Genomic DNA, 144,179 nt, shown 5'->3' with positions numbered 1-144,179 from the left:
TACCCCTTTATCACCCAGTTTTTATGCATTAGTTCCAATCCTCAAACATTGCATGATTAGGATGCCATTAACATGTGGGTTGGGAAGTAGTTGATGAGGTAGAACCTATTGTCCTGCTATATTCAAACCTTGGGAGTTACTTATACGAATTGCTTATATTGCTATGCTATGCTCGTAGACGTGGTTCGGGTGAGTGAAATCCATGACAGATCTAAGATTGTTAATTAATGGTTTAACTTAAGGTGGCAACTTGAATACACATCTGGCTGGATTGAGGCACCTGGAGAATCTAGTGTTGCTTGTATTTTTGGAAATCTCGGGGTTCCGTGTGATTTTCCTATGGACCGCCACCCAGGCTCAAAGGGAACTGAGATGATTCATGCTAGAAACTTCCGTGTGCAGCCACAAGCTATTATGGGTTGTAGCATAGTTGAGTAAGTTACGTGAAGCTCTTGAAGAGGTGGATCAACAGGTAGTGGGTTGTAGGTTTGGTATAGTCTGCCCGGAGTAGAGAGTTAATGTTCCTGAAAGACTGTGTCTCGGTCATCCGTTTCTCAAACACCATGTAGTGCGAGAAATCCAACGGAGGTGATTGAGTCTTGTGGGGAAAAGTGCGCAAACCTCTGCAGAGTGTACAAACTAATCATGGTTAGCCGTGTCCTCAGTTATGGACATCTTGAGTATCTAGTACTTGGAGTATCTTAAGTATCTCATCACTTTTTAACTTAATATTGTTGGGTTGATAATTACTTTAATTGGGATTGAGTTGGAGGAACCTTCTCAATGATGTTTCAACTACCATGATAGTTAAATTAAAATCTATTCCTTTGTTGTAGGGAAAATTGGCTTTTCGCAAAAACTATAACCATAGAGCTTTCCACCAGCCAAATATGCATGTAGTGATAGCATTATTCTGTTCTTGCTTTACTGTGTTACTTTGCCAGCATATTCCATGTGCTGACCCGTTTTCGGGCTGCAACGTATTATGTTGCAGACTTTTCAGACGAGGAGTAAGGTTCATTAGGTCATTGCCGTGCAGCTCAGCTATGCCGTTGGAGTTGATGGACTCACTTTATCTTCCAAGCCTTCCGCTGTTATCGTATTAGATGGCCTTAAGCCATATTTATTGTAATAAGTTCTCTTTGGAGACATTCGATGTAATAAGTGTGTGATTACTACTCTGTTATAAATCCTCGAGTACTGTGTGTGTCAGCATTACCGATCCAGGGATGACACTGAAGCATAGAGACTTGACCGTTTGAGGTCGGGTCGCTACACGAGACTTTCCTCATCCTCGGAGAGCGGATGGTTATTACCGTCCTTCGAGTCGTTGGGCCTGGCCTGTTCGTCGGGGTTGGCTTGCCTGTTTTCTTGCTCCTCCTGCTCGGATGTTACCTCAGCAAGGTATTCATTGTTTTCGGTATCCTCCGGAGTATTATTTTCATTGGTGCCAGCAATGTTGTCTTTTGAACGAAGTGACTTAGAGCGGAGCCGAGGACGCCAACGCTCTTGCTGTGTCTTAGGAGGTTTATTCTCGACTACATTTTCTTTGTCGTCATCGTTGGATGTTTTGGGTGTATCCACCATGTACACATTGTACGAAGAAGTGGCCGTCCAGCGTCTGGTAAATGGCGGATTTTGGTCTTGCTCCACATCAGCATCGTCGTCCATACCGTCGATGTCTTCGGAGTCGTAATCGAGCGTGTCGGTTAGGTCCTCGACAATGGCCATGAAGTGGGTGGCGGGTGGGAAGAAAAATTCTCGATCATCACCCCCCAGTCCGGACCGGACAGAGTTCGGCTGTGAGTCCCCCGCCAAGGACATGATTTTTAATGAGTTTAGCATATCACCCAAAGGCGAGTGCTGGAAGATGTCTACGGCTCTGAATTTGAAGATCGATGAGCGATCAAGTTCGGCGTCCGCAGGCTCACATGGTTCGGATTTTATAACCAGAGACGAGTCCGAAGTTCCGGTGGCACAGATATGGTGTGGGGTTAAGTCCATGTGCGGGTCCAACACCGGGGAATCTGTGGCCTCCGTGTTGGGGTCAAGCCTTCGATCCTTGGATGCCGCAGTGTGCTCTGGATCTAAGGCCAGAGTGGTCACAGGAGCTATCTCCTGGATGCGGTCTGATGACAGATTTAAGTCATGTTTGTCAAGGTGGCCAGGAGTGGTCACCGCAGTCTCGAATCTGGTGAAGATCAAATCTCCATGGATGTCCGCAACGTAATTCAAGCTCCCAAACCTGACCTGATGGACAGGGGCATAGCTCTCCATCTACTCCAGGTGGCCAAACGAGTTGGCCCGCATTGCGAAGTCACCGAACACGAAGATCTGTCCGGGGAGGAAGGTTTCTCTCTAGACAGCATCATTGTTGACGACTAAAGGGGGCATCGAAACTTTCGTCGACGGCACAGCGAAAGTCTCAATGAAAGCACCAATGTCGGTGTCAGAACCGGTGGATCTCGGGTAGGGGGTCCCGACATTACATTTATGTTCACACACTGATTGCTAGATGTCGGTGCTCATACTTTTTCATTGTATCATCCATGCTAGTTTATTTCCTTTTTATGCTTTCTTCTTGTGTGTTTAATAAACCTTAAGAAAAACAAAAAATTAGCTGTAGCTTTTAGCTAGTTTTAATTTCCATGCTTGTAGTAGTAATTAAAAAGAAAACCCAAAAAGATTTCATGTTCTTCTTTTGCTTGTTGGGAGCTCTCCCGTGTAAATAGTTTTATTTCTTTTCTTTTCTTTGGGGCTCGATAGGAGAAGACCATAATTAAGTTGTTGAAGTGGCTCTTATATGCATTATTGTTGATTTGATAGAAGAGCCCATATTGCCTTGTCATCTCCTGTTTATTGAATGCTTGCAGATTCCAGCTTAGTCCAATGCACGTGCACTATTATTATTATCCACACCATTCGGTCGTGCAAGTGAAAGGAAATATTGATGATTATATGATGAACTTATTGAGATGAGAAAAGCTGGTATGAACTCGACCTCTCTTGTTTTTGTAAATATGATTAGTTCATCGTTCCTGATTCAGCCTATTATGAATAAACATGTTTGCAATGACAACTAGAGATCATAGTTCTTGTGCCATGCTTGATTAGCTAGGATCTTATAATGGTTTACCTTGCGTGCCAACATGCTATTAAAATGGTTGTGATGTGGTATGATAGGGTGGTATCCTCCTCTGAATGATTTAAGTGACTTGACTTGGCGCATGTTCACGCATGTAGTTGAAACAAAATCAACATAGCCTTCACGATACTTATGTTCATGGTGGAATATATCCTACTCATTATTGCATTCGGTGTTGATTAATTTTAATGCATGTTCATGACTGTTGTCGCTCTCTAGCTGGTCGCTTCCCAGTCTTTTTCTAGCCTTCACCTATACTAAGAGGGAATACTACTTGTGCATCCAACCCCATAAACCCCAAAGTTATTCCATATGAGTCCATCATACCTACCTATATATTGTATCTACCTGCCGTTCCAAGTAAATTTGTATGTGCCAAACTCTAAACCTTCAAATAAATATCCTGTTTTGTATGCTCGAATAGCTCATGTATCAACTAGGCTTGTCCATATCTTCCATGTTAGGCAGGTTATTCTCAAAGAGGAGTGGACTCCGCTCCTCGCTCACGAGAAAAATGGCTGGTCACTGGGATACCCAGTCCCATGCTTTATGCAAATCAAATCAAAATTTATTGCAAACAAAACTCCCCCTGGGACTCTTGTTAGCTGGAGGCACTCGTTGTTTCAAGCAAGCAATGTATTGATGCTTGTTGGTGGAGGGGGAGTATAAACTTTACCATTTTGTTTGGGAACTGCCTATATTGCGTGTAGCATGGAAGATATTGCCATCTCTTGGTTGTTATGTTGACAATGAAAGTATACCGCTCAAAATATTATTCACCTCTTTTTGAAAACCGAGCTCTGGCACATCTACAAATCCCTGCTTCCCTCTGCGAAGGGCCTATCTATTTACTTTCATGTTGAGTCATCATCCTCTTATTAAAAAGCACCAGTTGGAGAGCACCGCTGTCATTTTCATTCATTACTGTTAGTTTACATTGAGTGTGACTTGACTAGATCTCTTTTACCATGAATTACAATGTCTAGTCAGTCCTTGATCTTTAAAGGTGCTCTACATTTATGTGTTGCGGTCTCAGAAAGGGCTAGCGAGATACCATCTTGTTATATCATATTATGATTGTTTTGAGAAAGTGTTGTCATCCGAGATTTATTATTATTGCTCGCTAGTTGATTATGCCATTGATATGAGTAAACTTGAGACCTAAGCGTTATTGTGAATGTGGTTAGTCATAATCTTTGCTGAAAACTTGAATGCTGGCTTTACATATTTACAACAACAAGAGCAAACAGAGTTTGTAAAAGTTTTTTTTATCACTTTCAGTTTATCAACTGAATTGCTTGAGGACAAGCAAGGGTTTAAGCTTGGGGGAGTTGATACGTCTCCGTCGTATCTACTTTTACAAACACTTTTGCCCTTGTTTTGGACTCTAACCTGCATGATTTGAATGGAACGAACCCTGACTGACGCTATTTTCAGCAGAATTACCATGATGTTATTTATGTGCAGAAACAAAAGTTCTCGAAATGACCTGAAACTTCACGGAACAACTTTTCAGAAAAAATAAAAAATCCTTGCAAAAGATGAAGGCCAGGAGGCACACCACATGTCCACGAGGGTGGGGTCGCGCCTGCCCCCCTAGGGCGTGCCCCCTACCTCGTGTGCCCCCTGGAGCTCCTCCGACCTCAACTCCAACTCTATATATTTGGTTTCGTGGAGAAAAAAATGAGAGAGAATAATTCATCGCGTTTTACAATACGGAGCCGCTGCCAAGCCCTAAAACCTCTCGGGAGGGCTGATCTGGAGTCCGTTCGGGGCTCCGAAGAGGGGAATCCGTCGCCATCGTCATCATCAACCATCCTCCATCACCAATTTCATGATGCTCACCGACATGCATGAGTAATTCCATTGTAGGCTCGTTGGACGGTGATAGGTTGGATGGGATCTATCATGTAATCGAGTTAGTTTTGTTAGGGTTTGATCCCTAGTATCCACTATGTTCTGAGATTGATGTTGCTATGACTTTGCTATGCTTAATGCTTGTCACTAGGGCCCGAGTGCCATGATTTCAGATCTGAACCTATTATGTTTTCATCAATATATGAGAGTTCTTGATCCTATCTTGCAAGTCTATAGTCACCTATTATGTGTTATGATCCGTTAACCCCGAAGTGACAATAATCGGGATAGTTACGGGTGATGACCGTAGTTTGAGGAGTTCATGTATTCACTATGTGTTAATGCTTTGTTTCGGTATTCTATCAAAAGGAGGCCTTAATATCCCTTAGTTTCCAGTAGGACCCCGCTGCTACGAGAGGGTAGGACAAAAGATGTCATGCAAGTCCTTTTCCATAAGCACGTATGACTATGTTTGGAATACATGTCTACATTACATTGATGAACTGGAGCTAGTTCTATGTCACCCTAGGTTATGATTGTTACATGATGAACCGCATCCGACATAATTCTCCATCTCCGATCCATTTCCTATGAGCTTTCCATATATTGTTCTTCACTTATTTACTTTTCCGTTGCTATTGCTATCATCACTACAAAATACCGAAAACATTACTTTTGCTATCATTACCTTTTGCTACCGTCACCACTATTATCATATTACTTTGCTACTAAATACTTTGCTGTAGATATTAAGTTTCTAGGTGTGGTTGAATTGACAACTCAGCTGCTAATACTTGAGAATATTCTTTGGCTCCCCTTGTGTCGAATCAATAAATTAGGTTGAATACTCTACCCTCGAAAACTATTGTGATCCCCTATACTTATGGGTTATCACCTGCGTATTCATTTCAGACAATTTAGTTAGTTTCCTACAATAAAGGATTGATCCTCTATCCGGCTTTTCTTTCCGAACACCGGACATTGTCTCAGGGTCTACTGTCTATATTGGGATGTTTCTCTTTTTGCGTCGCTTACCTCAAAACCTGTCAGCAGGCTAATGCAGGTTTCGGTTAGTCCGCTCTTGGCAGGCTGAACCCCTTCAATTACTGTGCCCATAATAATACGGTGCTCATCCACAATAGAAGCGCCTCGTAGCGCTTCCAGCAGATTATCCGGTGCCCCTGGTTGGACAGGGGTCACGGGCGGAATAGGCATACCCCCTTCTTTCAAAGGAGGTTGTGTGTCGGATTTTGGAGCCATATCGGTCTCCGAAATTGAGTGCGGCTGAGGGCCAAACTGTATACGACCCTCCTCACCACTACTCTCCATGGGGATCGACTCCCCCTGGTGTCCAGCGATGGAGGCATCGCCTTCTGGCACCTCCTGAGCCTCTCCCCGGCCTGGGAAAGTCCTTCATGACAGCACGTCCGTGTCGTCCTTGGCCTTGGGGGTGTGAGCGGCCGGCGGTGACTCGCTGGCCATCGCCTTTGAATCCAAGGAACCTCCTGACGAGGATCGCTGGGGGAGGTCATGGGCCGGACTATAATAGTGTAACCAATCATGTCAATACAACGAGGAGGAGAGACTTGGTTAATGGGCAGATATGAGTCTTAGCACTTATGATGCAGCCCGAGGCTTAGTGCGGGGGCGTTGCTCTGGACTGATTTCGATGTCCCATGTGGAGCTGCCCATGAGTGGGCCTTTCGCCTTCTTGGGCACCTCCGCCTCCAGAATTGTGGAGGCCGCCCTCTTCTTCCTCCCCCATGAGTGAGCCATATCAAAGCGCCCTTGCAGCGGGGGCCACTCCAGACACCCTTGTCCTTCCCCTGGGACTTCTTCTCCGGTGCCTTATAGGGCGCCGGTTCCAACATCTTCGCTAAATGCGGGATGACTGGTTCTTCAGGCAGCGGAGCCAGACACCGGATCTGCTTCGCCCTCTTCATCCAGTTCTGAAGAAGCAATGATAATAAAAGCTTATATATCATCCTCGAAACAAGAAAGTAGGGGATGTGTTAAAAATAACATACCTCGTTGGGGAGGTGGTTAATGTCATGCCCGCGGTCCGAATCTGTGACCGGCGGGATCTCGTTACCCTTGAAGAGCAACTTCCAGGGATCTTTGTGAGTTGTTTTGAAGAGCCTCTCCAGGGTATGGTGCTTCTTCGGATTGAACTCCCATAGAGGGCGGCTTCGGCTCTAGCAGGGGAGGATCCGACACAACAGCATTACTTGGATTATGTCGACGAGCTTGATGTATTTGTCCACCATGCTTTGGATGCGCATTTGCATCGCTATCAGCTCGTCTGACGAACACCAGTTTGGGCTCTTCTCGACCCAGGAGGTGAGTCGCATGGGAGCGCCGGAGTTGAATTCGGCAGCCGTGGTCCAGGTAGCATCACGGGGTTCTGTGATGTAGAACCATTGTTTCTGCCATTCCTTGAAAGTCTCCATGAAAGTGTCTTTCGGCCAGGAGACATTGGTCAGCTTGCTCACCATGGCGCCTCCGCACTACCCATGCTGGCCATCCACTACCTTCGGCTTCACATTAAACATTTTGAGCCACAACCCGAAGTGGGGTTGGATGGGAGGAAGGCCTCACATAGGACGATGAACGTCGAGATATTGAGGAAGGAGTTCGGGGATAGGTCGTGGATGTCTATCCCATAGTAGAACATCAGCCCACGGACGAAAGGGTGGAGTGGAAACCCTAGCCCGTGGAAGAAATGGGGGATGAATACTACCCTCTCGATGGGCTTCAGTGTAGGGACGATTTGTCCCTTGGCTGGAAGGCGGTGGGCGATTTCCTTCGCCAGGTAGCCGGCAGCCCGAAGCTCGGCAATGTCCTTCTCCCTGACGGAGGAGGCCATCCACTTGCCTTGACCTCCGGATCCGGACATGGTTGAGTGCTTGCTCAAGTGGGAAAAAGATGAGAACTTGGGCGCTGGAGCTCAAGAGTGGAAGGGCAGAGGAAGAGAGAAGGCGTCGGAGAAGAAAGGGGATTCTTATCTCCTTATAAGGGCAGTGAATATTGAACGCCTCCCCACTCGCCTTAAAATTCGCCTACTCCCAAGGGTTGTGTAAATGGCACAGTTGGGTTACCCATGCCCGTATTGATGAGAATCCCACAATGAGGGGACACGATCTCTGCTTTGACAAGACGTGCCAATGGAAACCGCGTCTCGAAACATGGAGCGGTAGACGAAAAATTGTTCGAAATTATGACCGGGAAGATGTAATGCCATGTTGTTAAAAGTTGTCAGTAGATTGGACTCGTGGATTATTATATTCTCTCTGCGGTTGTGTGTGGTGTGTGTGTTATAGGTCCTGACACGATCAATACGTTCGAAGACTATCTTGGAGTTCGAAAGGAGGAACCCGCCTTGCAATCCCGAAGACAGATCTACGCGCCGGATACCTTGTCGTCGAAGCCAGGTTCAGGGGCTACTGAGGGAGTCCTGGATTAAGGGGTCCTCGGGCGTCCGGCCTGTTAGCCATGGGCCAAACTGATGGGCTGTGAAGAACACGAAGACCGAAGACTGCACCCGTATCCGAATGGGACTCTCCTTGGCGTGGAAGGCAAGCTTAGCGACCAAATATGTAGATTCCTTTCTTTGTAACTGACATTGTGTAACCCTAGATCCTGCCAGTGTCTATATAAACCGGAGGAGTTAGTCCGAAGGAGGAGAATATTCATTACCATAGCCATACAAAGCTAGGCCTCTAGGGTTTAGCCATTACGATCTCGTGGTAGATCAACTCTTGTAATACTCATATTCATTAATATCAATCGAGCTGGACGTAGGGTATTACCTCCATAGAGAGGGCCCGAACCTGGGTAAACATCGTGTCCCCTGTCTCCTGTTACCATCGATCTTAGAGGCACAGTTTGGGACCCCCTACCCGAGATCCGCCGGTTTTGACACCGACAAGGGCCTTCAGAGATTCAGACATTTCTTCCTTATTTGATAGGAAATTTTTAATTTTAAGAATACCCACATGATGCACATGTCTATCCATGTTTCCAGACATATCATCAATCTTACGCAATTTTTTCTACCATAGTTTTGAAAAGAAATTGCATACAAATAAATTATTTAATATTGTTTTCAGGTTCAGTAGGCATCATATTATTATTATAAGAATTTCCATAATTATTAGAGGATTGCCAGGGTACGTTCTAGGGTTATTATTGAAGTTCCCTCTATAAGCATTATCATTGAAATTTCTCCTCGAGTAAAATTCACATCAATATCATCATTTCTTTTCTCAAAGTAGATAAAGGCACATAATTTGGATCAATAGTATCACTCTTAGTAGCAAACATGGACAGAATAGCATCAACATTTTCACTTAGGGAGGAAATCGCCTCGATAGAATTTACCTTCTTGGAGCACACTCGGTGTCCCATTGGGAATAATTTGAAGACATATTATCAAGAAGCTAAGTGTTATCCCCATGAACATACCACCAACACCTGAATCTACACGGTTTCTTGAAACAAAGTTTAGTCTTGTATGATCTTTTTGTGATATCATCCAAAGACTGAATCCTTGTGTGGAACAACGGTTAAGCATAAGCTTCATTCATTCCCATGATTGTGCCACTTGTTCTTTGTCAAGTTTGTTGCCATTCATAATTTGATTCCTCAAAGATATAATTTTTGCGGGAGGAAATTACTTGCAAATGAAAGCATCTTTGCACTGAGTGTAACACCCCTGATGTCATGCTACAATAAGCCCATGATAATGGTCCCATGTCATCACCATTAATTGTGCCAAACTTCACTTTGATCCAAGCCTAGTTCAAATTCAAATTTAAAATAAATTCAAAATAATATGGGAGGCACCACGCCTCCCCTTAATGGCAGGGCACTCTCACCCTTCATTCGAGCTATCCGTCTGGGCAGGGGTGTCGCCTCACCTTAAGCTGTTAGAGTTCGAAGACCCGTTGGTGTAGTCTTTAGGGCTTCAAGTGCCCGCCTGTGGTGCACTTCCCGGCATTTTTTGTGATTCTAGCACTGCCTTCTCTGGCGAGGTCAGGGGTGACGCTGAGAAGGGTGACGCCCTCCTGCCCACCAAGGCGTGGACCGGTGTCGTCAACGCACCTTGGGAGCCGCAACCGCCGCCAGCTGCCTCTCCGGGGAAGTGACGGGCCAGGGGCCCGGCGTCTCCCTGGAGTGAGAGTGACAAGGAAGAAACCGGTGAAGATGAGGAAGGTGGATGGCAGGCTGTCGGGTGGGAGTACGACGGTACCGATGCCATCATCTCGTACTGCCTGCCTATCGCAATGTTCTTCGATTCTTCCCCCACCTCGACACCATCATCACTAGCCTCTTACGGATGGTTGCCGAGGGAAGCTCTCTTGGTGCCTTCTACTGTGTGCACCCCGCCTAGGCACTCATTTTGCCATTTTCCCACTCGACATGAACCCTGGGAGAAGGAAGGCAAGAAAGGCATTATGAGGCATCTGTCCTTTTTATATTTTAAAGGATGTAGACACTCGCCAAATTTTAGTCTTGAATATGTAATCTCTTTTATCCATCCTTGTGTTTCGTATGGTTTGTACTTGGTTATCTGCATATTAATGAAACAGACAAGCTTTGCCGGGTACTTGTGCATGTATCTTATCCATACAGAGGAGGAACGCCTCTATACTTTTAAGTAAACAAGTTTTCCCGACAAGCTATCTTGCCGGTGCCTTCCGTTGTTTCCATGGCGCTTGGCCCGTTGGGTGTAGAACTATAGAAGGGAACCGACTCCTTGTTGACCCTTCTCTATCAAATGCCACTACAACCATCTTGACTGAAACAACGTTCAGATCAAAAGATGGGAGCACAAATGTCTCGAAGGTGACAAGGTTTCTCTATGTACAAGGTCACTCCTTCTGGAGACACGTATGGATAAAAAGAAACGCATCTGTTCGATTTGCCGGGGATCGATATGTAAGCTTGTTCTCCGCCTCTTCTTTCCAAGATCAAGTCCGCGGCAAGGTCCCTTTAGTTAGTGCAGGGGAAAACATAACATCATTTGACCTTATGTAAATGATCATGGAAGGTTTATGCTAAGCTAATCATGCATGCATATTTTTAGGGCGCCAACGCTTTGTTTTATTATTTGTGCTCAGGGTGTGCACCTCGCTTCATACAAAGGGTTACATGCGCATCGGCAAGGCTTATACAACAGGGTGGCTGCCAGGGCAGGGCCCGACAGCTGTGCCTTACGGGTAGAACTTGCGAAGATGCTCAATATTCCATGAGTTTTGCATTTTGATGCCATCTTTGGTCTCTAGATGGACTGCGCCAGGTCTGGTGACTCATACTACCTGGTAAGGGCCTTCCCACTTCGGCATCAACTTGTTGGGACCCTTGGCAGACGAAACATGCCTAAGCACATGGTCGCCTTCCTTAAGGCTCCGGGCATGGACTCCGCGGCTGGTAACATGCATCACGCACAATATCCCGGAGATGGTTCTCCTCAAGGAGAACGGCATCATCATGCCGGTGCTGCTCTTTCTCTAATTCATCATAGGCAAATACTCGAGGTGACCCATATATGAGTACTGTGGGTTGCACTGCTTCTGCCCCATAGACTAGGGAGAAGGGAGTCTGGCCGGTAGCTCGATTTGGTGACCTACAGAGGGACCAAAGAACCACCGGAAGCTCGTCAATCCAGAGTCTGCCGCACTTTTGTAGCTTATCAAAAGTCCTTGTCTTGAGCCCATGCAGAACTTCAGCATTCATCCTCTCATCTTGTCCATTGCTCTTGGAATGAGCAACAGAGGCGAATGAAACCTTGCTTTTGAGGGTTTGAACGTATTGCATGAAGGCGCCGCTTGTGAATTGGGTGCCGTTGTCAGTGATAACTCTGGCGGGTACTCCGAAATGGCACACCAATCCTTTCAAGAACTTGATAGCTGATTGTGCGGTTACCTCCCTCATAGGCTCCACTTCAGCCACTTTGTCAATCACAACGTACATGAATTCAAAACCCCCGGTAGCACGGGGGATGGGGCCCAAGATGTTGAGCCCCCAGACCAAAAATGGCCATGACAAAGGGATTGTTTGGAGAGCTTGAGTAGGGTGATGGATGTTCTTGCAGTGGAACTCGTAGTCTTCAAATCTGGTGACTAGCTCAACTGCATGTTGGATGGCTGTGGGCCAGTAGAAACCTTGCGGGAAAGCTTTTCCAACCAAGGCTCTTGATCCAATATGCGAGGTGCATGTGCCTTTGGGTATCTCTGTGAATAGTTCCTTCCCCTCTTCCTGGCAAATGCACTTCAATTTCACATCGTTGGGCCTCCTTCTGTATAACGTGTCATCGACAAACTGCTACATACTGGCCCTCCGGGCTACTCTTTCAGTTCTTCTTGCTCTTAGGGAAGTTCTCCAGTTTGGAGGCAGCGGACGATGTGCCGCGCCCAAGTTGGAGCTTGTGGCTCGAAAACTAGGACCAATGGCACTGTCTCACTCGTGGGAGTGCCTACCTCAACTACAAGGACTTGTAGTACCGCGGAAGAGTGCAGCTCACGAAGCGACGTAGGGTTATTCCTGGCAGCTTCTTTACCAGGGACCTCTAGAGGCCCTACTGGTAAGGGCTTGCCAGAGTACAGCTTCCACCTTTTCCAAGCCATCATAAATGGGTATACTGACGGTTGTGTCAGGTGAAGGACAATGGTCCCTGGTTGCACAGGGAGCTTTTGTGCAGCACACTTTGACAAATAATCAGTTGTGTTGTTTTCCGCATGTGGCACGAGCTTTGTTTGCAATCTGTCAAAGTGTTCCTCCAACCTTCTCACTTCTTCAATGTATGCTTCCATCAACGGACTGTGGTAATCCTTGTTAACCTGCCACACCACAAGCTGCGAATCTCCATGGATGATCAACTTCATGATCCCCAATTCTACCACAATCCCGAGCCCGGCAAGGAGCCCTTCATGTTTTGCAGTGTTGTTGGTAGCTTTCCCCTAGGGAAAATGCATTTGGACCACATACTTGAGGTGCCCTCCGGTGGGTGTGACAAAGAGCATCACGGCCCCCGCACCCCTGTAATGAGAAGGCATCATCAAAGTACATGATCCACTCTTGAGGCGCTTCCTTGCCGGGGACAATTGTTTCTGGCATCTCTTCATCTGGAGTAGGTGTCCATTATGCAAAGAACTTGGTCAGTGCCCTGCTCTGCATGGTTGAGGTACTTTCATACTTCAGACCAAAAGTTGACAACTCTAACGCCCATTCAACTATTCTGACGGTGGCCTCAGGGTTCCTCAGTATGCATTGCTAAGGGGAACGAGTGACAACAGTGATCTCGTGGGCTTGGAAGTAGTGGTGTAGCTTACTTGAAGCCATGATGAGGCCGAAGATCAGTTTCTGCACTCTAGAGTACCTTGACCTAGCCCCCTGCAATAGGGAGCTAACAAAGTAAACTGGTTGCTGCACCACCCTCTTCCTTGTTGTGGCCTTGGGGTCGTCTTCGCCACCCTGCCCTTCTTTCTCCTGATCCATACCCAACCTTGCCAAGACTGGTTCATTTCCTTCTCCGGGGAGGACTGCAGCTGCGGCTACTCCTTCATCTACTTCCTGATGTGTGCACTAACCACATGATTGGTTGCCACTGAATATAGCATCAATGGTTCTTGTGGTTTAGGAGCGACCAAGGTGGGAATGGAGGAAAGATAGGCTTTTAGGCCCAGCTGCGCTGCTTCTACCTCTGAGCTCCACTTCATGGGCCCTTCCTTCTTTAGAATTTTGAAGAACGACAGGTGTGCTCGGCAGACATGGAAATGAATCTATTCAGTGTGGCAACACATCAAGTTAAATGCCTCATGTCCTTGATTGTCTTGGGTGCTTGAATCTGCTCAATCGCTCTGATCTTGTTGGGGTTGGCCTCTATCCCCGGTGAGATACAAAGAAGCCAAGTAGCTTGCCGGAGGGAACACCAAACACACACTTCTCTGGGATCAACTTCAAGTTGATCTTGCGCAATTTGCCAATGAGTGTTGATCTTTCTTGGTTTTGACCACTATATTATCCATGTAAGTGTAACACCCTAGATGCGACTATAACTCCCATGTGTCGAGGCACGACTTAGAGGCATAATCGCATTGAAGGCATATGTCGCAAGTAAGGCAATCTTCACAACATCCCATGTAATATGAATAATAAAAGGGATAACATAGTTGGCTTACACTCGCCACGTCAAACAAGGTACTTAAATAACATTACATCATCCAAACACTCATGGCCCGACTACGACGCCAAAATGGAAGATAAACCCAACATGCGACACGGTCCCAATGACCCCCAACTGGGCACCACTACTGATCATCGGGAAAGGAAACATAGTAACGTTGAGAGTCCTCGTCGAACTCCCACTTGAGCTCGAGCGGGTCACCTGGAGCGGAATCATCAGGCCCTGCATCTGGTGTAATAGTAATCTGTGAGCCACAGGGACTCAGCAATCTCGCACCCTCGCGATCAAGACTATTTAAGCTTATAGGTAAGGCAAGGTAAGGATATATGTGGAGCTGCAGCAAGCGACTAGCATAAATGGTGGCTAACTTATTCGCAAAAGAGAGCGAGAAGAGGAGGCAAAGCGCGAGCGAGAAACTAGAGGACAACCTGCGCATAGATTACTCCAACACCGTGTCCACTTCCCGGACTCCGCCGAGAAGAGGCCATCACGGTAACACACACGGTTGATTCATTTTAATTAAATTAAGGTTCAAGTTATCTGCAACCGGACATTAACAAATTCCCATCTGCCCATAACCGCGGGCATGGCTTTCGAAAGTTCAAAACCCTGCAGGGGAGTCCCAACTTAGCCCATGACAAGCTCTCATGGTTAACGAAGGAATAGAGCTCCTCCCAAGACGTTCCGATCAGACTCGGTATCTCGGTTCTTCAAGACATTTCGACAGGTTAAAACTAGACCAGCAACACCGCCCGAATGTGCCGACAAATCCCGATAGGAGCTGCACATATATCGTTCTCAGGGCACACTCAGATGAGCCAGACGTCGGGTAGGTCAGCCCAGAGTTGCCCCTCGTAGCCCCGGACATCGCTCGGTTGGACCAACACTCAGAGGAGCACTGGCCCGGGGGGGGGGGGGGCTAATATAAGATGACCCTCGGGCTCCGGAAACCCAAGGAAAAAAGAGGCTAGGTGGCAAATGGTAAACCAATGTTGGGCATTGCTGGAAAAGCTTTAAACAAGGCGAACTATCAAGGGGTTCCCATTATAACCCAACCGCGTAAGGAACACAGAATCCAGGAACATAACACCGATATGACGGAAACTAGGGCGGCAAGAGTGGAACAAAACACTCGGCAAGAGGCCGAGCCTTCCACCCTCTACCAAGTATATAGATGCATTAAGAAGACATGGCAGTATAATGATATCCCAACAAGTAAATAAATGGTTCCAACAAGGAACGACCTCCAATCTTCACCTGCAACTAGCAACGCTATAAGAGGGGTTGAGCAAAGCGGTAACATAGCCAATCAACGGTTTGCTAGGACATGGTGGGTTAGAGGTTTGACATGGAAATTTGGGAGGCTTGAAAGCAAATGGTAGGCATCCTAGCATTGGCATAGCAAAAGATCAAGCAAACTAGCATAGCAAAGATAGTAGTGATTTCGAGGGTATGATCATCTTGCCTGCAAAGCTGTCAGAGTTGACTGGATCCTCGAAAGCAAACTCAACGGGCTCCTCGTTAGAGAACTCGTCTCCCGGCTCTACCCAAACAAGACAAACAAGCAAACGGAACACAATCAACCACGTGCAAGGATCAAACAACATGATGCAAAGATGATATGCTATGCGGGATGCAATGCGGGATGCATATGCAAGATATGACAGGGAATGCATGAACCTGGCCTCAACTTGGAAATCCAAGTGTGCCACTGGAAAGATGAGATGAAATCGCTTGAAAACGATATAAAGAACGCCAGAATCGGAGTTACGGTTTAGAAATGGCAAGCGATTCAAATATGACACCGGTCTGCGATTTACAACAAGTAGCCATCTAAATGCAATGAGATGAACATGCTACAGAACCCAAACATGACAACAAAATACATGGCAGGGATTCATACAAGATTATTAACAAAAGTCTAGCATTGAGCTACAGCCAATTCATCCATTAACAGGTTCAAACAAGCATGGCAAAAATGCATATGGTAAACAGATCTCAGACTTAGTGAAATTAACACTTGTCTGGAATCTCAGATCAGATAGCACTCTTCGGAGCAACAAAACTACATGCCACAGGACCTGAACATGACAAAGAAGAACATGACATGGATCTACTCAAATAGCTTAACAAAAGTTCCTTAGTGACCTTGAGCCAAAAGGGATCAGAAAATATACTAACAAGCACGTGAACATAGCAAAAAACATAATCAGTTTTCAGACTTAGTGAAAACAGGCACATGCTGAAATAAAACTCAAGTAGGCATGTTTACGAGCTCGATTCACTCACTACGGTGCAAGCCATGACAAGATAAGCATACATCTATCAAGAACACACAAAATGCAATCTATACATGGCAAGAACAATGGCATAGCATGCACGGATCAACTACAACATCATCAGCAAAATTGCAAACAAGTTGACAATCTGCCCAGATTCATAAAGTAGCAAAAGTAGAGCTCGATTGACTCAAGCTAGGGTGCTCCATAAATGCAAACAAAGACATGGATGGATAGAGAACTAGAATATTAATAAAACATCCTTACTGATCATCCTCAAAAGAGGCACGGATCACTCGGAAACAACATGAACATATGACAACATGAGCTAAACATGTCAAGGACTTAGTGGAAATGCTAAGTCCTGAAAACAGAATTACCAAGTGCCTCACTTTGCAAGCTTGCACTAGTCACCACACACATCACAAAAATACATGGGTTGCACCTCTGGAAAGATGACAAACCCCTTAACAAAACATATGTAGAGCATCAGGGCATATCATGCACACAATAATCATGGCAAAAATGACAAAAGTCTAAATGTAGTAGCAGATCTGACGATTAACTCAAGTAGCCCTCTTCCAACAGAATTTCGGGCATCAAGATGAACTCAAATGAAAATGATGCAATGGAATGAAATGATGTACTCTCTGAGATGAACATTTTGATATGCTATATGCATGAATCAGAGCTACGGACGCAAAGTTATGAGGCTATGAACAGGAGCACTTGGATCTGGAATCTTTGGGACAGTAGAAAAAAAACACCTCCGGATCTAGGGCTTACTGTTCACGGCACGCGAACCGAGGCAGCGGCGCTGCTCACCGGGGAAGACGAGGACGGCGGCGGCCGGGGCCGGCAGCGGCGGATCCGGCTCTCCCGCGGCCGGATCCAGCCGGAGACGAGGTCGGGGACGGCGGAGGTGCGGCGGCGGGCCTCGCGGCGGGCACGGGCAGCGGGCGCCTGCGAGCTCCGGTGGCGCTGGGCGCGGCCGGCTCCGGTGGAAGGCGGCAGCGCGGGGGAGTGCGCCGGCCAGAGCGGTTGAAGGCGGCGGCGGGACAAAGGGCGCGGGCGGCGGCGGCCTCGGGCTTGCGGGGGCCCGACGTGGGCTCCGTGAGCCTCGGGCGGCGGCGGGTTGGCGGCGGTGACGTGGCAGGTGGCGGTTGGCGGCGGTGACGATGTCCGGCGCGGTTCGGACAATGTCCGGCGCGCGGAGGGCGAGATCTAGGGTTTCGGGAGAGGGGAACCGCAAATTTTCGAGGAGGACCTATTTATAGGCATAGAGGGAGCTAGGAGAGTCCAAATGAGGTGCGGTTTTCGCCCACGCGATCGTGATCGAACGCTCTAGATGATGGAGCAGGTTTAGGTGGGTTTTGGGCCAAATTGGAGGGGTGTTGGGCTGCAACACACATGAGGCCTTTTCGGTCCCTCGGTTAACTGTTGGAGTATCAAACGAAGTCCAAATGATACGAAACTTGACACGCGGTCTACCGGTAGTAAACCAAGGCCGCTTGGCAAGTCTCGGTCCAATCTGGAAATGTTTAATCCCCACACACGAAAGAAAGCTAGAAATAACCAACGGAGGAGAACGAAGCGCCGGAATGCAAAACGGACAACGGGGAAAATGCTCGAATGCATGAGATGAACACGTATGCAAATGCAATGCACATGATGACATGATATGAGATGCATGACAATGATAACAACACACGGAGACAAAAATCAGAACCCGAGAAAATAAAATAACTTAACACCAGAAACGGCAAGAGTTGGAGTACAAATTGGGAAACTTACATCCGGGGTGTTACAACACTCCACCACTACAAAAGGATCTCGTCCCGAGATCTAGGACTGAAAGAACGCCGGGTACTCAGAACGGAGGTGATCCTCGCGTTCCCAGGTAGCTTCACGGTCAGAATGGTGTGACCACTTGACTTTGAGAAATTTGATTGTCTTGTTGGGAGTCTTGCGTTCAGTCTCTTCAAGAATAGCAACTGGGTGCTCACGATAAGAGAGATCTTCTTGGAGCTCAATGTCCTCGAAGTTGATGGTGCGGTCAGGAGTCTTGAAGCAATTTCGGAGCTGAGAGACATGGAACATGTCATGAACATTTGCAAAGTTTGAAGGAAGCTCGAGTTGATAGGCGAGGACGCCTCTCTTGCTGACAATCTTGAAAGGTCCCACGTATCTAGGGGCAAGCTTCCCTTTGATACCGAAGCGATGAGTACCTTTCATAGGAGAGACGTGGAGGTAAACCTGATCTCCGATCTCGAAAGCCAAATCACGGTGCTTACTATCATAGTAGCTCTTCTGGCGGGATTGGGCTGCTTTGAGGTTATCACAAATGACTTTGCACATTTCTTCTGCCTCTCTGATTAAGTCATTACCCAAAAGCTGACGTTCACCGGTTTCAGACCAGTTGAGAGGGGTACGACACTTCCTGCCATACAGAATTTCAAATGGGGCCTTGCCCGAACTTGCTTGAAAACTGTTGTTGTAGGAGAATTCAGCATAAGGAAGACAATCCTCCCACTTCATGCTGAAGGAGATCACACAAGCTCTGAGCATATCTTCAAGAATCTGGTTGACACGCTCGACTTGACCGCTAGTTTTATGGTGGAAAGTTGTGCTGAAGCGGATGTTGGTGCCCATGGCCTTCTGAAAAGAATCCCAAAACTTGGAGGTAAAGATGCTGCCATGGTCTGAAGAGATCACCTGTGGGATACCGTGCAGAGAGACAATTCGAGAAGTATAGAGTTCCGCCAATTGAGCTGCAGTGATCGACTCTTTGATAGGCAGAAAGTGAGCCACTTTGGTGAGTTTGTCGATGACAACGAATATAGCATCATTGCCACGCTTGGACTTTGGAAACCCAGTCACGAAGTCCATTTCAATGTGGTCAAACTTCCATTTTGGAATGGCAAGAGGTTGGAGGAGACCAGCTGGTCTTTGGTGTTCTGCCTTCACCCTTCTGCAGACATCACATTCATTCACGAATTGAGCAATCTCGCGCTTCATTCGAGTCCACCAATAAGCTTGCTTAAGGTCCTGATACATCTTCGTGCTCCCAGGGTGGATGGAGAGGAGAGAATTGTGAGCCTCGTTCATGATCACTTTACAGAGGTCACCTTTGGGCACAACAATACGATCCTCGAAGAAGAGAGTATCCTTGTCATCAAGGCGGTAGCACTTGTACTTGGGTTTACTCTTGGCAATCCCAATCTTCACCTTTTTCACCATAGCATCAAGAAGCTGGGCTTGGCGAATCTGATCTTCCAAGGTAGGAGAGACTTGAAGGTTGGCAAGGAAACCTTGAGGAACAACTTGCAGATTAAGTTTGCGGAAAGCTTCACAAAGCTCGGGTTGATAAGGCTTGAGAATCAGACTGTTGCATTAAGCTTTCTTGCTCAATGCATCAGCAATCACATTGGCCTTGCCTGGAGTATACTCGATACTCGGATTATACTCTTGAATCATTTTGACCCATCGAGTTTGCCTTAGGTTGACATTAGGCTGAGTGAAGATGTACTTGAGACTCTTGTGATCAGTGAAAATGTCCACTTTTCTTCCCAATAGAAGATGTCTCCAAGTCAAAAGAGCATGCACAACTGCCGCCAACCCGAGATCATGAGTGGGGTAGTTCTTCTCATTAGGCTTCAACTGGCGAGAGGTATAAGCAACAACTTTCTTCTCTTGCATCAACACTACGCCAAGACCTTGGAGAGAGGCATCACAAAAGACCTCGTACGGTTTGGATTCATCAGGCGGAGTCAGAACTGGAGCCGTGATCAATTTCTCTTTCAAAGTGTTGAAAGAAATATCACACTCCGGAGACCAAACGTACTTGACGTTCTTCTGGAGAAGATTAGAGAGAGGCTTTGCGATCTTAGGAAAGTTTTCAACGAATCTTCGACAATAGCTTGCGAGACCAAGGAAGCTACGGAGTTGCTTCACGTTCTGAGGAGGTTCCCAATTCACAATTGCAGACACCTTCTCAGGATTCACGGCAATGCCCTTGGCAGAGATGATATGACCAAGATAAAGAACCTCATCGAGCCAAAATTCACACTTGGAGAACATGGCGTAGAACTAATGTTCCCTGAGCTTATCGAGTACCAAACGCAAGTGCTTGGCATGATCTTCCTTGTTCTTCGAGAAAACCAGAATGTCGTCGAGATAGACCAAAACGAAGTCATTGGTGTAGGCATTGAAGATGAAGTTCATCATGCGAGAGAAGGTCGGAGGAGCGTTGACGAGACCAAATGACATGACAGTGTATTCATATGAACCATAGCTTGTCCTGAAAGCCGTCTTGGGAATATCTTTCTCACAAATTCGAATCTGATGATAACCCATACGGAGATCAAGCTTGGAGAATACTTGGGCACCTTTGAGTTCTTCGAACAGCTCATTGATGTTGGGAAGTGGGTATTTGTTCTTGATGGTCTTCTTGTTCGATGGACGGTAATCAACACAAAGTCGGTCCGTTCCATCCTTCTTCTTCACAAAAAGAACACCACAACCCCACGGAGAAGAACTAGGCCGAATGAGACCCATTTTCTCTTGAATATCGAGTTGCTTCTTCAGCTCCTTCAACTCTTCAGGCCCGAGCTTGTAAGGACGCTTGCAAACAGGTTCCGTGCCAGGCTCAAGATCAATAACGAATTCAACAGGCCGGTGCGGAGGCATTCCTGGAAGCTCTTCTGGAAAGACGTCTTGATATTCGCAAACGACTGGAATTTGCGAGATAGCATCCAGTTCACCCTTCTCATTGAGAGAAAACAGACGGATGGTATCATCACGAGCGGCAAAGACAATTACATCCTCAGATGAATGAGTCAATTGAATCTGCCTGGCTGCACAATCAAGATGCGCCTTGTGCTTAGAAAGCCAATCCATTCCGAGAATAAGATCAATATCTGAGTCACCAAGAACATTTGGAGAGGACAAGAACTTGTAGTCAACCCAAGTGATTTTAACATCCGGAACGCATACACGAGATGTCATTTGACGGGCCGGAGAGACAATAGCCAACGGTTTCGACAACACTTGAGTAACAAAATCATGCTTAGATGCAAAAGGTATCGACATGAAACAATGTGATGCACCAGTGTCAAAAAGAACTCTTGCAGGAATATCGTTAACATGAAGGTTACCCATGATGACATCTGATGAGTCCTCTTCCTAAGCTGCGTTCATCAAGTTGACCTTGGCGTGCTTGGGGTTATGCTTGACCACAGCTGTACTTGCCGATCTGACAGGAGGAGGAGGAGGAAGACGCCTCTGGTTGAAGCACTTGTTGGCATAGTGACCCTTCTATTGGCACTTGTTGCACGTGACCTCTGAAAGCGGACGGTGATACGGAGCCTTGATCTTGGAGCTTGAGACGAAGTCTTGTTCTGAAAGCCAGGGTTGGGTGGGTGGGAAGATCCACTGCCACTTTTGCTCTTCTGCTGATACGGCTGACAGAACGGAGGAGGAGGAAGCCAATACTTCTGCTGCTTGGCCACTTGAGTAGAGGAAGAAGGAGTAGCATCTCTGACTCGCTTCTTGGAAGCATCACGCCTCAGTTGAGTAGCTTCTTGCTTCAGTGCCATGTTGTAGAACTCATCGTGCCTCAAGGGCTCAAAGAGAACAAGAGCTAGCTGAATCTCTTCTCTGAGACCACCCCTGAACTGGTATATCATGCTCTTCTCATCAGGAACGTCCTGCTTCGCAAAGCGGGCGAGCTTCTGAAACAACTTGTTGTAGTCATAGACAGACAAAGAGCCTTGCTTCAGGTTGCGGAATTCCTCACGCTTACTTTCAACCACGCTCTGGGGAATATGGTGAGCTCTGAAATGTTGAAGGAATTCATCCCAAGAGATAACACGTCCACCTCGAGAATCCTTGTACTGCTGGAACCATTCTGCAGCTTGATCTTTGAGTTGGAAGGAAGCGAACTTGACAAAGTCCTCAGGCCTGCTGTTACTGCACTCGAAATGCTTGCACAGATCCACAAGCCAATCGTCAGCATCGGTTGCCTCAACACAATTGATGAAAGTCTTTGGCCCATTAGCAAGGAACCGGTTGAGTGTAGCAAAGTGATTCTGATTGTTGCCTTGATTCCCTTGGTTGCCTTGATTGCGCTCTTGGAGAATTTGCATGATCAACTGTGTGTTTGCATTGGTTGCGGCCATCACAGCTTGCCATGCCTCTGGAGGAGGTGGAGGTGGTGGCGGATCAGGATTCGGAGTCGTGCGCGTTGGAGGAGCCATCCTGAAGAGGTTGACCACCATTAGCACATTGATAGACAAGTATTGAAGCTGAATCCAACGGAATGAAAATTGCAACATATAGTCTTCACATCCGAACAAAATGAACGAATGCAATCCTCTTGAAATGGTCACATATCCATAAGTTGAGAAGCCACATAGAATTAAGGTAGAGAAATAAATCAACAAGGTACGGATCAAGAACGAATAATCGGTAAGAAATCCCAATCTCAAACCAATATCCGTGGAAGAAGAACTAGAGCTATGAGAATTCCCACCTATGAAACTCCCGAACCTTTCCGGTTATGCAATCAGGTGTTGGGGATACAGGGGAAGCATAATATCTCACCCAAATCTAGCAAATCCTACATCCAGCTGTATCCATCCTTCAACACATAACCGAGAAAAAACTTCGGAAACCATCTACCTCAACCTTCGAAAAGCATCCGTTATACAAGTTATGGCAATACTCCCGAACTCCCACCCCAGTACTCGGTGGCGTCGAGGTTATCTCACCAACGAACTGCATAAAAGAGATTTTCGATGTCGGCATACTAAACTTAGGTATACCAGAACTGCAACGATAAAATTATGACGACAACACCTCAGAGCTCAACTCCCCGGGACACTTCCACTAAACCCCTGACAGGAGGCACCAAGACAATGTTCTCATCATAAAACCATCGGAACGATTCCAAGATACCCGCGTGATCCAAAATTTTTTTTTTTAGTGAAATTTGAGAAGAGAAGAGTCAAAACTCTACGTCAGGATGCCTTACCAGAGCGATGAGGAGACTGGGAAGTAAAAAGAATTCCTAAACTCTCCGATATATAATTCCTAGATGACTCAAAACATTTTTCTAGACACAACTCGGCTGCTAAAAACGATCAAGCAATGGGGCTCCTAAGGTCGGGGAAGGCTCTGATTACCAACTTGTAACACCCTCGATGCGACTATAACTCCCACGTGTCGAGGCACGACTTAGAGGCATAATCGCATTGAAGGCATATGTCGCAAGTTAGGCAATCTTCACAACATCCCATGTAATATAAATCATAAAGGGGAGATAACATAGTTGGCTTACACTCGCCACGTCAATCATGTACATAAATAACATTACATCAACCAAACACTCATGGCCCGACTACGGCGCCAAAATAAAACATAACCCAACATGCGACACGGTCCCGATCACCCCCCAACTAGGCACCACTACTGATCATCAGGAAAGGAAACATAGTAGCGTTGAGAGTCCTTGTCGAACTCCCACTTGAGCTCAAGCGCGTCTCCTGGAGCGGAATCATCAGGCCCTGCATCTGGTGTAATAGTAATCTGTGAGCCACAGGGACTCAGCAATCTCGCACCCTCACGATCAAGACTATTTAAGCTTATAGGTAAGGCAAGGTAAGGATATATGTGGAGCTGCAGCAAGCGACTAGCATAAATGGTGGCTAACTTATTCGCAAAAGAGAGCGAGAAGAGGAGGCAAAGCGCGAGCGAGAAACTAGAGGACAACCTGCGCATACATTACTCCGCCGAGAAGAGGCCATCATGGTAACACACACGGTTGATTCATTTTAATTAAATTAAGGTTCAAGTTATCTACAACCGGACATTAACAAATTCCCATCTGCCCATAACCGCGGGCACGGCTTTCGAAAGTTCAAAACCCTGCAGGGGAGTCCCAACTGAGCCCATGACAAGGTCTCACGGTCAACGAAGGAATAGACCTCCTCCCAAGACGTTCCGGTCAGACTCGGTATCTCGGTTCTTCAAGACATTTCGACAGGTTAAAACTAGACCATCAACACCGCCCGAATGTGCCGACAAACCCCAATAGGAGCTGCACATATCTCGTTCTCAGGGCACACTCATATGAGCCAGACGTCGGGTAGGCCAGCCCAAAGTTGCCCCTGGAAGCCCCGGACATCGCTCGGTTGGACCAACACTCAGAGGAGCACTGGCCCCGGGGGGGGGGGGGCTAATATAGGATGACCCTCGGGCTCCGGAAACCCAAGAAAAAAAGAGGCTAGGTGGCAAATGGTAAACCAATGTTGGGCATTGCTGGAAAAGCTTTAAACAAGGCGAACTATCAAGGGGTTCCCATTATAACCCAACCGCGTAAGGAACGCAGAATCCGGGAACATAACACCGATATGATGGAAACTAGGGCGGCAAGAGTGGAACAAAACATTAGGCGAGAGGCCGAGCCTTCCACCCTTTACCAAGTATATAGATGCATTAAGAAAACATGGCAGTATAATGATATCCCAACAAGTAAATAAATGGTTCCAACAAGGAACGGCCTCCAATCTTCACCTGCAACTAGCAACACTATAAGAGGGGCTGAGCAAAGCGGTAACATAGCCAATCAACGGTTTGCTAGGACATGGTGGGTTAGAGGTTTGACATGGAAATTTGGGAGGCTTGAAAGAAAATGGTAGGCATCGTAGCATTGGCATAGCAAAAGAGCGAGCAAACTAGCATATCAAAGATAGTAGTGATTTCGAGGGTATGATCATCTTTCCTGCAAAGCTGTCAGAGTTGACTGGATCCTCCAAAGCAAACTCAACGGGCTCCTCATTACCGAACTCGTCTCCCGGCTCTACCCAAACAAGACAAACAAGCAAACGGAACACAATCAACCACGTGCAAGGATCAAACAACATGATGCAAAGATGATATGCTATGCGGGATGCGATGCGGGATGCATATGCAAGATATGACAGGGAATGCATGAACCTGGCCTCAACCTGGAAATCCAAGTGTGCCACTGGAAAGATGAGATGAAATCTCTTGAAAACAATATAAAGAATGCCGGAATCAGAGTTACGGTTTGGAAATGGCAAGCGATTCAAATATGACACCGGTCTGCGATTTACAGCAAGTAGCCATCTAAATGCAATGAGATGAACATGCTACAGCACCCAAACATGACAACAAAATACATGGCAGGGATGCATACAAGATGCTTAACAAAAGTCTGGCACTGAGCTACGGCCAATTCATCCATTAACAGGTTCAAACAAGCATGGCAAAAATGCATATGGTAAACAGATCTCAGACTTAGTGAAATTAACACTTGTCTGGAATCTCAGATCAGATAGCACTCTTCGGAGCAACAAAACTACATGCCACAGGACCTGAACATGACAAAGAATAATATTGCATGGAGATACTCAAATAACTTAACAAAAGTCCCTTAGTGACCTTGAGCCAAAAGGGGTCAGAACATATACTAACAAGCACGTGAACATAGCAAAAAACATAATCAGTTTTCAGACTTAGTGAAAACTGGCACATGCTAAAATAAAACTCAAGTAGGCATGTTTACGAGCTCGACGCACTCACTACGGCGCAAGCCATGACAAGATAAGCATACATCTATCCAGAACACACAAAATGCAAGCTAGACATGGCAAGAACAATGGCATAGCATGCACGGATCAACTACAACATCATCGGCAAAATTGCAAACAAGTTGACAATCTGCCTAGATTCACAAAGTAGCAAAAGTAGAGCTCGATTGACTCAAGCTAGGGTGCTCCATAAATGCAAACAAAGACATGGATGGATAGAGCACTAGAATATTAATAAAACATCCTTACTGATCATCCTCAAAAGAGGCACGGATCACTCGGAAACAACATGAACATATGACAACATGAGCTAAACAGGTCAAGGACTTAGTGGAAATGCTAAGTCCCTGAAAACAGAATTACCAAGTGCCTCACTTTTCAAGCTTGCACTAGTCACCACACACATCACAAAAATACATGGGTTGCACCTCTGGAAAGATGACAAACCCCTTAACAAAACATATGTAGAGCATCAGGGCATATCATGCACACAATAATCATGGCAAAAATGACAAAAGTCTAAATGCAGTAGGAGATCTGACGATTAACTCAAGTAGCCCTCTTCCAACAGCATTTCGGGCATCAAGATGAACTCAAATGAAAATGACGCAATGTAATGAAATGATGTACTCTCTGAGATGAACATTTTGATATGCTATATGCATGAATCGGAGATATGGACGCAAAGTTATGAGGCTATGAACAAGAGCACTTGGATCTGGAATCTTTGGGACTGTTCACGGCACGCGAACCGAGGCGGCAGCGCTGCTCGCCGGGGAAGACGAGGACGACGGCGGCCGGGGCCGGCGGTGGCGGATCCGGCTCTCCCGCGGCCGGATCCGGCCGGAGACGAGGTCGGGGACGGCGGAGGTGCGGTGGCGGGCCTCACGGCGAGCGCGGGCAGCGAACGCCGGCGAGCTCCGATATAAGGCAGCGGCGCGGGGGAGTGCAGCGGCCGGAGCGGTTGAAGGCGGCGGCGGGACGAAGGGCGCGGGCGGCGGCGGCCTCGGGCTTGCGGGGGCCCGACGTGGGCTCCGCGGGCCTCGGGCGGCGGTGGGTTGGCGGCGGTGACGTGGCAGGTGGCGGTTGGCGGCGGTGACGATGTCCGGCGCGGTTCGGACAATGTCCGGCGCGCGGAGGGCGAGATCTAGGGTTTCGGGAGAGGGGAACAGCAAATTTTTGAGGAGGACCTATTTATAGGCATAGAGGGAGCTAGGAGAGTCCAAATGAGGTGCGGTTTTCGGCCACACGATCGTGATCGAACGCTCTAGATGATGGAGCAGGTTTGGGTGGGTTTTGGGCCAAATTGGAGGGGTGTTGGGCTGCAACACACACGAGGCCTTTTTGGTCCCTCGGTTAACCGTTGGAGTATCAAACAAAGTCCAAATGATACGAAACTTGACAGGCGGTCTACCGGTAGTAAACCAAGGCCGCTTGGCAAGTCTCGGTCCAATCCAGAAATTTTTAATCCCCACACATGAAAGAAAGCTAGAAATGACAACCGGAGGAGAACGAAGCGCCGGAATGCAAAACGGACAACGGGGAAAATGCTCGAATGCATGCGATGAACACGTATGCAAATGCAATGCACATGATGACATGATATGAGATGCATGACAATGATAACAACACACGAAGACAAAAACCCGAACCCGAGAAAATAGAATAACTTAACGCTGGAAACGGCAAGAGTTGGAGTACAAATTGGGAAATTTACATCCAGAGTGTTACAGTAAGCTTCGATGTTCCTGTGCAACTGAGTCTCAAACCCAATTTGCACTGCCCTTGCAAAGGTGGACCAAGTGCTCTTTAGCCCAAAGGGCATCCGCACAAAGCAGTACGTGCTAGATGGGGTTACGAATGCAGTCTTCTTATCGTCCTCCTTGGACATGAATATCTGATGGTACCTAGAGTATGCATCCAAGAAGGAAAGTAGATCACACCCGGAAGTGGAATCCACAATCTGATGGATGCACGAGAAGGGAAATGGGTCCTTTGGGCATGCCCTATTCAGTTCTGTGAAGTCTATACAAAGCCTGCATTTCCCATTTGCCTTGCGCACCACCACCGGGTTCACTAACAATGTTGGATGACACACTCCTCTGACCAAACCAGTTGCTTCAAGTTTCTTGATCTCTTCGGCAATGAATTGGTGCCGCTCTAGAGCTTGTTTCCTGATCTTCTGCTTGATGGGCCAAGCATGAAGGCGGATAGCAAGGTGGTTCTTGATTACTCCCTGGGAACGCCGGGGGTGTCAGATGGTTGCCAAGCAAACACATCGACATTTGCCCACAGGAAGGCAACGAGCGTGCTTTCCGATTTGTCATCAAGGGTGGAGCTGATGGTGAATGTACCATCAGCGCTACCCAGCCTTGCTGGGACCTTCTTTAGAGCAGGAGAGGCAACCTTGGATCTCTTGCTAGGGGAACTCTCTAGCACATCATCAACGGGCGCGGCGCACTCCAGAGAGGCGCGCTTCCCGGATTCTTTGCCGGCATCCCTGCTAGATTTCTTCCCTTTCTTGTTTTCCTTAGTGGGAACTGCAGCTTCTACAGCTTCAGGAGCGGCTGCATCTCGGTACATCTTATCCATGCATATGATCGCGTCCTTCTTGTCCGACGGGATGGAAATGATACCCATTGGTCCTGGCATCTTTAGGGTATTAAAGGCATAATGGGATGCCGCCATGAATTTTGCCAGAGCTGGACGACCAAGAATACCATAGTATGGGAAAGGAAGCTCGACCATGTAGAACACAATCTTCTCGGTATGGTAGTTCAATTCTCCTCCAAAAGTCACCGGCAGTGTGATCTTTCCCTTAGGACGACTCCTGCCATGGTTGATACCTTGAAACATGCGAGTAACTTTGAGCTCTTCATCAGATATTTGCAACTTGCTGATTACCTTGGGGGAAATCAGATTCAACCCTGCCCCTCCGTCAACCTACATCTTCATGACCTTGAGATTGTGGATTGTTGGTGAAACCAACAACGACAAGCACCCTACCGCAGGGTTGCGGTCAGGGTGATCCTCTTCATCAAAGATGATGGGTGTGCGGGACCATTTGAGTGGTTTTTGGGAATCTACCACTGGTTCCACGACATTGACTTCATGTGCCCACTGTTTTATGCTAGCGGTGAGAGGAGTGCAAAGAAGCGCCTCCATTAATGCACAGGGCCTCAATGGATTTCTGGAACTCTTGCTCATTGGTTTCCTCTTCATCCCCTTCATCACTCTCATCATCACCTTCCATCTTCTCGCGGCCTCTTGCAGATTTTTCTTGATGCCGAGGAGCCTTGCCACGGCGGCTTCCACTGCCACCTCGGCCCTTACCGCTAGCACCTTCTTGGTCTCTTTCCTTGTCATGCTTCTCGTACTCTGCTTTTGAATCTTGACAAGTTGCTCAACCTGGTGACACTCTTGGAGATCATGGACCTTGGTCCGCTAGATCTTGTAGTATGGTTTGTCCGCCTTCCCACCCTTTTCAGCCACCGCATCCTCCTGGCAATCAGTGCACGCGCCAACTTCCTTGCCGGTGCCTTCGGCCTTGGCCTTCTTGCTGGTACTAGGTGTAACAGAACCCTCAGCCAATACTACCTTTTCCTTGCGCTTCTTGTTGTGGTTTGTATTCTTCCTCTTCGGGTTAGTGGCATCATCATCATCTTCTGAATCAACATTGATGTCATCCTCTTCTCCAGAGAGCCGCTTCCCCTCGTCTATATGGGAACATTATCCGCCAAGGTGTATAGCTCATGCACAGTCTTGGGCAACCGGAAGTTCATCTTCGAACGTATCCTCCTGCCACGCATGTTGGATTGAAACACAAGAATCACAGTTGCCTGGTGGATATCTCGAATGTTCCTGTGTACCGGGCTAAACCTCTGCATGTACTTCCGCAGACTCTCCCCTTCCTTTTGTGGAAGGATTTGAAAATAGCTAGGCCGTCCTATTTCTTGATGGCCGCCCGTGAAGGCACCAACAAATTCATTGCATAGGTCAGCCTGGGACAAAAATGGAATTTTCTGGCAGGTGCATCAGGCATGACCTCACGTTTGGCTTAAGTGCCAAAGGGAAGTAGGTGGCGAACACCTTCTCATCTCTTCCTATGGCGGTTTGAACAGAGATTGTGAGATGCTCAAGAACTCTGTCGGGTTCAGCCTTCCATCATATTTTTATGGTACTTCTGGTTTGAAAACATGGGAAGATGGCCAACGGACTTGTTGTAGCTCGCGAGTGAAGGCAAGGCACCAACCTCGAAAGCCAAGTAGCCACCTTCGCTGGCCGTGGGGTCGTCGATGTCTGGGCCATTGTGCCTGTTAGATTGGCGGAGAGTTTGACAACGTCATTCAATAGTGACACACGCGTCCTCCCTTTGCCGATCTTCCATGACCTGCAGCTGATCTTGATGGACATGAGGGTGAGATGAAGCCATTGACGCTTCATTGGGCTCTTGGTTATGTGGTTCTGGCTGCAGTCTCCGCGCTAGCTGTCATGGAGGGGGGGGGCACCATTGGGGTGGCCCCTAAACATGGTCAGCGGCTCAGGCGGTGGTCGTTGCTTGCGGGCACCATGGGGGGTCTGCCCACTGTGATCCTTCCTCTTCAGCGAAACCTATCAAACTCGGAATGGTGGCTCTCCGCTCATCTATTTAATTGGCCGCTGGCAGGAATCTCAGCAGGAGTTGGGCCCGCACCATGGGTTCCGAAGCAGTGCTTGGCATAAATGACGAAGCAGATCACGATCTCGCTCGACTCTTGACGGTACCCGTAGTGGCGGTGCCGTGTTCTCGTTGCTGCGAGCCAGTCGCCATGGCGGTACGGTGGCGAGAATGATGCTCCTGGGGGTTAAAGATCCCATTCGGGGCTCCGTCTTGGTTACCTTTCCTTGGGGAAGGTGCGTGCGTTGTAGCTATGCTTGTAACAGGGACAACTGGGGGGACGCAACTTGCACCAAAGCGGGCGTCGTCACTACGGTTGCTGTCGGATCACGGGTTTCGGCAGACCCTTAAGGTTCAAACTCTGGGGTGCGCGCAAAGTTCTTTCCCTCCTACCGATCTACGCCCTAGCTCGCTAAGATCTCGTGGACGAACTCAACGTGCTCGCAACACAAGGACACAAGTTTTATACTGGTTCGGGCCACCGATCTGGTGTAATACCCTACTCCAGTGCGGTGGTGGTGGATTGCCTTTTGGGCTAATGATGAACAATACAAGGGGAAGAACAGCCTCCTAAGGTTGAGGTGTTCTTGTGCTTGGTGTGCTAAGGGTTGGCCTTTTATCAGGTCAGATCTCTCTTGATCCGATCATCCTCTTGCCCTTTGGTGGTGGCTAGTCCTACAGTCCTACTTATATAGGCCCTAGTCCTCTCCCCAAATATTGAGCGGGAAGGGAGCCAACAACGGTGGTCAATTTGAAAGGGGACCGCTAGTGCAAGCTATCCTAACAAAAGGTGGTCTTCGTCTGCCAAAGGTTCTGGTGGTGACACCGTCCTGGGCTCCATGGTGACCTCCGTCTTGCAGTCCTTCTGGTCTTGGTCTTGTTGCACCGATATGGAAACCTTTGCCTGATGCCTCGGTACTCCGCGCCTGCACTTGCCTCCTTAGCACCAAAGAGGAAACAAGGATGCCGTGCATGCTGGCGCCCTGCTGGTGCCCGCCTGGTGTCGATCGTCATGGCTCATGCCATGAGAGCCTCGCGAGGTTCTCCCTGCCTTGATATCTCCGCTCCTCGCGAGGCAGCCTAGTGAGACCGCTCCTGAGGAGGTCTTGCATCATCCGCCTCACGAGGCTTGGCCCCTCACGAGGGTCTTGGATGCCTTGTTGATGATGATGGGCCGTACAGACCTGCCAGCACAGCCATGCCATGGGCCGCAAGCAGGCAAGTCTGGGGACACCCGTTCCCAGAACGCCAACATATGCGCCCTACAACGCGGTGGTGAGGTGGAGGCTGAACATCCTCCCCACCTGCGTCTGGTGGAACATGGTCGTTGGAAGGCTGTTGATGCCGCCCTCCCCCGGTGTCTTCTGCTCCCGCTTCGGCCGCAGGGGTAATGACGACAATGCCACCTGCGCCGGTCACGTCCCCGAGGTGCCCAAATCCCCCAACACCGCTGCAGCACCCATAGTATCAATGGCTACATGCGAGGGGGCCTTCGAAGTGGAAGGGTGACCTATTGCGCCGGACTTTTTCTTGGGCAGCATGGAAGATGGAACTTATGATGAAGAAAATGATGATGAAGATTGACGCGTTGTTCACAGCCTCGGGTTCGTGCAAGTGCTTCCCGCTACCTGGTGCGCCAAAGATGTCGTGGTGGAACACGATCACCTATGGGGCCAAAGGCCCCTTATGGTTTGGAAAGCGGGAAGGGCATGTTGCACAAAGAACAGAAGCCATGGAACATCACGATAGAGGTGATGCTCATGGGCTTTACCCAGGTTCAGGCCACTGGAAGCATAAAACCATAATCCTGCTTTGGTGGACCGAACGGAAGACCGTCGTGGGCATGCTGTGCTCAAGCCTGGCAAGGGTCTGAATCCTTTTTTAGGTTGCCATGGTTCTCATTTTATAGGCAAAGGGGATACCACAGTGACAAATCAATCATTACCTACTGATTAGATTGCTAACAATGCTATCATACCTAACTCTGGCAGTTAGGACAAAGTGCATTAAATGCACTGCTAGGTGTCACACTGAGGATGTAGCCCGACAAGCCTGCCGAGCCGCTTAACCATCTTCTACCTGCCTGCATGACATGCCTCTGGATGGGTGTCATGTAGGGGGAATCTCCCTTCCAAATGGATGCCATGTGCCAAATGACAGCCACATAGTCACTTAGGGGCTCGACACTACACTAATAAGTGACTTGGGTTGTTGTGCGGTGGAGCGGTGGAGTCTTGGCGGGGAGACTTGCCCTTGGCGGCCCCGACAAACATTTCGGGGGAATCTTGTAACTTGTCCTTGGTGAGGCCACGACCTAACCAGGCTCGCCTGCCCAGTAAGGTAGGTTTTTCCTTAGTGACGTCTTATTCCCTTGGCTTGTCTTGGGTGCTTGTTGCTGATGTACCCTCACCATTACGCATGTGTACAGTCTGGGCAACATACATGAAGGTTTGTTGCACCGACACCTTGCCTACTATCTATGTGACAAGTTTCATCTACAAATAAAATCATTTGCTATTCTACTAAATTGCAAAATAGAGAAGAAATAACAAAATAGAGAAAGAAAAAAAAGGAAATTAGACACCGTGCCACCAGACCATGGGAAGCCATGGTGCGGCCCAGCCTGCGCATGCCGACCTTTCTCATACTTCTCACATGGGAGAGGTACATAACATAGTGTGGCGGTCATTCACATCCACCAGGGTCAGTTGCGTGACGCCAGGCGCTACAGTGGCACTGGGGTTGGTTAAAAATGACGCCCTCAACCCCATCTGTCAAACCCTAGATCCATTTCCTTGACACCGTGCACATAGCCATCATCCCGCAGCCGATGTTGTCGTGCACCAAATCCTTCCCATGGCTCCAGAGAATATACAGGAGCTCCATCGCATTGCACCCATCCTCACCGGCTACTCCATTCGGACAAGGAAGACCTAAGAGGACGACATGATAACTATCTTCCTCGCCGTGGCCGCCGGTTACTCGCGTCTATTGGTCGCAACCCGAGCTTACCAAACTTCCCTAACATTGCCATTGTAACCGCTATGAGCTCCCGGTGCTCGTGCGCCATTCCCCCTCCCTCTCTCGCTCTGCATCGCCATTGTTGTCGCTGATGTAGGTGCGTCTCTGCCAAGCTCATTGTTCCCGATGATTCCGGCAACCCGAATGCCTCCAGCGACCTCCCCTAGATGCGCGCTACTATGGGATAACTTCTGGTGCCCTCGACTGCCCACTGTCGCCTGCGTTCGTGCGCTCACCGTTGCTCACCATGGCCGGAGCTCCAGTCCTGTGCATGCTCGGTCGTTACCTACCTCGCCCAGGTCACTCTCTAGACGGGCCACACGTGTCTCCGCTTGCGCGTGCGCTCATCACGCCCACCCGTGCCGCTGCTGCCTGCTCTCGCCTTTACTCGTTGCCTCTCCATGCTACTGCTAGCCCTTGTTGCCATCTCCTCCAGTGCATGTGCATGCTTAGCCAGAGAGGCTAGCTCGCTCTCTACATATTGGCTCTGCTGTCATTGTGAGAACTGGCAGACCTTGGGGTAGGGGGTCCTGAGCTGTGGATCTCGGACAAATGGTAACAGGAATAGGGAGATGATGTTTTACCCAGTTTCGGGCCCTCTTGATGGAGGTACAACCCTATGTCCAGCTCATGTTTATATTGATATAGATGTGTCGAGTTGATCTACCTTGAGATCGTAAGATGTGGTCTAACTCTAGGGCTAGGTCAATGATGTTGCATTGATGTCCCCTCTACGGGCTAAACCCTATGGCTTATATACATGCTAGGTAGCATTTCTAGGGTTACAATGTCGGTATCTGGGCATAAGGCGGTAGGAGAAGTCTTCGAGTATACGAAAAGTCTTTGGTAGATGTAGTCTTGATCATGTGTCCTATGTACAGCTTTCGGAGTCCACTTGATAAGAATAAGGGCCCACTAGCCTAATCCGAGGATCATGGGCCGACTAGGTTGGTACCGTCTCATTCAAGACACCGTCAGTAGCCCCTGAACTGGACTTCTACACCGAGGACGATTCCCTTGATGAGGACAACCTCGGATCCGAAGTCCTTGGCTCGACACACAAGTTCCCCTTTGTGATTTCAACATTCCCAGACTACTCTTTTTAAAGGAGCGATGTCAAATAGGACCAAACCGAGCTTATACCCTACCTGAGGAGACAGGGTGACATAGCCTCGATGGTCGACCACCCAGGTGTAAATAGTTCCACCGAGTCTCACAACTTTACCGAAGCGGCATACCCCACGACGGGTCGGGCAGTTACTGCTTCCCCTCAATCATGGCACGAGGCAGACTTTTTACTGAGACATCCCATCGAGTTGGAGATCATGCCCATTTTTTGACAAGGAAGTTTATCTCCATCATATAGGCTGGTTCCAAAGAATGCATGTTTTGAAAGATGAAACTTCTCGTTAAATGCAGGACCATTTGGGCCATCTTCAAGTGGAAACAAAGGAAATGTTTCCAATGGGTTTCTCAGCTGTTCTTCTTTGCCCATAGTCCGGGATCGAATGGCATCAGGTGCACACACATCTTCCTTCAGTAGCATTCTGACTTTTGGGTACTAGGGCCTTTCCTTTCACTGTATTTTCTTCGGCTAGAGGCACAACAACTTTATTGGACACCTTGGGCACAATAGGTGTGGCAACTAGTTTTTGATCCATCGGCTCATCAGGTTTTCTTCCTTGCTCTTCCAACTGAGGTGCACTGGAGAGAGGAGCAGGATCAGCATCCATCTCGGTGGGGGCACCAGATGATGTGACCGGGGTGGATTTGTCTCAGGAAACATTTACCTCCCCCTCATTCTTTTCAATCTCCTCCTTATTTGATTCGGAGGGCTCAGCTTGCAATTTCCTCGGAGGCCATGTATCTACCTTCTCGACTTCAATTTCCTCATCAACATCATCGACCGAGGCTTGCTGCTCAGGCAAAGAATTTTCTTCATTAGACTTCTCCAGAAGGATATCGACAACATCAAGTCATTCTTGAGCTGTTGGAGTAGGAATGATAACCTCCACATGGGTGGCTTGCTGCATTGGTTCACCCTCGTGAGGTGGAGATGGTGGAACTTGCTGCAAGGGGTGCTGGAGTCAAGTGGAGCATCATCAGCAATAGTGTGAAGGAGGCGGTCTTTGATTCCTTTCTGTTTGCTAGCTCTCGCTTTAGCCTTCTGACATTTTTCTTCTTTGATTCTTCATTGAGCGAGATCTGCCTTATGGTTAATCTACTCATTTATCCTATCACACCATTGAGATACTTCCATTTTTAACTACGAGTTCCAATCAATTTTATCATTCCGCATGAGACTCACAACCTTGCTGAGTTCAACAATCTCTTTGTTTAGATTCTTCCTTTCAGATTCAATGTTGGCCTCTCTCCTCATTTTCTCAAGGACTTGCTTGTCCTTGACATCCTGATTCACATTCTTGGTTATTTTCCTCAGCTCGGTGAAATGATTCGTTACCATTTTGGTAACATCGTTGGGAAGTCCCAGACTACTTATATCATCAGATTTTGCATCGTAAGAAGCACTCTCAATCACATCAATCATGAGATTGAAATCATACTTTTCTTCCTCTATGGAAGAAGGAACATTGGGTTTGGCCTTTTTAGCAGAAGCATTAGCTGTTCCATCGGACTGCAGCTTTCTTCTTGTTGTTGGAGCAGCAGAACCCAAAGGTTTTTCACTGAGGGGAATGGATGCAGTCCTTGGTGATCTTCTTAGAGAGGGCAAAACTTTCACTTGCGAGGGGCTCTTAGATGGCTTGTTGAGAAGGGTAGGTTGATCATACATAGGAATTTCATCAAGAGAATCTTCATTGGATGCCTCATCAGACGAGACAGAAACGACCTTCTTTGATCTCCTTGCGATTGTTTTCTTTCGAGGAGCACGAGGTGAAACAGATTTCCTGGACTTGCTCGCTTTGAAGGCAAAACCATGCTACTTCTTCTTTTGGAGGTCTTGCTGAGTTAGAGCGATGTTTTTTGCTTCAACTTGGTTTTTCTTCGCTAATCTAGCATCACACTTGGCTTTGTCCTTCATCCTCTTAGCTACTTCATCAGGAAAATCAGCGATGGTTTTGAGGGAGTCAGGATGAGCATTTGAACGCTGAGGTGGTCTTACTTTTTCATCATCGGGGCTGACGCAATTTTCAGCAATGCAGTCATTCCATGGCGGTGTAAAGCAAACAAAATTTGATATTTCTCGCGGACATTTTCATAGTTGAACCTTTTCCTTGCCCACTGGTTATGAATCCTTTGCAGCCTGTTGTTGTGTTCAGTTGTTGTTTCAACCCCACAGGTAGTTTTGTACCCATCTGGTATTATTTTCACTGTGGTATTATTTTCTCTGCCACGACCACCCTTTTTAGGATTTCCATCAGAGAAGAGGGTTAGAGCGCCAGTGACTAGTTCATCCTAGGGTTGATTATGATCAGAGGGAATCTCTTCATCATCTTCTTTGGATTCAGACTCAGATTTCTTCTTCGGTGATTTGGGAGGCTTCGAAGATTTTCCTCCCCAAGTTAATCTCATTTGATCTATGTTTGGTGGTGGTTGAGGCAATTCTCCTTCAGACTCTGAATACTCTTCTGAACTATATGCCGTGACCAACCTATGAAAAGAATAGAGACGAGGGAAAATGGGGTAGGGTCATAAGCATGCACAAAATTTCTTTTGAATGAAAGCAAATGTCATTTGAAGAAACATAGGAATTTATGAAAGACATAGGTAAGATATCCTCAATAGATTTTAAACAAGCCATAGAATGCCAAACTAATAAAACACTTTCTAGTATTTCGGATAAGCTTTCATGAACCCTACATCAAGGAGAACAAGTACGAGGAAGATCTACAAACCGTACCAGTTAAAATCTACTGATTCTTAAAGATCTACCATAGAGAAATAAATAAACAAAAATGGCCTTGGTAAGAACTGCCCTAAAAATAGAGGAATGAGAAGGAGCAGTTCCAAATCCAGGCGCCCTAACTTGGCAACTTAGATCAACTACAACAATGCGGGAGGAAGATTACCACACCGGCGTGATCAACATGTACAAAGTTTCACTAGAGTTCACGGCGAGGCTCTTCACCAGAGTTGCTTTGGGCAAGGGCTCGGGTGAGTTGGATGAGGGTTTGAGGAACTAAGGAGGAAGAAGATGCGGTGAGGGGTAATTATAGCCAATGACCTAAACCTCCTCTCTGAAATCTACAGGCCACAGTTGGAGGATGTTCTGCATTCGATGGACATGATCATGATGATGGGGATCATAGGTACGTGGCAACTGTTTCCTACGAGAAACTCGGGAAGAGCGGGAGACCGAAAGGTTTTAAGAAAGGCAAATGCAAATAGTGGATAAAAGTTCGAAGTTGATTTCTTTCACGACCAAGGATGTCGGATAGAAATTTTCTTCAGATCAAACTTGTATGCTTATGATGGACAACATAGATAGGAAGAGAAAGAATAGAGGGATAAAAGGGTCTGAAGCAAAACACTCAGTTAGAGGAGAGGAAACACAAAAACACATAGCTATGAGTGAGTTGTTCTTCGGACGAAACACAAACACAGCAAAATGAAGACAAAACACATGGAGGAAAACACAAAGAACAAGCACCAACAGTATAGATCTTAGGGCTACGAATAAAAGAGTAGAATCCATGAGACGATTCCTGCAAGAAGGGTTAGTTCTTTTTTGCAACCCACACTTGCATGGGAAACAAGGATCTCATTTGTTTTGTCTGAGCAGGAACTTTCCTTTGATCAGATTTGTAGTTCGCACGTTCATTTTGAGAGTAATCATGTGAATATGCATTGAAGTTGTTTCCAGAGATGGTCATCGTCCTGGGACCGGGGGTGCCCAAACTTGCCTTCCTACGGCCCATGACGTGGCTCCATCGACGGCCTGGTACGACCCAGCTTCAGGATCAGCAACCCAAGACCCTCACAAGGGGCCAAGCCTCGCGAGGCGGATGCCACCAAGACCTCCTCGACGGATGGCCTCCCTAGGCTGGCTCCCTAGAAGCGGAGATATCTATGCAATGTGCATCTCGTGAGGTTCAGATGACATGAGCCATGACGACCAAGGCCAGACAGGCTATAGCAGGCGGAGTATACCAGTTTCCTCTTTGGTGCCAAGGAGGCAAGCGTAGGGGAGGAGTCTTGAGGAATCAAGCAAAGGTTTCCATCTCGGTGCAACAAGACCAAGACCGCCAAGACGGCATAGCGGAGGTCATCATCAAGCCCACCACGGCGTCACGACCAGGAGCCTTTGGCAGGCGAATACTACTTTTGTCTGGATAGCATGTACTGGTTGTCTCCCTTCAAATTTGGCCGTTGTGGGATCCCTTCCTGCCTTACATTTGGAAAGAGGACCAATGCCACTATAAATAGGACTTAGCCACCACCATAGAAAGGGGGGAGCATTCAGATCATCCTCTCTAACACCTTATCATCAACCTCAAGAACACCTCACCTCCTGAGGCTGTTCTCCACTGTACTAGTTCATCCTTAGCACTTCGAGGCCAATCCACCACAAAGCATGAGTAGGGTTTTACACCGCACGGTGGCCCGAACCTGGGTAAACAGCTGTGTCTTTTGTTCATCCAGTTCATCGAGCCAGGCATTTAGATTAGCAAGTAGGAAGACTGGGAAGGATGACTTCTTCGCATGCAACCCAGAGTTCAAACCTCTCAAGGGCCTGTGGAACCCAAAATCCGACATTTGGCGCGCCAAGTAGGGGTACGTCGGAGCCTCTCTTTCGCCGGTCAACCCGCCATTGCTCCACCGCTTCCAAGGTTGATGCCCATCGAGCCCGTGCTAAGTGTCGGGCTACCCTCGCCGCTCGCATCGCACAGACGGCGCCTACCGGCGGGGCTCCCCGTAGTTCTCCATCATCCAGATGGCGCCTACCGTCCCAGTTGGGCACGAGTAGCAAGCTTCGTCGCTGCACCCCTCCGTGCAGCGAGATGGACGCACGGCCACCCCGTCGCCGACTCTGGCTGGTTCATCATGTCAAACTCATCGCAAGATGGTGGACGTGCAGGCTGCGCTGCTCATGGCATGTGAGCTCCTGCGCTACTGCCCCGTCGACGACTTCTATGAAGACTGGCTGGACCGCATTGCCGAGCTAGTCAGCGCCGTTGGGGGCTCTCCTGTACCATCTCCCTTGATGCCTCGACCGTCACCTATTGCGGGTGACATAGCCCATGTAGCACCTTGTCCACCTACCCATCAAGATGTCGCCCTAGGGCCAGGGCGCGCGGCCCCATAGTTTAACTCGCCGCACAGGGCACCCACGCGTGAAGAAGAAAGTTGCGAGGAGGTCAGGCGGTCATAATAGGATGCTCCTACACTCCCAGCACCACCACGTCAAGACCGCATGCCGCCTGTTGTGGTGGCGCGTGAGCTCCAAGATCAGGATCCACCTCCACAACAGGCTCCCGTGACTATTGCAGGCTGTCGTGCCTTCACTCCGGAACTTCGCAGTGTCATCTGGCCAGGGAAGTTCAAGCCTGACCTGCCCCCATGCTATGATGGCACCCGACCCTGCTGAGGTCTAGCAGCTCTACGAGCTGAGCATTGAGGCGGCCAACAACGACAAGAAGGTCATCACAAACTGGTTTCCCATGGCTCTCAAAGATGGTGCCCGCTCATGGCTCCTGAACCTGCCCACGGGATCGATCTCTTCCCAGGGCGAGATGTGCGAGCATTTCAGCGCTAACTTATAGGGCAATCGCGACCGCCCGTCGGCCGCGGGTGACCTGCGACGCATCATGTAGAAGCCAGGCGAGACCCTGTAGAAGTACATCCAGCGCTTCAATAGCGTTCGCCTCAAGATCCCCAAGGTTTCGGACGAGGCCATCATCTCATCGTTTTCTGATGGCATGTGCGATGTCAGGAAGAAAGAAGAGCCCGCCATTCATGAGGACATGTGCATGTCTCTGGAAATGTTCAACATGGCAACCAGGTGCACGAGAGCTGAGGTGGGTCGCCTCTCCCTCCTGGAGCTCCCGAGGACAGATCTAGAAGACAAGAAGGCCAAAGTCAAGGACGTGAAGCGCAAGGGGCCGGTCGTGCTTGCGGCTGAGTCGGAGATGAAGCGCGGCTGCGACCACACAGAATCATCCAAGGGCAGTCGCCCATTCTGTGTCTTCCACAACATGCACTGCCACAACACCAATGACTGCCAGGAGCTCAGGGCCATCCGTGATGGGTGCCTCGGTCGTCGCCCTGAGTGCAGCGACCTGGGCTGCGGCCGTGGAGGAGGACGCTGGGACGACCGCAACCCCTGCCAGGAGTGGCGCGATCAGCCACATGAGAAGCGCTGGCAAGCCCAGCCTCGCGAGGGCTCCTGGAGAGACCAGCCTCGTGAGGATCGTCCTCATGGCAACGCTCGCCTCCCTCCGCTGCCACCACCACCAAGAAGGAACGACGACCACCTCCAAGACGAGGGGGCTGGGGGTTTCCAGGAGCCTCGTGCCATCGCCTACATCTTGGGCGGTGCTCAGGCCACAGCCTCTCATTGCATCTTCAAGAAGTTTGCCCACGAAGTGAACGCGGCCCGCCGCGGGCTCGAGGCCACGCAACCTCTCAGGTGGTCCAAGTGCACCATCACCTTCAACTCGGCCGGCTAGCTCAAGTGTGTGGCATCTGCTGGTGCCCTCCCGATGCTCTGCTCACCCGTCATCAACAACATCCTCGTCACCAAGACTCTCATCGATGGTGGTGCGGGGCTCAACATTCTTTCCATCGAGATGTTCGACCGCCTCCAAGTTCCCTATGACCTGCTAGCCTTTCTTAGGATTAACCGACGGCTCCCCCACCCCGATAGGGCAGATCCACCTCCCTGTTAGCTTTGGCAAGCACGACAACTACCGCACTAAGCTCATCGACTTCAATGTCACCCACATCCGCCTTCCGTACAATGCCATCCTCGGATATCCAGCCCTGGCCAAGTTCATGGTGGTGACTCATCATTGTTACAATGTCCTCGAGATGCCAGGGAACCGTGACATCATCACAATCGCCTGCGAGGAAAAGGACGCAGTGTGCTCTCTCGTGCACGCCTACCAAGATGCAGCATTCAAGAACCCCGACGATGAAGGCACCGTCTACCCTCGTGAGGTTGTCCCCAAGAGGAAGAAGCTGCTACTCCACCAAGGGGCTCAGGAGAACGGCGTCAATAGTGGCGCCACCTCAGGACCCGCGCCCATGGTCAGGGTGCCTCCCTCTCTCGCATAGGAAGGCGCGCCCAGCACCCCTCTTAGGCTGGCCTCGGGGGCTCTCCACTAGAGGGCCCTTGACCTAGTCAACGTCACGAGGGAGGTGCTCGGGCACCTCATGAAGGTGTACTACGATGCACAATTCCGCCAGGAGAGCACGAGGCGCGAGGCACCAGCCGCTCAGGAGTTCATCACCCAGGCAACTAAGGAGCTACAAGAGGCGAGAGCCATGCGTGGCGACCGCCGCCCGCCACCTGGTGCGGCTCCTCGTCCCGGCGAGGACAACGAGCTGCATGCATGTGTCAACATTCCAGGGCTCAACAGGGCTGCATCTCAGGAGCACTTCTGGCCATCGCGCGTTGGTCAGTGTGAGGGCCCCCCTCAAAGATACGTTTGCATGCCTTTCGGCATGCCGAACGCGGTTGTTACCCTCCAGCACCACAAGCGGAGCATCCTGTCGGCTCAGGAGGTCAGGCAACAGGCGGTCCTGAAGGAGATGGGGACGGTCCTCCATGAGCCTGCGGGGCCTCCAGAGCCTCCTGAGGTTCAAGGACAAGGTGGCTCGTGAGGAGCGACTTCTTCAGCACGCATCTTCGGCTAGTCCAACATTTCTTCAACAATGGTGCCAGGTGACATCTTTCGATTTATTCAGCGCCCCTCAGGTTGCTTTATCCCAGGTCGCATGGGTCCGTCACTGTGACATGTATCTTTCTTGCATCTTCTAGTCGTTCAGCTGGGAAGGCCCCTCGGGCTGCATCGTCCCCAGGCCGCATGGGTCCGTCTCTATGGTGTGTATCGTTTGCATCTGTCGGAACTAGATCTGCCCTATCCATGCCATGATTTATGTTATCACCCACTCGCTTGTTGTATGGCCCTTAGTGGTCTCCCACGTTGCTGATCGACCTCTTATCCATCCCGCAACAGAGGCTCACATGCTGGCACGGTGCTTGTGCTCAGGTCCGTCCCTGCAACGCTGACAAATATGAGAGATCGAGCTTTGGCTCACGGCCCGCCTCGTGCACGTCACCTGACCGTGTCCTAACCGCCTTCATCTTCCTGTGGAAAAATCAGTGGTAGGACAGTGGGCATGCTCATGAGTTACGCTCTCTTCTTGGACTAACCCGCAGGGATCCCTGGAGTTTGTTTGCAAGCGGCCCTACCAGCCGCCCTCTTTACACGCAATTTGCTTGCACGTTAAAGGGGGATCCTGAGCATCGCGTCTCAAGAGCTCCTGCTGACTCTCTAGCCCTCACCCCCTAGCCTTGACCACGGCATCGCGACCTGGCATACCAGCGGCGGCTGAGCCTTGCTCGAGGGTTGGGACCCGAGGACGTAGAGCACTTAGAAGAGCAAGGAAATGGGAGGCCGACGTGAGCCCCACCTCATAGCATCACCACTAAAGCACAATCAAGCGCCATGTGAACGAATCACCTCCAGCTCATTAAGATAAGTCGCCTATGCATATCAGTATAAACCCGTTGCCTAGGATTCTCGTCTCTCACAATCTCGCTCCAGCAACGCTGCTTTCCTTTTTGCCCCCTAGGAAGTTGCTTGCATGCCAAAGGGGACCTCTTGAGCATCGCGCCTCAGTAGCTCTCACCGGACCTCGGGCCGCTCACCTCCTGGCATTGACCACGGCATCGTGACCTGGCATACCAGCGAAGGCTGACGCCCGCCTAGGGACTGGGACCTGTAAGTGTAGAGCGCAAAGCTACCGCAGGAACGAAAAGGGGGACGATGTCGTAGAAAGAATGCACAGCCGTGAGCTCATACTAGGAATAATAAACTTCAGAGCAAAAGCATTACATTTTAGATATGCCCCCACGGGGTCTGTCTCTATTCCTCATAGGGAAACAAAAGTAAACTTCGAGGAACCCCGGCCACTGGGTATCACTGATGACGCAGAGTGGACACTGCTGTTGCGCTCCAGGTGCGGTGAGAGCTCGGTGGCACGTAGCTATCGTCGCTCGATGCCTGAGTGTCGCTAGGCTCGGGAGAGTCGCTGCTATTGCTGGAGGAGTTGTTTGCGAGGCTGGGTGCGAGCCCGACGCCCGCGGTCGTTCCATGCAGGCCGCTTTCCCCAGGGCAACACTCCAAGCGGTGGCCCTCCTCGTTGAAGACCTTTAAGAATAATGTGGAGGCGTCGTCGTACTTGAAATGGATGGCGAGGGCCCCCTCTGTGCAGCAGGCGCGGGCAACCTCGCCCCATCCTTGAGTCATGAAGATTTTGCCCGGGGAGACAACCTCGACTTCCGCCCCCGTGGCCAGACTGCAGCACTCGACGTGCTGCAGCCACAGCTCAAGTGGCCGCCTCGGCGAAGAATCGCGGAAGTCGGATCCACATGCGCGGACGCATCGCCGCCCACATCATGAACTCGCGCGAGGATCCCTCGGTGTGAGTTCGTGGGCCGACATCCCGTGCAACCTCAGCTTGGCCGCCATGGCTGCGGATCACGTGGCGCGGGGCACTGGCTGCTTCTCCGGAGCCCTATGCACAGGTGTATAGAGGGAGTGGGAAGCCAGGCGTTGGCTGCTAGTACCCAGGCCGTGTCACCTCCCGCCATTCGCCGACATCGCGAGGGCGGCTGAACCTCTTCTTCGGCGGAAGCAGTTTGAGCTCCTCCCGAGGGGCCTTTCCCTTTTTCGCCGCAGAGAACCTCCTGATCGGAGCCATGGGAGTTGTGGCAAGACGACGGGACGAGGAAGAAGAAGAAGGAGCAGGAGGCGAGAAGATGGAGATGAGCATAGGGGGCTTCGGCCTCTCCCCATTTATAACTAGGAGGAGGCCAACCGCTGGCCTCCACGATCGCACACAATGATAGTTTTCCTCTACATTCCGCAGAGCCTTGTCAAGTCGAGGAGTTGTCAAGGAAGCCTGGGGAAGCGGAGACGCCCACGTCTCGTCAATCGCCATGCGTCAACCAAGGCCGCAGGCGGTTAGGGCCTACGGTGCTCCGCACTTGCACCTTGGCTTTGCCTGGAAGCCAAGTTCGAGCGCGCCTTGGGCCCAGGGGCTACTGTCGGCGTCCTAGGACCAGGGGTGCCCAGACTTGCCTACCTGCAGCCCATGACATGGCTTCATCAACGGCCTAGTATGGCCCAGCTTCAGGATCAACAACCCAAGACCCTCACAAGGGGCCAAGCCTCGTGAGGCGGACGACAACAAGACCTCCTCGAGGGACAACCTCCCTAGGCTTGCTCCTAGGGAGGGGAGATATCTATGCAACATGCACCTCCCGAGGTTTGAATGACGTGAGCTGTGATGACCAAGGCAAGATGGGCGCCAGCAGGTGCTGTATACCAGTTTCCTCTTTGGTGCCAAGGAGGCAAGCGCAGGCGTGGAGTCCTGAGGAATCAAGCAAAGGTTTCCATTTTGCTGCAACAAGACCAAGACCGCCAGGACGGCATAGCGGAGGTCATCGTCGAGCCCACCACAGCGTGACAACCAGGAGCCTTTGGTAGGCGAAGACTACTTTTGTGAGGATAGCATGTACTAGTTGTCTCCCTTCAAATTTGGCAATTGTGGGATCCCTTCCCGCCTTCCATTTTTGAAGAGGACCAAGGCCAGTATAAATAGGACTTAGCCACCACCATAGATGGGGGAGCATTCAGATCATCCTCTCTGACACCAGCTCATCAAGCTCAAGAACATGTCACCTCCTGAGGCTGTTCTCCACTGTACTAGTTCATCCTTAGCCCTTCAAGGCCAATCCACCACAAAGCAGGAGTAGGGTTTTACACCACAAGGTGGCCCGAACCTGGGTAAACTGATGTGTCTTTTGTTCATCCAGTTCAGTGAGCCAGGCAGTGAGATTAGCGAGTAGGCAGACTGGGGAGGACGAGTTCTTCGCACGCACCCCAGAGTTTGAACCTCTCAAGGGTCTACGAAACTCCGAATCCGATAGAGACATGAGTATAATGATTCAAAGCAGTATGCATGTATTCCTTCCATCGAAGGTTTGACTGATTCCATTCGAGGAAGTTTCAGTGCCAATCTATGAATGATAACCATTTCCTCGACGAGAATCACTCTACATATTCCGGTAAGTAGTGACAAATAAACTTTCAATGATGCACTTCATCACCCAGATTTGCTTCCTGGGTGAACCATACCTGCAGTTAGTCCCAACATACCAAGCGAAAACCTTACATTCCATTGGTTGGAGAATTTGTACTTTGAGTCATCAGACTCGTCAAAGACAACAGTAATGGAAGTATCATATCCAGACAGAATTGCAGGTTTGAGAGTTATAATCTTTGCATGAACCTAACTTGTTTGAGGATATTGCTCGGGAGTCCAATAAGTTCCATCAACATTGAGTTTTATTTTGAAACCCAATCCTTCCTTTCGGGGTTTTTTTTGTGTAGTATTGACCTCTTGAGCACATCACACAGAGTTTGATGCCCTTTGAGGCTCTTTACCATGCCTATGTCAATCAAGTTCTAAAACCTGCAATTTTCATCAGAGATAACAACAAATTCCTCAAAGGACGGGTTAGAAATATCATTCATAGTTGTTGCAATATTCTTGATGACAACATTAGATGTTTCAGCATTAGAATCAGCATTGCTACATTCTACGCGTTGTAAGCAAGGAGGCACAAAATCAACTGGAAGTCGATTAGATTGCTCAGCGAAGAGAGAAGCTTTTCCTTTCGCTAGCATGTCGTGATACTCTTTCAGTGACTCGAGTTCTTGATTCCTGTTAAGGAGTTCATCTGATAAACTCTCATAGTCGATTGTAAGAGAATCATATCAGTTGGAAAGATCATCAATAGTTGAAGAAAAAGCATCATGCTTTTCGATCAACTTTTGATTCTTCTCCATCTCTTCGACCAGTAATCCTTCGGTTTTCCTGAGACATGTCTCGAGTTTTTCAAGCTCATCTTGTTGAGATTTTGCAATCTTAACCAGTTTAGCATATGCAATGTATTTGGGAGAATATTCAGTCATATATTTTCACTGCTTTGCTGATACCTGATCCTTAGAGGTCTTTTACATGAGACAGAATGTGATTGGTTCATCATCACATGAAGCTTTGTCATCAGTGTCTGATTCGAGTGATTTCTTAGGTGATTCATAAGCAACAAAAGCATTGCTTCTTCCTAACCTTCTATGAAGCTCTTCATCTTCCGATTCTGATTGGGATGTACATCTTCAGATTTCGATTTCATATCAGCACATGCCTTATTCACCTGCGGTATTCTCTTATTTGATTCGGTGGTTGTTCTGGCTTTCACATCATTGAATGGTCTCGTCGAATAGGATGAGGAGGATTCATTTTCCTTTGAGTGGTTATTGTCAAAATCCATTCGAGTGAATCCATTTCTGTGAAGATACATCCATCTATTGCTAGATTTTCTATCCCAGCAAGGATAGTCTACTATGAGATGATCGATTTGTTTGCACTTGAAGAACTTCATTTCTTTTGGAGGAAACTTTCTTGAAGATTCAAGCAAGTCAAATTTGTCATCATTCATGAGACACAAATTATGTCTTCTGAAATCACTTAGCCTTTCTCTGAGCATCTCCAGTTCCCTTGTGATAGTGTGTCGATTCTCGACACCTTCTTCTTCTTATGAGCTTCCATAGTGTGAAGGAATTTCCCCTTCACTTTCTAGAGAAGATTCTTGATGTCCATTCTCCAGTTCCATCTTTTCTTCATGAATAGATAACAGCGTCATGACCTCGACATAGTGAAGTTCTTCATAGTCCGGTCTTTGCTTGATTTCAGCTATGATTGAATTGAAGGTTGGATCAAGAGCACTCGGTAGCTTGTTGACAACATCTCTATCGGTGATATCAGTTACTCCTCATTGATGAAGTCTTTCACTAATATGGGTTACCCGATCAGTGGATTCACGAAGACTTCTGAAACCAGCAAATATGGCATGAAGCATTTGAGTGTGAGGGTCTGTTCTGGCAATGAAATCTTCATGAGCATTTTGGATAGCATCCCAGAGTTCATTTGCAGTAAGAAGCCTTCAGAACCGAATGAAAATGTCTTTTGAGATGCTTTCATATATAATGTCTTTTACTTGTGCATTCAACCGCAGTATAGCTTTGTCATCAGAAGTTGGAACATTAGGGTGCTGAATGGTGTATCCATTTTCCACAATCTTCCAAATTCTATATTGATGGCTTGAAGTCTGATTCTCATTCTCTCTTTTCAGTAGAGATAGTCATTTCCAACGAAGATAAGTGTCAGATCATGGGTTCCGGCAAAAACCTTAAGGTTCTAACAATGGGATGCGCGCGAACATCTCCCCCCTATCGATTCGCGTCCTAACTTAGCCTAGATCTCATGAACTAACTCGACAAACTCGCAACCCAAAGGACACAAGATTTATACTAGTTCGGGCAACCGTTGTGGTGTAATACCCTACTCTAGTGTGGTGGTGGTGGATTGCCTCTTGGGCCGAGGATGAACAGTACAAGGGGAAGAACAGCCTCCTCAGGTTGAGGTGTTCTTGTGTTTGGTGCACTTGTGTGGCTGAGGATGATCTCCGATTCTCCCTGCCTATGGTGGTGGCTAGTCCTATTTATAGAGGCCCTGGTCCTCTCCCCAAATATTGAGCGGGAAGGGAGCGAACAACGGCCAATTTGGAAGGGGACAACTAGTACAAACTATCCTGACAAAAGGTGGTCTTCGCATGCCAAAGGTTCTGGCGGTGACGCCGTTCGGGGCTCCACGGTGACCTCTGTCTTGCCATCCTTCTAGTCTTGGTCTTGTTGCACCAATATGGAAACCTTTGCTTGATGCCTCCGTACTCCGCACCTGCACTTGCCCCCTTAGCACTAAAGAGGAAACAAGGACGTTGCGCGCGCTGGCGCCTGCCTGGCCTCGATCGTCATGGCTCATGTCACGAGAACCTCATGAGGTTTGCCCGACCTTGAACTCTCCGCCCCTCATGAGACGACCTGATGAGGCTGCTCCTGAGGAGGTCTTGTGTCATCCACCTCGCGAGGCTTGGCCCCTCGCGAGGGTCTTGATTCATTATTGAAGAAGATGGGCCGTATAGGCCTGCTAGCAAAGCCACGCCATGGGCCGCAGGCAGGCAAGTCTGGGGACCCCTGTTCCCAGAACGCCGACAATAGGAAATCTTTCAGAGTGATAGGATCTACCTGTATATGGCATACTCAAAACTCCAAGGTGGTTAAACCTTTAAAAAACAAAGACATGGTGTACCCGCTCTGATAGCAATTGTTAGGACTGAGAGTATATTGACAGAGGGAGGTGAATGGGACATTCAGAAATTCTTGTGAATGTTCTCAACTGATCCCAAACATAGCAGCATAAATAAGGTTTGGTAGACAAGAATTCAATTAAGCATGTTATTGAGGAACATATCTATCAAGATAGGAAGCTATAATAGTTCGAGCATAGGATATCACGTGTTTGACAATAATGATGCTAATGCAATATGCAAAAAAATACAGTATCATGAGGGAAAACTAAGTATGAACTACGAGGGAATAACACGAGCAAGAACGATGGAGAGGAGAATAAAAATGACATAGAAAAAACATGCCAGTCTAATAAGTGTGAACAGGAATGAATGCGACTGAAAAGACTACACTGAATGATGAGGGCGCAACAGGGTTAGCAATGGAAGATAATGACAGAGATGATAGAAAGGAATGATATGAAACAGCCAACGAATGATCAGATAAACTATCGTCACAGAGCACGAAAGTAAACTGCTGAATGTAATGTAGTAAAAAAAATTGAACCAGTGGTGCTCGATGGTGACAGAGAGATTTGGTGGACCAGTCCGCCCTTCTGCCAAAGGACTACGTCAGGTTGGACGGGTGGTGATTTAACACAAAAGATAAACACTCATCACCATATTCTCCTTCAACTTGGAGCTGATCAGACTCCAGTTGATTTCACACGTGGTAGATACTTGTCGGAGATATTCAAACCTTCGACAGACCTCTTTGTGAACCATGATGACTCTTCATTATCGAAGATCTTGCTCAGTGAAGACAACAACTCTTCAACACTCAAGCCGACACCTATCCGTCTAGAGAGTGCGCAACTCTCAAGAGTAATAGGTATAAGACCCCTAAACTCATAACTATTGTGTTGCTCAACCATTGTCTAACTTTTTGCTCTTGATTTTTCTCTTGGTGGATCTTAAACTCAAACCACTCTCGGAGAGGGGATGCTCAATCAATCTTCTCAAAAATCTTAAGCGGAGCATACAATAGGCAATATTGGAGTGGGGTGGCGATTTATAGCCGCATCCTTCCTTGAAGGGAAATTACCAAATTGGACATGTGGAGTAGCCAATGGCCGAATGACATGAGTCCAACAGTCGGACATTGAGCACATCGGTAACAATCCTTGTGGAGCATGTAATGCTAACTCCTCTATTTGAAAGATATCTCCAGCAGCACAAAGAACAACGTCTACTACTAGCAGGTAATCATTCGAAACTTAAGGAGATTTCTCTCATTCTCTCATAGGTTTGGGCTAAGCATCACAACAGATCTGATTATGTGATGAAGTCGGAGCATGATTTATTTATTGATTGTCTTTCTACAAACTATTCCCCTAGGAGCATGCGCGTAGTACTTTGTTTCGATGACTAATAGATTTTTGCAATAAGTATGTGAGTTCTTTATGACTAATGTTGTGTCATTGGATTATACGCACTCTCACCTTTCCGCCATTGCTAGCCTCTCTAGTACCGCGCAACTTTCGCCGGTACCACAAAACCACCACATACCTTCCTCAAAACAGCCACCATACCTACCTATTATGGCATTTCCATAGCCATTCTGAGATATATTGCCATGCAACTTTCTACCTTACGTTTATTATGACACGCTCGATCATTGTCATATTGCTTTGCATGATCATATAGTTGACATCGTATTTACGGCAAAGCCACCCTTCATCATTTTATACATGTCGCTCTTGATTCATTGCACATCCCAGTACACCGCCGGAGGCATTCATATAGAGTCATATTTTGTTATAAGTATCGGGTTGTAATCTTTGAGTTGTATGTAAATAAAAGTGTGATGATCTTCATTATTAGAGCATTGTCCCATGTGAGGAAATGATGATGGAGACTATGATTCCCCCACAAGTTGGGATGAGACTGCAGACGAAAGAAAAATAAAAGAGGCCAAAAAAATGCGAGAAGGCCCAAATAAAAAAATGCGAGAAACGAGAGAAGGGGCAATGTTACTATCCTTTTACCACACGTGTGCTTCAAAGTAGCACCATGATCCTCATGATAGAGAGTCTCCTATGATCTCACTTTCATATACTAGTGGGAATTTTCATTATAGAACTTGGCTTGTGTCAGATGTGGGGTTCTGACAAACCTTTAAGGTTCGAACACTGGGGTGCGCGTGAAGTCTTTCCCTCCTACCGATCTACGCCCTAGCTCGCTAAGATCTCGTGGACGAACTCGCAGAACTCGCAACACAGAAAGACACAGGATTTATGCTGGTTCGGGCTACCCTTGTGGTGTGACACCCTACTCCAGCGTGGTGGTGGTGGATTGCCTCTTGGGCTGGTGATGAACAATACAAGGGGAAGAACAGCCTCCTGAGGTTGAGGTGTTCTTGTGTGTGGCTAACTTGTATGGGTGAGAGAGTGATCTAAGATGCCGTCTCCTCGCCCCCTTTCTATGGTGGTGACTAGCCCTACTTATAGAGGCCCTGGTCCTGGCGGGAAGGGAGCCAACAACGGTGGGCTAATTTAAAGGGGGACAACTAGTACAAGCTATCCTGACAAAAGGTGGTTTGCGCCTGTGAAAGTCTCTGGTGGTGACGCCGTCTTGGGCTCCATGATGACCTCCGTCTTCCCGTCCTTCTGGTCTTGGTCTTGTTGCACCAAAATGGAAACCTTTGCCTGATGCCTCGGTACTCCTCGCCTGCGCTAGTTTCCTTAGCACCAAAGAGGAAACAAGAACGATGCGCGTGCTGGTGCCCGCCTGGTGTCGATCGTCATGGCTCACGTCACAAGATCCTCCTGATGTTCACCTCGCCTTGATATCTCCGCTCCTCGTGAGCCTGCTTGAGTAGGCCGCTCTAGAGGAGGTCTCGTGTCGTCCTCCTTGCGAGGCTTGGCCCCTCGCGAGGGTCTTGGATGCCTTGTTGATGAAGATGGGCCGTACGGCCTGCTGGCATAGCCACGCAGCGGGCCACATGCAGGCAAGTCTGGGGACCCCCGTTTCCAGGACGCCGACAGTAGCCCCCGGGCCCAAGGTGCGCTCAGGCTTGGATTCGCGGCGAAGCCAAGGGCCATGTACGGAGCACCGCGGCCCCCCAAAGCCTGCGGCCTTGGTTGACACATGGCAGTTGATTGGTCGTGGGCGTCTCCGCTTCCCCATGCTGCCTCGGCGACTGCACGACTTGACGAGTCCCTGCGACATGCAAGGGAAACCATCATTACCTGCGGTCGTGGGAGGTGCCGGTTGGCCTTCTCTTGCTATAAATGGGGTGGGGGTGGAGCCCCCGTCGCCCATCTCTTCCTCGCTGGCTGCTTCTTCTTCCTCGCTCCACTGCTAGCACGAATGGCACCTATCAGAAGGTTCTCCGCCGAAGAAAAGGGGAAAGCCCCCCGGGATGTCCCGAAGCAACTCCCGCCGAAGAAGAGGTCAATCCACCGCCGTGAAGAAGGGGCGATGTAGGTGGTGGCGAGGCCTTGGTGCGAGCGGCCTCCTCCAGGGTACCCGCTACCCCTGTACGCCCAAGCCGAGGTCTCAGGAGGGCGGGGCGACGAGCAGCGCCGCCGGCGCCGCTCTCGGGGTTGCCGTGCCACGGCGACACGCGCCGTCGCCCCAGGAATCCACCCCACGGACTCCTCGCGTGAGCTGGTGCTGTGGGCACCGATGCCGCCAAGCTCTTGGATCCGCTTCCCACGGTTCTTCTCCGATGTGATGCCGCCGAGGGGGCCTCTCGAGCTCTGTTTGCAGCACGCCGACTGCGGCGCTCCTCCGACTGGAGCGGAGATCGAAGCGGTCCCCTTTGGCAAGATCTTCATGACCCGCGGCAGGGGCGAGATCGCGCGGGTCTGCCACACGCGGGGCGCCCTTGAGATCCATCTTGAGTATAGCGGCATCTCCACGCTCTTCTTTAAGGTCTTCAACGCCGAGGGCCGCTGCCTGGAGTGCTGCTATAGAGAGGTTAGCAATGTTGGAATGGTGAAAGTTGCGCGGTACTATAGAGAGGCTAGCAATGTTGGAAGGGTGAGAGTGCGTATAATCCATTGACTCAACATTAGTCATAAAAAACTCATATACTTATTGCAAAAGTCTAGAAGTCATCAAAACAAAGTATTAGATGCATGCCCCTAGGGGAAGGGTTGGTACAAGTTAACCATCGCGCGATCCCGATCTCCACACAAAGGATGACAATCAATAAATAAATCATGCTCTGACTTCAACACATAACGGTTCACCAGACGTGCATGCTACAGGAATCATAGACTTTAACACAAGTATTTCTACCAATCCACAATTACTCACTAGCATGACTCTAATATCACCATCTTTACATCTCAAAAAATTCATAAAGATTGAAACTTCACATCGTGTTCAATGCACTTTATATGAAAGTTTTTATTATATCCCTCTTGGATGCCCATCATATTAGGACTAAATTCATAACCAAAGCAAATTACCATGATGTTTAGAGAGACTCTCAAAATAATAATTGAAGCATGAGAGTTCATCAATTTCTTCAAAATAAAACCACCGTCGTGCGCTAAAAACATATAAGTGAAGCACTAGAGCAACTACCTAGCTCAAAAAGATATAAGTGAAGCACATAGGGTATTCTAATAAAATCACGATTAATGTGTCTCCCTCTCAAAAGGTGTGTACATCAAGGATCATTGTGGCAAACTGAAAAGCAAAACACGTATCATACAAGACGCTCCAAGCAGAACACATATCATGTTGTGAATAAAAATGTAGCCTCAAGTAAATTTACCGACGGACGAAGACGAAAGAGGGGATGCCATACGGGGCATCCCCAAGCTTAGATGCTTGGTTGTCCTTGAATATTAACTTGGGTTGTGTTCGGCATCCCCGAGCTTAGGCTCTTGTCATTCCTCATTCCATAGTCCATCAAATCATTAATCAAAACTTGAAAACTTCGCAACACAAAACTCAACAGAAAACTCGTGAGATCTGTTAGTATAAGAAATAAATCACTACTTTTTAGTACTGTTGTGAACTCATTCTTTATTTATATTGGTGTTATATCTACTGTACTCCAATTTCTCCATGGTTCAGACCCTCCTATACTACCCATAGATTCATCAAAATAAGCAAACAACACAATGAATACAAAATTTGTCAAAAACAGAACAGTCTGTAGTAACCTGGAAACTTCGTATACTTCTGTAACTCCAAAAATTCTGAAAAATAGGAAAATTTTGTAAATTTTTATATCAATATTGTGCAAAAAATAATCAGTGATTTATCACGCTTCTGTAAAAAATGAAAATTGTTTTACTGGGCGCAAATGTTTCTGTTTTTCAGCAAGATCAAATCAACTATCACCATAAACAATCCCAAAGGTCTTACTTGGCACTTTATTGAAACAAAATCTATAAAACATGATTAATAGAGTATCCTAATCATGTTAACACACAAACACAGTAGGCATAAATATTGGGTTGTCTCCAAACAAGCACTTTTCTTTGATGTCTTTCTAGCTAGGTTTGATGATTTCAACGATGCTCACATAAAAGATAAGAACTGAAACATAATGGGAGCATCATGAAACATATGAATAGCACATTTTAATTCTAACCTAATTGCTATGCATAGGGGTTTCGTGAGCAAACAATTTATGTGAGAAAGAATCAACTATCATAGGAAGCTAACGCAAGCAAAACTTCAAGATTTTCAACATATAGAGAGGAAACTTGATATTATTGAGATATGTAATAGCATATGTTCCTCTCTCATAATAATTTTCAGTAGCATCATGAACGAGTTCAACAATATAACTATCACATAAAGCATTCTTTTCTTGATCCTCAAGCATAGAAAATTTACTACTCTCCACATAAGCAAAATTCTTCTTATTCATAATAGTGGGAGGAAATTCAACAAAATAACTATCATGTGAGGCATAATCCAATTGAAAATTAAAATCATGATGACAAGCTTCATGGTTATCATTATTCTTTATAGCATAGATGTCATCACTATAATCATCATAGATAGCAACTCTGTTCTCATAATCAATTGGAACCTCTTCCAAAATAGTGGATTCATTACTAAATAAAGTCATGACCTCTCCAAATCCACTTTCATCAATATAATCATCATAAATAGGAGGCATACTAACATCATAATAAATTTTCTCATCAAAGCTTGGGGTGCAAAAAATATCATCTTCATCAAACATAGCATCCCCAAGCTTGTGGCTTTGCATATCATTAGGATCATGGATATTCAAATAATTCATGTGAACAACATTGCAATCATGCTCATCATTCAAAGATTTTATGCCAAACATTTTATGAACTTTTTCTTCTAACACTTGAGAAAAAATTTCCTTTCCATCATTTTCATGAAAGACAGTAAAAAGATGAAGCATATGAGGCAACCTCAATTCCATTTTTTACTAATTTTCTTTTTAAACTAAACTAGTGATAAAACAAGAAACTAAAAGATTTAGTTGCAAGATCTAAAGATATATCTTCAAGCACTCACCTCCCTAGCAATGGCGCCAGAAAAGAGATGGATGTCTGCTACGCATACTTCTTCTTGTAGACTCGTGTTGGGCCTCCAAGCGTAGAGTTTTGTAGGACAGTAGCAATTTTCCCTCAAGTGGATGACCTAAGGTTTATCAATCCGTGGGAGGAGTAGGATGAATATGGTCTCTCTCAAACAACCCTGCAACCAAACAACAAAGAGTCTCTTGTGTCCCCAACAGAACCAATACAATGGTAAATTGTATAGGTGCACTTGTTCGGCGAAGAGATGGTGATACAGGTGTGATATGAATGGTAGATATTGGTTTTTATAATCTGAAATATAAAAACAGCAAGGTAACTAGTAGTAAATGTGAGTGCAAACGGTATTGCAATGCTTGGAAACTAGGCCTAGGGTTCATCCTTTCACTAGTGCAAGTTCTCTCAAAAATGATAACATAATTAAATCATATGGAAATCCCTGAATGCGCGACAAAATTCACTCCAAAGTTCCCATCACGGAGAACATAACATGAAATTCTTTGTAGGGTAGGAAACCACCTCAAAGTTATTCTTCCTGATCAATCCATTGAGCTATTCCTATAAGTGTCACAAACAGCCCTAGAGTTCGTAGTAAAATAACACCGTATGACACACATCAATCAACCCTAATGTCACCTAGATACTCCAATGTCACCACAAGTATCCGTAATTATACGATATGCATCGAACAACTTCAGATTCATAATATTCAATCCAACAAAAAGAACCTCAAAGAGTGCCCCAAGATTTCTACCAGATAAACAAGGACGAAAACGTGCATCAACCCCTCTGCATAGATTACCCAAATGTCACCTCGGGAATCTGCTAGTTGAGTGCCAAAACATACATCAAGTGAATTAATAGAACACCCCATTGTCACCACGGGTATCCCACGCAAGATATGCATCAAGTGTTCTCAAATCCATAATAGTATTAAATCCCATAGTAGTGAAACCTCAAAGGTAAAACTCAATTCATCACAAGAAGATAGAGGGGGAGAAACACCATATGATCCAACTATAATAACAACGCTCGCGGTACATCAACCGAGTAAATCTTATCCAGAGTTGGATGAGTCAGCTTTGCTTCTAGCCCAAGCCAAGCTACCACGTGTGTTTGAAATCTGACCATTGGACACATGTTGGTTCCTTGGTGACCCAGGGTCATTTCAGACATATCATGCCGGGTTGCCTCCTGGCTATAAATATCCCACCCCCTACACCATAAATTGGTGGTTGCTCCGAGTTAGTGCATGACTTTTGTGGTTTGAGAGCACCCCACCTCCGAAGACTTTGAGAGAGAGAGAGAGAGAGAGAGATCCTTGCGAGGACAAAGCCCAAAACACCCAGAGCTAAAGAGTGTTAGGCATCACTGAAGTCTTTCTGTCCGCGTGACCTGAAGACTTTTTACACTTGAGGACTGTCCATCCTCCAGCCAGTTAGGCGTCACGTTCTAAGCATCCAAGAGTCATTGTGGATTGCCACTGAATGGAGTCTGTGAAGGTTTGGAAGTCTGCCTTGAAGACTTACCAGAGTGATTGGGCGAGGACTGGGTGTCCTTAGCTCAAGGGGAATAAAGTGAAGACACAATCTTCTGAGTTGAATCTCAACCTCCCTAACCAGACGTACAGTAGTCACAACAGCTAGAACTGGTCTACCAAATCCTTGTCTTCACCAAGCTATTGGTTCTATCCCTTACCTTCTTTACTTTTCATTTTGTCTTCGTGAAGTCATTGCTTTCTTGCCTAATCTGTTTGACTTCATTGTGCGCAGACTATTACCTGTTTGGATTCATACTGTCTTACATTCCAATCCATACTTCCTAGCTGCCATTAGTCTTCGTACTTTCACTGCATTGCTTACCTGTCTATGGCTTCTCTTGTGTAGTTCATCTTCCGCTGCATATCATGTAGGTTCATACTAACAGTTTGTCTTCAAAGACCTCGTGTCTTGAAGACTTAAAAAAATCACCTATTCACCCCCTCTAGTCGATAAATAGCACTTTCAATTGGTATCAAAGCAAGGTGCTCCCTTGTTTTGTGTGATTCGGTTTAACCACCTGGAGATTTAGCTATGTCAACTGCAGGGATAATCAAGGTCTCCGTTGCGTGCCTAGTCTTCGATGGCACTGATTACCCCTACTGGAAGAATAAGATGTGTATGCATCTCGTAGCCATTAACATTGACCTCTGGTATGTCATCATGACTAGCATTCCCAAGGTCGGTGAATGTGGCACTATTGTTGATGTCAAGAGGTTCGTGCAATTGGACTCGACCACCAAGAACATCATCTGTGGTCATCTGACCAAAGGACAGTATGGCTGTGTGAGTGCTCTGGAAACTGTGAAGCTAGTCTGGGACTGGCTATCCAAGGTCAATGGAGGCGTCTCAACTCAGAGGGACTCAAGGATTGATGTTCTTCGCAATCTCTTCAACCGCTTCAAGAGAAACTACAATGAGAATGTTCAGCTCAGGTTTGATCGCCTCACTGATATCACCAATGAGCTTCGTGAACTCGGCGCCACTAATATCACCAAGCATGAAATGGTGAATAAGGTATTGAGATCACTTGACAGTTCATTTGACACTTTGGCCCCGATTATTCAAGAACACCCTAACTTCAAAGATCTCGATCCATCTAACGTAGTTGAGAGGATCAACACACATGAGTTCCAGCTATCTGAGAAGAGAGATATCTATGGCTCCAACTATGGTCGATCCCATGCTTTGAAGGCAAAAGTTGGTTCCTCGTCTAAAGAAGAATCTGACTATAGTTCCGGTGATCCTGAAGGCATTGGCAAAGAGCTAGAAATGCTTGTGACAAAATTACAAAAGTTCTCCAAGAAGAATCGTTTCAGAAAGTCTTAAAGATCCATCTCAAGAAATGATGAAGCTTCCTCTCGTGACCACAAGAAGAGAACATGCCACAAATGCAAGAAGCCAGGCCATTACATATCTAAGTGTCCTCAATGGGACAAGGAAACTAAGAAGAAGAAGAAGAAGAAGATCAAGGAATATGATTCTAACGCCAAGAAGAAGAAGAAATCTTCAAAGTCTTCATCAAAGTGTTCATCTCACGAGAAGAGCTCATCTGGAAAGGCTCACGCGTTCATTGGCAAGGAGATGGGTTCAGAGGAGGAGTCTGCTTCTAAGGAGGCGGAGGTGCAGTCTAAGGAGGAGTCTGATTTGGGCATGGCAAGCCTGTCTCTAGCTTCGGCATTCGTCGCCAAGTCCATCTTCAACACCGAAGACATTGGTCACGTCGCCGACACTGAAGCCGATGATGAGGATGACTTTGCTCCGACCTACTGCTTAATGGCACGAGGTGCCAAGGTAAACTCACGTGATGCTTAATTTCAGACCTCCAGTGAAGATGACTCTAAGTGTGAATCCAAATCTAGCTATAAAACTCTTGCTAAAATTGCAAGTGAACAAGAAACTACTATGGAACACATTCAAAAGTTGCTAGACAAAAGCGATGACCTATTGGATGCGGAAATGAATCGAACTCAATCCTTAATCGAAGACATAAAAAATCTTCATGTTAAGTACGAGGAACTTGAAAGTCGTCATGAAACCCTCTCATCCACTCATGAGAAGCTTTCCTATGATTATATTCAAAAGAAGCAAGATCTTGAGAAACTGAGAGTGTCTCATGAAGATCTTCAAAAGGATAATGATTCACTACTCGCTCAACAGATCAGTTTCGCTCAGGAAGATTTTGTGCTACCATGTTTAAAATGTCTTGAGTGTGATAATGTTGTCTCTATTTTTGAACGTTCCACTACATCTGATGTTGCAATACCTTCAACTGCTGATGTGGTAACTAACCCCTCTACTGAGGATACCACTACTATTTCTGATGAGAATGCTAGGTTGAAGACATTGCTTGAAACAGGCATGTACAAAAGCCTCAAAGGGCATCAGACACTATGTGTTGTCCTCAAGAAACAGATTCTGAACCGAAACCCTAGGAAAGAGGGTGTTGGGTTCAAGAGGAAAATGAATGCTGATGTTTCTTACTGGAAGCCTAAGCAGTACCCCAAAACCACATGGCTTGTTGCACAGGGCCCTTCAGTGCACCCATCCACCTTATCTGGTTTCACTTGTGCTAACCCCATTATCATTGATGAATCCTTTGACGCCAATTATAAGCTGTTTAAGAATAAGAATGGTGAAGTGTTTGTTAGGTTTATTTGTGCTAACTACAGGAATGGGCCAGCTTTGAAGAAGATCTGGGTGCCCAAAAGTTGTCTTGAGAAGCTTATTGTGAATGTTATCATGACACCACCTGGCAAGAAGACAAACCCCAAACCAAAGGGTTCATATGGCCCAAAGGCTTCATAGAGACTGAGGACCTCACAAGGTCACCCTAACACCAATGTTTGCTGGGAAACATCATCAGACTCATCAATATGAGTATTATTCACCTCCTGTAAGACTATTTGCTAGGGCTCCAAAGCCAAAGTTCTTAGATGCTGCACTTAGACTCATTGCTTCTAAGCCACCCCTGAAGATGTGGGTGGTTAAGAAGAATTAAATTTCTCTTGCAGGGAAAGGTCTCCAGCCAAAAATCAAAGACTTCAGACGCCAATGCTGGGGACTTAACATCTTGTGGGACGCAAGATAAAGTGCCAAAATGGTCTTACCATATATTTCATCCCAGGGTTTCTTGACAAGCATCCTATCATACCTAACAAGAATCTAAACTTTGATAGTATGCTTGTTCATCAAATGTTTGCGCTTCACACTTCTCTTCGTGAAGCCTATCCCCCTAACTGCATTGTAGGATACGTCGTCGAAAGCGACTGAATGGATCATGGATAGTGGATGCACTAACCACATGACTGGTGATCGTAGTCTTCTAATGGATTCAACCCTATGTCCATCCACTAAAATCCACATCACGTTCGTCGACACTAGTAAAAGCAAGGTAATGGCCCTAGGTAGAGTTGCTATCTCAAAGGATCAACACATTGATAAAGTGATGCTTGTTGAATCCCTTGGTTACAACTTAATGTCTGTCTCAATGCTTTGCGATCTTAACATGATTGTGATATTTGGAGAATATCGTTGCCTTGTGCTTATGGAAACTGACAAATATCTAGTTTTCAAAGGTTATCGAAGAGGTGATCTGTATATGGTAGATTTCTCCGTAGGACCACAGCTTGACGTATGTCTTCTAGCAAAAGCTTCAGAGTGTTGGCTTTAGCATCGGAGGCTAGGACATGTGGGCATGATGAACATGCACACTCTTGTGAAGAAGAAGTATATCATTGGCATCGAGTGTGTCAAGTTCAAGAAGGATCATCTATGTGGTGCTTGTGAAGCCGAGAAGATGACTATGGCCAAGCATCCCTCGAAGACAATCATGACTACATCACGCCCCTTCGAGCAGCTACACATGGACTTATTTGGCCCTACTCACTACTCTGCCCTTACTACCACTGCACATCTCTATGGCTTCGTCATTGTTGATGATTACTCAAGATAAACATGGGTTCATATAATTCTCTATAATACTTAAGTGCAAGATGTCTTCAGACGACTCGCCACTCGCGCCATGACCAATTATGGCATCAAGAACAAGCACATCCGGAGTGACAATGGAACTGAATTTAAGAACACCGGCCTCGACACTTATCTTGATACATTGGGAATCACACATGAGTTCTCTGCTCCATACACACCTCAGCAAAATGGCATCGTTGAGCGCAAGAACAGAATCCTCATCGAGAGGGCACCATGATGCTTGATGAGTACAAGACTCCAAGAAAGTTCTGGCCTGAAGCCATTCATACTGCTTGCCACATCATAAGTTCTTCAAGAAGACATTCTACAAACTCCTAACTGGTAAGAACCCAAATGTTAGCTATTTCAAGGTCTTTGGTGCTAGGTACTGCATCATGGCTCCGCATCACACTTCAAAAATTGCACCGAAAGCACATGAAGGTTTTATGCTTGGTTACCGAAAGGATTCACACACCTACAGAGTCTTCAACCTCTTTCACTATAAAGTGGTTGAAACTGTAGATGTGTGGTTCGATGAGACTAATGGCTCGCAAAGAGAGCACCTGCTGTAACAACCCAATTTTCAATTTGCATGTTATACATAGGTCATCATATGCATATCATATTTTATTTGCACTTTGGTTGTGACCCCAGAAATCCTAAGCAACTCAAGGACACTAGGAGAGAGTTGAGGATTTTTCTTTTATTTTCATATTTGAAATTTCTCAAATTTGAAAAGAGTGATCATTTTCAATTTAATATTTTTCTCTCCAATTTTTTCAATTAAAAATAAAAGAGAGAAGATAATATGACTTCTTCAAAAAGATAGGAATATTGTAGGATTTTTTTTAAAACCAAATAAATATTTTATTTGGATTTTATTCGAGATTTTATTTGAATTAGAAAAATATGCATTTTTTGAAAACTACATTCTTAGGCCAGAAAAATGTTCACTGTGCTCTAAATATTTTATTTAGACGGTGAAAATTGTGTTTGGTATTTTTAGAATTTTTATAATTTTCTTAGGATTTTTATTCGGAGGGATTTAATTATTTAAAAAAAATCTCGCCCGACTGGGCTGAAGGCCCAGCAGAGCCCGGCCGAAGCCTAGTCCCGCCGCCGCCTTCCTTGCGCCGCCGCCGTCTCTCGCACGGACGCCGAGGAGGAGTCCGAGTCGGACTCCACCTCGGGCCGGCCCCTCGCGCAAGCAAGCTGCCCCTCGGCCTTTATATAGGGTTGAGGCCCCCGCCGCTGAGCCGTGCTGCCTCCCGCACTCCGCCGCGCTACCTGCCGCACTGCCCCGCTGCCGCCTGCTGCCGCTGCTACACCGCAGGTGCCCCATGTCGCCGGAGCCGCCGCCCCGCACCAACGCCGCCGCCCGCGCCGGATCCCGCCGGAGCTGCTGTCCGCCGCCGTTGACCCGCCGCCCATTGACCGGTATAAGAAAACCGATCTGGTTCGCCAGTTCACTTTGGTTTTTTTCGGTTTTCAGTCTAGATCGGTTTTTAGGGTTAGGGCTTTCTCGGTTTTTCTCAATCGAATCTATTTAACGAACATTCACCCGAACACCTCTGTTCAGGAACGTGTTCCTCCTTTCGTCTCTATTAGCAAACGTTCGTTCGTTAGTCTTTTCTTTTTCTTTTTATTTTCGTCCAGGGACCTATGCGCGATTATTTTTATCGCATATTAGTCCCTGATCTTCAAGCGCTCGCAACTTTTTAATCGTGTGTCCAAATCCAGTGAAACCAACACCAAAATCTTTGTTTCGAACCCCTCTTTTCCACTTAATCAACTTGAACATGGTTTTGACAAATTAAAATTTGGTTGCAAGCAGAATTGAATTTGAACTTATTTTGATCGCAATTTGAGTTTCGTAGCTCCGATTCGATTGATTCTTTTTGCAAATGGAAGCTCTTCTCTTGTACTTTCGATTTGGATCTTTTGTTCTGAGTTTTAACCTTGCATATATTGAATGAGTGCTTATGTATGTTATTGTTTGTTTGCGATAGAGCTTCTGGAGTGCGAAGCGTGCTACTACGAGTCACTAGGGTTTTTAGATCGTCAGCAAGGTAAGTAACACTTTGATCATACCCCTTTATTACCCAGTTTTTATGTATTAGTTTCAGCCCTCAAACATTGCATGAGTAGGATCTGCTTAAGCATGTGGGTATTGGGAAGTAGTGGTTGAGGTAGTACCTATTGCCCTTTTCATTCAAACCCTGGGAGGTACTTCTACGTTATGCTTATACTGCTATGCTATGCTCGTAGATGTGGTTTGGTTTGAGTGATTCATGACAACTGTTAGTATTATTATGAACTAAATGTTTATTTAAGGCGGCTACTTTAACATACCTCTGGGTGGATTGCTTGTGGGCCCCTGGGGCAATCCAGTGCTGTCCAAGGAGATCTCGGGGAATCTATGTCATCATCCTATGGTCCGCCACCCAGGCTCAAAGGGATCATATTGTTATTCATGCTAGAAACTTCCGTGTGCAGCCGCAAGCCATTATCGGCTCTGACATTGTTGAGTATGTTGTGTGACCTCTTTCAGTGGTAAAGATGTAGGGGATGTAGGTGGTACAGTATACCCGTCGAAAGGGCTAATGCTTATGAAAGGTTGTGTCTCGGTCATCCATTTGCCAAACATCATGTAGTGCGAGGAATCAATGGAGGAGATCGAGTCTTGTGGGGAAATGTGCGAGAACATCTGCAGAGTGTACAAACTAATCATGGTTAGTCATGTCCCCAGTTATGGACATCTTGAGTATCTGGTGCTTGAACTATTATGTTGATCTCATCACTTTATTTAATTAACTTCTTGGGTTAATGATTACTTTAATTGGTATTGAGATGGGGTTACCATTCTCAATGTTTTCAACAAACTTTGTAGTTAAAAAATATATTCCTTTGTTGTAGGGAAAAGCTAGCTTTCTACAAAAGTAACCGTAGAGCCTCCACCAGCCAAATATGCATATAGATATAGCTGCTACTTGTTCATTGCTCTACAATGTTATTTTGCCAGCATATTCCATGTGCTGGCCCATTTCGGGCTGCAACGTATTATGTTGCGGACTTTTCAAACAAAGAGTAAGGTGCGCTAGGTCATTGTTGTGCACTCAGCTATGTCATTGGAGTTGATGGACTCATTTTACCTTTGAAGCCTTCCGTTGTTATCTTCATTAGATGGCCTTCAGCCATATTATTGTAATAAGTACTCTCTTTTGAGATATTCGATGCAATAAGTGGGTGATTGCACTCTGTTATAAACCCTTCAAGTAATGTGTGTGTCAGCATTACCGATCCAGGGATGAAACTTATGCATAGAGATTTGACCGTTTGAGGTCAGATCGCTAAAAGATGGTATCAGAGCACACACTGATTATAGGACGCGACCACTAAGATAAGTCTTAGCTCACTCTTCTCTACTCATTTCTGACTCTTCTCCACTTTCCACTCTATAGATCACGGATTCATGGAACAAGTTTGCTCAACCAGATGAAGACACCCCTTTCGGACAACACTTTAAGAAAGCCACCAGATATTTGAACATTGGAATACCAAGCATCACCGGGACCTACACCGCCACTCTACCGAAAGAAGAATGCTGGACCATTCAAGTACATGTTCCAGGAAGAACATTCATACCAGTGACTGAGCCCATAGAGTTTTCCTTTGATGCACCAACCTGGAGCCTAGGAAAAAGCATGGCAGCTCACATCGCCATGGGAAGCACCGTCCAAGTTTACCACAAGGATCTTAAGGACACCGTTTACCAGATATGTGGATGCCGAGATGAGAAATAGGAGATGATTAGCACCAGGAGGGACAACTCCATTGCAGCCTACATCCAGGAGTTAAACCAGCACATTCGATGACATGAGAACCAAATGTGCACCAGCATGATAGACCCGAAGAAGGTGATGACCAGGAACATGGAGCTAGAAGAGGAATTCAAGTATACACACGATGGATATGAAGAGGAAATTGCAGTTCTACTGGAGAAGAATGAAGATCTGAAGAAGAAGCTAGGAGTATTCATGGGAGACCCTGCGCCAGGAGGTGACTGTGGGTGTCAAAATTGGCGGATCTCGGGTAGGGGGTCCCAAACTATGCGTCTAAGGTCGATGGTAATAGGAGACAGGCGACATGATGTTTACCCAGGTTCGGGCCCTCTCTATGGAGGTAATACCCTACGTCCTGCTTGATTGATATTGATGAATATGAGTACTACAAGAGTTGATCTACTTCGAGATTGTAACGGCTAAACCCTAGAGGTCTAGCTTGTATGGATATGGTAATGAATATCTCCCCCTCCGAACTAAGTCCTCCGCTTTATATAGACACCGGGAGGATCTAGGGTTACACAAGGTCGGTTACAAAGAAAGGAATCTACGTATTTGGTCGCCAAGCTTGCCTTCCACGACAAGGAGAGTCCTATCCGGACATGGGTGCAGTCCTCGGTCTTCGTATCTTCACAGCCCATCAATCCAGCCCATAGTTAACAAGCCGGACGCCTGAGGACCCCTTAGTCCAGGACTACCTCACTAGCCCCCGAACCAGTCTTCAATGGTGAGGTGTTCGGTGCATAGATTGTCTTCGGCATTGCAAGGCGGGTTCCTCCACCAATGACCCCCAAGTAGTGTATTTGGCCTTCCATTCAATGTTTGTACCCTTCGGCTTCTATGTATCAACAACTTCAGCTTCCACGTGTCGAGCGGATGCGAGAGGTCAGGGAGTTTTTGCACATAACACTCCGGCCGCGCAAAGGACAGCGTCTATTTAACAAGACTGGATCCTAGATCCATTCAACCATCCCGCAGAGAACTTCCCCAAAGGTTGCCAGGAAAGAACATGTCTAGCGTTCCCAGCTCCTCCTCCCATCCCTGCGGCCCAGAGATAGGCGAGTGGGAGAGGTGCTCCGTATACCACGGTTAGCTGGTGAAGCTGCAAAAGCAGGAGTTTCTCCCCCTGCGGATCTGGTCCCTATTCGAGCAGGGTTGGCCTCCCTTGAAGGCAAAACCCAGGCAAAGGATTTCCCCAATCCATCCGGGGGGAGCGATTGTGTTTCGTCCCCTATCTGCTAAGGGGCATTGGATTTTCCAATTCAGCCTTTCCTCCAAGGGCTTCTGGAATATTATGGTCTCCAGCTGCATAACTTTACTCCAGCCTCCATCCTGCACATTGCGGGTTATGTCGCTTTATGCGAACTATTCCTGGGTTATGAGGCCCATTTTGAACTATGGAGAAAGTTATTCCGCCTTGTCCCGCGTAACCATGAGGGATCGATATTTGAAGTGGGCGGAGCCAAAATATGGCGCATTGCCGAGATCGGATACCTATCCGGCACGCCGAAGAAGGCGTCTGAAGAGTGGACTTCTGAGTGGTTCTACATCAAGGACGTCACACTCCCAGACCCAGGCCGGAGGGGTCTTCTTGATTTCACAAGTGTTCCCCTGAAGAAATGTCACAGCTGGCACCCTCAGAGCCTTGAGGAGGAAGATAGTGCGGAGGTTCGCCAACTCTTGAGCAAGATAAGGACGATCGCCCAGTCCGGATACACGATGGTTGAAGTAATGGCGACCTCCATAGTGCGGGGGGTCCAGCCACTCCAATACAGAGGACTTCCCATGTTGCACTATAATGGGGAAGATGAGGCCTCCCGCTGTGGCAGGAAGGGTCCAGACACCCCTACCACCCTGGCCAAAATATTGGCCGAACTATTCAAAGGGGAGGAAGAGGAGTTCCTGCGCATTAAGCACGGGGAAGGATATTCCATGTATAGTCCTCCTAGCTGGGTAAGTTCCCAACTCCTCTGCTCTACTCATTCTACTCCCTGAGCTATGTTCAACGAACACTAACCCATCCATTTACAACAGCACTGGCGAAAGATTTCCAAGGGGCTTTACAGCCCTGCCCCGCAGCCCGAGGGTCACAATCAGGACCTCGACCCCGGATTCGAAGAGGATCCGAATATATTCGTGGTGATCGCGAATGGGGTGTTTTACCAAACGAGCTATGACGGCACAGAAGTGGCCATCATCACTGATTATCCCGGTCTTCTAACCGCCTCACATGTATGTAATCCGGAGATATTTCATCCGAAAAAGTTTTCTCATACTGCCTCACCCACCGCACTGTCCTATGCTCAAAAGGGGAGGTGCTCGGCGTGTCATGCTGCCACAGGGGCATCTTCGAACAGAGTGGCCCACACACCAGGCAAGCCTTCGAAGAGGAAGGAAAACAAAGATACGGCCGAGCCTTTATCAAAGAGGTATGGATTTGCAAATATGCACCTTGGCAGTCACATCCAATTGTGACCTTTATGTTTATCCTTTATCAGGAAATAAGTGTGCCTGACTATATCCAGGGGTCCGGCTGGTCATACTTCCCACAGCCAGGATCCAGATCCTGCCGTAGAGACGGGGTCTGATGCGGGGGTAACACTAGACTGTCCCCCAGCCTAGGATTTGTAGGATGTATCCGTCACTAACTCGGAAGTGGAGAGCGCCATGAATCATCGGCGCCGCATGGCCATTTTAGAAGACCCCGGCTATTCATAAGAAGCATTTAACGCCTTCAGCTAGCTGATGCATAGATCTGAGCTGCTCGAGATGGGCTTAACAAAGCCACAAGGCAGCATTTAAAAGATGTGCGGGTAAGTTTACTTTGTCTGACTATGATAACCATATGCCAGTAGCCCCCGAGACTTGAAGCAGTTGGTACAACTAATTTAAGTATCGTTGTATAACTAGGTTCTTACGGAGAAGAACGGCATGTTAGCCCAAGAGCTAGAAAAGTGCCAGACACAGCTGATTGCTGCCCGTGCCGAACTGGAGAAATCCAAGAAGGCATCTCCTGGTAACGTTCCCTTCCATCTAGAAAACAGAATGGTATACCAATAATGTTAAACATGGTTGCTCACCTCTTATTAGGATCACTAGGTCAACTGCAAGAACAACTGAAAGCTGCCCAAGACGGAGAACGAGAAGCCAAGAAGCAGCTAGTTGCAGGCGATCGTGTGCTCACAAAAGTCATACAGGAGAAGAACAAGCTCCAGGATTCAAATACCTGATTGGGCGAGGATCTGAAAGATGTACAGGAAAAACTAGCCGACTCCGTGAAGGAGAATAAAAGGTTGTGCGGCGGCATGTTCAGTATGTGGCCGAATTTACCTTATAATAGTTTGGAGATATCAGGAACTGATAGAGCTATATCTGTAGGAATGCTGACCGGCCGTCCCGAAGATGAGATGTCTGAATTCTTAGGAGATCTGCTGCAAGAGCTGTGGCGTATTCATGAGCAAGCTCGGCAGTCGATGCAAAGCTTGCCCAAAGCCTTGTGTCCAGCTGTCTCCCCTCCAAGAAAGATGGAGGAGATCCTAGAGGTATTCAAGGGGGCGCGGCGGCACTTTCGATTGTGGAAAATATTGGCCTGCCGGGAAGGGGCTCGAGAAGCCTGGGCCATGGTGAAGACACGGTACACCAAGCTTGACCCAAATCATATGGCTCGGGTCGGACCTCTAGGGTCAGACGGGAAGGAAGTTCTTGTTAATTTGGTGTATGACCAAGTAGCGGTAGCTGTCAAATATTCCCACTAGGATTGTAAGTTAGATAGCCTGCTGGAGGGTATAGAGGAGGAATTTTTTGAGTCGAAATGACTGTGTATTTTTCCGTCTAGCTGAATTGTAAAATGATTGTCATGGCAGACCTTTTCGCTTTGCCCTCTGGACTCGAAGGCGCGGAGTGTTTCCGAATACCCGTGCGGCCGAATAGACCGGGGTATGCGTGGAAACCAGGCGTAGGGGTCATAGTTGCTCGAATAGACAAGTTGTATCCGGATAGTTATGTTATATTACATTATGTAAGAAACATAATCCAGAGAGAATGGTTCCGTTAAGGGTTCCTTTCCCTGGGCGTGCATGCATTATTGCGCATGTCTGAACTGTGATTGAAAAAATCGCAGTATATATGTCTTCTGGGGGTTCGGAAATGGAGCGAATGCAAAAATATCTTTTATTCACCGAGCGAATATTCCCTTAAGAACGCTAGCTTTCGGCTTCACCCAGTCTTAGGTACACATCCGGATGACCCGACAGTAACAATCACAGAGGTGCTCCCTTTATGCCCTAGCTGAACTAACGGGAACGTAGGGCATAAGCACAGGCCCAGGCAACCCAGCTTGGCCAAAACTTAAGTCATATCGATGCATATAATGGCTAAGAAAAGGTACATATGGGAAAACGCATATGTGATGAGCTTGATGCCCGGAGAATAATAGCAAGCTTCTGTACAAGAAGCCCCCAGGTATAATGGACATACGTATTTGAAGGCATATGTGTGCGTCCGGGGTGCACGGTCTAACCCCACGAAATCTTTAAGGCTAAAGAGAAAAACTAAAAGAGAGAGAAAGAAAGAAAAAAAGTATTATCGAAACAACAGGGAGAAGGGGACGAACAAAGAGTTTGGCGCTTTGGCATAGAATCTTCGGAGTCTGGCCGCGTTCCAGGGGTTCGGCTCGAGGCGATTGTTTAATGCATCACGCAGGCGGTACGCTCCTCCGGTGAGGACTTCGTTAATGATGAAGGGACCCTCCCATTTGGGCTTGAATTTGTCCTTTTTCTTCTTCGGCAAGCGTAGAATGAGTTCGCCAATGTTATAAGTCTTGGCCCGTACTTCTCTGCTTTGATATCTGCGGGTCTGTTGTTGGTAAAATGCGGAAAGGGATTTTGCGACATCACGCTCCTCCTCCAGGGCGTCTAGGCTGTACTGCCGATCGAGCTTGGCCTCTCTCTCTTCATACATGCGCACCCGAGGTGAGTCATGTATAATGTCGCAGGGTAGCACAGCCTCTGCGCCGTAGACCATGAAAAAAGGTGTGTATCTGGTAGTTCGGTTGGGCATGGTCCGCAGCCCCCATAGTACGGAGTCAAGCTCCTTGACCCAGTGTGCGTCTGATTCCTTCAAAGACCACACCAGCCTGGGTTTGATGCGGCTCATTATAAGACCGTTGGCCCATTCGACCTGACCATTTGTCTGCGGATGATAGACAGAGGCGTAATCGAGCTTGATGCCCAGATTAGCGCACCAGGTTTTCACTTCGTCGGCTGTGAAATTAGAGCCGTTATCAGTGATGATGCTGTGTGGGACACCATAATGGTTTACGACGCCGGATATGAATTCTACCACCGGCCCGGACTCGGCCGTTTTAACTGGTTTGGCCTCTATCCACTTAGTGAATTTATCCACCATGACCAGCAGATATTTTTTCTTATGGCTTCCTCCTTTAAGGGGTCCAACCATGTCCAGTCCCCAGACCGCAAAAGGCCAAGTGATGGGGATTGTTTGTAGGGTAGTGGGGGCATATGGCTTTGATTGGCGAGGAGTTGGCATCCGACGCAACGTTGGACAAGGTCCTATGCATCTGCTCGGGCTGTCGGCCAATAAACACCTGTATGGAAGGCCTTGCTAACAAGGGCCCGAGCTGCGGCATGGTGCCCGCCGAGACCGGCATGAATCTAAGCCAGCAGCTGTCGCCCCTCCTCCTCGGAGATGCATCTTTGAAGGACTCTGGTAGCGCTTTTCTTGTAGAGTTCTCCATCGTGAACCTTGTAGGCCTTCGAACGCCGGACGATGCGGCGGGCCTCATTCTGATCCTCAGGAAGTTCCTTCCTGTTAAGGTAGGCCAAGAGGGGTTTGGTCAATGGGGCAATGACTGCCATAATGAGATGGGCCGACGATGTTATTTCGGTGGATGAGCCTCCGATGATATAGGTGTGTTCAGAATCTGGGGTTGTGTTTGGATCCGGACTAGTGTTGCCCCTTTCCCCCTGCCACACCATGGATGGCTTAAAAAGCATTTCCAGGAAGATGTTAGCTGGGACTGGGTCGCGCTTGGCGCCGATACGAGCAAGAACGTCCTCCACTTGATTAATTTCTTGGGCCACGTGACGAAACTCGAGTCCCTCGAACCGAGCCGACATTTTTAGGAAGTCATTACAATAAGCCGCCATCTTTGGATCTTTGGCATCGAAGTCTCCATTTATTTGAGATATTGCATGGTTTGAGTCCTTACGCACTTCCAGGCGCTGTATGCCCATGGAGACAGCCATCCGGAGACCATGCAATAAGGTCTCGCATTCGGCTGCATTATTGGAGTCTGTGTATAGTATTTGGAGTACGTACTGAACAACGTCTCCCGTGGGGGATATCAAAACAACGCCTGCTCCTAGCCGTGCCAACATTTTTGAGCCATTGAAGTGCATAACCTAGTTGGAATATGTGTCATACTCTTTAGGGAGTTCGGCCTCTGTCCATTCGGCGACGAATTCAGCCAATACTTGGGATTTAATAGCTCGACGTGGTTTGTATGTAATATCAAATGGAATGAGCTCAATGGCCCATTTGGCAATCCAGCCCGTGGCATCGTGGTTGTTTATTATGTCATTAATTGGTACTTCGGAAGTCACCGTGATCGAACACTCCTGGAAGTAGTGTCGTAGCTTTCAGGATGCCATGAAGATCGCGTATGTTATATTTTGATAATGGGGGTACCGGGCTTTGCATGGTGTAAGGACAGTGGATACGTAGTATACTGGCTTCTGGAGCGGGAATTCATGTCCGTCCTGTTCTCGTTCAATGACGAGCATGGCGCTCACCACTTGATGTGTTGCCGATATGTATAGCAAGATGGGTTCGCCGATGTTTGGCTCCCAGGATTTGGTTGCTCGCTAGGAGTGTTTTTATTTCTTCCAGTCCGGCTGTTGTCGCGTCCGTCCACTCGAAGTGATCGGTTCGCCGTAGAAGGTGATAGATTGGCAATGCCTTTTCTCCCAATCTGGAGATAAAGCGGCTTAGAGCTGCCACGAAACCTGTGAGTTTTTGGACTTGTTTAAGTCTGTTGGCGTAGCCAATTGTGATAGAGCTCGGATTTTGGCTGGATTTGCTTCAATTCCTCTATTGGAAACGATGAAGCCCAGCAGCTTTCCCGCGGGGACGTAAAAACACACTTTTTGCATTGAGCTTTGGATTGACCAATGCCCCTGCCTATTTCATGAGCATGATGAATAAGTTGTTCATGGAGTTTTTGGATAAGTTTGTAGTGATGTTCATTGATGATATTTTGGTATACTCGAAGAATGAAGAGGAACACAAGGAACACTTGTGCTTAGTTCTTGAGAAGCTCACGGAACATCAGTTGTATGCCAAGTTTAGCAAGTGTGAGTTTTGGTTGAAGGAAGTTGGATTTCTTGGACATGTTATATCAGGAGAAGGTATAACAGTAGAGCCCACCAAGGTTCAGTCTGTCACTGAGTGGTTGGCACCCACCTCAGTTGGAGAGATCCGCAGTTTTCTGGGACTCGCTGCACCAAGGTTCAGTCTTTCACTGAGTGGTTGGCACCCACCTTAGTTGGAGAGATCCACAGTTTTCTAGGACTTGCAGGATATTATAGGAGGTTCATTGAGAATTTCTCCAAGATTGCGAAACCCATGACAGAGTTGTTGAAGAAGGACACCAAGTTCAAATGGACTAAAGACTATGAGGCTAGTTTTCAGGAGTTAAAGAAATGTTTGGTTACAGCCCTAGTGTTGATTCTTCCGGGTATACAAAAGGATTTCCAAGTGTATTGCAACGCTTCTCACTTAGGACTTGGAGGTGTACTTATGCAAGACAGAAGAGTTGTTTCATACACCTCACGGCAGCTTCGACCTCACGAGTTGAATTATGCCACACACGATTTGGAGTTAGCAGCCGCATTACATGCGCTTAAGACCTGGAGACATTTCCTGATTGGGAGCAGATATGATGTGTACATGGATCACAAGAGTTTGAAGTACATTTTCGCGTAGAAGAAGTTAAATGTCAGGCAATGGAGATGGTTGGAGCTCATAAAGGATTATGATATGAAATTGCATTATCATCCAGGAAAGGCCAATGTCGTAGCAGACGCTTTGATCCAGAAGAGTTATGCCAATACCCTTGTAAGCGGAGGATTACCGCATGAGTTAGTCGAGAATCACAAGGAGCTTTGGTTGGAGATAGTTCCAAGAGGTTTTCTTGCAACAATGGAGGTTGAGTCTACATTATTCGGGAAGATTCGAGAAGCTCAGAAGGATGATAAGGAAATCGCTGAGATAAAGGAGAAGATGAGCAAGGGAAAAGCCAAGGGTTTCCGTGAGGATGAGCACGAGGCCTTATGGTTTGAGGATTGTATATATGTGCCCAATAATGCTGAGATTAGGAAGTTAATACTTCGGGAAGCTCATTACTCGCCATACTCGATTCACCCTGGTAACACCAAGATGTATTCGGATTTGAAGGAGCGTTTCTAGTGGACGGGTATGAAGAAGGATATTGCCCAGTATGTAGCAGTGTGTGATGTATGTCAGAGAGTGAAGGCAGAACATCAGAAGCCAGCAGGATTGTTGCAGCCTATGCTGATACCCGAATGGAAGTGGGAGAAGCTTGGCATGGATTTCATCATCGGATTACTCAGGACCCAATCAGGATACGATTCAATCTGGGTAGTAGTTGATCGCTTGACCAAGGTAGCTCACTTTATCCTAGTGAAAACCACCTATACAAGCGCGAAGTTGGCCAAGATATATATGACCAGGATCGTATGTCTGCATGGAGTTCCCAGGACCATCGTATCAGATAGAGGGAGACAGTTTACCTTGAAGTTTTGGAATCAACTGCCCCAGACTTTGGGTACTAGGCTAGAGTTCAGTACAGCCTTTCCTCCGCAGACAGATGGACAGATCGAGAGAGTCAATCAGATTCTGGAGGACATGTTGAGAGCTTGTGCACTAGATTATGGATCTAGTTGGGATGACAATTTGCCTCACGCAGAGTTCTCACACAACAACAGTTATCAGGCTAGTTTTAAGATGGCACCTTTCGAGGCCTTGTATGAAGGAGATGCAGGACACCGTTAATGTGGTGTGAAGTTGGAGACCGTCAGTTATTTGGACCAGATGTAACCAAAGAGTCTGAAGAGCAGGTTAAGTTGATTCGAGGTAGACTGAAGGTAGCTCAGTCCAGGAAGAAGAGTTATGCAGATATGAAACACAAGGAGGTTGTTTATGTGATTGGAGATCGAGCATATCTTCGTGTGTCACCACTGCGAGCAGTTAAACGATTTGGATTTAAGGGAAAGTTAGCCCCAAGATTTGTAGGACCATACTGAGTTCTGCAATGTACGGGAGAGGTTGCCTACAAGTTGGAGTTACTCGAAGGACTGTTAGGAGTTCATGATGTGTTTGACGTTTCCCAGTTGAAGAAGTGCCATGCTGAGATGGCTGATGTTCATCTAAGGGATACAATGCCCCTGGAAGCAATTTAGTTGGAGAGTGATCTGACCTACGAGGAGAAACCCGTCAAGATCCTCGAGTTTGCCAGCCGAGTTACACGCAGCAAAGTTATCAAGTTTTGCAAAGTTTAGTGGATCCACCATACCGAGGATGAAGCCACCTGGGAGCGAGAGGAAGACCTACGGAAAGACCACCCACACCTATTTTCTAGCCAACCCGAATCTCAATGGCGAGATTCATCTTAAAGGGGGTAGGTTTGTAACATCCCAATTCTCAATTTGGATGTTATACATAGGTCATCATATGCATATCATATTTTATTTGCATTTTGGTTGTGACCCCAGAAATCGTAAGCAACTCAAGGACCCTAGGAGAGAGTTGAGGATTTTTCTTTTATTTTCACATTTGAATTTTCTCAAATTTGAAAAGAGGGATCACTTTGATTTTAATATTTTTCTCTCCAATCTTTCCAATTAAAAATAAAAGAGAGAAGATAATATGACTTCTACAAAAAGAGAGAAATATTGGAGGAAAAATTTAAAACCAAATAAATATTTTATTTGGATTTTATTCGAGATTTTATTTGAATTAGAAAATATGCATTTTTCAAAAACTGCATTATTAGGCCAGAAAAATATTCACTTTGTTCTAAATATTTTATTTAGACGGTGAAAATTGTTTTTGGTATTTTTAGAATTCTTAGTATTTTCTTAGGATTTTTATTTGGAGGGATTTATTTATATAAAAAAATCTCGGCCAACTGGGCCAAAGGTCCAGCCGAGTCGAAGCCCACTCCCGCCGCCGCCTTCCTCACGTCGCCGCCGTCTCTGGCATAGACGCTGAGGAGGAGTCCGAGCCGGACTCCACCTCGGCCGACCCCTCGTGCAAGCAAGCCGCCGCCCCCCGGTTGTCGGATTTCGCGTTCCAGCAGACCCTTGAGGTTCGAACACTAGGGTGCGCGCGAAGATTTCGCCCCCTACCTACCTGCACCCCTCCGCCATGCCAGGATCTAAACTAAGGAAAGAACAACACAAGAGACACAGGGTTTATACTGGTTCGGGCCACCGTTGTGGTGTAATACCCTACTCTAGTGTGTGGTGTGGTGGATTGCCTCTTGGGCCGATGATGATGAACAATACAAGGGAGAACAGCCTCGTGAGGGTCTGTTCTTGGCTGGGGGGATGAACTGCTCGGAGGAGGTCAGTCACCTTTTTCTCTCTCTCTGCTTTCCTCCAACTGACCGACTCTGATTTCGACCCCAGCTTGTTTCTGGGTTGGCTGATTCTCGATCCCCTCTACCCTGGGGGTGGCTAGTCCTATTTATAGAGGCCCTGGTCCTCTCCCCAAATATTGAGCGGGTAGGGAGCCAACAATGGCGGGCTAATTTGAAGGGGGGCAGCAAGTATCAGCTATCCTGACAAAAGCAGTCTTCGCCTATGCAAAGCTCTGGTGATGACGCCGTCTTGGGCTCCACGGTGACCTCCATCTCGTAGTCCTCCTGGTCTTGGTCTCATTGAACCGAAATGGCAACCTTTGCCTGATGCCTCGGTACTCCGCGGCTGCGCTTGCCCCCTTTGCACCAAAGAGGAAAGGAGGACGCTGCGCGGGCTGGCACCCGCCTGGCGCCCTGAGTCGTCACGGCTTGCGTCACGGGCACCTCGTGAGGTACCCCGCCTTGATCTCTCCGCGTCCTCGTGAGCCAGCCTGATGAGGCCGTGCCTGAGGAAACTCCGCGTCGTCCGCCCCGCGAGGCTTGGCCCCTCGCGAGGGTCTTGGGTTTGTGTTGGTGAAGACGGGCCGTGCTGGGCCTCCTTTGAGCCACGCCGCAGGCCGCAGGCAGGCAAGTCTGGGGACCCCCGTTCCCAGAACACCGACAGTAGCCCCCGGGCCCAAGGCGCGCCCGGACTTGGCCGTGGAGGGAGGCGGAAGGGCAAGAGCGAAGTGCCGCAGGCCCTAACAGGCTGTGGCCTTGGGCGCCGCGTGGCGGTTGACTAGACGTGGGCGCCTTAGCAACCGCGCGAGTTGATAAAGGACTGTCGTCCGCCTGGGCCCTGCTTCTTGCTTTCTCCGGTTGCTGCTCAGATCCCCTTTCTTGTGCCTCTCCTTCCTTCCTCCGAGATTTCCAAATCTGCTCTGACCACGCGACCTAGGGAGCCATGGCGCCTTGTCAGCCCCCGGCCGGAGCTTGGTACTCGTCTGCCCTGGACTCGCCGAACGTGTCGGAGGCGGGCCTTGCTCGGTTGCGCCGGATGGCGACGGCGTGGGGCATCGACGGGGCGAAGGCGTTCAAGGCCGGCTCCGCCACCCCTGAGGGTCAAAGGAGCACCTTCTGTCCGCTCTTCGTAAGTGCCATTGTTGCTGGCCTGGTGCCTCCCTTCTCCGAGTTCTTCTTCTCTGTCCTCCGCCATTACAAGCTACAGGCTTTGCATCTCCATCCCAACTCCGTCCTTCTCTTGGCAATATTTGCTTATTATTGCGAAGCACATGTTGGGGTGCAGCCCTCAGTGACCTCTCGTGGGACTGCTTCCGCGTGCGCGAGCTTCGTCGCGTACGGCGGCGCCATTGCCATCTTGAACTCTGGGAAGAGGATTGAGGGCTTCAGGAGCAAGTTGATCTTGGTGGATGCTGGGCGCATCCACCCTCGGCCGATCCTGCCCACAGAGCAGCCCACGAGCTCCAGCGACTTGGGTCGAGCGGAGCTCGCGGATCCCCGCATGAAGATGGTGTTGGAGAAGATGGACGCGGATCTGAGGCTGGCCGACATGGCGGCGGCGAAGCTGACCGACGCGTCACTACTGAGGGAGTTCCTGGAGCACCGGCTGGCTCCGTTTCGGCAGTACTCGCTTCCAATGTGGAGGCCCAGTCTGAGCCCCGCGGCCTTGGCCGACGGAGACCTGGCTGCGGTTCTCCAATCTCTGGTCGGGGGCAATGTGGCGAGGCTGGAGGGCACTCCTACGCCCTTGTTCCTCCGCAACGACTGGGAGCGGGTGGTGAAGTCCATGCCCGTCTTCAACGGGGATGTGCCAGTGCCCATGGAAGCTCCCGAGGAACCGGTGGACGTGCCCTCCAGCGACTCCAGCAAAGAGGAAGATGGAGGGGAGCGAGGAAAAGGGCCTGACTTCGAGGCGACTGACGGAGAGTCGAGGGCTCCCCTCCCCCGGCGCAGGTCCCGCGTTCTCCGCCTCTCTCCGAACGATGACGACGAGGATGACGACGAGCAGGACGGCGGGAGTTCGCCCCCGATCCCAAAGAAGGACAGGACCGGGCTGATATCCCGCGGGTCTCCCCCGGCCCCGGGGCGAACCGCAGACGCACCTTCCGCCTCCAAGCTCCCCGAGGTTGACCCTTCCAGCCGGCTTTCAGGCTTCAAATTTGGCCGGAGGCTGCTTGAGCTCACTGGCGACGACCCGTAAGCATTCAATTCTTGTCTTTATCTCTTGCTCTGCTTCTGAGGCTTGATGTTCGCATCTTTGGATAGGTTGGCGCCCGCAGCAAAGAAGCCAAAGGGAGCTCCCGAGGTTCCATCCGTGGCGGCGCTTCTGCCCGATAAGGAGGGTGACCGCGACGCACAGGCTTCTCATGCCCGGTCGTCCTCGCGAGGTTTGGCTGAGCCAGCTGGGGCGAGCTCAGCCCCCACGGCCCAAGTGGCTCCCGAGGTGCTCTTGCCTGCCGCCGCCACTACAGCTGTTGGGGCGCGGCAGACTCCGCCTCAGGATGCTGCGGCTGCACTGCCGCCTTCTCCTCCTACTCCACCGGCCGCTGTCTCTCCGACTCCTTCTGCCATTCTGGATCGTGCTGTTGCTGAGCTGGACCGACTGCAGCAGGATCTTCTTGGCGCGCACCCCCGCTTGGTGGCCGGGCGTTTGGAGCTGGCTTCTGGATGGGTTCGCTCCGACGCCTTGATTCGGGCGGCGCTGGTCCAGGCCTCAACGGCATGCGACGAGGAGAAGCAGGCCGTCCTGGAGGCGAAGGCTGCTCGTGATGCAGCCCTGGGGGAGGTGGTCGACGTCCGCGGTCGCTGCAAGGCGCTGGAGGACGAGCTGCAAGGCCTGCGGGATCAGCTCGCGAAAGAGGTCCGCCTTCGCCAATAGCAGGAAGAAGGCGTGAAGGCTCGTGAGGCAACCGTCGAGGGCCAGGAGGCCAAGCTCAGGAAGCACCGCGACCTCCTAGGCACGCTGGAGCAGGAGTTGGGGCGAGGAAGGCCGAGCTGGACGGCAAGGCCCTGGTTCTTGCCGAGGACTGCGCGGCCTTCTTGGAGTTGGAGGCGAAGGCTCGCTCCTCATTGAGGACACTTTACGATAGCGGCCTGGAGAGCCCGCTGGCTGGCGCCGAGGACGGCCCCGCCAAGCTGCTTCCCTTCCTGGTTCACGCTCTTGAAGATGTCGCCCTTGGCCTTGGCCCCACGGCCAAGGCCGAGGCGCGTGTCCTGTCTTCTGCAGCACTGACGCGGGTCCTCACCCACATCTACCTTCCCGATCCCAGTGTCGACCTCGACAGCCTGCTGGAGCCAATGAGTGGTCAGCGTGCCGCTGCCGCTGCCGAGGCCGTGAAGGGTCACGCGGAGGCTCTGCTGGGGAAGTTCCGGGCCTTCAGCACCAAGCCGGAGCAAGGCGCTGCCGACCCCGCTGCTCCATGAGGCGAACCCGCTCCGCGCTGCTCCCCCGCCGCCAAGTGACTCCGTTGTGGCTCCTGTCCTGCTTTTAATTCCTGCACACGTATCATGCCTCGGGGAGGCATTTAAACTTGCATTTGGCATTGAGATAACAGTGTGGACTGTAATATTTTCTTTTGAATTCCTTGAAATTAGCGCTTTTCCTTCCTGCTTGCTTATGTTCTACGCCGGCAGAGCCCGGCCCCGCGCGTACCTCACCCAGCAATAGTCCCGACCGGAAACCAGGACGGGACCAAGGAGTGGGGAGCTACATGACAAGTTAGGCTCCTGAGTCACGATGCTCAGGAGTCCCCCTTGGCGCACGAACAGCAAGTAGGGAGGTGTGATGTGGGTGGATCTACCGTTCTACATCTGCAGAGCCCGGCCGCGCGCGTGCCTCACCCAGCGATGGTCCCGACCGGAAACCAGGACGGGGCCACGGAGTGAGGGGCTACGTGACTAGTTAGGCTCGTGAGTCGCGATGCTCAGGAGTCCCCCTTGATGCACGAACTGCAAGTAGGTAGGTATGATGTGGGTGGATCCACCGTTCTACGTCTGCAGAGGCCGGCCCACCACGTACCTCACCCAGCAATGGTCCCGACGGGAAACCAGGACGGGGCCACGGAGTGAGGGGCTACGTGACCAGTTAGGCTCCTGAGTCGCGATGCTCAGGAGTCCCCCTTGATGCTCAAACGGCCTTCGTACCTTGGCTCCGCTCGGGGAGAGACGTGCGACGAACCAGGCCCAGAGGGACCTGGCTGGGCGGCGTGCGTCTGGGTGTGACCCAGGCGCAGCCCCCGTGCCCAGCCCCCTCGCGCGGCACTCCCGAGGGGAGGCGTTACGATGAGGCTAGACACTAAGCTCTGGGATCCCTGAGGTTCATGCGGCCCGGGGGCCACCTTCAGTTGTTTATCACCAGCGCGGAGCATAGTGCTACCGTATGCGTACGGGCATAGCCGCTCCTCGGCAGTGTCGTCAGACAGCGCGGACCATGGTGCTTCCACTGGTACGTGGGAGGGGGCCCCTCCGGGAGGAGCCCCCGGGGCGTGTACAGCCCCGCCCTGACACGTGGCTGGCACGGTAGGGCCCGGCGAGGTGTATCAGGGCACCCGTGAGCCAGCGCGGGACTCACGGGGCCCTACCTCTAGGCGGGTTGCGCCTGGCACTGGGCCTTATCTTGTGATGTGTCCCTGCAAATTTGGTTAGACGTCGGCACTCTACGTCCTCGGGTCCCGGCCCTTGAGCTGGTTTCAGCCGTCGCTGGTATGCCAGGTCGTGATGCCATGGAAAAGGCCAGAGGGTGAGGGCTGGAGAGCCAATAAGAGCCCTGAGTCGCGATGCTCAGGTGCCCCCCCTTTCACGTGCAAGTGGTCGGCATGGAGGAGAAGAGGTGCCGTGGACCGGCATCAAATAATCAAGCATGGTGGGTCTAACGCATAATCGGAAATAAACGCAAATGGGATACATGCCACTGGGCCTGGCCCGAGCGGCTTGGGGATCATGCAGCCTGAGGGGCGCCCCCAACAAGGTAAGCTAACAACATGGAATAAAGGGATACACGCCGCAGGGACGGACCCATGTGGCCTGGGAATAATGCAGCCCTAGGGGCACTCCCAGCTGGAAGTAAAACTCGAAAGATGTCACCTGATGATGTTGAGGACGAAGGGGTGTTGGTGTAGCAGGCTCGGTGGGCTGCGGGAGCCGATCCTCACGAGCCGCCAGGCCAGGGGCCTCGGGAGGCTCCGGAGGCGCTGGCGGCTCCTCGCGGGCCATCTCCATCTCAGCCAGGGCTGCGGAACGCCTGGCCTCTCGTGCCTCCGTGATGCCCTTCATGAGGCGCTGGTACGCGTTAGCCGCGTTCGGCAAGCCGTAAGGCATGCGAACGTAGCTGTGGGGTGGACCTCCGCACCGCCCCACTCGCTAGGGCCAGAGGCGCTCCAGAGAGGCGACTCGATTGAGCCCTGGTATGTCGATGCAGACGCGCAGCCCACCATCCTCGCCTGGATGGGGGGCCACTGCTGGCAAGCGGCGGCCGCCTTTCATGACTCTTGACTCCTGTAGCTCCTGAATGGCCTTGCTGATGAACTCCTGAGGATCTGGATCTCCTTGCCTTGCTCCTTCTCGAGGGAAACGTGCTTCAAAACACGCCTCCATGTGGTGCCCAAGTGCCTCCCTCGTGACCCTAGCCAGGTCGGTGGCCCTCCAGGGGAGAGCCCTCGAGCCCTACCTGAGGAGGGCGCCAGGCGCGCTTTCCTATGCGATGGAGGGAGGCTCCCCCTGGGCAGGCGCGGGCCCAGAGGGGCCTGCCTCCTGAGTGGTCGGGCCGGACGATGTCTTCTTCTTCTTGGGAGTGGTCTCGGGAGGCCTCCTGCTTCGACGATCCGGGTCTTCCAGTGACGCGGCCTGAAAGGCTCGTTCCAGGGAACACACCGCGTCCTTCTCATCACAGGGCACCGTGATGACTCCGCCGCTTCCTGGCATCTTGAGGACGTTGTAGCCGTGGTGAGTTACGGCGATGAACTTGGCCAGCGCTGGGTACCCAAGGATGGCGTTGTACGGCAGGCGAATGTGAGCGACGTCGAAGTCGATGAGCTCGGTGCGGTAGTTGTCGCGTGCCCCAAAGGGGACAGGGAGGCGGACCTGCCCAATCGGGACCGTGGAGCCGTCAGTGATACCGGAGAAGGGCTTGGTTGGCTGAAGCTGGTTGTAGGGCACTTGGAGGTTGTTGAACGTCTCCACGGACAGGACGTTGAGCCCTGCCCCTCCATCGATGAGGGTCTTGGTGACCACCACATTGCTCATGATTGGGGAACAAAGCATCGGGAGGACTCCGGCTGTAGCCGCACACTTGAGCTGATCTGCTGAGCTGAACGTGATGGCGCATGACGACCACCTGAGGGGGCGCGCGGCTTCGAGCCTGGGGAGGACTACATTCACCTCGCGGGCGAACTGCTTGAAGATGCGCTGAGAGGCTGGGGCTTGTGCTCCACCCAAGATGCAGGTGATGGCACGCGGCTCCTGGAAGCCCCCAGCCTCCTCGTCCTGATGGCGGTCCTCGTTTCTCCTTGGTTGCGGCGGCAGCAGTGGGAGGCCTGCGTTGCCTTGCGGGCGATCCTCGCGAGGCTGATCCCTCCAGTCTCCCTCGCGAGGCTGATCCCTCCATCCTCTCTCGTGAGGCGGGTCTTGCCAGCGATCCTCGCGAGGTTGGTCGCGCCACCCTTGGCGCGGCCCACGGTCTTCCCAGCGTCCTGCGTTTCTTCCTCCTCCTCGGCCGTAGCCCCGGTCACTGCGGTCGGGGCAATGACCGATCCTTCCTTCTCGCACGGCTCGGAGTTCTTGACATTCGTTGGTGTTGTGGGTGTGGAGGTCGTGGTACACGCAGTACCGGCTGCCCTTGGAGGGTTCGGGCTAATCTCTACCCCGCTTGGTGTCTGGTTCTGCCACGAGCACGGCAGCCCCCTTGCGCTTCACGTCCTTGGCCTTGGGCTTCTTCTCTTCTGGGTCCGCGGCAGGCAGCTCGAGGAGGGAGAGACACCCTTCCTCAACCCTGGCGCACTTGTTTGCCAAGTTGAACAGCTCCAAGGAAGTGCACAGGTCTTCATGCATCGCCAGCTCCTCCTTCATCTTGATGGCGCGCACGCTGTCGGAGAAGGCCGAGATGTGGCCTCCTCAGTCACCTTGGGAATCTTGAGGCGTGCGTTGTTGAAGCGCTGGATGTACTTCTGCGGGGTTTCCCCGGGCTGTTGCTTGATGCGGCGCATGTCGCTCACGGCGGGTGGCCGGTTGCGAGTGCCTTAGAAGTTGGCGATGAAGCGGGTGCGCATCTCCTCCCAGGATGAGATTGTGCCTGGAGCCAGGTTCAGGAGCCAGGTGCGGGCCCCGTCCTTGAGTGCCATAGGGAACCAGTTCGCCATGACCTTCTCGTCTCCGTTGGCAGCTTCGATGCCTAGCTCATAGAGCTGGAGGAACTCTGCAGGGTCAGCCGTGCCGTCGTAGCGAGGAGGCAGGTCTGGCTTGAACTTGTCGGGCCACGCTATGCTGCATAGTTCGGTGGTGAAGGTGCGGCAGCCTGCTGTTGGCCATGGGAGGCCTTGGGTGACGGAGAGCCTAATCTTGCATGTCCCCACGCGCTGCAGCTGGGAGCAATGCGGGTCTTGACGCGCCGGAGCAGGAGCATGGTCGCGACGTGCTGGAGCAGGGAGCGCCCGGGCAGCTTCTTGCAGTTGAGGGACTTCCTGGCAGCTCTGCTCTTGCCGCGCTGGTGCCTGAAGGAGCGGGTTCCGCCCAGGGGCCACGCGCCTTGGGGACATGGCGTCTTCTTGAGGAGGAGGCGGCCGGGGCGCCGCCGGAGCCTCGTCGCCCGCGCGGGGCGGGGTGCGGTGCAATGGAACGGACGTCGCAGGAGAGCCCCCTGCAGCGCAGACGAGCTTGGCGACGCGGTCGAGCCATTCTTCATAGACGTCGTCGACGAGACGGTAGCGCAGGAGCTCGTTTGCTGCGATGAGTGCAGCTCGAGCCTCCATGGGCGCGCGGAGTGCGCGGGACAAAGAACCAGCTGGGGTGAGCGAGGGAGTTGCGGTGCGGCCGTCTTGCCGCACGGACGGATGCTGGGACAATGCTTGCCGCTTGTCCCCCGCCGGGCCGGTGGCGGCATTGACGGCAGGTGACGGGGAACAGAATGGACGCCCGCCGACAGGGGCCGTCTGGGCGACGCGGGAAGCGAGTGCGGCCCGGCGCTCGGCGCGGGCCCGACGAGCGTCGGACATGGGCGTGACGGTCGGAGGAGAACGGGGCGGTGGAAGACGAATTCCAGTGCACCCCTACTTGGCGTGCCAAATGTCGGATTTCGGGTTCCGGCAGACCCTTGAGGTTCGAACACTGGGGTGCAAGCGGAGAATTCTCCCCCTACCTACCTGCACCCCTCCGCCATGCCAGGATCTAAACTAAGGAAAGAACAACACAAGAGACACAGGGTTTATACTGGTTCGGGCCACTGTTGTGGTGTAATACCCTACTCCAGTGTGTGGTGTGGTGGATTGCCTCTTGGGATGATGATGATGAACAATACAAGGGAGAACAACCTCGCGAGGGTCTGTTCTTGGCTGGGGGGATGAACTGCTCGGAGGAGTTCAGTCACCTTTTTCTCTCTCTCTCTGCTTTCCTCCAACTGACCGACCCTGATTTCGACCCCAGCTTGTTTCTGGGTTGGCTGATTCTTGATCCCTTCTACCCTGGGGTGGCTAGTCCTATTTATAGAGGCCCTGGTCCTCTCCCCAAATATTGAGCGGGAAGGGAGCCAACAATGGTGGGCTAATTTAAAGGGGGACAACAAGTATTAGCTATCTTTTCTTTTGAGTTTTACCCTTGCATCTATTGCTTGAGTTCTTATGTATGTTATTGTTTTTTTGTGATAGTGTTTCCAGAGTGCGAAGCGTGCTACTATGAGTCACTAGGGTTTTCAGATCGTCGGCAAGGCAAGTAACACTTTGATCGTACACCTTTATTACCCAGTTTTTACGCATTAGTTTTAAACCCTAAAACATTGGATGAGTAGGATCTTCTTAAGCATGTGGGTATTGGGAAGTAGTAGTTGCGGTAGTACTTATTGCCTTTTGCATTCAAACCCTGGGAGTTACTTCTACGTTATACATATACTGCTATGATATGCTCGTAGAAGTGGTTTGGTTTGAGTGATTCAAGATAGTTGTGAGTATTATTATGAATTAAGGGTTTATTTAAGGTGGCTACTTTAATATAACTCTTGGTGGATTGCTTGTGGGCACCTGGGGCAATCTAGTGCTATCCATGGGGATTCCGGGGAATCCGTGTGATCATCCTCTCACTACAAAAAAAGACACATCCGTGACATTTTGGGCCGAACTAATTTTTTTTCTATAATACATATGACACTTCTATGACTAATTGTGAGAAAACCCGGTATCATCATAGATGTGGTGGGCTCCTACTTCTATGACAAAAAATCATGACAGAAAATGGGCTTTTCGTCCTGGGCGGGCCGGAGACGCAGCTGCATGACATTCTTTGGGTCGCCCATGATAGAAAAAACCATGGTAGAAGCAAGGGCGAGGAAAATTCGGGGGAGTTCCCGGTTATGGTGGGAGGTCGGGGGCCGAGCGATGCGTGTTTCTCTCGTACACGTACGCGGGTGTGTGCAAGGCGTTGGGCTCTAACTGAACCCGAGCGATTGCACTGCAGGCTACGCGCTACTGAACCCGGGCGATCGATTGATGGCTGTTAACTGAACCCGATGGAGCGATTCCTTTGCTACTGCTGCTAACTAAAGCCGGTCGATTGGATGAACAGTGAGCGTTGCGGGGGGGGGGGGGGTGGATGAACTGTGAGCGGTGGCGTTGCCTCTAGATGAACAGGACCCCGTGGTGTGGTGGAGGGCTGAATGAACAGTAGATGGTGGAGGGGTGCCCGTGGAAGGGTTGTTGAGCAGGACCCCGTTGTGTGGAGGGCTGGATGAACAGTAGACGGTGGAGGGGTGGTTGAACAATAGTCGATGGAGTAGCGCGCGGTGGAGGCTGGATGAACAGGAGCCCGTGGAGGCTGGAGGAGGTCGACAGTAGCCCATGGAGGCTGGAGGAGGTCGATGGTGGAGATGAACAGTATCCCATGGAGTCCCGTTTTATGGTACGCCCCACCCCTCCCGATGAATAGGACCCCCGTTTCAACTGTAGGAGGTCCGTTTCGTCCGTTTTGCGGTACGGCACACCCCTCCCGATCAACAGGACCCCCGTTTCGACCGTAGGAGGTCCGTTTCCTCCGTTTTGTGGTACGCCGCACCCTTCCCGATCAACATGACCCCCGTTTCGGCTGTAGGAGGTATGTTTCCTCCGTTCTGCGGTACACCAGGCCTCTTTTCCATCGCCTGTTCCGTCCAAGCCATCCCCATGAGCACGACCACACATTCTTTTCTGACCCAGCCGGTTGGCTCCCACGCGTTTCATTGCCTCCCGAACACGATGCATTCCGTTGCCTCCCGATGAACACGACACATTCTGTTGCCTCCCCATGAACACGACGCATTCTGTTGCCTACCCATGAACATGACGCATTCCGTTGCCTCCCCATGAATACGACGCATTCCGTTGCCTCCCCATGAACACGACGATGACGCTCTTTCTCCGTTCTGACCCAGCCATGTACACGAGCCCTGGCCATACGTATACGCGAGTGGGCGTTCGAGACCCCGCCCATATGTACACATACATGGCCGTATTTTCTTTCTTGCACCCTTGCGCGCCTCTACTACGACATGTGCGCGCCTCTACTACGACACGTGTGCGCCTCTACATCGACCAGTATGTACGTACACGTTCGCGACCAGAATGACAACGCTACGTACGCTTCGACCAGGTGGGTCCCGACTGTCAGGCACTTCCTTGCGTGCGAAGAAGTAGCTGGTGGGTCCCAGCAGTCAGGGGGGCGAATCGTTTTGTTTTGTTTTTTTTCCCGAACGCACTTCCTTGCGTGCGAAGGTGTAGCTGGTGGGTCCTAGCAGTCAGGGGGAAACATTTTTTTCACGAAATACGGTGGCCCGATAGGTGGGTCCCTGCTGTCAGGTGGAGGAACAATTATTTTGCACGTAATAAGAACGCACTTCCTTGTTGCGGCCGTGGACCCAGTTTTCAGCCTCTCCACGTACAGTCCACGTCCGATGGAAGCCGTTCCTTGACCACGTTGACCACGCCGCTCCGAGAGCACCAGGGCGGTGGACGACGGCGAGGCCTAGGAAGGGGACGACGCGGAGCCGGGGGAGATGCGGTAGTGGATGCCCACACATAGAGGAGTACGAGGGTTCACTGGTTCGCTGCGGTCTGAGGCTGCCATCGCCGCAGAATAACAGGGGGTGTGGGTGATTAGAGGGATGGCCTGGCCAGCGGTGGGAGTAGTAGGGGGCGGTGAGGCCTCCGCCGCATCGCAGCTAGCCACGGGAGGCAGGAGCACGAGGCATGATCGGCGCTGGTTTGGGCAGTTGGAGCAAGAAGACCAGAGGTTGAAGAAGCAATACGGCCGTTGGATGGACATCGTACAGTCACTAGAGCTAGAATCGTGCATATTGACTAAGTTGACAAAGCCCTCCGTCCCCGTCAACTTAGTAGGCCCACAAGTCAGCCTGCCACTATACTGGGTCCCAGCTAACAGGGGGAGTATTCATTTTTTGAGTGTAATAAGGAGGCACTTCCTAGCGTGCCAAGATATAGCTGGTGGGTCCGAACTGTCAGCGGCGGTAATGTTTTTTTCGCGAAATACAGAGGCCCTTTCGGTGGGTCCCGGATGTCAGGTGGAGGAATCATTATTTTGCGCGTAATAAGGAAGCATTTCCTTACGTGCGGCCGTGGACCCAGCTATCGGCCTCTCCACGTACAGTCCACTTCAGATGCATGTCGGTCGTTGACCACGTTGACCAGGCCGCGCCGAGAGCACCAGGGCGGTGGACGACGGCGAGGCCTAGGAAGGGAACGACACAGAGGCAGGGAAGACTCGGTAGTTGTTTCCCACACGGAGGGGAGTACGACTGTATGAGGGTTTACTGGTTCGTCTGTCATCGCCGGAGAATAACAACAGGTGTGGGTGAGTAGAGGGATGGCTAGGCCAGCGATGGGAGTACGATGGGGCGGTGAGGCCTGCACGGCAGTAGAGCCGACCGCGGGGAGGTGGGAGCAAGCAGTCCCGCCGGCGCTTGTTTGAGCGACTGGAGCAGGAAGAGCAGAGATTGAAGAAGCAGGACGGCCGTTGGATGGACATCCAATAGTCAGTGCTTGTGCGTCAACCTTTTTTTAGGAAAGCCTCAAATCTGTGGAAAACAACATACAACCCATCTGCCATTATTACTATTAATTTATAGCCCATTTGCTAATTATTAAGGTTTTTTTCGGAGCCCATATTCTTTTTGTTAGCATTACAGCCCATATTGTGGCCACGGTTAAAAAATTATACGAAATTTTGCATATTTTGGTGCGGTCCGAACTGTTTTTAATCCCGAAATTTTGACTCACATTCAAACTAATTTTAAAAATAAATGTATATCAATATAAAATCCAACAAATTCTCCTTGCATAAAAATTAATGTAATTTAAAATCTCGAAATGAAAAAAAGATATTTGAAACTAATTGTCGGTTTGATGTGTTTTAAAAATGTACATCCCATTTCCCATTACTGATGGGCCATTTTCTCGGCCAGCTGAATGAAAGCTCCCCTCGTCTTGAAAGATTTGCAGCCCAACAAGCCTGACAGAGCGACTTACTTGGCAAATCACAAAAAACTGGGTTGTGGCCGTGGACCCAGCTGTTATCCTCTCCACGTACAGTACTCTTCCGATGGAATGTCGTTGACCACGTTGACCATGCCGTGCCGAGAGCACCAAGGTGGTGGACGATGGCGAGGCCTAGGAAGGGGACGACGTGGAGCCGGGGACGACACGGAGCCGGGGAAGACGCGGCAGTGGATGCCCACGCGGAGAGGAGTACGAGGGTTCACTGGTTTGGCTGCGGTGTGAGGCTGCCGTCGCCGCAGGGCCTGGCTAGCGGTGGGAGTAGTAGGGGGCGATGAGGACTCAACAGCAGCACAGCCGGCCACTGGAGGCAGGAGCAGGCGGTCTCCCCAGCACTGGTTTGGGCGGCTGGTGCAAGAAGAGCAGCGATTGAAGAAGCAGCAGGACCGTTCGATTCAAATCCAACGGTTACTGCTGCTAGAATCGTTTGTTGACTAAGTTGACAAGCCCTGCATACGCGTCAACTTAGTAGGCCCACAGGTCAGCCTCCCAACCGGTGCGCCCCAGATGTCAGTGGGATGAATCATTTTTTCGCGTAATAAGGAGGCAGTTGATTGCGTGCGGCCAGGCCAGAGGAGGGAGTAGGGTGGGCCGGGGAAGCCTACGCGGCACCACAGCGGGCCACAAGAGGAGGGAGCAGGCAGTCCCGTCGGCGCTAGTTTAGGCGGCTGGAGCAGGAAGATCAGAGATTGAAGAAGCACGTCAGCCATTGGATGGACATCCAACAGTCACTGCTGCTAGAATCGTGTGTTCACTGACAAAGCCTTGTGTAATGATAACCCACAAGTATAGGGGATCGCAACAGCTTTCGAGGGTAGAGTATTCAACCCAAATTTATTGATTCGACACAAGGGGAGCCAAAGAATATTCTCAAGTATTAGCAGCTGAGTTGTCAATTCAACCACACCTGGAAACTTAGTATCTGCAGCAAAGTGTTTAGTAGCAAAGTAATATGATAGTGATGGTAACAGTAACAAAAGAGTAACGAAAGCAAAGTAATGTTTTTTGTATTTTGTAGTGATTGTAACAATAGCAACGGAAAGTAAATAAGCGTAAACTAGTATATGGAAAGCTCGTAGGCATCGGATCAATGATGGATAATTATGACGGGTGCGGTTCATCATGTAACAGTCATAACATAGGGTGACATAGAACTAGCTCCAATTCGTCAATGTAATGTAGGCATGTATTCCGAATATTGTCATACATGCTTATGGAAAAGAACTTGCATGACATCTTTTGTCCTACCCTCCCGTGGTAGCGGGGTCCTAATGGAAACTAAGGGATATTAAGGCCTCCTTTTAATAGAGAACCGGAACAAAGCATCAGCACATAGTGAATACATGAACTCCTCAAACTACGGTCATCAACGGTAAGTATCCCGATTATTGTCACTTCGGGGTTAACGGATCATAACACATAATAGGTGACTATAGACTTGCAAGATAGGATCAAGAACACTCATATATTGATGAAAACATAATAGGTTCAGATCTGAAATCATGGCACTCGGGCCCTAGTGACAAGCATTAAGCATAGCAAAGTCATAGCAACATCAATCTCAGAACATAGTGGATACTAGGGATCAAACCCTAACAAAACCTACTCGATTACATGATAAATCTCATCCAACCCATCACCGTCCAGCAAGCCTACGATGGAATTAATCACACACGACGGTGAGCATCATGAAATTGGTGATGGAGGATGGTTGATGATGACGACGGCGACGAATCCCCCTCTCCGGAGCCCCGAACGGACTCCAGATCAGCCCTCCCGAGAGGTTTTAGGGCTTGGCGGCGGCTCAGTATCGTAAAACGCGATGAAATCTTCTCGCCTATTTTTTTCTCTCCGAAAGCAGTTATATAGAGTTGGAGTTGGAGTCGGGAGGTCTCCAGGGGGCCCATGAGGTAGGGGCGCATCCTAGGGGGGGCGCCCCCCACCCTCGTGGAAAGGGTGTGGGCCCCCTGGTCTTCATCTTTGGTGAGGATTTTTTATTATTTATTGTAAGATATTCCGTGGAGTTTCAAGTCATTCCGAGAACTTTTGTTTTCTGCACATAAAACAACATCATGGCAATTCTACTGAAAACATCGTCAGTCCGGGTTAGTTCCATTCAAATCATACAAGTTAGAGTCCAAAACAAGGGCAAACGTGTTTGGAAAAGTAGATACGACGGAGACGTATCAACTCCTCCAAGCTTAAACCCTTGCTTGTCCTCAAGCAATTCAGTTGACAAACTGAAAGAAATAAAGAAAAACTTCTACAAACTCTGTTTGCTCTTGTTGTTATAAATATGTCAAGCTAGCATTCAAGTTTTCAGCAAATATTATAACTAACGACATTTGCAATAATTCTCAGGTCTCATGATTACCCATATCAATAGCATAATCAACTAGCAAGCCAAAATAATAAATATCAGATGATAGCACTTTCTCAAAACAATCATAATATGATATAACAAGATGGTATCTCGCTAGCCCTTTCTGAGACCGCAAAACATAAATGCAGAGCACCTTTAAAGATCAAGGACTGACTAGACATTGTAATTCATGGTAAAAGAGATCCAATCATAGTCACACCCAATATAAATTAACAGTGATGAATGCAAATGACAGCTGCGCTCTCCAGCTAGTGCTTTTAATAAGAGGGTGATGACTCAACATAAAAGTAAATGGATAGGCCCTTCACAGAGGGAAGCGGGGATTTGTAGAGGTGCCAGAGCTTGGTTTTGAAATAGAGGTGAATAATATTTTGAGCGGTATACTTTCATTGTCAACATAACAACCAAGAGATGGCGATATCTTCCATGCTACACACATTATAGGCAGTTCCCAAACAGAATGGTAAAGTTTATACTCCCCCTCCACCAACAAATATCAATCCATGACTTGCTCGAAACAACGAGTGCCTCCAACATACAGGAGGTCCCAGGGGGAGTTTTGTTTTGCAATTATTTTTGATTTAGTTTGCATAAAGCATGGGACTGGGCATCCCGGTGACCAGCCATTTTCTCATGTGTGAGGAGCGGAGTCCACTCCTCTTGAGAATAACCCACCTAGCATGGAAGATACAGGCAGCCCTAGTTGATAAATGAGGTATTCGAGCATTCAAAACAGGATGATTATTTGAAGGTTTAGAGTTTGGCACATACAAATTTACTTGGAACGGCAGGTAGATACCGCATATAGGAAGGTATAGTGGACTCATCTGGAATAACTTTGGGGTTTAAGGGATTGGATGCACAAGCAGTATTCCCGCTTAGTACAGGTGAAGGCTAGCAAAAGACTGGGAAGCAACCAACTAGAGAGCGACAACAGCCATGTACATGCATTAAAATTAATAAACACTGGATGCAAGCATGAGTAGGATATAATCCACCATGAACATAAATATCGTGAAGGCTATGTTGATTTGTTTCAACTACATGTGTGAACATGTGCCAAGTCAAATCACTTAAATCATTCAAAGGAGGATACCACCCCATCATACCACATCATAACCATCTCAATAGCATGTTGGAACGCAAGGTAAACCATTATAACTCATAGCTAATCAAGCATGGCACAAGCAACTATGATCTCTAATTGTCATTGCAAACATGTTTATTCATAACAAGCTGAATCAAGAACGATGAACTCATCATATTTACAAAACCAAAAGAGGTCGAGTTCGTACCAGCTTTTCTCATCTCAGTCAGTCCATCATATATCATCATAATTGCCTTTCACTTGCACGACCAAACGATGTGAATAATAATAAGAGTGCACATGCATTGGACTAAGCTGGAATCTGTAGGCATTCAATAAACAGGAGAAGACAAGGCAATATGGGCTCTTTTGTCAGATAAACAATAATGCATATAAGAGTCATTTCAACAATTTAATTATGGTCTTCTCCTATCGACCCCCAAAGAAAGAAAAGAAATAAAACTATTTACACGGGAAAGCTCCCAACAAGCAAAAGAAGAACAGGAAATATTTTTGGGTATTCTTTTTAATTACTACTACAAGCATGGAAAGTAAATTAATTAAAAGCTACAGCTAATTTTTTTCTTAAGGTTTATTAAACAGACAAGAAGACAACATAAAAGGAAATAAACTAGCATGGATGGTACAATGAAAAAGTATGAGCACCGACATCTAGCAACGAGTGTGTGTGAACATAAATGTAATGTCGGTGAGAAATACGTACTCCCCCAAGCTTAGGCTTTTGGCCTAAGTTGGTCTATGGCCATGGCTGGCCTGGCTGATATCCATAATAATAGTTGTTGGGGTCGTACTGCGATGAGGAAGAAGAAGTATTCAAGTTACTAGATGAAACCAACTAGCATGTGTAGGAGTTGATTGAACCATGTATGTGTTCCCTACCTTGCTATGCCTGCTATGCTTATAGTTCTGTCAAGTCTGGTTCATCTGGGTGATGGGCTAGAGTGAAATGATTATGTCGGTAATGTGAGGGATGTGTTGAACATGATTTGGTAAAGGTATCGATGAGAGGCCATGTAGGAGTACATGGTGGGTTGTTTCATTGAGGCCGTCCTTAAGAACTGAGATCTGTATGTGTGATTCAAGAATTAGTTACTACCATGCATTGGGATCCTTAATTGACCCTCTCGGCTTCTTAACCACCCTGGTTCTCTGCCTAGGAGTTGCAACTAGTTTCTGGTGTTTATAGTTTATGTGTTGGCGGCCGTTCGTAGCACTGACCCTAGGGGTGGGCTATGATGCGGTAGATACACCGTGGCACAGTATACCGAGTCGCCCATTTGGTGTCTTGGGAACCCTGTACACATCGTTAGGGGCCATATGTGGAAATCTCGGCCGAAATCCCTACGGATGGAACCTGGATAGGCGATAAACCTGGACTAGAGAATTGAGTGTTTAGGTAGGCCGTGGCAGACACCCTCGTTGTTCTTCTGATTGAAGGTTGCCGAGTACATGTCATGTAAACGACAATAAGTGGTGAGAGCGTGTGTGAAGAAGTACACCCCTGCAGGGTTAACATCATCTATTCGAATAACCGCGTCCATGGTAAAGGACTACTTGGTTGCCTATACAGTTCATAGACAAGTTAATTGTTACTACTAAAAGACTCAAGATAAGTGTGAGTACCGCGGATGGCCCTCTCGTAGGATGACCAGGGAGGATCCACGGTGGAGTATTGTATTGGTGATTAGTGGACTCGTGTGCGAAAACTATTTTACAAGTGGTGTCTCGTAGGATAGCTTAGCCAAGAGTCAAAGCTAGCTTGCTGCAATAACTCCACCACCTTGTTGAGAATGAGCATGTATAGTAGGATCTGTTGTAAGACTTATTGAGTACCTTTGTACTCATGTTGCTTTAATTGTTGTTTTCAGACGACAACACTGCCACCTCCGACGGGTTTTACGTAGACCTCGACGTCGGTGAGTGACTTGCCACCCAGGTGGTGATTCTGGCCATGGAGGGCCCTATGTAGATAGACAGGCTTTGTCAATCCTTCTTTCTTTCTAGTGTTTGTACTCAGACTAGTTTGCTTCCGCGTGTGCTTGTATGCTTGTATGACTTGAGTGTCAGGTCATGTGACCCCTACCTGTATGAACATGTTATGTATGGCTCTCCGGAGCCTTTAAATAAAGTACCTTGGGTTGTAGAGTTTTGTTGTGATGCCATGTTGTATTTACACATATCGAGCATATTGTGTGCATGATTGAAATGCTTGGTATGTCTGGGATCCGACAATATAGTTGTTTATCCTTGGCAGCCTCTCTTATGGGGAAATGTAGTCTAGTGCTTCCATGAGCCATAGTAGTTCGCTATAGCCCGATTCACCGGAGTCCTGCTAGCCCAGCACTACTGCTCAGGACACTTGACTGGCCGGCATGTGTTTCACTTCGTTCCTGTGTCTATCCCTTTGGGGAAATGTCACGCTGTGACATCCGGAGTCCTGCCTAGCCTGCTACAGCCCGGGTTCTCGGAGTCCTGTTAGCCCAGTCCTACAGCCCAGATTCACACGCTGCTGACCGACATGTTCGATGTGATTCATGTATGCCTGTCCCCATAGGTTAGTGACGCTTTGGGTTCACGACTAGCCATCTCGGCCCGGGTTCTCTGTCATATGGATGCCAGCGAAACTATCATATACATGAGCCAAAAGGCGCAAACGGTCCCGGGCCATGGTAAGGCGACACTCTTGGGAATACCGTGTGTGAGGCCGCAAAGTGATATGAGGTGTTACAGGCTAGATCGGTGTGACTTGGAATCAGGGTCCTGACAGCGTTGGCATCAGAGCCGGACTGCATGTAGGTTCGTTGAGCCAAACTGGTCGATGTCGAGTCTAGAAATGCTTCAGTTATATGTAGGGGAATTGATTGTGGGAGGGAACGTAAGGCTATTTTACTCCTTTACCTTATGCCCTCTGATCTGAGTCATTCTCTTCTCATTCTACGTGGGTTAAGGACTAGGCTCTCTTCTCTCTATCAGGTTCACGTGTTACTAATCCGTAGTAACTTATAGGATTGTGGGTTCAAGCCTTAGTTCAGTTTCTACTACTTTTAGTATGTTGTCAGGTGAACCAGAACCTTGATATGATGTTGTTGAGTGGTTTTGCAAACTGTTGTGAATGTCTCAAATCTTTTTCTGAGCATTTACAGCCGTTATGCTGTCTGATTTCTCCTAGAAAATTCAAATGCCTTTGCATTATCCTTAGCTTTTAGATGGCCACCCATTCCCAGAACCAAGTGGTTCGTCTGACAAGGTGCCTCGATGTACCTGGTCACACGGCCATGCTGGTCCGAATGATGGTCAAGACAGGCTATCGATGGTATCCGGAGTATACCGTCGAGGAGCAGTTCCGAGACTTCAATCAGAGCCAATACCTTTGTACCGTCAGGATATACCCCTCTTATCCTGGAGCCACTGAACCGCTCCACTGCTCTTATGGATTGGGGTTACTATCGAGATGTCCGTGTAGGATGCAGCTTACTTAATGATGACTATCATTCGAGCCAGAACTGCCTTGCTTCAGAACACCGATTTCCGCTACATGCCAGCCTTACTCCCTGGGGCACAGGGGTACTATCAGGCTTTGTACTTTGACTCTACACATGAGGATTCACTACTCCGCACCACTGCCGAGATGTTCAAGGACAAGGACCACGAAAATCATGCCTTGCGAATGGAGCTCTTCAACTCTCGCTCTGACCACTGGGCCACTTTGACACGGTTTGCACCTGCCGTGCAGGCCAGATACATGGACATGAGGGAACTGTACCCCGTGCGGTCTGGGTTGCCAGATTGTATGCACTGGCGTGATGTAGGAGGCATCACCCCTCCTCGTGGTCCCCTTCTGCCATCGGTTGTTGGACCAAGGCCACATCCGAGTCCCTTTGAACCGCAAGATCCACAGGACCGTCTGTTCCCAGATGATCATGTTCCGCTTCCAGGTTTGGGTGGTGACTTTTATGAGGATTACTACAGAGCTGTCTGAGCTAGTAGTAGTTTCACTAGTACTGTAATAGTTGTACTCTCCACAGTCCTGCGTGACCCGTGGGATACAACTTGGTGTGTATCACGCATCGGAGGTGTAGAAAATAATGTATAGGATCTTGGAATGCCTCTGATGAGATGTACCATCTTTCACTGTAGTTGTACTCTAGCCGGGTCCTGTACTAAACTATGTACGGTGTATATGACCGATGGTATATATATGGCAGTTTCTATATTACCATGTCGTGCAATGAACATCTCAGCATTCCATGTTATCCATTACATTCCGCACTTCCTTGCCAAGATTGTGCCATCCTTGTCTAAACCATTGTCTTGTTTTTCCTAGGATGGTCAACACCCGCAGCAACCCTGCTGCCCCGGAGCAGGGGGAAGCCAGTGCAGCTAGGGATGATAATCTGCCTCACCCGCCTTCTCTGGCCGAAGTTATGCTGGAGACAGAAAGAAACAAGCATGAGACTAACCGCTTGCTGGAGCGGATTGAGGAGAACACTGCACGTCATTAGAGGAACGACTCAGTGTCAATCAATGACTTTATCAAGTTGTACCCACCAAAGTTTAATCATTCCGTCAAGCCCCTCGATGCGGATGATTTGCTTCGCAACATCACCCATAAGCTACGCTCTGCCAACGTAGCCGAAGCTGATAAGGTTACCTACGCTGCCTATCACCTCGAAGGCCCTGCTAGCCTTTGGTGGGAAAACTTTGAGGCTATGCGCCCGGTCGTCTGAATCACTACTTGGGCTGAATTTAGTGAGGTTTTCCGTGAGCATCACATCCCGGAAGGTCTCATGGATCGTAAGAGGGAAGAGTTCTGCAATTTCACCCAAGGCAGACTGACTGTGGAGGCATACAGCCGTGAGTTTGGAAATTTAGCACGTTATGCTCCTGTAGAGGTATCCACCGACGCTAAGAAGTAGGCAAGGTTCCGCAAGGGACTTAGCCCCGAGCTTCGTCATGATCTTCTTCTGCACGAGTGCACCTCCTCCCAGAAGCTGGTCAATAAGGCCACCAGTGCTGAGACAGGTCTGACTGACTATGACGCTTCACGCAAGCACTCCCGTGATTTTGGTTCTTCATCCGGCTATGGATCTTAGAAGCACCGGGTGTGGATTCCAAACACAGTGCTGCCACCCAGGTTCACCCCGAGGCCATCCTTTGAGGCGCCTCGCCCCAACTAGTAGTTTGCATCGCCTAAGACCTATGGTGGCCCCGCTGCTAATGTTGCTCCACGCCCCAATGTTGTGACATGTTTAAAGTGTGGAGAGCTGGGTCACTACAGTCGAGAGTGTCCCTAGAACAACAACCCCAACTAGTTTGGAAAGTCCGTTGGCCGTGGTAAGCCATCGGGAAAGACATTCTACGCCAAGCCAGCCACCACTACACGTGGCCATGTCAACTATGTCTCAGCTGAGGAGACTCGTGATGATCCTAACGTCGTCCTTGGTACGCTCCTTGTTAATTGCCATCCAGCATCTGTTCTTTTCGATACTAGCGAATCTCATACATTCATACCTGAGAGCTATGCTCGATTGCATAACACGACATTCTGTGACATGCCCACTTCCATGGTAATTCAAACTCCGGGTTCCAAATAGAAAACTTCTAGAGTAAGCCATAGGAATGAAATTCTTGTCGATAGACTTCTCTTCCTTGCATCTTTAATAGCTCTCAAGTCCTCGGATATAAACATCATCTTGGGTATGGACTGGATGTCAGCTCATTATGCTAAGATTGATTGTGCCACTAGAACCGTTCAACTTACTCACCCATCGGGCAAGACAGTCAATGTCTTAACTCGAGTGGCCAAGCGCCAGCTTTACTCCATAAATGCCAACCCCCTTCCAGACCTTGAAGATATTCTGGTAGCCCGAGACTTCCCGGATGTCTTTCCAGAAGAACTGCTAGGTGTTCCACCTGACAGGGATGTCGAGTTCGTGATAGACCTTGTTCCAGGAACCGTCCCAATTTCTAGAAGACCCTATAAGATGGCACCCTTAGAACTAGCCGAGCTTAAGAATCAACTCGATGAGTCCTTGAAAAAGGGTTTCATCCGTCCTAGTTCTTCTCCTTGGGCTTGCCCCGTCCTCTTCGTCAAGAAGAAGGATGGAACGGATCGGATGGTTGTAGATTACCGACCTGTCAACTTGGTCACTATCAAGAACAAGTATCCGCTCCCCAGGATCAACGATCTGTATGATCAGCTCACTGGATCATCAGTCTTTTCCAAAATGGATTTGAGATTGGGCTACCATCAAATCAAAATCAAAACCGGGGACATTCCCAAAATGTCATTTGTTACTCCTTATGGCCAATACGAGTACACCGTTATGTCCTTCGGTTTAACCAATGCCCCAGTCACCTTCTCTCGGTTAATGAACTCGATCTTGATGGAGTATTTGGATAAATTCGTCGTGGTATACCTCGATGATATACTCATCTACTCCAAGAGTGAGGAAGAACATGCCGAACATCGAAGGCTGGTATTGACGAAACTTCGAGAGCATCGCCTTTATGCCAAATTCCCCAAGTGTGAATTTTGGTTGCCAGAAGTGACCTATCTAGGCCATGTAATCTCTGGTAAGGGTATTGCTGTCAATCCCGAGCGAGTTCAAGCCGTCCTTGATTAGACTCCACCTGAAACGGTCAAGCAAGTTCGGAGCTTCCTTAGCTCAGCGAGCTATTGTCGCCACTTCGTCGAGTATTTCTCCAAGGTTGCTAAACCTCTGACTGAACTCGTCAAGAAAGATAAAAAGTTCGAGTGGACCCCACAGTGTGAGTTCAGCTTTCAGGAACTGAAAAGACGCCTGACATCTGTTCCCGTACTGGTACCACCAGATTTCTCCAAGGACATTATTATCTATTGCGATGGCTCGTGACAAGGACTAGGTTGCATACTCATGCAAGATCGTCAGGTAATTGCCTATGCTTCACGGCAATTACACCCACACGAGGAAAACTATCCCACACATGATCTAGAGCTTGCACCTGTAGTCCATGCACTTAAAACTTGGCCACATTACCTTCTCAGTAATCGTTGCGAGATCTTCACTGATCACCAAAGTCTGAAATATATCTTCACCCAACCGGATTTGAATCTCAGGCAAAGACGTTGGGTCGATTTGATCTCGGATTACGACTTAGGGATAACTTACACCCCGGGAAAAGCCAATGTGATGGCTGATGCACTAAGTCGTAAATCCTATTGTAATAACCTGATGTAACAACAAGGTCAACCACTTCTCCATGAGGAATTTCGGAAGCTTAATCTTCACATTGTTCCTCAGGGATTCCTATCTACCTTGGTGGTGAAACCGACCCTTATGGATCAGATCATAACCGCCTAGCGGTATGACAAGGGGATATCTCGGATCAAGCAGAACATTGCTAGCGGAGCTACTACGTGTTTCTCTGTGAACGATCAAGCTGTTGTCTTCTTTGAGAACCGCCTAGTGGTTCCCAAGAAACAACAACTATGGCAACTGATCCTTAAGGAAGCTCATGAATCCCCTCTCACCATTCATCCCGGTAGTACTAAAATGTATCAAGACCTACGCCAGAGGTTTTGGTGGACTAGGATGAAGAGATAAATTGCTCAATACATTGCTAACTATGATGTTTGTCGTCGTGTTAAAGTAGAGCATCAACGGCCTACTGGCGCCCTTCAACCTTTGGCTATTCCTGAATGGAAATGGGATAAAATCAGTATGGATTTCATTACCGGGTTTCCCAGGACCAAGAAAGGGAATAATGCTATCTTCTTTGTAGTCGATCGTCTTTCCAAAGTAGCCCACTTCCTACCTGTTCGTGAGAGTATAACCGCTAGCCAGCTAGCTGACTTTTACATCTCCCGAATAGTGTCTTTTCATGGTGTCCCATTGGAAATTAACTCAGACCATGGGAGTCTCTTCACCTCTCGATTTTGGGAAAGTTTCCAAAATGCTATGGGAACTCGTCTCTCCTTTAGCACCGCCTTCCACCCCCAATCAAGTTGTCAAGTATAGCGAGTCAATCAAATTCTGGAGGATATGCTCTGAGCTTCTGTCATCTCTTTCGGTATGGAATGGGAGAAATGCCTTCCATTTGCGGAGTTCGCTTATAACAATAGTTATCAAGCTAGCTTGGGCAAAGCTCCTTTCGAAGTTCTCTATGGACGAAAATGTCGAATGCCTCTTAACTGGTCAGAAATCGGGGAAAGACAACTCTTTGGCCCGGATATGATTCAGGAAGCAGAAGAGCAGGTTCGCGTTATTCGTGAGAAATTGAAAACAGCCCAATTTCGTCAAAAGAGCCAATATGACCGCAAACATAAGCTCATGACTTATGAAGTCGACGAGAAGGCTTACCTTCGGGTTACTCCTTTAAAGGGAACCCATCGTTTCGGTATCAAAGGCAAATTGGCTCCTCGTTACATTGGACCCTTTTGCATTCTTGCTAAACGAGGAGAAGTTGCCTACCAATTGGAACTACCTCCCCATCTTTCCAGAGTTCACGATGTCTTCCACGTTTCTCAACCCAGGCATTGCTTCGTGGATCCTATCTGTGGAGTGGACCACGAAACGCTTGATCTCCAAGATAATCTCACGTATCGGGAATATCCCGTTCGTATCCTTGATCAAGCCGAGCGTACCACTCGACGCCATAACATCAAGTTTCTCAGGGTTCAATGGTCACACCACCCTACAAAAGAAGCCACTTGGGAAAGGGAGGATCGTCTTCGACTTGAGTACCCCACCTTCTTCCCAACGGATCCTAAATCTCGGGACGAGATTATTTTGAGTGGGGGTGAGTTGTCACACCCTAGCTAGTTCATACATTAGAGTGTTGCATCATGTTTACTTTTCAAAAAACTTGAAATGGGGACTAACAAACCCCAACACCCCCTTTGAAATACTAGGTTCCAACAATTGGAATTTCAATGAACCCAAAATGCCCTTCATAAATGTTCACCATATTTGGTCCTGGCTAAACCCTCTGCAAAAAATGGTTTCATAATTTTGGAGGCTATTCTGGATTTTTGCACCAAGCCATAAGTATTTGCATTTGGGCAATTTAAATCCTATAAATATTTTAAAATGCCCAAATAATCTTCAAGGTATTTTTAGGCTGTTGAGAATATTTTCAAATGTGCCTCTGAATATTTTCAGGTTTTTCCTAAATGGAATAGTATTTCTACTATTTCAAAACATAGAACAGGAACAAATAAAAAGAAAAACAGAAAGCAGAGAGCAGAGGACTTACCTGGCAGCCAATAGCAGGCCCACCTAGCCGGCCCAGCCAAGCAACCGCTCCAGCGAGCTGCTTGACTCGGCCAGGCAGGCAGGCAGGTGCTCGACACCGGCACCAGCGCGCGCCACGCAGCTACCCGCCGCCCTGCTTCCTCCCCTCGCCGTTCTGCTGGCCTGGGTCGATCACCCACTCCTCCCCCGAGCTCGCAAACACACCACTTCCTCCCCAGCTCCTCTCTCTCGCTCTCCCGACGATGACCGAGCGCACACATCGCCACCGCTCGCTGTTGCCACGGCCTCCGCAGACGCCTCGCCCTCTTACCGTGTCCGTTCGCTCCGCAGACGTTGACCACATCGAGCAGGCCGAGCCCCGAGCGCTCGCCCGCTCTAGAGTCGCCACTGACTCCGTCTTCCCCAACTCCGGCCGCTGAGATCACCATCGCCGCCCCGCTCAGCTCCGGCCTTCCCCGAGCCCGCTTCGACGCCTGCTGCGATCGCCGTGAGCCCTACTCCATCCTCCCCCTCTCCGTTACCTCTCTCATGCACTGTATGCACCACACCAAGCTCACTCGCACCCGCCGCCGCCGAGCTTGTCGCCGACGTGACTCCGGCCACCCACCGGCCACACCACCATGACCAACACACTCACCGCACTCGCAGGAACCCGTAGCACTACTCCACGCGCCTCGCCGTGCCCCGTAGCCTCGGGTTCGACCTTACCCGAGCTCCGGCAGCCGCACAGCTCGTCGCCGGCGAGTTTCCGGCCACCCCGAGCTCCACCACTGCCACCAAACGACACGGCTTGCTCCCAGCTACGCGTAGATGCCCTCCGCCGCCCATTTGGTCGCCGAAGCACGAAACCTGCACTGCCCCGCCGCGTCTGGCCTCGCCGGCGAGTTTAACCCCGTTTGCCCCTGTTTGACTCCATGTGGGCCCAGGTTGACTCCCTCCTGAGTCTATGACAAGTGGGGCCACTCTGCTAATTAACTTAGATTAGCACTAGCTAAATTTAGTTAGTTTAAATAACTACTGACACACGGGTCCCACTGGTCAGGTTTGACCGGGACCGGCTCCATTGACCGCTGACGTCACCATGACACACTGCTGACGCAATAACTATTTTCTGGAATTACTTTTACACAGGAAATTGCAGAAAATACTACAAACTTCAAAAATTCATAACTTTTAATCTGTAACTCCAAATGCAAAGATTTATTTATGAAATTTGATCAGAAAAATTCAATCTTTCCATCTGTAATGTTTCATGCATGATAGAACACTTTAACCTTGCTGTTTAGGTGAAACAAGCTAATGCACTTATATGACTTAATAACATAAGCTTCCATTTGAACCTTTGATTCAGATAGACTCAAACCAACTTGTTTCACAATGCATTAGCCAGAACACCTCATATTGCCATGTCATAGCATGTATCATATTGTTGCATATTGCCATGTGATGATTGTGTTCTGTGGTGTCTTTCATGGTAGGTTCTTCCTCCGAGGATAATCACGAGTATCCAACTGAAGGGCAGTACCCTACTACTATTCCATCAGGCAAGCAGCCCCATTGATCATATCGATAGCATCCCATGTTCTCGCTCCTGCTCTCATTTACTACATTAAGACAACAACGTTTCAAACTGCTGTGTGTTGTGGTAGTTGAACCCTTATCCTCTGCATGACCTGTCATTGCCACAGTAACTAGATGAAACCCACTAGCATGTGTAGGAGTTGATTGAGCCATGTATGTGTTCCCTACCTTGCTATGCCTGCTATGCTTAGACTTGTGTCAGGTCGGGTTCATCTGGGTGATGGGCTAGAGTGAAATGATTATGTCGGTAATGTGAGGGATGTGTTGAACATGATTTGGTAAAGGTATCGATGAGAGGCCATGTAGGAGTACATGGTGGGTTGTTTCATTAAGGCCGTCCTTAAGAACTGAGATCTGTATGTGTGATTCAAGAATCAGTTACTACCATGCATTGGGATCCTTAATTGACCCTCTCGGCTTCTTAACCACCCTGGTACTCTGTCTAGGAGTTGCAACTAGTTTCTGGTGTTTATAGGTTATGTGTTGGCGGCCGTGCGTAGCGCTGACCCTAGGGGTGGGCTATGATGTGGTAGATACACCGTGGCACAGTGTACCAAGTCTCCCGTTTGGTGCCTCGGGAACCCTGTACACATCGTTCGGGGCCGTATGTGGAAACCTCGGCCGGACTCCCTGTGGATGGAACCTGGATAGGCGATAAACCTGGACTAGAGACTTGAGTGTTTAGGTAGGCCGTGGCCGACACCCTCGTTGGGCTTCCGCTTGAAGGTTGCCGAGTACATGTCGTGTAAAAGACGATAAGTGGTGAGAGCGTGTGTGAAGAAGTACACCCCTGCAGGGTTAACATCATCTATTCGAATAGCCGTGTCCGCGTTAAAGGACTACTTTGTTGCCTATATAGTTCATAGACAAGTTAATGGTTACTACTAAAAGACTCAAGATAAGTGTGAGTACTGCGGATGGCCCTCTCATAGGATGATGAGGGAGGATCCACGGTGGAGTATTGTGTTGGTGATTAGTGGACTCGTGTGCGAAAACTATTTTACAAGTGGTGTCTCGTAGGATGGCTTGACCAAGATTCAAGGCTGGCTTGCTGCAATAACTCCACCACCTTCTTGAGAATGAGCATGTATAGTAGGATCTGTTGTAAGACTTGCTGAGTACCTTTGTACTCATGTTGCTTTAATTACTGTTTTCAGACGACAACGCTGCCCCCTCTGACGGGTTTTACGTAGACCTCGACGTCGATGAGCTTGCCACCCAAGTGGTGATTCTGGCCATGGAGGGGCCTATGTAGATACACAGGCTTCGTCAAGCCTTCTTTCTTTCTAGTGTCTGTCCTCAGACTAGTTTGCTTCCGCATGTGCTTGTATGCTTGTATGACTTGAGTGTCGGGTCATGTGACCCCTACCTATATGAACATGTTATGTATGGCTCTCCGGAGCCTTTAAATAAAGTACTTTGAGTTGTAGAGTTTTGTTGTGATGCCATGTTGTATTTACACATATCGAGCATATTGTGTGTATGATTAAAATGCTTGGTATGTGTGAGATCAGACAATCTAGTTATTTATCCTTGGCAGCCTCTCTTATGGGGAAATGTAGTCTAGTGCTTCCATGAGCCATAGTATTCCGCTACAGCCCGGTTCACTGGAGTCCTGTTAGCCCAGCACTACTGCTTAGGACACTTGACTGGCCTGCATGTGTTTCACTTTGTTCCTGTGTCTGTCCCTTCGGGGAAATGTCACACGGTGACATCCGGAGTCCTGCCTAGCCTGCTACAGCCCGGGTTCCCGGAGTCCTGTTAGCCCAGTGCTACAGTCCGGATTCACACGCTGCTGACCGACATGTTCGATGTGATTCATGTATGCCTGTCCCCATAAGTTAGTGCCGCTTTGGGTTCACGACTAGCCATGTCGGCCTGGGTTCTCTGTCATACGGATGCTAGCGACACTATCATATACGTGAGCCAAAAGGCGCAAACGCTCCCGGGCCATGGTAAGGCGACAGAGATCCGATCAGAGCACAAGGGGTCAGTTCTTCAAAGGACCAACATGCAGCGCAAGAAGATCAAGACTAACTAGAGAGACAAGAAACAACCAAAGGGTAAACCTCCCTTGCCGGGAAAGAGAGCCGTGCGAGGGTTGCATTGCCCGAAAACAAGTTTCCAGGCCGTCCCGGCAGGTCTGTCGGGGCTTACAGAGGGAAAACACTCCACCGATCCACCTCACAGTGACGCAGGTCATCAATTAGTGTGGTGTCAAGCCGCAAAGTCACTAAGTGGGTGCTATTCGCCACATGGCAGCCACTTCCTATAGAAAAACCTCCAAGCGACATCCGTCCTGAGACGTGTCAAGCAAGCAGGCGCGAAGATGACAAAACAGCCCGGCAGGGCCTGCCAGGCGAGCTATGATGTGACGTTGAGCGGCGCATTTAATGCGCTCTATCAGCCCGCAGAGTTAGGTATGATATATAGCATTGTTTGCTATCTAATCAGTATGTGATGACTAATTTGCCACTGTGGTGACCCCTTAATCCATAAAAGGAGGCCCATGGAAAACATAGAGAGGATTCGGACCCCCTCGCACTCATACAAGCGTAGCTCCTCTCACCCCTAGGCAACCTTGTCGGGCAAGAGCATTGCGTTTCTCCACCACTTTCCACCATCAATCCACCAAAGTAGTAGTAGGGTTTTAGGCCTCATGGGGGCCCAAACCTGGGTAAAACTACATGTGTGATCTCTGCCACGATGCACCACACTTCTCCGCTCTTTGTGCAACGTGCCCATCCCCCTGCCAAACCAAAAGGGGCCGTTGGTCCCATAGGTGGTCATGGTCTCCCCGGACATCTTTGGCGCACCATGCAGGGGGATCACTTGCACGAACCCGATGAGCATGTGCAGCGCGTCATCTTCACCACCATTTTCATCATCAACAGCTCCATCCTCCATGGCGCCTAAGAAGAAGTCCGGTGCTGCGGCTCACCCATCCACCTCGAAGGCCCTGCCGTCCGCGGCCGCCAACGCTGCAGGGAATGCGGAGGCGCACGAGGACATGGGCACTACGGGGGACGTAGTCGATGCAAGTGGCGCTATCACCATCTCCCTCGTGGCCGAAGCAAGAACGGGAGGCACTTGAGAAGAGCTACACCAACAACATCCCGGTGACCACGCTTTGCGAGGTACCAGTAGACATATTGTTCCATCTGTCCCTCTTGGCAGGGCCGAGAGGCATAGCCACGGTGATGACGCTCATCCTAAGGTGAATTGCAATCCCACGGCTGCCCCCGCAATGGGTGCGGTTGCAGGACATGTACAGCCCCCGGAACAAAATAGCCCATCCAGTGCCCCTAACAAAGTCATTGGTCTACGCACCACTCCAGCGACTAGATCCCGACGACGAGAACCCAGCGCAGCCACCGCTGGCACCATCTGGAGATGGGTGGCATTGCGGTCTACATCATCTTCACCAATGCCAAGCACTACATCGGAGGCGATGGCGTGGGCCCAACTCCTATTGAGATTTCCACCAGCAGCTGATCAGATGGATGAGTGGAGAGCCACCATTCAAAGTTTGATCGGCTTTGTTGAGGCTGGTGGCTCGCAACGAACTGGCCCGCCATGGCCTCCCCAGAAGAAGACAACGGCTCGTGCTGATGGCCATGCGGAAGGGGACACCCTCATGGTGCCATCCCTGCCACGGCAATCAGCACGGGAGCTGTGAAATCAAGAGCCCGATGGCGTCTCGATGGCCTCGTCCGACCCTCGAGCACGTCGAGGCCAATGACATGCCCTGGAGGACAGGTGGAGAGGAGGTGTGCGCGTCGTCATCGAGCGGTGTTGTGACAACCACTGCCGGGCCAATGCCTGCGATGGCCCCGACGTCAACGAGCCGGTGCTCGAAGATGGCGGGTGCCTACCTTTCAAGGTCGGGTTCCCCGCCTTCACCCGTGAGCTGCAGCAAGTCCATTTGCCATCTTCTCACACGTTCAAGCCAGAGATACCTGAGAAGTATGATGGAATACTGAACTGGCATAGTTCTTGAGCATCTACATCACCACTGTTCAAGCTGCCGGGGGAAGAGATGAGAAGGTGTTTGCCAATTACTTCCCTTTGGCACTCATGCCAAACGTGAAGTCTCGGCTGATGCACCTGCCAGAGAACTCCATATCGACCTGGGCTGACCTGTGCCATGAGTTCATTAGCACCTTCATAGACGGCCATCAAGAACCAGGGTGGCCCAATGATTTGCAGCTTCTCCAGCAGAAATAAGGAGAGACTCTATGGAAGTATTTGTAGAGGTTTAGCCGAGTCAACAGAAATATCCCAAATATCCACCCGACAGCTATGATAGCTGCCTTCCACTCCAATGTGTGCAACCATAGGATATGTTCCAAGATGAACATTCGGTTGCCCAAGACTGTGAAGGAGCTTTACACATTTGTGGACCAGTGTGCTTGGGTGGTGGAAGGGCGGAAACTTCCTGGAGAGGAAGATTGCGTCGACATCGACTCAGAGGATGACGACGAGTCCCTCAATCAGAAAAAGAAGAAGAAGAAGTAGAAGAAGAAGAACCTGAAGCACAAGGATAAAGCAGTGCTGATAGTTGAGGGATCGGGCACGCCTAGTACCGGTAGGAAGGCTAAGGTCGAAGCACCCAGCAAGGAAGCTGCCGCATGCACTAACTATCGGCAGGCTGCAATTGCCGAGAAAGCTGGGAAAGGTGATGGGCCGTATTGCAAGATCCATCGGACCAAGGGCCACGATCTCCAAGAATGCTGTCAGATCACGGGTTCCGGCAAAACCCTCAAGGTTCGAACACTGGGGTGCGCGCGAAGATCTCCCCCTACCGATCCACGTCCTAGCTTTGCTAAGATCTTACGGGCTAACTCAACGATCGCGTAATACAAGAGACACAAGATTTATACTGGTTCGGGCCACCATTGTGGTGTAATACCCTACTCCATTGTGTGGTGGTGGATTGCCTCCTGAGCTGAGGATGAACAATACAAGGGGAAGAACAGCCTCCTAAGGCAAGGTGTTCTTGTGCTCGATGAACTTGTGGTTGTTCTCCTCTCTCTCGATCCGACCGATCGATCCCCTTAGCTATGGTGATGGCTAGTCCTATTTATAGAGGCCCTGGTCCTCTCCCCAAATATTGAGCAGGAAGGGAGCCAACAACGGCCAATTCGAAAGGGGACAGCTAGTACAGCTTATCCTGACAAAAGCAGTCTTTCCCTGCCAAAGGATCTAGTAGTGATGCCATCTTGGGCTCCACGGTGACCTCCGTCTCGCCGTCCTGCTGGTCTTGGTCTCGTTGCACCGATATGGAAACCTTTGCTTGACACCTTGGTACTCCGCGCCTGCATTTGTTCCCTTGGCACCAAAGAGGAAACAAGGACACTGTGTGCGCTGGCGCCCGCCTGACGCCCGCCTGATCTCGATCGTCATGGCTGACGTCATGGGAACCTCACGAGATTTGCCTGGCCTTGATCTCTCTGCCCCTCACGAGGCAGCCTGGTGAGGCCACTCCTGAGGAGGTCCTGTGTCGTCCGCCCCGCGAGGCTTGGCCCCTCGTGATGGTCTTGAGTCGTTGCTAGTGAAGATGGGACGTACGGGCCCGCTCACAGAGCCACGCCGTGGGCCGTAGGCAGGCAAGTCTCGGGACCCCCGTTCCCAGAACGTTGACAAATGCCATCAGGTCGAGTAGCTCGTCAAGAAGCAGAGGGATAAACATGAGAAGTGTGATAAGGAAAAAGGTTAGAATGGCGTTGGCGGGAAGGGCCAAGGCAGTGAAGCAAATCACCCCGGCAAAGCCCTTCAGAATCAAGGAAAACCCGCCAGGGGCCGAGATAAGGAGGATTCCAATGAGTAAAGTGATAGAGGGGATGAAGAGGAAACCAGCCAGCATGAATTCCAGAAGGCCACTGACTCCCTGTGCATTGACAGGGGTGCATCTTTGCACTCCTCTCACCGCCAACTTAAACGGTGGGTGCGTGAGGTCAATGTCGTGGAACCAGCGGCAGAGTCTCGGAAGCCGCTCAAATGGTCACGCATGCCTATCATTTTTTATGAAGAGGACCATCCTGACCGCACCATCGCGGTAGGATGCTTGCCATTGTTGGTTCACCAACAATTCGCAACCTCAAAGTCACAAAGATGTTGGTTAACGGAGGGGCCGCGTTGAATCTGATTTCCCCAAAGGTTATCTACAAGCTTCAGATAGCAGAGGAAGAACTCAAGGTAACAGGCATGTTTCAAGGAATTACCCCCGGTAGGAGTGATCCTAAGGGAAAGATCACGTTGCCAGTGACATTTGGAGGAGAGTTGAACTATCGAACTCAGAAGGTTGTGTTTGATGTGGAATTCTTGGACGCCCAGCTCTCGCAAAGTTCATGGTGGCATCCCACTATGCCTACAACACTTTGAACATGCCAGGGCCAGTGGGAGTCGTTTCCATTCCATTAGCCGAGAAGGACGCAATTATTTGTGTAGATAAGATGTACTGGGATGCTCTTGCGGCAGAGGCCGCAGAAGCCACAGTCCCCATCAAGGAAATCAAGGGAAAGAAGAAGGACAGTAGGGACACCAGCAAGGAGTCCGGGAAGTGTATCTCTTTGGAGTGTGCTGCGCCTGTTGATGACTTGCCGAAAAGTTCCAATAGCAAGAGATCCAAAGCTACTGCACCTCATGTGAAAAAGGTCCCAACAGAGCTAGCGGGTGCCGTTTGTACCTTTACTATCAGTGCCACCCTTGATGACAGATAGGAAAGCGTGCTTGTTGCCTTAATATCGATGTGTTTGCTTGGCAACCATCTGGCATCCCCAGTGTTCCTAGGGAGGTAATCGAGCACCACCTTGTTGTCTACCCACATGCCCGACCCGTCAAGCAGAAGTTCCGAAGCAAGCTTTGGAATGGCAGCAATTCATAACAGGAGACATCAAGAAACTTGAGGTAGCTATTTTGGTAAGAGTAGTGTTGCATCCAACATGGTCAGCAAACCCGGTGGTCATACGCAAGGCTAACGTGAAATGGAGGCTTTGTATAGATTTCACAGATCTCAACAAGGCTTCCCCGAAGGACCCATTCCCCTTGCCACGCATCGACCAGATTGTGGACTCCACCTCAGGTCTTGATTTGCTCTCTTTTCTGGATGCATACTCTGGATATCATCAAATCTTTATGTCCAAGGAAGACGAAGAGATGATCTCATTCATCACCCCGTGTGGCACATACTGCTCTATGCGGATGCCCTTCGGATTAAAGAGCGTCGGGTCCACTTTTGCAAGAGCAGTCTAGATTGGTTTTGAATCACAGTTGCACAGGAACATTGAGGCTTATATGGATGATATTGTTGTCAAGACCAAGGACAGATCGACCCTTATTCAGGATTTGGAAGAGACGTTTGCTAATCTGCGTAAGATCAACTTGAAGATAAACCCGGAGAAGTGTGTGTTTGGTGTTCCTTCCGGCAAGCTCCTTCGGTTATTCATATCCCATCATGGGATAGAGGCCAACCCCGATAAGATCAGGGCTATCGAGAAGATTCAGGTGCCCAGGTCAGTTAAAGATGTGAGGTGTCTGACGAGATGCCTTGCTGCACTTAGCTGGCTCATCCTCAAGTGTTCCGAGCGTGCCTTGTTGTTGTTCAAAATTTTGAAGAAGGCAGAACCTAAGAAGTGGACTCCGAAAGCGGATGCAGCACTACAAGACTTGAAGGCCTACTTTTCCTCTATGCCTACTTTGGTTGCTCCCAAACTGCAAGAGTCGTTGCTGCTATACTTAGCGGCAACTAATCAAGGGTTAGTGCAGCCTTAGTGGTGCAGTGGGAAGTGGAAGAAACAGAGAGTGAGAACAACCCGACAGGGCCAGATATGGATCAGTACAAAGAAGATCACGATAGTGGATGCAACCCCAAGGACGTGGTAATGAAGAAAGTGGTGCAGCGCCTACTGTACTTCGTTAGCTCCCTCCAGCAGGGGACTAGATCCAGGTAATCTGGCATGCAAAAGTTGATTTTTGCCTCATCATGGCCTCAAGGAAACTACGCCACTACTTAGAAGCCCATGAGATCACGGTTGTCACCCGCTTTCCATTGCAAAGGATACTCTGAAACCCTGAGGCTACTGAAAGAATCTGGAGTGGGCATTGGAGCTATCCAGCTTTAGCCTATAGTTTGAGAGCACGTCTACAATATAGAGCAGGGCATTGGCAGAGTTTCTTGTAGAATGGATGTCAGCCCCTGATGAAGAGGTGCTGGAGACAGTTATCCCCGGCAAGAAGCACCCCAAGAATGGATTATGTATTTTGATGGTGCCTTCTACGTACAAGGTGCATGGGATAGTGTGCTTCTTGTTGCTCCCACTGGAGAGCACCTGAAGTACGCCGTAGAAATGCATTTTCTCCGGTAGGAGGCTAGCAACAATACAACATGGTATGAAGGGCTCGCCGGGCTCAGGATTGCCACTGAATTGTGGATCAAGAAGTTGATCATTCGAGGAGATTCACAATTGGTGGTGAGACAAGTTCACAAGGATTACCAAAGTCCATTGATGGAGGCATACGTTGAGGAAGTGAGAAGATTGGAGGAGCACTTCGATGGATTACAAACAAAGCACGTCCCTTGTGCAGAAAACAACATTGCTGATCATTTGTCAAAGTGAGCTGCACAAAAACTTCCTGCGGAACCAGGAACTTTTTTTCTCCATCTTACTCAACCCTCCGTATCACCAGTAAAAATGGCCCAAAAGAGGAGGAGATTGGACTCCAGTAAGCCTCTCCAAGTAGAGCTATCTAGGGCTCCTAGCAGGGACCCTACCGAGAACAACTCCCCACCACTTGCCGGGCTGTGCCCTCCTGCCGGACCACTGGTCCCTGCGGTCGAGGAGCTCACCACTGCAAGCGGGGAGGTGCCATTAGTCCTTGTTGCTGATCCCCAGGCTCCAACTTGGGCAAGGCACATGGTCCACCTCCTCCAAACTGGAGAACTTCCCGAAGAGCAAGAAGAAGCTGAAAGAGTAGCCCGGAGGGCCAATATGTATTAGTTTGTCAAGGACACACTATACAGAAGATGACCCAACGGTGTGAAATTAAAGTGCATTTGTCGGGAAGATACAAAGAAACTACTGGCGGAGATACACAAAGGCATGTGCGGCTCCCACATTGGATCAAGGGCGTTAGTTGGGAAAGCATTCTGGCAAGGATTCTATTGGCCCACAGCCCTCCAAGTTGTGGTCGAGCTAGTCACCAAATGTAAAGCCTGCCAGTTCCATTCCAAGAACATCCATCTGCCTGCCCAAGCTCTTCAGACAATCCCTTTGTCATGGCCTTTTCGGTCTGGGGGTTCGATATCCTCGACCTTTCCCCCGAGCTGCCAGGGGCTTTGAATTCTTGTTCCTTCCATCAACAAGTTTACAAAAGTGTCCGGAAGTACATGCCGTGAGAAAGGTGATTTCTCAATTGGCTATCAAGTTCTTGAAAGGATTGGTATGCCGCTTTGGGGTCCCTGCCCGGATCATCACCGATAATGACACCCAATTCACGAGCCGCACCTTCATGCAATATGTTCATGCCCTCGGAAGCAAGGTCTCATTTTCCTCTGCTGCACATCCCAGAAGCAATGGACAAACTAAGAGGGCAAACACTAAAGTGTTGTGAGGACTCAAGACAATAACATTTGATAAAGTTGCAGAAGCATGGCAGGCGATGGATCGACGAGCTGCCAGTAGTTCTATAGTCCCTCAGAATGACACCAAATCGAGCTACCGGGCAGACACCCTTCTCCTAGTCAATGGGGCAGAAGGAGTTATCCCCATGGAACACATTTATGGGTCCCCTCGAGTGCTTGCCTACGATGAAGTAGTGGAAGATCAGCACCGGTGTGACCACGCTGTGCTTCTCGAGGAGAACTGTCTCCGGGCTGCTACGCGTGCCGTATACTACCAGCAAGTCGTGTGTCGCTATCATAGCCGCAGGGTTCATGCCCAATGTTTTGAGGAAGGTGACCTTGTCCTTAGGCGCGTTCAGTCTGCCAAGGGTGCAAACAAGTTGTACCCAAAGTGGGAAGGCCCTTACCGGGTAGTATGAGTCACCAGACCTGGCGCAGTCCGACTTGAGACTAGAGATGACATTCAATTGCAAAACTTATGGAATATTGAGTATCTCCGCAAGTTCTACCCGTAAGGCACGGCTTTCGGGCCCTGCCCGATAGCCTCCCTTTTGTAAAGGCCTTGCCTCAGTTGCATGTAACCCCTTGTACAAAGCCAGGCGCAGACCCTGAGCAACAGAGAGATAAATGAACCGCTGGGGGGCCCCCGACAAGTTGCATGCATGCATAGGCATTTCATGAGCATTGCATTTTCATGTAGATAAGATTGCATCTGGCATCATTTCCATCTGCATAAACTGTAGGCTCCTACCGAAGACTTAGCCTCCAAGAGGAGATGCAAAGATAAAGCCTATGTTGCGGCCTCCGGCAAGCCAAACAGATAAGTTATTTCTCTTATCCATACGTGTTCTATAAGTAAATACTTGTGCATAATAAAACCTCACCCTAGAGGAGACTTGAATGTTGCTTCGGTCAAGATGGTCGCAGTGGCCTTTGATGAAAATAGGTTGGCGGGGGGCTGGTCCCTCTTTGCAATCTGTGCCCGCTAGGCCTAACTCCCTGGCAGCAAGACAGAGGGTACCTATAGGATGGCTTGCCGGGGTAAACTCGTTTATTTATAAGTATAGAGGCATTTCACCTCTTCATGGACATATACATGCACGAGTCCCTAAAAGGTTTATCATTTTCGTTAAACATGCTGACCAAATAAGTACAAACCTTAGGGGACACGAACATGGACTTAAGAGACTACATTATTTGAGCTAAAATTTGGCAAGTGCCTATAGGTTTCAGATTGAAAAAAGGATAAGTGCCATGTAATCTCCTCTTTTCATTTTCCCTCTGTCGGCGTTCTGGGAACCGGGGTCCCCAGACTTGCCTGCCTGCGGCCTACGGCGTGGCTCAAAGGGGGCCCCAGCACGGCCCATCTTCACCAACACAGACCCAAGACCCTCGCGAGGGGCCAAGCCTCGCAGGGCGGATAACGCGGAGCTTCCTCAGGCACGGCCTCACCAGGCTGGCTCGCGAGGAGGCGGAGAGATCAAGGCGGGGTACCTCATGAGGTGCCCGTGACGCAAGCCATGACGACCAGGGGCGCCAGGCGGGCGCCAGCCTGCGTAGTGTCCTCCTTTCCTCTTTCGTGCAAAGGGAGCAAGCGCAGCCGCGGAGTACCGAGGCATCAGGCAAAGGTTGCCATTTCGGTGCAACAAGACCAGGACCAGGAGGACTGCAAGACGGAGGTCATCGTGGAGCCCAAGACGGCGTCACCACCAGAGCTTTGTGCAGGCGAAGACTAATTTTGTCAGGATAGCTGGTACTAGTTGTCCCCCTTTAAATTAGCCCGCCATTGTTGGCTCCCTTCCCGCTCGATATTTGGGAAGAGGACCAGGGCCTCTATAAATAGGACCAGCCACCCACATGGCAAGGGGGATCAAGAGGAAGAAGGGCAGAGAAAGAGAGAGAATCAAAATCAGAGAGAGAGAGAGAAGGGTGACTGAACTCCTCCTAGAAGTTCATCGCCCCAGCCAAGAGCAGACCCTCGCGAGGCTGTTCTTCCTTGTATAGTTGATCATCATCAGCCCAAGAGGCAATCCACCACGCGACACACTGGAGTAGGGTATTACACCACAATGGTGGCCCGAACCAGTATAAACCCTGTGTCTCTTCTGTTGTTCTTTCCATAGCTTAGATCTTAGCGAGGCGGAGGGGTGCAGGTAGGTAGGAGGCGAAATCTCCGCGCGCACCCCAGTGTTCAAACCTCAAGGGTCTGCCGGAACCCGAAATCCGACATTTGGCGCATCAGGTAGGGGTGCGCCCGAATTCATCTTCCACCACCCCGTTCTCCTCTGACCATCGCGCCCTTGTCTGACGCTCGTCGGGCTCGCGCCGAGCGCCTGGCCGCTCTCGCTTCCCGCGTCGCCCAGACGGCTCCTGTCGGCGGGCATCCTCGCCGTTCCCCGTCACCTACAGTCAACGCCGCCACCGGCCCGGCGGGGGATGAACAGCAAGCATCGTCTCAGCATCCGTCCGTGCGACAAGACGGCCGCACCGCTACTCCCTCGCTCACCCCGGCTGGTTCTTCGTCCCGCGGGCTCCGCGCACTCATGGAGGCTCGAGCTGCTCTCATCACGGCGAACGAGCTCCTGGGCTACCGTCCCGTCGATGACGTCTACGAAGAATGGCTCGACCGCGTCGCCGAGCTCGTCCGCGCCGCAGGGGGCTCTCCTGCGCCGTCCGTTCCGCTGCACCGCACCCCGCCCCGCGCGGGCGACGAAGCTCCAGCGGCGCCCCGGCTGCCTCCTCCTCAAGAAGGCACCATGGCTCCAAGGCGCGTGGCCCCTGGGCAGAACCCGCTCCGTCACGTGCCACCGCAGCAAGAGCAGAGCTGCCAGGAAGTCCCTCGCCCGCAAGAAGCTGCCGGGCGCTCCCTGCTCCAGCACGTCGCGACCATGCTCCTGCTCCAGCACGTCAAGACCCCGCGCTGCTCCCAGCTGCAGCGCGTGGGGACATGCAAGACCAAGCTCTCCGTCACCCAAGGCCTCCCGTGGCCACAGCAGGCTGCCATGCCTTCACCACCGAGCTACGCAACGTTGCGTGGCCCGGCAAGTTCAAGCCAGACCTGCCTCCTTGTTACGACGGCACGGCTGACCCTGCGGAGTTCCTCCAGCTCTACGAGCTGGGCATCGAAGCTGCCAACGGAGACAAGAAGGTCATGGCGAACTGGTTTCCCATGGCACTCAAGGACGGGGCCCGCACCTGGCTCCTGAACCTGGCTCTAGGCACGATCTCCTCCTGGGCCGAGATGCGCACCCGCTTCATCACCAACTTCCAAGGTACTCGCGACCGGCCACCCGCCGTGAGCAACATGCGCCGCATCAAGCAACAACCCGGGGAGACCCTGCAGAAGTACATCCAGCGCTTCAACAACGCACGCCTCAAGATTCCCAAGGTGACTGAGGAGGCCATCATCTCAGCCTTCTCCGACAGCGTGCGTGATGTCAAGATGAAGGAGGAGCTGGCGATGCATGAAGACCTGTGCACTTCCTTGGAGCTGTTCAACTTGGCAACCAAGTGCGCCAGGGCTGAGGAAGGGCGTCTCTCCCTCCTCGAGATGCCTGCCGCAGACCCAAAAGAGAAGAATCCCAAGGCCAAGGATGTGAAGCGCAAGGGGGCTGTCATGCTCGCGGCAGAACCAGACACCAAGCAGGGCAGAGATCAGCCCGAACCTTCCAAGGGCAGCCGGTACTGTGTGTACCACGACCTCCACACCCACAACACCAATGAATGTCAAGAGCTCCGAGCCGTGCGGGAAGGAAGGATCGGCCGTCGCCCCGACCGTGGTGACCGGGGCTACAGTCGAGGAGGAGGAAGGAACGCAGGACACTGGGAAGACCGTGGCCCGCGCCAAGGGTGGCGCGATCAACCTCGCAAGGATCGCTGGCAAGACCCGCCTCGCGAGGGAGACTGGAGGGATCAGCCTCGTGAGGATCGCCCGCAAGGCAACGCAGGCCTCCCTCCGCTGCCGCCGCAGCCAAGGAGAAACGAGGGCCGCCACCAAGACGAGGGGGCTGGGGGCTTCCAGGAGCAGCGCGCGATCGCCTGCATCTTGGGCGGGGCTTAGGCCCCAGCCTCTCAATGCATCTTCAAGCAGTTCGCCCGCAAAGTGAATGCAGCCCTTCCCAGGCTTGAAGCCATGCGCCCTCTCAGGTGGTCGGCGTGCGCCATCACATTCAGCTCAGCAGATCAGCTCAAGTGTGCAGCTACAGCCGGAGTCCTCCCAATGCTTTGTTCCCCAATCATCAGCAACGTGGTGGTCACCAGGACCCTCATCGATGGCGGGGCAGGGCTCAACGTCTTGTCCGTGGAAACATTCAACAATCTCCAAGTGCCCTACAGCCAGCTTCAGCCAACCAAGCCCTTCTCCGGAATCACCGACGGCTCCACGGTCCCAATTGGGCAGGTTCTCCTCCTTGTCACCTTCGAGGCACGCGACAACTACCGCACCGAGCTCATCGACTTCGACGTCGCTCACATTCACCTGCCGTACAACGCCATCCTTGGGTACCCAGCACTGGCCAAGTTCATGGCCGTAACTCACCATGGCTACAACGTCCTCAAGATGCCAGGAAGTGGCGGAATCATCACGGTGCCCTGTGAAGAGAAGGACGCGGTGTGTTCCCTGGAACGAGCCTTTCAGGCCGCGTCACTGGAAGACCCGGATCGCGGAAGCAGGAGGCTTCCCGAGACCGCCTCCAAGAAGAAGAATACATTGTCCGGCCCGGCCCCTCAGGAGGCAGGCCCCTCTGGGCCCGTGCCTGCCCAGGGGGAACCTCCTTCCATCGCATAGGAAAGTGCGCCCGGCGCCCTCCTCAGGCAGGGCTCGGGGGCTCTCCCCTGGAGGGACACCGACCTGGCTACGGTCATGAGGGAGGCGCTTGGGCACCACATGGAGGCGTGTTTCGAAGCATGTTTCCCTCAAGAAGGAGTAAGGCAAGGAGAGCCAGACCCTCAGGAGTTCTTCAGCAAGGCCATTCAGGATCTACAGGACTCAAGGGTCATGAAAGGCGGCCGCCACCTACCAGCAGTGGCTCCCCATCCAGGCGAGGATGGTGGGCTGCGCGTCTGCATCGACATACCAGGGCTCAACCGAGTCGCCTCTCTGGAGCGCCTCTGGCCCTCGCGAGTGGGGCGCTGCGGAGGTCCACCCCACAGCTACGTTCGCATGCCTTACGGCTTGCCGAACGCGGCTGCCACATACTAGCGCCTCATTAGGGGCATCATGGAGGCACAAGAGGCCAGGCGTTCCGCAGCCCTGGAGGAGATGGAGATGGTCCGCGGGGAGCCGCCAGCACCTCCAAAGCCTCCCGAGGCCCCCGGGCCTGGGGGCTCGTGAGGATCAGCTTCTGCAGCCCACCGAGTCTGCTACACCAACACCCCTTCGTCCTTAACTTCATCAGGTGACATCTTTCAAGTTTCACTTCCAGTTGGGAGTGCCCCCCAGGGCTGCATTATTCCCTGACCGCGTGGGTCCGTCCCTGCGGCATGTATCCCTTTTATTTCATGTTGTTAGCTTACCTTGTTGGGGGCTCCCCTCGGGTTGCATGATCCCCAAGTCGCTCGGGCCAGACCCAGCGGCATGTATCTCATTTGCATTTATTTCCGGTTATGCGTTATACCCACCATGCTTGATTATTTGATGCCGGTCCACGGCACCTCTTCTTCTCCATGCCGACCACTTGCATGTTAAAGGGGGGGTACCCGAGCATCACGTCTCAGGGCTCTTACTGGCTCTCCAGCCCTCACCCTCTGGCCTTTGTCCACGGCATCGCGACCTGGCATACCAGCGACGGCTGAGACCAGCTCGAGGGCCGGGACCCGAGGACGTAGAGTGCCGGCATCTAACCAAATTTGCAGGGACACATCACAAGATAAGGCCCAGTGCCAGGCGCAACCCGCCTAGAGGTAGGGCCCCGTGAGTCCCGCGCTGGCCCACGGGTGCCCAGATACACCTCGCCAGCCCTACCGTGCCAGCCACGTGTCAGGGCGGGGCTGTACACGCCCCGGGGGCTCCTCCCGATGGCGGCCCCCTCCCACGTACCAGTGGAAGCACCATGCTCCGTGCTGGCTGACGACACTGCCGAGGAGCGGCTATGCCCGTACACATACGGAAGCGCTATGCTCCGCGCTGGTGATAAACAACTGAGGGTGGCCTCGGGGCCGCATCTCAGGGAGCCCAGAGCTCAGTGTCTAGCCTCATCATAACGCCTCCCCTCGGGAGTGTTGCGCGAGGGGGCTGGGCACGGGGGCTGCGCCTGGGTCACGCCTAGACACACGCCGCCCAGCCAGCCCCCCCCTCGCCCCCGGGCCTGGTTCATCGCGCGTCTCTCCCCGAGCGGAGCCAAGGTACGAAGGCTGTTTGAGCGTCAAGGGGGACTCCTGAGCATCGCGACTCAGGAGCCTAACTGGTCACGTAGCCCCTCACTCCTTAGTTCCGAAAGGCTAACAGCGGTTGAGGTATGCGCGCGGTCGGGCTCTGCAGACGTAGAACGGTAGGTCCACCCACATCACACCTCCCTACTTGTTGTTCGCGCGCCAAGGGGGACTCCTGAGCATCGTGACTTAGGAGCCTAACTTGTCACGTAGCCCCTCACTCCTTGGCCCCGTCCTGGTTTCCGGTCGGGACTAACGCTGGGTGAGGTATGCGCGGGGCCGGGTTCTGCCGGTGTAGAACATAAGCAAGTAGGAAGGAAAAGCACAAATTTCAAGAAATTCAAAAGCAAATATCACAGTCCACACTGTTGTCTCAATGCCAAACGCAAGTTTAAACGCCTCCCCGAGGCATGATACATGTGCAGGAATTAAAGGCAGGATAAGAGCCACAACGGAGTCAATTGTCGGCGGTGGAGCAGCGCGGAGTGGGTGCGCCTCATGGAGCAGTGGGGTCGGTAGCGCCTTGCTTCAGCTTGGTGCTGAAGGCCCGGAACTTCCCCAGCAGAGCCTCCGCACGACCCTTCACAGCCTCGGCAGCGGCAGTGGCACGCTCACCGCTTACTGGCTCCAGCAGGCCGTCGAGGTCGACGCCGAGATCGCGAAGGTAGATGTGGGTGAGGACCCGCGTCAGCGCTGCAGAAGACAGGACACGCGCCTTGGCCTCGGCCATGGGGCCAAGGCCAAGGGCGACATCTTCAAGAGCACGAACCAGGAAGGAAGCAGCTTGGCGGGGCCATCCTCGGCGCCAGCCAGCGGGCTCTCCAGGCCGCTGTCGTAAAGCGTCCTCAGCAAGGAGCGAGCCTTCGCCTCCATCTCCGTGAAGGCCACGCGGTCCTCGGCAAGAACCAGGGCCGTGTCGTCCAGCTCGGCCTTCCTCGCCCCCAACTCCTGCTCCAGCGCGCCTAGGCGGTCGCGGCGCTTCCTGAGCTTGACCTCTCTCTCCTTGATGGCCGCCTCGCGAGCCTTCACGCCTTCTTCCTGCTCTTGGCGTAGGCGGGCCTCTTTCGCGATCTGGTCCCGCAAGCCTTGCAGCTCATCCTCCAGCGCCTTGCAGTGACCATGGATGTTGACCACCTCCCCCAGGGCTGCGTCATGAGCAGCCTTCGCCTCAAGGACGACTTGCTTCTCCTCATCATAAACCGTCGAGGCCTGCACCAGCGCTGCCCGAATCGAAGCGTCGGAGCGAACCCATCCTGAAGCCAGCTCCAAGCGCCCGGCCACCAATCGAGGGTCGGCGCCAAGAAGATCCTGCCATAGCCGGTCCAGCTCAGCAGCAGCACGATCCAGAATGGCAGAAGGAGTCGGAAAGATAGCAGCCAGTGGAGTAGGAGGAGAAGGCGGCAACGCGGCCACAACATCCTAAGGCGGAGTCTACCGCGCCCCAACGGCTATAGTGGCGGCAACAGGCACCTCGGGAGTCACTTGGGCCATGAGGGCTGAGCTCGCCCCAGCCGGCTCAGCCAGGCCTCGCGAGGACAACCGGGCAGGAGAAGCCCGTGCGTCGCGGTCACCCTCCTTCGCGGGCAGAGGTGCTGCCACGGATGGAACCTCAGGAGCTCCCTTCGGCTTCTTTGCTACGGGCGCCAGCCTATCCAAAAGATGCGGACGTCAAGCCTCAGAAGCAGAACAAGAAATAAAGACAAGAATCAAACGCTTACGGGTCGTCGCCAGTGAGCTCGAGTGGCCTCCGGCCAAATTTGAAGCCTAAAAGCCGGCTGGAAGGGTCAACCTCGGGAAGCTTGGAAGCGGAAGGTGCGTCTGCGGTCCGCCTCGGGGCCGGGGCAGACCCGCGAGAGATCAGCACGGTCCTGTCCTTCTTCAGGATCGGGGGCAAGCTCCCGCCGTCCTGCTCGTCGTCATCCTCGTTGTCATCCTCATCGTCATCGCTCGGAGATAGGCAGAGAACGCGGGACCTGCACCAGGAGAGGGGAGCCCTCGATTCTCCGTCAGTCACCTCGGAGTCAGGCCCTCTTTCCCGCTCCCCTCCTTCCTCCTCTTCGCTGGAGTCGTCGGAGGGCACGTCCACCGGTTCCTCGGGAGTTTCCATGGGCACGGGCCCGTCCCCGTTGAAGACGGCCATGGACTCCACTACCTGCTCCCAGTCGTCGCAGAGGAACAAGGGAGTAGGAGCGCCCTCCAACCTCGCCACATCGCCCCCGACCAGAGATTGGAGGACCGCAGCCAGATCTCCGTCGGCCAAAGCCGCGGGGCTCGGATGGGGCCTCCACATCGGAAGTAAGTACTGCCAAAGCAGAGCCAGCTGGTGCTCCAGGAATTCCCTCAGCAGCGACGCGCCAGTCAGCTTCGTCGCCGCCATGTTGGCCGGCCTCAGATCCGCGTGCATCTTCTCCAACACCAGCTTCGCGCGGGGGTCTGCGAGCTCCGCTCGACCCCAATCGCTGGAGCTCATGGGCTGCTCCGTGGGCAAGATCAGCCGACGGTGGATGCGCCAGCATCCTCCAAGACCCACTTGCTCCTGAAGCCCTCAATCCTTTTCCCGGGGTTCGAGATGGGAATGGTGCCACCGTACACAATGAAGCTCGCGCACGCGGAAGCAGGACCGCGAGAGGTCCGGAGGTAGAAGTAGTGGCGCAGCAAGGCCACTGAGGGCTGCACCCCTACGTGAGCCTCACAGTAATAGGCAAAGATTGCCAGGAGAAGGACGGAGTTGGGGTGGAGATGCAGAGCCTGTAGCTTGTAATGGCGGAGGACAGAGAAGTAGAACTCGGAGAAGGGAGGCACCAGGCCAGCAACAATGGCACTTACGAAGAACGGATAGAAGGTGCTCCCTTGACCCTCAGGGGTGGCGGAGCCGGCCTTGAACACCTTCGCCCCGTCGATGCCCCGCGCCGCCGCCATCCGGCGCAACCGGGCGAGGCTCGCCTCCGACACGTTCGGTAAATCCAGGGCAGACAAGTACCAAGCTACAGTCGGGGGCTGACGAGGCGCCATGGCTTCCTAGATCACGCGGTCGGAGTAGATCTGGAAATTTTGGAGGAAGGAAGGAGAGGCGCAAGAAAGGGGATCTGAGCAGCAACCGGAGAAAGCAAAAAGCAAAGCCTAGGCAGATGCTGCTCCTTTATCAACTCGCACGGTTGCTAAGGCGCTCACGTCCCATCAACCGCCACACGGCGCCCAAGGCCGCAGGCTGTTAGGGCCCGCGGCGCTTCGCTCTTGCCCTTCCGCCTCCCTACATGGCCAAGTCCGGGCGCGCCTTGGGCCCGGGGGCTACTGTCGGCGTTCTGAGAATGGGGGTCCCCAGACTTGCCTGCCTGCAGCCTGCGGCATGGCTCAAAGGGGGGCCCAGCACGGCCCATATTCACCAACACAGACCTAAGACCCTCGCGAGGGGCCAAGCCTCATGGGGCGAACGACGCGGAGCTTCCTCAGGCACGGCCTCACTAGGCTGGCTCATGAGGAGGCGGAGAGATCAAGGCGGGGTACCTCATGAGGTGCCCGTGACGCAAGCCATGACGACCAAGGGCGCCAGGCGGGCGCCAGCCCGCGTAGTGTCCTCCTTTCCTCTTTGGTGCAAAGGGAGAAAGCGCAGCTGCGGAGTACTAAGGCATCAGGCAAAGGTTGCCATTTCGGTGCAACAAGACCAGGACCAGGAGGACTGCAAGATGGAGGTCAACGTGGTGCCCAAGACGGCGTCACCACCAGAGCTTTGTGCAGGCGAAGACTACTTTTGTCAGGATAGCTGGTACTAGCTGTCCCCCTTTAAATTAGCCCGCCATTGTTGGCTCCCTTCCCGCTCAATATTTGGGAAGAGGACCAGGGCCTCTATAAATAGGACCAGCCACCCACAGGGAAAGGGGGATCAAGAGGAACAAGGGCAGAGAAAGAGAGAGAATCAGAATCAAAGAGAGAGAGAGAGAGAGAGAGAAGGGTGACTGAACTCCTCCCAGCAGTTCATCGCCCCAGCCAAGAGCAGACCCTCGCGAGGCTGTTCTTCCTTGTATAGTTCATCATCATCATCAGCCCAAGAGGCAATCCACCACGCCACACACTGGAGTAGGGTATTACACCACAACGGTGGCCCGAACCAGTATAAACCCTATGTCTCTTGTGTTGTTCTTTCCATAGCTTAGATCTTAGCGAGGCGGAGGGGTGCAGGTAGGTAGGAGGCGAAATCTCCATGCGCACCCCAGTGTTCGAACCTCAACGGTCTGCCGGAACCTAAAATCCGACACCCTCCGCCAGGTTTTGCGGTGGGAAGAGGAGAGGATTGAAGAAGCACCCAAGAAGAAGCCCATCCCGGTCCCGTCACGGCCTGTCGGGCGCAGCCTGACAAGATCGGGAGTGGCGAGGCTGCGAGGGAGGGGCACGGGGAGAAGCTCGGCGGTGCCCTTGTCACCACCTCCAGGACCAGCAAGAAGCCCCGGCTTGAGCGCTGGTCGAGTCGTCCTCCAAAGCTGTCAGGACCCCAACTCGATGTCACATCGATCTAGCTGGTAACACCTCATATCACTTTGCGGCCTCACGCACGGTATCCCCACGGGTGTCGTCTTACCTTTTTCCCGGGACCGTTTGCGCCTTTTGGCTCACGTATATGATAGTGTCGCTAGCATCCATATGATAAAGAGCCCGGGCTGACATGACTAGTCGTAAACCCAAAGCGGCACAGACTTACAGGGACAGGCATCCATGACCCAGCTTCGAACGTGTCGGTCATCAGCAAGTGGGTCCGGGCTGTAGCACTGGGCTAGCAGGACTCCGGTAAACCGGGCTGTAGCGGGCTAACAGGACTCCGGTACTCAAAGCGTGACATTTCCCCGAAGGGACAGACACAGGAACGAAGAAGGACACATGCCGGCCAGCCTAAGTGTTCCAGAGCAGTAGCAAGCTACCATGGCTCAGCGGTAACACTAGGAGACATTTCCCGGTAAGAGAGGCTACTAAAGATAAACAACTAGATAGTCAGATCCCACACATACCAAGCATTTCAATCATACACACAATATGCTCGATATGTGCAAATACAACGAAGCATCACAACATGACTCTATGACACAAGTACTTTATTAAAGGCTCAGGGAGCCATACATATCATACACAAAGGTACGGGTCTCACGACCCAACATACAAGTCATACAGTCATACAAGCCAACAGCGGAAGTACTTTGTCTGGGTACAGACAACTAGTAAAATAAAAGAGGCTTGGAAGCCTAACTATACTACGTGGTCCATCACAAGCTCAGGGTCACCACCTGGGTCTTTAGCCTACTCGTTGATGTCAACGTCTACATAGAACCCATCAGAAGGGGTTGCAGCGTCTTCTGTAAAAATGTAGATTATAGCAACATGAGTACAAAGGTACTCAGCAAGACTTACATCAGAACCTACATACATGCACAGTATCAAGAAGGGTTGGTGGAGTTATTGCAGCAAGCCAGCTTTGACTCTTGGCTAGGCTATCCTACGATACTCCAACTTGAAATAGTTTTGCGCACACGAGTCCACTACTCACCACTTCAATACACTACCGAGGATCCACCTCCGTCTTCCTACGGAAGGGCCATCCTCGGCACTCACTCTTATCTTGAGGCTTTTAGTAGTTTCCATTTACTTGTCTATGAACTGTATAGGCAACCAAGTAGTCCTTTACCGCGGACGCGGCTATTCGAATAGATCATGTTAACCCTGCAGGGGTGTACTTCGTCATACATGTTTCCACCACTTAGCGTCTGCACACGACATGTGCTCGGCAGACTTCAAGCGAAAGCCGACGTGGGTGTAGACCACGACCTACCTAAACACTTAAGCCTCTAGTCCAGGTTTATCGCCTATTCAGGTTCCATCCGCAGGGAGTCCGGCCGAGGTTTCCCATACGGCCCCGAACGATGTGAACAGGGTTCCCGAGATACCTAACGGGTATTCGGTACACCGTGCCACGTACCTACCGCATCACAGCCCACCCCTACGGTCAGCGCTGTCCACGGCCTCCAGTAGGCTACAAACACCAGAAACTACTTGCAACTCCTGGACAGAGAGCTAGGGTGAATAAGAAGTCGAGCGGGGTCATATTTCAGGGCCCAATGTATGGTAGTAGCTGATTCTTAAATCACACATACAGATCTCAGTGCTTAAGGTCGGCTTCAATGAAACAACCCACCATGTACTCCTACATGGCCTCTCATCGATACCTTTACCAAATCGTGTTCACCACACCACTCTCATTACCGACATTAACATTTCACTCTAGCCCATCACCCAGATGAACCAGACCTGACACGACTCTAAGCATAGCAGGCATAGCAAGGTAGGAACAACACATACACATGGCTCAATCAACTCCTACACATGCTAGTGGGTTTCATCTAGTTACTGTGGCAATGACAGGTCATGCAGAGGAAATGGGTTCAACTACCGTAGCACACAGCAGTTTGAATCGCGTTGTCTTAATGCAGTAAAAGAGAGCAGGAGCGAGAACATGGGATTGTATCGATATGATCAAATGGTTGGTTGCTTGCCTGATGGTTCGATGCACGGATACGGTTCTTCGTTAGGGTAATCACGGTACTCCTCGGGGACAGAACCTGTCGCAAAGGACATCGATACACAAACATTACCAAACAATATGCAACAATATGATGCATGCATGAAACATGGCAATATGAGTGTGTTGGGCTAATGCAACTAAAACCAGAAGGGTTTGAACAAATTTGAATCAAAGATTCAAATTTCAAATTCAAATATGGCCTTTTAAAGTGCTTTTCCTTGTTCTGATTAAAACATCAATTTAACTTGTTTGATCATGCATGAAAATAGTACATATGGATAGATTGGATTTTTCTGATCATTTTTCATATATAATTTGTCCAATTTGGAGTTACAGAATAAAAGTTATGAATTTTTGAAGTTTAATTAATATTCTGGAATTTCCTGATTTAATTTAAATCCAGAAATATAATTATTGCGCCAGCATGACGTCAGCATGACGTCAGTGGTCAACTGTGGCTGGTTGAAGTCAAACCTGACGTGTGGGGGCCACACGTCAGTGACAGGGGGGGTTAAACAGATTTAAATTAATCCTAATTACTAATTAGTGGCGCTGGGGCCCACTGTCAGTGTCAGGGGGGGTTGACTAACAGTAGTTAGCGCTAACCTAACCACCTGGCCGACAGGGCCCACGCGTCAGTGACCCTGGGGGGTCAAACCCCAGGTCGGTCAAGTCAAACCCCACCGGCGACATGACGCCGGCGAGATCCGAGACGGCGGCGAGAGTGCTTTTTGCCATTCCGGCGACCAAATGGACGGCGGAAGGCATCTACGTGTTGCTGAGGCTGAGCCGCGTCTATTGGTGGTGGTGGTTGGGCTCGGGGTGGCCGGAGTTGATGGCGGCGAGCTCGGCTGCGGCGGCCGGAGTTCGGGTGCGGTCGGGATCAGTGTTGCAGGGGGTTTGGGGAGGCGTTGGTGCGTTCTACGTGCTCCTGGTGATGTGTGGAGCACGATGGTGAGCTCGGTTGGGCGCTACGGCGACCGTGGCCACGACGGCGACATCGCCGGCGGCGTGGAGCTCTCGGTCGAGGTGGAGCTAGGGCCTAGGGGTCGGGAGAGACCAGGGAAGAAGGGGGAAACGCTCCGGGGGCTCACCGCGGTTGCAGTGGGCGTCGAAGCGGGCTCGGGGACGCGCCGGAGACGACGAATTTGACGGCGACGGTGGTCGGAGTCCGAAGAGGGGAACGGCGACGTGGCGGCGATGCAGGGCTTCCGGGGACCCGTGGAGCGGTGGGGAGGAAGACGACGGGGAGCTACAGTGCTGGGCTGGGTCGGTTGCTGGCTGGGCCGGCCGGCTGGCTGGGCCGCACAGGTAAGTCTTCCCCTTTCTTTTCTGTTTTCTATTTTTATTTAATATATCTGCAACTTTGTTGAATTAAATAAAATACCTAGGCAACTCCAAAAATCACCAAACTACTCCTGGTCCAAAGTTGGATTATTTCCAACATGAAACATTTTAGTTTGGAGATATTTGAGCATTTAAATATTTTATATTGTTTTAAATGCCCAAATTCAAATATCTATGATTTAATTCAAAAACCCTAGGATGGCCTAGGAAAATGTGCACCACTTTTGGCAGAGGTTCTGAACCAAGGCAAAAATGATGGGCATTTTAGAAGGGCATTTCAGGTTCATTGAAAATTATTTTAGTAAACCCTAGTTGGTTTCAAAGGGGACTGGGGGTTCTGTCATCCCCATTTCAAGTTTCTGATGAAAGAGTAAACATGATGCAACACTCTAATGCATGACTAGCTAGGGTGTGACAACTCACCCCCACTCAAAAGAATCTCGTCCCGAGATTTGGGTTCCTCCGAGAAGAAGGCGGGATACTAGAGTCGAAGACGATCCTCCCTTTCCCAAGTTGCTTCATCCTCAGAATGGTGCGACCATTGAACCTTGAGAAACTTGATATTATGACGTCGCGTGGTACGTTCGGCTTGATCGAGGATACGAATGGGGTACTCTCGATATGTAAGATTATCTTGGAGATCAAGCGTTTCGTGGTCCACTTCATGGATAGGATCCGAGAAGCAACGCCTGAGTTGAGAGACGTGGAAGACATCGTGAACTCTGGAGAGGTGCGGAGGTAGTTCCAACTGGTAGGCAACTTCTCCTCGTTTGGCAAGAATGCGAAAAGGTCCAATGTAACGAGGAGCCAATTTGCCTTTGATACCGAAACGATGGGTTCCCTTCAGAGGGGTGACCCGAAGATAAGCCTTCTCGTCAACCTCGAAAGTCATAGCCTTATGTTTTCGGTCATATTGACTCTTTTGACGAGATTGGGCTGTTTTCAACTTTTCACGAACGATACGAACTTGTTCTTCTGCTTCCTGAATCATATCCGGGCCAAAGAATTGTCTTTCCCCGGTCTCTGACCAGTTAAGGGGTGTTCGACATCGTCGTCCATAGAGAACTTCGAAAGGGCTTTACCCAAGCTAGATTGATAGCTGTTGTTGTAAGCGAATTCGGCAAATGGAAGGCACTTCTCCCAGTCCATTCCGAAAGAGATAACAGAGGCTCGAAGCATGTCTTCTAGAATTTGGTTGACGCGTTCCACTTGACCACTTGACTGAGGGTGGAAAGCGGTGCTAAAGGAGAGACGGGTTCCCATAGCATTTTGGAAACTTTCCCAAAATCGAGAGGTGAAAAGACTTCCTCGATCCGAATTGATTTCCAAAGGAACACCATGGAGGGACACTATTCGGGAGATGTATAAGTCTGCCAGCTGGCTAGCGGTTATACTCTCACGAACAGGTAAGAAATGAGCTTCCTTGGAAAGACGATCGACCACGACGAAAATGGCATTATTCCCTCTTTTGGTCCTGGGAAAACCGGTAATGAAATCCATACCAATTTTATCCCATTTCCATTCAGGAATAGCTAAGGGTTGAAGGGTGCCAGCAGGCCGTTGATGCTCTGCTTTTACACGGCGACAGACGTCGCAATTTGCAATATACTGAGCAATTTCTCTCTTCATCCTAGTCCACCAGAACCTCTGGCGTAGGTCCTGATACATTTTAGTACTACCGGGATGAATAGTGAGAGGAGATTCATGAGCTTCTTTAAGGATCAACTGCCGTAGATGCTGGTTCTTGGGAACCACTAGACGGTTCTCAAAGTACACAGCACCATGATCATTTGTGGAGAAACAACTAGCACCTCCGCTAGCAATGTTCTCTTTGATTTTAGATATTCCCTTATCTCGCTTTTGGGCAGCGATGATTTGATCCGTAAGGGTAGGTTTTGCCACCAAGGTGGAAAGAAAACCTTGAGGTACAACGTGAAGGTTAAGCTTCCGAAATTCATCATGGAGAAGCGGTTGACTTTGTTGTAACATCAGGTTGTTACAATAAGATTTACGACTTAGCACATCAGCCATGACGTTGGCTTTCCCTGGGGTATAGGTTATCCCTAAGTCGAAGTCTGTGATCAATTCAACCCAACGTCTCTGCTTGAGATTCAAATCCGGTTGGGTGAAAATATACTTCAGACTTTGGTGATCAGTGAATATTTCGCAACGATTACCGAGGAGGTAATGTCGCCAGGTCTTAAGTGCATAGACTACGGCTGCAAGTTCCAAATCATGAGTAGGATAATTCTCCTCATGTGGGTGCAACTGCCGTGAAGCATAGGCAATTACGTGTCGATCTTGCATGAGAATGCAACCTAGTCCTTGTCGCGAGGCGTCGCAGTAGATAACAAAGTCCTTGGAGAAGTCTGGCGGTACCAGCACGGGAGCAGAAGTCAGGCGTCTTTTCAGTTCCTGAAAGCTGTGCTCACATTGTGGAGTCCATTCGAACTTCTTATCTTTCTTGAGGAGTTCGGTTAGAGGTTTGGCAACCTTGGAGAAGTTCTCGACAAAGCGACGACAATAGCTTGCTAAGCCTAGAAAACTCCGAACTTGCTTGACCGATTCAGGTGGAGTCCAATTAAGGACGGCTTGAACTCGCTCAGGGTTAACAGCAATACCTTTACCAGAATTCACATTTAGAAAATTTGGCATAAAGGCGATGCTCTCGAAGTTTCTTTAACACTAGCCTTAGATGTTCGGCATGTTCTTCCTCGTTCTTGGAGTAGATGAGTATATCATCGAGATAAACTACGACGAATTTATCCAAATACTCCATGAAGATTGAGTTCATTAACCGAGAAAAGGTGGCTGGGGCATTGGTTAATCCGAAGGACATAACGGTGTACTCGTATTGGCCATAACGAGTAACAAAGGCCGTTTTAGGAATGTCCCCGTTTCTGATTTTGATTTGATGGTAGCCCAACCTCAAATCCATCTTGGAGAAGACTGAGGATCCAGCGAGCTGATCATACAGGTCGTTGATCCTGGGAAGTGGATATTTGTTCTTGATTGTGACCAAATTGACAGGTCGGTAATCTACAACCATCCGGTCCGTACCATCCTTCTTCTTGACGAATAGAACGGGGCAAGCCCACGGAGATGAACTAGGTCGGATGAAACCCTTTTTCAAGGATTCATCGAGTTGTTTCTTAAGCTCGGCTAGTTCTAGGGGTGCCATCTTATAAGGTCTTCTAGCAATCGGAACGGTTCCTGGAATGAGGTCTATTACGAACTCAACATCCATGTCAGGTGGGACACCTGGCAATTCCTCTGGAAAGACATCCGGGAAGTCACGGACTACCGGAACGTCCTCAAGGTCTGGCAAAGGGCTGGCATTAAGAGAATATAATTGTCGCTTGGCTATTCGAGTCAAAACATTGACTATCTTCCCCGAAGGATGGGTGAGTTGAACAGTCCTAGAGAAGCAATCAATTTTGGCTTGATGAGCTGACATCCAGTCCATACCCAAAATGACATTAATATCTGAAGATTTAAGGGCTATCAAAGATGCAAGGAAAACAAGTCTATCGACTTGGATTTCATTTCCATGGCTTACTCTAGAAGTTTGCCATTTGGATCCCGGAGTTTGAATTACCATGGAGGATGGCAAGTCACAGAATGCAACGTTATGCAAACGAGCATAATTTTCAGATATAAAAGAATGAGAGGCTCCTGTATCGAAAAGAACAGATGCCGGGTGGCAATTAACAAGAAGCGTACCGAGAACGACGTTGGGATCTTCTTGAGCTTCTTCGGCAGAGATACAGTTGACATGGCCACGTGAAGCGGTGACCGGTTTAGCATGGAACACCTTCCCTGTCGGCTTGCCACGGCCAACAGCTTTAGCAGATTGATTGGGGTTGGTCTGGGGACACTCACGCATATAGTGACCAGATTCCCCACACTTGAAACAAGTCACGGAACTGGTACGTGGAGGAGCATTATTGGTTGGACCCCCATAGGGCTTGGCTGGAGCAGACTGTTGAGCGAGGCGAGGCGCCTGGAAAGATGGCCTCGGTGTGAACCTGGGTGGCAAGGCAGTGTTGGGTACCCACACGCGGCGCTTCTGAGGACCAGCACCGGATGAGGAACCCATGTCACGTCCATGCTTGCGTGTTGCGTCATAGTCAGTCTGACCAGTTTCAGCACTGATGGCTTTGTTGACAAGTTTCGAAAAAGATGTGCACTCATGCAGACGGAGGTCGCGGCGAAGCTCAGGACTAAGGCCCTTGCGGAACCTTGCTTGCTTCTTGGCGTCAGTAGAAACTTCCTCGGTTGCATATCGTGCAAGATTACCAAACTCCCTGCTATAGACATCCACAGAAAGTCGGCCTTGGGAGAAATTGCAAAATTCTTCACGCTTACGGTCCATGAGACCCTCCGGAATGTGATGTTCACGGAAAGCTTCGCTGAACTCAGCCCAAGTAGTGACATGGCCCGCTGGGCGCATGGCTCCATAATTCTCCCACCATAGACTGGCGGGGCCTTCAAGATGATATGCAGCAAAGGTGACCTTGTCAGCCTCCGCTACCAACGCAGAACGCAGTTTGTGAGAGATACTGCGAAGCCCACCCCTACGGTCAGCGCTGTCCACGGCCTCCAGTAGGCTACAAACACCAGAAACTACTTGCAACTCCTGGACAGAGAGCTAGGGTGAATAAGAAGTCGAGCGGGGTCATATTTCAGGGCCCAATGTATGGTAGTAGCTGATTCTTAAATCACACATACAGATCTCAGTGCTTAAGGTCGGCTTCAATGAAACAACCCACCATGTACTCCTACATGGCCTCTCATCGATACCTTTACCAAATCGTGTTCACCACACCACTCTCATTACCGACATTAACATTTCACTCTAGCCCATCACCCAGATGAACCAGACCTGACACGACTCTAAGCATAGCAGGCATAGCAAGGTAGGAACAACACATACACATGGCTCAATCAACTCCTACACATGCTAGTGGGTTTCATCTAGTTACTGTGGCAATGACAGGTCATGCAGAGGAAATGGGTTCAACTACCGTAGCACACAGCAGTTTGAATCGCGTTGTCTTAATGCAGTAAAAGAGAGCAGGAGCGAGAACATGGGATTGTATCGATATGATCAAATGGTTGGTTGCTTGCCTGATGGTTCGATGCACGGATACGGTTCTTCGTTAGGGTAATCACGGTACTCCTCGGGGACAGAACCTGTCGCAAAGGACATCGATACACAAACATTACCAAACAATATGCAACAATATGATGCATGCATGAAACATGTCAATATGAGTGTGTTGGGCTAATGCAACTAAAACCAGAAGGGTTTGAACAAATTTGAATCAAAGATTCAAATTTCAAATTCAAATATGGCCTTTTAAAGTGCTTTTCCTTGTTCTGATTAAAACATCAATTTAACTTGTTTGATCATGCATGAAAATAGTACAGATGGATAGATTGGATTTTTCTGATCATTTTTCATATATAATTTGTCCAATTTGGAGTTACAGAATAAAAGTTATGAATTTTTGAAGTTTAATTAATATTCTGGAATTTCCTGATTTAATTTAAATCCAGAAATATAATTATTGCGCCAGCATGACGTCAGCATGACGTCAGTGGTCAACTGTGGCTGGTTGAAGTCAAACCTGACGTGTGGGGGCCACACGTCAGTGACAGGGGGGGTTAAACAGATTTAAATTAATCCTAATTACTAATTAGTGGCGCTGGGGCCCACTATCAGTGTCAGGGGGGGTTGACTAACAGTAGTTAGCGCTAACCTAACCACCTGGCCGACAGGGCCCACGCGTCAGTGACCCTGGGGGTCAAACCCCAGGTCGGTCAAGTCAAACCCCACCGGCGACATGACGCCGGCGAGATCCGAGACGGCGGCGAGAGTGCTTTTTGCCATTCCGGCGACCAAATGGACGGCGGAAGGCATCTACGTGTTGCTGAGGCTGAGCCGCGTCTATTGGTGGTGGTGGTTGGGCTCGGGGTGGCCGGAGTTGACGGCGGCGAGCTCGGCTGCGGCGGCCGGAGTTCGGGTGCGGTCGGGATCAGTGTTGCAGGGGGTTTGGGGAGGCGTTGGTGCGTTCTACGTGCTCCTGGTGATGTGTGGAGCACGATGGTGAGCTCGGTTGGGCGCTACGGCGACCGTGGCCACGACGGCGACATCGCCGGCGGCGTGGAGCTCTCGGTCGAGGTGGAGCTAGGGCCTAGGGGTCGGGAGAGACCAGGGAAGAAGGGGGAAACGCTCCGGGGGCTCACCGCGGTTGCAGTGGGCGTCGAAGCGGGCTCGGGGACGCGCCGGAGATGACGAATTTGACGGCGACGGTGGTCGGAGTCCGAAGAGGGGAACGGCGACGTGGCGGCGATGCAGGGCTTCCGGGGACCCGTGGAGCGGTGGGGAGGAAGACGACGGGGAGCTACAGTGCTGGGCTGGGTCGGTTGCTGGCTGGGCCGGCCGGCTGGCTGGGCCGCACAGGTAAGTCTTCCCCTTTCTTTTCTGTTTTCTGTTTTTATTTAATATATCTTCAACTTTGTTGAATTAAATAAAATACCTAGGCAACTCCAAAAATCACCAAACTACTCCTGGTCCAAAGTTGGATTATTTCCAACATGAAACATTTTAGTTTGGAGATATTTGAGCATTTAAATATTTTATATTGTTTTAAATGCCCAAATTCAAATATCTATGATTTAATTCAAAAACCCTAGGATGGCCTAGGAAAATGTGCACCACTTTTGGCAGAGGTTCTGAACCAAGGCAAAGATGATGGGCATTTTAGAAGGGCATTTCAGGTTCATTGAAAATTATTTTAGTAAACCCTAGTTGGTTTCAGAGGGGACTGGGGGTTCTGTCATCCCCATTTCAAGTTTCTGATGAAAGAGTAAACATGATGCAACACTCTAATGCATGACTAGCTAGGGTGTGACAAAAGCTCAGCTGGAAGATTGTTAGAGGAGGGACGAAGGCACCAAGGGAACATCCCTCCCTGGCTATCGCCCAAAGAGACTGGTGATGATGGTGCCAGTGAGGGAGGGGAAGAACGAAAAGACAAGGCGGCAGGTCGCTAGAAGGATATGAAGGCGTCGGTGCAGTCGTACTCTGATCTGACCCCCTGCCACCCGCCTTCTCTGTCTTCCCTCGTTTTCTCTTCATCAACACCACTCCAGGGGAACGCTGGCCCGACGCCTTGCCAGGAGAAGTGGTCGGCAACCAAGACGACCAGGGGGCTTGGGGCACACCGCTCCCCACCTTCGTGGGCAGGAGGGTGCCCCTCCTATTACCAATGACCCCAAGCCCTGCACCTCGGACAAGCGACAGAGGCTCAGAGAACCTGGACGTTAGATCAATGAGCTACGGCAGCTCGCGACAAGATGCCATGCCTTCCGAAAAGTGGTCGGTCAAGGCGGAGAAGACAAGTATTTCACCGCAATGGGAAAGCTTGATATCTACTGCACCACGGGCAGCTCGCCCACCTCACCACCTCTAGGCTTGGACAAGGCTCACTGCCCAAGCATCAGCATGAGCATTCAACATTGCCAACCCAAAGCTGCTGCCTGGGGCTTGGCCCCAGCCTTTTACCTTCATCATAGCCAGTAGAAGGCAGAAGATGGAGGAGAGGAGATGTAAGGGTGGATGCCTCCGCTCTTCCCTCGCCCCTCCTTGTATAGGCGGGACGGGAAGGAGAGTCGATCCCTCTACTAGTAACCGCCGTCCTCTTCCATCGATTCAAGAAGACCGTGCCCCTGCCTTGATGCTCTACCACACCATGTGCCTTCGTTATCTACCCCACTCGCTGCATGCAGCATACATGGCTAAAGATAAGGGCGTGGTGGGAAGGGTGAATTGGCAGTTACTTGCTTGTGCATTAAAGTTATTCATGGGCCATTACAAGAATGGCCCCACCACTATTGGCTTTACGCGATGCCATTACAAGAATGGCCCCACCTCATCGTTGACTCAGGGGATCACCCCACTACCACGGCTGGCTCGGGTGCACTCCCGATGCTGTACACGCCTACCATCTGCCATGTCTCCATGACCAAGACCCTCATCGACGGTGGAGCGGGCCTCAATGTGCTCTCCGTGGAAGCTTTCGGCTTGCTTCATGTGTCGTCCGGCCGGCTTCGCCCCATCAAGCCTTTTTCAGAGTCGGCAGTGGGTCCACCAGCCCCTTGGGGCAGATACGCCTCCCGTTCACCTTCGGTACCCAGGAAAACTACCGCACCGAGTTCCTCGACTTCGACATCGCCCGCATCGGCCTCCCGTACAACGCCATCCTCGGGTACCCTGCTTTGGCTCAGTTCATGGCAGCGACCCATCCGGCCTACGACCTCATGAAGATGCCGGGCAGCAACAGGGTTCTCACCATGGCCAGACACACCAAGGAAGCTCTGGCGGCCCTCAAGCTTACCTTCAGGGCCGCAGCGGTGGCGTGCCCGGCCAGCGAAGCCACCGCAGGGAGTAAGGAGGCTGCCCAGCAAAAAAGAAGCAATTGTTCACTCAAGACCGGGACGAAACGAAGCAAGTGCCGGTCGAGGAAGGCAGATCCTCGGGAGCCACCTTCACCATAGGCGTTGGCCTCGACCTGGGTCAAGAGGAGGCATTAGTGAAGTTCTTGCATCTCCTGGGAACCCAAGCAGCTGGTAGGGGTCCCAAGGGGAGTAATCGAGCATCACTTGAGCGTATGCCCCAATGTGTGCCTCGTGAAGCAGAGGCGGCAGTCCAGGAAGAAGCAGTCCTTCATCGTGCAAGAAACTCGCAAACTAGAGGCGGCAGGCGTCCTTCATGAGGTCAAATACCCAGAGTGGCTGGCAAACCCCGTTGTCATGCCAAAGAAAGGCGGGAAGGAACACATGTGTGTCGATTTCACCAACCTCAACAAGGCCTGTCCCCAAGACGCGTTCCCGATTCCGCGTATTGACAAGATCGTCGACTCCACCGCTGAGTGTGACCTGTTGTGCTTCCTGGATGTGTTCTCGGGCTACCAGCAGATCAAGATAGCAGTGGAGGATGTGGAGAAGACCGCCTTCCTGACCCCGTGCGGAGTGTACTGCTACACCTGCATGTCGTTCGGATTGCACAACGCTGGGGTGACCTTCCTGCGGGTGATGCACATCGCCCTGGGTCAGCAGCTCGACAGAAACACTGAAGCCTACGTCGATGACATCGTGGTTAAATCTCGGGAGGCGAGAACCCTGATTCATGACCTGGAGAAGACCTACCCTAGCCTGCGCCAGGTGGATTTGCGGCTCAACCCGGAGAAGTGCGTGTTCGGTGTCCCCTCCGGCAAGCTACTTAGTTTCCTCGTTTCTCACAGAGGGATCGAGGCTAACCCCGAGAAGGTTAAGGCAATAGAAGACATGAGCCCGCCAGAAACTCTCAAGGAAATGCAGAAACTTGCAGGCTGCGTGACCTCGGTGGGGCGCTTCATCTCCAAGCTGGGGGAGCGCGTCCTGCCATTCTTCAAGCTGATGAAGAAGAAAGGCCCGTTCGAATGGACCCCAGAGGCAGATCTGGCGTTTCAAGACCTCAAGATATACCTAACAAGTCCCCCGGTGATGGTGGCACCTCGCCCCCTCGAGCCACTTCGCCAGCGCGGCGTTGGGGGCAATTCGGGAGGAGCGCCGGGTCAAGAACCCACGGTGCAATACCGCGCCCTCAGCTAGAATGGTGCAATCGCTAGGCAGCGCCGCTAAGGCCAAGACGATGCCCATAGATGATTACACCCAGCAAGACGGCGTACAAGGGCCCGCTGAGTCCTAGATGTGTGACCAGGCTCCTGAGCACCCCCCCCCCCGCCTAAGGAGGCACCACAACCTCTGGAGGACACATGCTCCATCGACGCTCCCGCCCTCGTCGAGCACCCAGTATACTTTGTCAGCACCGTGCTACGGGACGCGACAGCACGGTACCCAATGCCGCAGAAGCTCATACTCGCGCTCCCGGTGGCCTCACGCAAGCTACGCCATTATTTCCAAGGCCACCCAATTAAGGTCGTGTCAGCCTATCCCCTGGAGAGGGTGCTCCAGAGCCCCAATGTCGCAGGGAGAGTCATAGAATGGAACATTGAACCACAAGCATTTTAGTTGGAGTTTAGCATGACCAGGGTTATCAAGGGAGCTGCGCTTGCCGACTTCTTTGTGGAATGGTCCGACGCTCCGGAGCCCGAAGCGGGCGAGAGCCGATCCCTCTCATTGGCAAATGAAGCACCGGATGGCTGGGTCATGTACTTCGATGGCGCTTTCGCACGACAAGGTGCATGGGCTGGTGCTATGCTCATCTCGCCCACCCAAGACAAGATATATTATGCCGTGGAGCTCTGCTTCCAGCGGGGTGAGGTCTCCAACAACATCGCGAAGTACGAGGGGTTGATCGCTGGCCTCAAGGCCGTCGCAGCCTTGGGGGTGAAGCGTCTCACCATCAAGGATGACTCGCAGCTCCTCATCAACATCTGCAACAAGGTGTACGAACCAAGGGATGAGCATATGGAGGCATACCTCGCGGAAGTGCGCAAGATGGAGAAGCAATTCCTGGGCCAAGAGCTATAGCATGTGCCACGCGACACTAACAAGGAGGCTGACGAAATCGCCAAGAAGTCGTCGAGGCGGCTACCCCAAGAACCTGGTGTCTTCGAAGAGAGACTCTTCAAGCCTTCGGTGACCCGTGCAGCCGCGGAGACTACATCACCTCGAAAGGAACTCCCTCATCCACCAGCCTCAGGAGGCCCCGCTTGCGGCCCTACCTCAGGAGCATGTTTGCTCCTGGCACTCGAGCCTTAGGAGGGGTGCTGGACCAAGGATTTCAAGGCATATCTAGTGCACGGGACACTTCCGGAGAAGGAGGAGGATGCGGAGCGTGTGGCCCGGTAGGCTACGACACGCTACATCCAGGACGGTGAGATGTACAGAAAATGACCAAATGATGTTTTCTTGCAATGCATCTCTAGGGAGCAGGGGAACGAGCTGCTGGCTGACATACACGGTGGAGACTATGGGCGTCACTCATCATCACGTACCCAGGTTGGCAAGGAGTTCCGAAGCGGGTTCTACTAGCCCACGACACTCAACGGCGCGACCGAGCTGGTGAGGTCCTGCGAGGCCTGCCAGTTCTATGCCAAGCAAATCCACCAGCCGGCTCAGGGCCTCCAGACTATCCCGCTTTCGTGTACGTCGCCATCGACAAATTCACCAAATGGGCAGAGGTTGAGGTCGTCCGCACCATGTAACACCCACAATGCGGCTATATCTCCCACATGTCGGGGCACGACATAGGGGCATAGCCGCTTGGTACGTTTGTCGCAAGAAGTGTAATCTTCACACAATCCCATGTACTGAATAAGAAAGGGATAAAGAGTTGGCTTACAATCACAACTTCACACAAATACAAGTTAAACATACATCATCCAGAATGCAATCAAGGTCCGGCTACGGAAGCAAAATAAAAGGAAGACAACCCCAAATGCTAGATCCCCGATTGTCCCAACTGGGCTCCACTACTGATCAACAGGAAACGAAAGATAACAATGATCAAGATCTTCATCGAGCTCCCACTTGAGCTCGGTTGCGTCACCTGCACTCGTAACGTCGGCACCTGCAACTGTTTGGAGGTATCTGTTGGCCACGAGGTCTCAGCAATCTCACACCTGCGAGATCAAGACTATTTAAGCTTATGGGTAGGATAGAGTAATGAGCTGGGGCTGCAGCAAGCACTAAGCATATATGGTGGCTAACATACGCAAATAAGAGCGAGAAGAGAAGCAACACACGGTCATGAAGCTAGAAATGATCAAGAAGTGATCCTGAAACTACTTACGTTCAAGCATAACACAAGAACCGTGTTCACTTCCCAGACTCCGCCGAAAAGAGACCATCACGGCTACACACGCGGTTGATGCATTTTAATTAAGTTAAGTTTCAAGATCTCTACAACCGAACATTAAAAAATTCCCATCTGCCCATAACCGCGGGCACGACTTCCAAATGTTCAAACCCTACAGGGGTGTCCCAACTTAGCCCATCACAAGCTCTCACGGTCAATGAAGGATATTCCTTCTCCCAGGAAGACCCGATCAGACTCGAAACCCCGGTTACAAGACATTTCGACAATGGTAAGACAAGACCAGCAAAGCCGCCCGATGTGTCGACATCCCGATAGGAGTCGCACGTATCTCGTTCTTAGGACACACAAGATAGGTCAAGCTACGAGTGAAACCAGCCCTCAAGTTGCCCCGAGGTGGCCCCACTGGTTGCCCGGTTCGGACCAACACTTAGAGAACCACTGGCCCGGGGGGTTAACATAAAGATGACCCTTGGGTTAGCTGACCCAAGGGAAGGGTAATAGGTTGTTAGGAAAATGTAAAACCAAGGTTGGGCCTTGCTGGAGGAGTTTTATTCAAAGCGAACTGTCAGGGGGTTCCCATAACACCCAACCGCATAAGGGACGCAAAATCAAGGAACATAATACTGGTACGACGGAAACTAGGGTGGCAAGACTGGAACAAAACACCAGGCATAAGGTCGAGCCTTCCACCCTTTACCAAGTATATAGATGCATTAAATAAAATAATAGATATTGTGATATCCCAACAATAACCATGTTCCAACATGGAACACACTTAATCTTCACTTGCAACTAGCAACGCTATAAGAGGGGCTGAGGAAAGCGGTAACATAGCCAAACGACGGTTTGCTAGGAAAGGAGGGTTAGAGGCTTGACATGGAAATATGGGAGGCATGATATAGCAAGTGGTAGGTAGCACGGCATGGCAATAGAGCGAACAACTAGCAAGCAAAAATAGAATTGATTTCTAGGGTATGGCATCTTTCCTGAGATCCCGCAAGGAAGAAGAACGAGTCCATGAAGAAGACAAACGGACGTAGTCGAACGGATCCTCACAAACGCGACGTTATCGGAACTAACCCGAAGAAGCAACACCGGAATGAAGCAAACAGCATAGTAAAAAACCATCACATAAGCATGGCATGATGCACAACCAAGTATGATGCATGACCAGTTTAATGAGGCATGGCATGGCAAAGTGCACAAACAAAACTACAAGTTAAATGGAGTTCAATATGCAACGAGTTGCATTTTGATGGAACACCACATTAAAGTTATTTAGTTCGATCTCGTTTATGTACCCAACAATATTAAATGTTGATTAACATGGCAAGAGGTGGAGCATAATAAAACTACCTATCTAGGCAAGTTTAAATGAGGCCGGAACAACAAGCAACAAGTCCGGTAAATCCTCATGAGCCTATATTAGATTTGGTACTGTTCTGCCCTAAACCATATTTTAGAGTTGGTAAACATGCAAAGCAAGTACAACATGATAAACTAGGCATTTTCTACCCCATTTACATATAAAGTTTATTAAATTTGGAGCTATGGTTATTAAGTTATGAAATAAAGCATTTTAGCATGGCAATAGGCAAATTTAAACAAACAACATTTTAAACATTTTAAACATTTCAAACATGGATAAAAGTGGCATACTATTAATATACACAAAATTCTAAGCATCTTAAATATAAAGTTTGTTTTAATTCGATGCACGGTTATTTAGGTGTGAGCATTTTAAAATGATGGCATATTCTGTAATTATTCATGTGAAGGAAATATTAGTAAATTCGTCCAGGAAAAAAACACGTCCACGGGCTGAAACTACCTAGCCCAACAAACACAGGAGATGGGCTGGGCGCTGCTCACATGGGCCAAGGCCCGTTCAGTGGAAGAGAGGCCTGGCAAGGGGCTCCTGGGCCTTGGCTGGATCTGGCCCACGACGGGGCCTACAAGCGGAGCGAGCAGCTCCTGCTCGCCATCCTCGTGCCTCCGCATGATTAGGGAGGAGGACGGCATGTGTGGCGGCGGACGACGGCGGCTCGCTGACGGGGAGGCGTGGAGGAGGACCTGGAACGGGCGATGGAGGCCGAGATCCGCCAGATCCGGTGAGGTGGGGGGTCGCTAGAGCTTCCCAAGGCAGCGACGGGGGAAATCCTACGGGAGAGAGATAGAGGAAACTCATGAGGGAGAGGGAGCAGAGAGGAATCAAGGGCGTAATGGCGGGCTGATGACCTGGGGCGGCGGCGGTCCATGCCTCCAACGAAGGTTGCAGGCAGTCGGACTCGTCGTCGCGGCGGGGGAGAGTAGCGCTCGGGCTCCCTCCCGGTCCAGGTCGGATCGAGGAGGAGCAGTCATGGCGGCTCCAGGCGAAGGGGCTCTGGCCCGGGCGGGCCTCAGTTGAGCCAGGCGGGCCGCGGGGCTGGTGGAGGCGCTGGGCGCGATGTGGCAGTGCCTGTTTGGCTGCGCGCGTCGCCGGTGGCGGGGCTGGCCTATGGGGGTGCGACAAGTGGCGGCGGAGGGATTTGTTGGCGCTGAAATCAAGGAGGAGGAGGCTGGCAGCTACGGGGATCCCGAGGGGGAGGCTAGAAGCAGGTGGAGGGGGTTTACGGTTCCAAAAATGGAAGGGGAAGGTCTATATATAGACACATGGACTTGGTTACGGGAATTTGGGGGCTTCTGGATCCCTCCGATAACGATCCGATGGCACTAGTCGGACTGGGGGGGGGGGGTAAGTGGGCTGTGTTAGAGAGATAGACTTACAAGAGAGGAGAGAGAGAGGCCCAGCGACTGTTTCGGAGACCGAAACGTCCGACGAATAAACCGACTATATTGTCGCTATAGTTATCTGTTGGGGCATCAAACGAACTTCGAATGCGATGAAATTTGACAGGCGGTCTATCTACACTATAATAAGACGGCACGCCAACTTTCAATCCATTCTGAGAACATTTTCTGGCCACTTATAAAATACTATTTTGGGCATGCCGCGGGCGCGTGCAAGTGTGTCTGGGCTCAGAACGGACAACGGAAAGAACGGGGAGACCGAGACGGATGCAAGTTTTGAAAACATGATGATGCAATGCACATGATGACATGGCAAGATGTGACACGCAAGCAAATGGCATGGCAACAACGGCGCAAAACCAGAAGACACCTGACGCAACAGTCTCGGGGCGTCACAACACTCCACCACTACAAGAGGATCTCGTCTCGAGATCTAAGATGGCACCTGAGGGGAAACGGAAGAGGACGAGAAGAGGTAAAACTAAGTTGCTTCTTTGACAAACGAGTGAAACCAGAGAACCTTGCGAGGTTGAACAAATTGAAAGAAAAAATGCAACGAGGAAGAACAAAGTTGCAAACACTCTGTTAGACAAGAGGAACGCGGAACATTACTAGAACCTTGTAGGTTGAAAGACATAAGAAAAGTGTCACAAAGGACAAGAAGTACATGCAAGCACTCCGGATGAAAAGAGATGTACAAGAACGATAAAGATCAATTACGACAACACTCTGGTTGGAATGGAAGGCAATAATATTAACTTGGCAAAATGAAAGCACTTGGATGCGACTCCAGTTAGAAAAGGTATGATAGACACAAGACTCCGGTCAAAACAAGATAGAGAAGGAATAAGAATGATATAATTTGGACAGCACTCCGACTGTAAATGAAAGGAATTGAATATGAACTTGGGAAGATTGGATGATACTTGATGAAATCAACAACACACTGCCTTCGGAACTATTGAAAGAATGGCACAGTGGGTAAGAACGATTTTAGACGGCACTCCGATTGAGAAGGGAGGCAAAAGTTGATAAGATGAGAGAACTTGAATGAAGGACACGACACTCCGGTTGAATGGATAAGAAAAAGTAAAGAACATGATCTTTGACAAAAATGAGATGATGAGTTGAATAGAACAACATCACAAAGCCTCCAGAAGAAAGAATAGAATATAGCTCATTGGAATAAAAGAATGTAAATGAAAACACCAACTTCTGCCACAAATGAGCTTGGATAGCACTCTTCCAAGAAGGTTATAACGGAGTTGTTGGAAAACCAACAACGAAACGAATGAACTTGTAGTGGGCTTATGGACAACTTCTCCAAATTATGAGGTAAAATTCTACCACTACAGAAACGATAGATTGGATTGATATCAACAAGGAGACGAGAAACTTATTTCACTAGGAGGATAAATGAAGAACTTGGTTCATTTATAAGCACCATAAATAGCAACAATCCACAGGGAAAGCTTTAGGTGAAATATAACCCAAGATAACTCCAATGACAAGATTGATAGGATTGAAAAAGATGTCCTGGATGAATTGAAAATGATGGATTTAAGATATGTCACTCTTGAAAACTTGTGAATCATGAAACACAAAGGGAAATTATCAACAATGACATAACACCACCTCAAAAGATGATATATGAAATAATTGCATTTCGGAATGCAAGATTAAGAATGCTTGAATTCCTCAAAACAAAACATGTGTTGAGCACCATGTTTATTTTGGAGTATAGCTTGCCGGATCTTAACTTCGAGAGAAAACTTGAAGAACAATTGAACAATGAAATGAATCATTGACGAACAACCATGTCGAGCCTCCATGAAGAGCTCCGGTAATAAAAGAATGATCAAAAGGAAGAGAAGTTGAGAACATAAGGTGAAGCCTTGTAAAGATTTAGATGAATCATGTTGGTGATATAACTGAGATCTTGGAACTCCGGGAAAAGTATGAAGCACTTGAACCGATAATTTACTCATCATGAACAAACTCCGGAAGAATGAATCAATCACTTGAATGAAGCAAGAATAAGAATTATGTTATGCGTATCCTTCACCAATTCAAATTGATGACAAGCAATGGATTTGGCATACTACTTATTCTCGTTGAAATGATTAAGAGAGGTATATCATAAACTCAATGGACCACCAGTAGGATTAAAACTACGAATAAATTTATATGATAACGAAGGAAGAGAAATCTTGAATGAATCACCGTAAGAATTGAAAATTAAAAATAGCAAAGGCACCAATCACCGGGAAACATTGGAAAAAAATGAAGATACTTGCTGGGATTTATAAACATGAGAACGAAGAGATCACGAGCTGATTAGAGAATACTTGAATGATGCACCGGTAAGAATTGGAGAACGAGAGCTAAAAGCTAAGAATGAATAAACCCGAAATGATGGAATTTGGAGAATAAAACTGAAAAGACTCCTGAATTTCTCCCGATGGGTGAAAAGAATTCTCACAATCGAAAACAATTATGAGAGGATGGCATCAAGCTTGAGCTACGCATCTCTAAGAGAACTGATAAGATTTGGAGGAAAAACTCTTCTTCGGTCTTCAAATGTTGAGAATGATGATGAGAAACACCGCCATGAGTTGTTGAGGCACTCTGGAATGAAAATTAGAAAGGTTGAAACAACGATGAAAAGAAATTGAAAGATCTTGGAGAAAGGCATTTGACTGATGATAACACATTCTTATGTCAAAACTTTGAAAAGAATTTGAGAATAACACCGGCAAAAAAAGAAGAGTTAGGTAAGATCCTAGGAAAACCTGTGGGTTAAGGCCCACTCAAAAGAAACACCGTTGAAAAGATTGCTTGAAAAGAGAGATTGCACCGGTTGAATTAAATGGCTTGAA

This window comes from Triticum aestivum, chromosome 4A (assembly GCF_018294505.1).
Source record: "Triticum aestivum cultivar Chinese Spring chromosome 4A, IWGSC CS RefSeq v2.1, whole genome shotgun sequence".
In the NCBI taxonomy this organism is placed as follows: domain Eukaryota; kingdom Viridiplantae; phylum Streptophyta; class Magnoliopsida; order Poales; family Poaceae; genus Triticum; species Triticum aestivum.
This window is presented reverse-complemented; position numbering follows the sequence as displayed.